Source organism: Panthera uncia, chromosome B4, assembly GCF_023721935.1.
Source record: "Panthera uncia isolate 11264 chromosome B4, Puncia_PCG_1.0, whole genome shotgun sequence".
NCBI classification, from domain to species: Eukaryota; Metazoa; Chordata; class Mammalia; order Carnivora; family Felidae; genus Panthera; species Panthera uncia.
This window is the reverse complement of record NC_064809.1, coordinates 110,882,694-111,026,872: the sequence shown is the minus strand read 5'-3', so window position 1 is coordinate 111,026,872 and position 144,179 is coordinate 110,882,694.

The following is a 144,179-nucleotide window of genomic DNA, read 5'->3' as shown; positions in this document are numbered from 1 at the left end:
CAAGGGTGGGACCCTTACGGGATAACTGTTTCAGGGATGAAGGTGTATGCCAGCCCTGGGAGTGAAGATGCAGGTTTTGGCCTTGTCTTAGTACCACATGGAGGGAAAAAGGAAATGATGTGTTTGGTTTTTTTTAATTGTATTGTTTCACCCTGAAGGGCATGGATCCCCAATTCTTTCACCAGAGAAGGAGGACAGATAAAGAAAAGAGAGTTGTATCTACAGACAAACCCTATGTGAAGATGACCGTAGTAAAGGGAATGCCCCGTCTGACCATTTGGGAATAAGGAGTCATCACGTATTCAGTCCCAATCAGGGGGGCAATCCTGCTCAAATAGAAGGAGAACAATGACTTCATGGCCAGGTTGTTTGTCAACCTTGCGCTGTTCTGTCTGGCACAAATGTAAGGCAGTCAGCATAAATACAAGCGATGTTGTTGGCAGTCACAACACCACAACTCTGGGGTTTCACTTTGAGAAAATGAGACTTATTTTTGAAATTTGGGAGGTTAAGACTTCAGAGCGGAATGATCACCAGAATATTTACTTGCAATGATTCTGGGTTTTGTGTATATTTTAAAAAGGGATACTGGGCTCTTCTATATTATTACAGAGTCCTCTCAGCTTCCAAATCTTCCTATAAAATGCCTCTTCTCTTGCCTTTAAATACATTCTGTGACTGAATATGATTATGGGATATTACATGCATCCTTGTCTATTCAAAAGATCATGAAATAAAATGCCCATCATTAAAGCCCCAAAGTGATTGGATTGGCATGAAGAACGGGGATGGGGCTGGCATGGGAGAGAGGATCTGACTCTGGGATTTCATGAAATCGAAAACAATAGGACAGCTGCTTTTCTATAAACAGATTATTATTATTATTTCTACCTAGACAGCTTGATAGCAGCCATTATCTTCTTTCTGGGTGTCTTATCAAGTTCCGGTTGTGTGCAGCATGGGTGATAAGGAATGAGAAATGTCACCCATGGGATCGCCAAAGATTATTTCCACGCACTGCTGTTCATCAACAGCAAATCCCTTAGAACTGAAAAGTAGTCCTATTGTTCACGCTGGGCAGTGCTATTCTGACTACACCAAGAGAGCAGAAAGAGGATGTAGTTGCCATTGTGTGAAAGATTGAAATTTCATTACTCTCAGGTAAAGTTCAAGTAGTCTTGATTTTGAAAAGAAGCATCATCATGGAATATCTTTGAAGAGGGAGAAGACAAGGCAGGACAGAAGAATGAAATGAGCTTGGAGCTTTTCAGGACTATGAGAGAGTATAAAGAGAGAGAGAGAGAGAGAGAGAGAAAGGATAATACTTTCAATCACTGGCACTTAAAAAAGCCAGGCAGCTAAGCCTCGAAGGAATTGAGCATCATTGCATTACCATTACTTGTGATCCAGTAGTTTAATGTAAAGAATCTACATACAACTCATCAGAAAACTGTTCGCTTTCTGAATTTCTACCTAATTGTCTCTGGTTCATACCAAGTTCTTGAATGAAATGAATCCGTTGATGTTGAAAAGTATTCCTTTATTTCTCAATGAAAAAAAAATGTTTTATTACTAATGTAGATGTGCTGGCTGTAAATATTTGAGGGGTAAAAAAATACAATCTTATTTTATTTCTATTCCAGGGTCTCAGCATCTCAACTTTTTCTCTGACTAAAGCAAAGATTGTGTGAGGGAAAAAAACAAAAGCAAAAACTGAAGTGTATGATTCATTTGTACTATATTCTTATAGGATTTCCTCCCAAGGTATCCAGAGATCTTTAGGCTCCCTTAGACACAGTTTTAGAGTCATGCTGGCATTATAAATAAGCTACTTGGAAGGGAGCCAAATAAAATTTTTCCAACATCTTAAATCACTATTCTGAAATTGGAATTTCAAATGAATAAAATACTTTGCTCTTAAACCAACAACTTCTGAAATTAGATTTCAATCATGGAATCATTAAAATGAGGAATGGAAAGAGGTTGGGAAGGTAAAGAGCAAAGAGGGGGCACAGAGAAGGAAAGAGAACATAGGAACAAAGGAAGGGATTTTGATTTCGTTTTAGAGTGTGAGCTCCAGGGGGTAAGACCTGTTCTTGATGTTTCTATAACACCTGCAACTGAGTAAGTACTCAGGAGGTATTTGCTAAATGAATTAGTGCAAGATGTGTAGAAAATATGGTTTCAGTGTTAATATATCCAAAGGAACTTTCTCCTAACTAAACAAGTTTTTTGTTTTGTTTTGTTTTGTTTTAGTTTTTTCAGCTGTTAAGCATTTACTGGGAAGCCTAGAGCTTCTCCAACTTTAATACACATATGAATTATCTGGGGATCTTCTTAAAATACAGATTCTAATTCAGTAGGCTTGGGATAGGGTCTGAGATTCTGCATTTCTATCAAGCTCCCATGGGATGCCAAGTCTACTGGCCCACAGATTACACTTTGAGTAGCAATGTGCTACAGTTAAGACATGGGGGGCTGGTTTGGCAGTCATGAGCTCTGAGTTCTCTTCTCTGACATTAACCATTTGGGTTTTTAAGCCAAGTGATTTGTTTTCTTAGCCTCAGTCTCCCATCTATATAATGGGTTGGATGCACATGATTTCTAGGGTTCTTACAGACTTAATATTTTAAAAGAAAGAAAGAAGAAAGAAAGAAAGAAAGAAAGAAAGAAAGAAAGAAAAGAAGGAAGGAAAGAAGGAAGGAAGGAAGGAAGGAAGGAAAGAAGGAAGGAAGAAAAAATTTAGAGAATGCCTGGTCTGTCTCTAAAAATCCCAGGGAGGCTAAATTACTCCTTTTCGAAGTTGCACAGGTAATTTGGCATAGCTGAATTGTGATTCAGCTGATTCCTGAGGTGTAATAGAGTAATTTTTCCACTACCATTTCTTTTATCATTATTAATTATTTTTGTGGGTTGCTTACAATTCGCCTGATACAATGCTAAGTATTGGGAATACAAAGATGAGTAAATTATCATATTTTATTATCAGATCTCTTGCCTGATTAACTGAGAGTTTTCCATGCTTCAAGGTGACAGCCAACTAATAAATGCAAATGTCTAATATGTGCTAATATGCTAGTCCTTCCTTCTCAGTGATAGAACCGGTTAATGGTTGCAATATAATGTAGGCAAAGATGGCCCCAATTCTTCAACTCTTCCCTATCTATTCCCTTTGCTGTGTGACTTTCCAGTTTATCATATCAAAAGGTAGAATTGCCCCTCCCCCCCTCCACTTCCTGACTTTGGGCTGGCTTGTCACTTGCTTTGAATAATAGAAGGAACCAAGTGCCGGTTCTAAGTCCTGACCACACGAACTCTTGTCCATTTTTGTTTCCTCTCTCACACTACTGCCACTAACATTAGACAAGCCTGGGACAGACTCCTGGAGGGTGAAGGCCCACAAGGAGTGATCAACTGTCCCAGGTGAAGCCAACCTAGACCAGTCTCCAGCCAGCCCCCACACAGATGTGTGTCAAAGCCCAACCAGGGGCAAAAGTTGCTCACCCAGTCCACTGCTGACCACAGATGCACAAGTGAGCTCAGCAGAAACAGGAAGCACTGCCCAGTTTATCCACAAACACTGAGCAATAATAAATGCTTACTAAAGCCAGTTAGTTTTGGGGCACTTTGTGATGTAGTACAACGATGGCTTTCTGAACGCAAAGCTTTCAGTTAGATAAATGGTTCGGGTAGGGTTTTCCCAGGAAGACAATAGGTGAGAATTTATGGGGTGGCATGGGCTTTACTACCCCTTCTACATTTTTGACTTGCTTCTCATAAAAGGGGGAGGCGTTTAGCTTGTATTGTGTTTTATTTTACTGATAACAGAAAGATGTGCACAAGGATCACAGGAAACACTAAGTTTAGAGATTGAAGCTGAAGATAATATACATGCATATTCCTGTCCCAAAGGAAGCATAAGAGACAGAGACAACACCTAAAGTCACAAAAGAAAATGAATGTTTGAGTCCTGGTTCAGCCATGTGGCTGTGTTATCTTGAGCTTTGATTTTCTTCTGGTAATCAGGTATAACCGTAGCTGCCTATCTTCCTTCATACAGTGTCATGAGATGTAGTAAATACAAAAGTGCTCTGTCAAAGATATTTGCAAATGACATACCTGATAAAGGGTTAGTGTCCAAAATCTATAAAGAACTTATCAACCTCAACACCCCCAAAAACAAATAATCCAGTTAAGAAATGGGCAGAAGACATGGATAGACATTTTTCTAAAGGAGACATACAGTCACACGAAAAGATGCTGAGCATCACTCATCGTCAGGGAAATACGAATCAAAACTGCAATGAGATGTCACTTCACACCTGTCAGAATGGCTAAAGTTGGCAACACAGAAAACAACAAATGTTGGTGTGGATGCAGAGAAAGGGGAACCCTCTTACATTGCTGGTGAGAATGCAAACTGGTGCAGCCACTCTGGAAAAGAGTATGGGAGTTCCTCAAAAAGCTAAAAATAGAACTACCCCATGACCCAGCAGTTGCACTAGTAGGTGTTTATCCAGAAGATACAAAAATACTGATTTGAAGGGACACATGCATGCTGATATTTATAGCAGCATTATCAACAATAGCCAAATTATGGAAAGAACCTAAATGTCCATCAAATGACTGAATAAAGAAGAAGATGTGGTACACACACACACACACACACACACACACACTGGAATATTACTCAGCCATCAAAAAGAATGAAATCTTGCCATTTGCAATGACATGGATAGAACTAGAGTGTATAATGCTAGGCGAAATAAGTCAGTCAGAGAAAGAAAAATACCATATGATCTCACTCATGTGGGCTTTAAGAAACAAAACAGATGAACATAGAGGAAAAAAGAAAGAAGAGAGAGGCAAACCATAAAATAGACTCATAACAATAAAGAACAAACTGAGGGTTGTTGGAGGGGAGGTGGGCAGGGGGATGGGCTAAATGGGCAATGGGGATTAAGGAGGGCATTTGTGATGAGCACTGGGTGTTATATGTAAGTGATGAATCACTCAATTCTACTCCTGAAATGAATGTTACACTACATATTAATTAACTGGAATTTAAATAAAAACTTGAAAGAAACAACAGACCAAATAAACAAACAAACAAACAAAAAACAACTAGTCATTTTAGGACAAAATTATTTCCTTTTCCCTCCATAAAAATGTTTCCTTTTTTACTTATTATTTATTAATTATTTATTTAAAAAATTTCCTTTTCCCTCCCGTTTCTCATGTCTTTCTTCCCAAAAACACATGTGTTACTTTTCTTTCTTACAGTTGTTTCTCTTAGTATTTCCAGAAGTTTTAAATATATTTATTAGAATTCTTAATGCTTAGAAACCTTAATTTCTAGTAAAAGTTCAGCTGGAGGCAATTGTGAACCGTGTGTCACATCAGGATTTCTTAAATTTGCAAATGTATGAATAAATCTGAAAATTTTTCGAAATGTGCTTTTTTGTGATACAATCTTTAATATAATGTAAAACATGTTTACTAACAGACCCAAATTTATCTTTAGTTTCACTGTAATAAGCCACAAGTACATAAACCCAAGTTTCATAATAAAAAAATGCTCTGTCAAATAGTAACTGGTATGCAAATGTTACTTATTTTGAACATCACACTCGGTTTATTTTATTTTCACGTAACAACATCTAGTAATTATTGAGAAGTCATTAATCCCTATGTAAGTATAATAACAACTACTTTATGTATATTAGCTGGTTTTCAAATTGACTTTATCTAACTTATCACATTTTGATTCTCCAGTGATGCCTGGAAATGCATGTCTCTATTTTCTCATTTTGCAGATGGGAACCTCTGCTGTTTTCTAAATCATGCTGTTCCTAAGGCTGAGATCACGGACACGTCTGCTAAGATATGAACCCCACCATTTTGGAGGGTTTTTTTTTTTTTTTGTAAGAGTCAAAGTTGGTGAATAAATCAGATCTTTGGCTTTTATTACCTAGTAGAAGCCTCACCTAGCATTACGATTTTTTCATAACAGCTGTTGTCTATGAGGTGTCATTCTCTTTTTCCCCAAGACATTTTTAAAATGAGAAAAAGATAACGGTTCCTCTGAAATTGCATCTTGGCCTAGTGTTTGTATTCTGAAGTCATCAGATTATCTATTTGATGATGTTAATGGACTAAACACACAATGAAATTATTATCCTCAGAGCGCCAGCCGTGAATTTTAATTTTTGATTATGTAGTTGTCTTGGCGGATAGTGTGGATCCCGGGCTCAGGCAATTTCTATCTGAATTATGTACAATGGCCTAAGTATAATACTACACTCATTTTGATCATATCTTACCATCATTCCGGTTGTAGCATATTTTGGTAATATGACAGACAGTCGCTCTTGGGACATTATACTAGCCGCTCTTTGTTAAGAGCCGATGGTGTGAGAGCCAAAACTCATTTGGTTCCCACAGGAGCCTATTGAACGAGATCTGTTAAGATTCCCATTTTATAGACAAGGGGACTGAAGCACCAAGAGTTTGGGTAAGTTGCCTAAACTCACACAGCGGGTATGTGACAGGACTGGATTTTTAGCTTGGCCATGAGAGTAGACAATTCCTATATTACACATCTCTCTATTTTTTTGTACTATAAGCTTTTCTTTACATCAGACACCAAGAAAAATGGAAAATGGTATGTGTTCACAGGCAGTTCAGGCACTGTAAAGTCCCTTGCAGAAATCTTCTAGCAGTCAGCTTTTAGTAGGATCTTGCCCTGTGTGCTAGACGTGTTGGGAATAGAAAAGAAGTAGAAGAAATGCTCCCTCCTAATGCACCTGAAGATTTGTGTGAGGAGGCGATTTTTCTGTAGGGTTTGGAGGGTAGAATTGGTGCTGTAAGTTTGGAAGCTTATAGCGGGGAGACAATTGATAGCAGCCCACGAAATCACTTCATTTCCGGACATTGCCGTCCAGATTCCACTTGGGTCTGTTAGTCCTTGCAACATGGACAGGCTCACCTTCAACCTCTCAGTTCTTCAAACAGAAAAAGCACGAGGCTGCTCCAAATTTCTTCTTGCAGTCTTTTTGCCCACATCTTGTGGTTTCTACTTACTTCCATGTCAACCCAGACATGGATGTCAAACCTTTCACAAGTTTCCATGGGAAAGCCAACCTGTACCCGTTATAGATTGAATTGTGTACTGCAAAAATTCATGTGTTGAAATTCTAACCCCCGCAACCTCAGAAGGTGGTCTGATTTGAAGACAGAGGTGTTACAAATGTAGTTAAGATGAGGTCATACAGAGATGCGGTGGGCCCCTGACTCATAGGTGTCCTTATAAAATGAGGACATTCCAGCGTAAATACAGATGCAGGGAGAACACTTGAGTAGATGAAGGCAGAGATGAGGGTGATGCTTCTATACACCAAGAAACACCAAAGTTTCCAGCAACCCACCAGAAGCTAGCGAAGAGGCATGGGACAGAAGGACCCCGCCATGTTGACACCTTGACCTCAGACTTCTAGCCTCCAGAACTGTGACAATAAATTTCTATTGCTTAGTCACTGGATCTGTGATACTTTGTTACAGCAGCCCTAGAAAATGAAGACACCATTGTACCCCAATGTTTCTAGCAGCACTCTCAACAATAGCCAAATTATGGAAAGAGCCTAAATGGCCATCAACTGACGAATGGATAAAGAAATTGTGGTTTATATACACAATGGAGTGCTACGTGGCAATGAGAAAGAATGAAATATGGCCTTTTGGAGCAACGTGGATGGAACTGGAGAGTGTGATGCTAAGTGAAATAAGTCATACAGAGAAGGACAGATTCCATATGTTTTCACTCCTATGTGGATCCTGAGAAACTTAACAGAAGACCATAGGGGAGGGGAAGAAAAAAAAATGATTAGAGAGGAAGGGAGCCAAAACATAAGAGACTCCTAAAAACTGAGAACGAACTGAGGGTTGATGGGGGGTGGGAGGGAGGGGAGGGTGGGTGATGGGTATTGAGGAGGGCACCTGTTGGGATGAGCACTGGGTGTTGTATGGAAACCAATTTGACAATAAATTTCATATTAAAAAAAAAATAAAAATAAATAAATAAACATTAAAAAAAAAAGAAAATGAAGACACCACCAAACATTTCCTCACTTGAGTAGATTTTACTGAAGATATTTGGGGGGGAGGCATGTCACAGGGAGGGGTCACATCACACAACCCACAGGATCCTCTCCGTTAAACTGCCCCACCTCTGCCCCCCCCCCATCATCTCCCCCATCCTGGGTTAATCTCTAAACACTCAGTTTCATATTCATCTCCCTATTTTTTTTTTTTTTTCAGAGTATTTTCCCTTCCTTTGAAGTTGAAGCTACCACCATCTAGGTCCTGGAGCTCAGCTTCTAGCCCAACCATTCATCAAAGTACATGTCAAACACAAGCAGCTCATTCACTTAGAGGAATTCCTGTGCCAAATGTTACAGTAAGAGCATTTTCTAGATGGCCTGGTTTCAAATCTCGGCTCTGCTACTGACGAGCCAGGTGAACTTGAGCAAGTTACTCCACCTCTCTGAAATGAGAATAAGAATAATAGTAATGCCACCGCATAGCATCTGTCTTGGGTTTGGTGCCTCCTACCCCCGACACAGAGGCAGATATTTGTGCACAGCACACTGGGCGAGGCTCTCAGGAATAGCACTGTGAGGAAGGGAGACAAGCTGGATGGACCGAGAGAGCTGACTTGTGATGCAGGTACTCGCTCATCGGCCCTTCGCATGGGGAGCTGTGCCTTCAGAACGGTCTCATATTAAGGCAAGGGGGCTGTATCTTTGTTCAGTCTCACAACAACTAGTTAGAAGCGGGCTATACCCAGTGAGGGTTCATAACCTTTGGCAAGGCGGTTCCCTTTGGCTGAAAGCAATTTTTTGAGAGGAGCTCAGCTCTGAGCGGTCAGTCACCGACACTGTCTTGATAGCCGGGGAATGAGGGCCTTGGATGCTTTTCAAGTTTCCAAGCAGGCAGGAAAGTTTCCAGGTGACACCTCCCAGCATGAACTGCAGGATTATTGTGAGCACGAAACAAGTCACCATGTAAAATATGCTTGGAACAGAAGCTGGTGTGTGATAAGTGCTGCATCCGTGAGAGCCAACATGTACTCAAGGTTCACGTGAGCAAGTTGTAGCTTTATGTAGTTGCATACGGTTTACAAAATGATTTCACTTGGATTTTGATTCTTACAGAGGCCCTGGAGGTGAGGGAAGTAATAGCTATCTCATCTCGCTTGCTTTCTGTGAGGAAACTGAGACTCAGAGGAGTTAAATGACTTGCCCAACGCCACTCGGGTAGTAGGGACCTTGTTCTCTGTTTTTAATTTCCTCTTCCTGATTTGTGACCACAGCTAATTTTGGAAGCCACGAGTACCCATGCGTAGGCTCAGTCTCACCAACCCTAATCTGAGGACAGACTGGTTTTAAGGATTTATAATGCCCTAGTTCAGCACTGGGATTCAGCATTCACGGTCTTGTGGCTGGCTCAACCTTACCTTGAGCCATGCTTAAATCACAAAGGTGGCTGATAGAGACGTAGGTACTTCACCAGGGAAGGTTGGCCAGCTGGCTGTAAGAGCCCTTGTGAGGTAGCTTGACCCTAGTGGGTTCTCTGTGTTGTTGTATTGTCTGGCCGGCCACTTGAAAGACATGATTTTGTGTTGTCTGAGAGTAGAGAAGGTTTCAAGGGAAGATTATACTAAATAAATACAGAAAAGACTGGTGTTTAAGCTAGACTTCTGCTTTTCAAAATTACCCAGAATATTTGAATCCCCAGAGCAAAACCTTCTTCTCCCCGCAAGCAAACGAATCAAACATTTGCTCGGAAAACATAACATAAGGGCAAAGGGAGTGGGTTGGTCTTAAGAAATATACCTCAGCTGAGATGCTGGGTGTCCCCTTTCTCTTTTGTGGGAGGGCCAGCCTAGACTTTCTTCATGCTTTTGTCTGGAGACCAGAGGCCTCACGACCCTGGTTAGGGTTGTACATGCACGCTAGTTTTTGTCTCTGGAACGTTCATTTTTCTGTGTTCCATGGTTGACCAACTTGCCTCTGGAGACCGTCACATTAATAACTCTAATGAGTTTACAGGGAAGGCCTACTCTGGCCAGATGGCCATTCTGACTCCTTAGAGACATTTTGCACATCTCTGTGCTGACTTCATAGCTTACCTCTCAGCGGGCAATGCCATGCTCTTTATTTAGAGAGGCAGCAGAGTAAGCAGTGTTTAGAGCTCATGCTCTGAAATTAGATTGCCTTGGCTTACATCAGCTTACCTTTTGCTAACAGTGTGACTTGGGACTAGTTGTTTTCAGTAGATGTGACTCCGTTCCTTCAGCCACATAACGGAGGTGACAGTAGGCCTTTATAGGGTTGTTTAAAGATTTAATAAAGCGATTGGTATAAAGCACTTGGAAGGGTGGCTGGAAAAAAGCAATGGCTAATAAATCTTAATAAATGATACATATCTTACAGACTTTTGCTTACAAACTAATAACAGAGAGAATATTTATTGAGTGCTACTATAATCCAGACACTGTTAGAGGACTTTTACCTGAACATCATTTAAACCTTCCAAAACTCAGTAGGATGGAAAATATTTGGAGTCTGTTTTATAGGGAAAAAAATGGAGATGCAGAGGGAGGTTAGAAACCATAGCCAAGGGGTGGAACTGCTAATCGAGGGGAATCAGGATTATCATCTCAATGTAATACCTACATGTTTCAATCCTGCAAATGAACTTCAACCCTGCCGTCTGTGCTGGGGTCCTTTCCTTGGTAACATTGTGTCTCAAACTTGTGCCCTACAATGCTTTTTCCAGTCCCAGAAAGACAAAAGCTAGATCTCTCATGCCACCAGGAAGCTGGAGCTCTATTACCTACTGACCCATGTCCCTGTTTCTCCAGCTTGCTTGTCCCCCTATCTGAGCAGTGCTATGTCCCGAATCCCCCTTGTCCCAGGCTACCTCTTCTGAGGGCTGTGTTGAAGTCCCCAGTAGCAACTGCTGCATGAATCTTCCCCCGGCTCCCTGATGCAGTTCCTCTGGGTAACATGTTCCACCTGCCCAACTGGACTTCTTTAAATGAAGGCAGTTAGGGTCCCCCCCTTAGGCTCCAGTGCCACACTCCAAGGTGGGGGATGGTCACTGGTCTTGGGGTCCTTTGCATTGCCTGCTGGGTAGTTTGTAACCAGGGAAAGCCTATACCAGTCTTAAAATATAATTATAAAAGGAGTAACTGGAATTGAACCCTTGTCTCCTGACTCTGCACTTTTCATTGCAGGTGGGATTGAGAGATGGTGGCTGGGGCTGGTTGTTCGGTGTAGACTACATGGATAGAAGTAGGGCCTGGAGGCCCGAGGCTCCAGCAAGATGCTTCTACCCAAGTAGTAAAGAATCCTGGCAGCTAAAGGACTAACCCAAGGTCCTCTGAAAACAGAGGTGGTCCAAACCCCAGTGGTGGCTTATAAGACCACATGCTCAGAGAAGCAAGAGGAAGGGACTACTGAGACTGAATCATTCAGAGAGGACTCAGAGTTAGCTGACGACAGTTCAGAGGGCAAGCAGGTCAAGAATGAGCAAGAGGAGTTCCAGAGGACTCTGTCAATTATCACTGCTCTTTGTACTCACATCTTCCAGATGTGTGTGCATGGGGTGCAGACACTCAAACAAGCTTAAAGGATCTGTGATTAGTGGGACAGGTTCAGATCCCTTCTCTTTTATTACCGTCTACCTCATCATCTTGTCTTCTTTTTTTAAATTTAATTTTACATCCAAATTAGTTAGCATATAGTGCAACAATGATTTCAGGAGCAGAGTCCTTAATACCCCTTACCCATTTAGTCCATCCCCCCTCCCATCACCCCTCCAGTAACCGTCTGTTTGTTCTCCATATTTAAGAGTCTCTTATGTTTTGTCCCCCTCCCTGTTTTTGTATTATTTTTGCTTCCCTTCCCTTATGTTCATCTGTTCTGTGTCTTAAAGTCCTCATATGAGTGAAGTCAGTTGATATTTGTCTTTCTCTGACTGATTAATTTCACTTAGCATAATACCCTCCAGTTCCATCCACATAGTTGCAAATGGCAGGGTTTCATTCTTTTTGATTGCTGGGTAATACTCCATTGTATATATATTTAGCACATCTTCTTTATCCATTCATCCATCGATAGACATTTGGGCTCTTTCCATACTTTGGCTATTGTTGATAGTGCTGCTATAAACATGGGGGTGCATGTGTCCCTTTGAAACAGCACACCTGTATCCCTTGGATAAATGCCTAATAGTGCAATTGCTGGGTCGTAGGGTAGTTCTATTTTTAGTTTTTTGAGGAACCTCCATACTGTTTTCCAGGGTGGCTGCACCAGCTTGCATTCCCACCAACAATGCAAAAGGGTTCCTCTTTCTCCACATCCTCGCCAACATCTGTTGTTGCCCGAGTTGTTAATGTTAGCCATTCTGATGGGTGTGAGGTGATAGCTCATTGTGGTTTTGATTTGTATTTCCCTGATGATCATCATCTTAAGTCTTAAGAGCAGGTATCTAGTTTAGCTATAGACAAGACCTTTCAAGAGCTCACCATCTGTTAAATATCACTGAGTCCTAGAGGAGAGAGAGAAGGTAGAATTTTCTTTTTGTGATTGATGAAAGCCTGTTATGAGACTCTGGTACTGTCAGGATTTTGATGTTGCTCTTGGGCAGCTTTGGATAATTGGGCACCGTATCTGTGCATCAAGCTCTGCAATTGCTCTTAAAAAGCATTGGCTTGTTTCATGTCTGTGTGCTTTTGTCTACGCTGTCCCCTCCACTAGTTGTGCCCCTTCCTCTCTGCAACACTGCTGAGGCTTTCTCTGACTTTGTGCTTCCTGGCATTGTGGGTTGTAGTGATCATAACCCCGATCTTCATTGCACGCTAACTCTGTATCAGGCACAACCAATTTCTGAGCCAAATATTATTGCTATCTTCATATAGCAAATAAAAACAGACTTCAGTTAAGTTTATAATTCTCCCAAGGTAATCTGTATCCACAGAATTCAAACCCAGATGTCTGACTTTAAAATCCAGGTTTTAACCACTATGAAAGCTGTCTGCGGGTCATGCATCCATTCATTCATCCATCTTGCAAATACTCATTGAGAGTTTCCTATGTGCAAGGAAACTCTTGGCCCTGGGAATACAACAGATAAAATTTCTACCTTCGTGGAGTTTGGGTTTTACACCTCCTTCATGGAGGAGACTGTCAATAAGAAGATGTGTAAAAATATGTAATGTAATTCCAGGAAGTTGTAAGTTCAGTGAAAAAAAAATAACACAGGAAAGAGAATAGAGGTGAGGTGCTCTTTTAAGTGGCAGAGTGATGGAAGTCTGCCGAGAGAAGGGGGTGTTTTGGCCCAAACCTGACTGAATGGCATTATTTTCTGTACCACAAAAACTATGATCTCCTTTTTTTTTTCATTTATGTCTCCCCAACATGCTTCTAGGTTTACGGTACCCAAAAGATGATTGCATGGGGGAAAGGAGAATATGATTAAGAACATCAAACAATGGGCTAGGAAGTCATGTCTGAAGTAGCACGTGATTAATGAGAGCATTTTCCTGGGGGTTTAGTTGGAGGAGAACGCAGTGGGCGAATGTTCCTCTTAACTCCTTGTATTTCAAGGCCCAGTGACTTCCTGGCCAAGAAATACATGCTAACCCCTCTCCCCAGTGTTTTCTGTGGCTTGCATTTTCATTGGCTAAGTATATTTCAACCCAGTCAGCTCGCCTTGTGTCCGTCTACTGAATATTTCTGCATCTATGTACGGCACCAAGGTTCTTGAAAGCTGATCAAAAAGGGATTGAGTTCTGAAACTATAGTTGTCAAGGTAGCAAATTTGATACTTAAGTCAGGTACACCTTAACGATTTCATCATCTCACACCAACTCCTAGAGAGAATTCGCTTTTATTCATGAATGGAAAATCATGGGGAAACAGGAGACTTTGCAGTTTCTTGATCATTGGGTGGGAAGGAAGGGCTTGGATATTCATTCAGCTTTTCATTTATAGCTTTGTCCCTTAGGTGTTAAGATACTATAAACCAATAACCAACCCTGTCCAAACCAATTAAGAAAGCTAAAGGCTAACTCTGCAAATGCAGGCAGTTTCAGAAAAGTAAATCAAAATTAGACACACCTAATGAAATGACTCTAGGAGGAAAGTAAGAGAGTTATTTGCAATTTTCGTTTAATTAAACTGTTTGGATTTCACTGTTAATGTATGAACTTCATGCTGAGCCTCTGCAGATTCAAACAGGGCATAAGGGAATTGGAGAGAGAGAGTCCGGGGACCAAAGGCAGGGACGAAGGTAGGAATGGGGGAATGACATGTTAAACATTTGGACTGGTCAGATGTGTTGAATTCTGATATGGCGGCATCCATGTCAGAGATTGCCAACGTTTAGCGAGCACACCCTGAATACCCTGATCAGTGCTGAAGTACCATTTCTCTTTCCAACATTTCTGCTTTGCTGCCCCACATACCAAAGCACGCCCAGTCAGATGCCAGACTGGGGCTGTTTCAGGCTCTAAAATTACCCGACGTGCCATAGATTAAGACTATCACTCGGAGCTCATCCAGAAGTCTACCTCAGGGAGTTAGAAATAAGTACATGATTCTCTTTATAGACTGACATGTAAATTATGAATTTGCCTTTTAATGAAAGGCATTTTAATATTTTATTTCTTAGTTTGGCAAGACAGAGTACCTTCAGGAGAAGAAGTGTCACTCCCCACTCCTGAAGCCATGGCAGACATTGTTAATCAATCTCTGCACTCTCTTTCTCTGGTCCTGATCTTGGCCTCAGTATAATTTACAAAACAGTGCTCCGGGCAGCAACTACCGATTGGTCCAGGTAGGATTGCAACTGAAACCTCCTTGTCATCTTTACACTACATGGCATTCTGTTTTACTTAATCCTGTATATATATATATATATATATATATATATTTTTTTTTTGGGGGGGGGACAGAAAGAGACAGAGCATGAACGGGGGAGGGGCAGAGAGAGAGGGAGACACAGAATCGGAAACAGGCTCCAGGCTCCGAGCCATCAGCCCAGAGCCCGACGCGGGGCTCGAACTCACGGACCGCGAGATCGTGACCTGGCTGAAGTCGGACGCTTAACCGACTGCGCCACCCAGGCGCCCCCTTAATCCTGTATATTTAACAGCAGGGTCCTCACGTGTTGTCCTATGATACACCTTAAAAATATATTTAAAATTAATAAAAACTTTAAGACTGCATAGCTATCATTGCTTGAATGAACAAACGTTCAAATGCACCATTTAATTTACACCGGAAATCTTCATATTAGAATAGGTATCAGGAAAACCTCTTTCATGTTGAGCTCTGCCATTTTATGAGCTTTTACAAGTGTTGACTAACCAGCTTTGGAGTTTGGCAAGGGCAATGTGTAGCTCTAAGATACAAAAGCATTAAAAAAGCAAAACAAAGAAAGGCAAAGAAGTGTGTGTGTGTGTGTGTGTGTGTGTGCGCGTGTGTGTGTGTGTGTGTTGGAGAGGGAAAATGTAGAAAAAGGCTCTCGCTCTCTCTCTCTCTCTCTCTCTCTCTATCCTCAACACACACACACACACACACACACACACACGCACACACACACACACATAACCTTATTTAGTTATTTATGGCCACAAAATATGCCTTGCATATGGGGAGAGTCTTCATTCATCAGTTTTATTTGTGTCAAAATGTATTGAGGTTTTACTGAAAAAGTCAGAATGGGAAAGTCAAGAAGCTTTAGGAATCAAAGGTCTTTTGCGTGGATCTTGGGGTGTCATTGGTGCTTGCCTATGGAAATTTGGGAAAATTATTTACCATATCAAAGTCTTGGTGTCTTCTGGAAAGTGGCTGATATTGTAATAATATTTATCTTTCAGGGTTTTTATGAGGATTAACTTCTCTGGTGACGTTTTGAAGCTAATGTGCTGAGTAATACAGGTTGTTTTTGATAAATGGTATGCGGAGTACTTATTAAAACATAAGACACATAATATCTATTGCTATACATCAGCATTATGACCATTTTTCAAAAAAATTAACATTTATTCTTGAGAGAGAGAGAGCGAGCATGAGCGGGGGAGGGACACAGAAGGGGAAGCAGGCTCCAGGCTCTGAACTGTCAGCACAGAGTCCAATACGGGGCTCGAACTCCCGAGCCGTGAGATCATGACCTGAGCTGAAGTCAGACACTTAACCGACTGAGACAGCCAGACGCCCCTAGTATTACGACCATTTTTAATTTTGAGTTAAAGTTTTAAAATACAGAGCTTTCTATGTAATGTGTTTCTTATAGAAGCCAGATCATTGCACTTAGGGAAAGCATTACCTAATTTTCTGGGTTTCAGTAACTTTGTATATGAATCAATGTAGATTCAGCAGCAGCTTCTAGTAGATCTTTACCCCCAGGTGTGAGAAGCCCCATGGTTGCTATCGGGTAGCTCATGTGTGGGACAGTTACAGGTGACACTTAGGGAATTTCAGAAAACTAAGCAGTGTCATATCTTCATGTTTGTCTAAAATTAAATTTGGATTTCAGCCCAGTGCCTTTATGGTTTAGCAATAGCCAAATAAACTGCAACCGGTTTATTTTATTTATTTTTAAAGTTTATTTACTTATTTCGAGGGGGAAGGGGCAGAGAGAGAGAGAACCCCAAGCAGGCTGCATGCTGTCAGCACAGAGCCCAACATGGGGCTCCATCCCACAACTTGTGAGATCATGACCTGAACTGAGATCAAGAGTCAGACTTGACTAACTGACTGAGCCACCCAAGTGCCCCTGAAATTGGTTCATTTAATGCTCAGCGTATGGTAGTGAGCTGAATTCACTAAACATTGGAGATCCTCCTATGAAAAACTGAGTCCTTCACTACACTCTTTCTCAACTATTTTTCCCTTTAGAAGATTTGTTAACACAACCAGTTTTCACCGTCTGTACTAATGAAAGCAGGGCGTAGGTACAGATCACCAAAGTCAATGAGATCAGCTGTGAAAAGTTACTTTAAGATGCAAAGCACTAGAATTGAGAAGGAGCTTTCTCAGCCCTTTAAAAGAATCCTCACCAAAATAGTCTTTCCCTGAGAATGAAGCAGGACTGTTCTCTTGAATCTCCACCTGTATCTTCAATTTTTTGGCTGATGGATCCATATGTATCACTGATGCCAACATTTCTTCCTCGCGATTTTTGTGGTTTTTTTGTGGTTTTGTGGTTTGCCTGTTAACACCCCGCCTGCATTTCTTAGCCACACTGGGCCATTATCTGACTGGCTTTAGACGATGCTCCCTAGGAATGATCCCTGAGGCTTCCTGGGGTTGCATTCTACCATATCCCAGAATGTGCCCACAGAGTATTATAGCATTCGCGTGGATTGTGTTCATCTCAGAAGAAAAGGAAGCACTTTGAGTCTTTGTTTGCCTCTGAAGATTTCTCCTGGAAGGGAACCTTCAATGACTACAAATAGCTGGTGTGAGAGAAGTCACTGATTGCAATCAGAACTATGTTCAAAGCTTAGTGTCACTAATTAAGGAGGGCCATTGTCCATGACTGACCTTGGCCTTGATGTTCACCTTATGCTCTTCCAGTGCTGTTGCTAGGCTCATTTCATCGCACCCTACTCTGTGGACCTAAATTAACAGAGAATGCCTGAGATAACGTAAGCGCTGTGTTACAGCATGCTTTTGGAGACATGTTTTTCATCCGTAAGACCCAGGAGAAAATCGGAATGAGGAAAAGAGGTGGAACTTCCATCGCCCATCCTCATATTCAGTTTCTTCCCTGCTCCCAAGGGCATGACGGGAATAGAGAAAACATTAGTTCCCGTGCTTACCAAAAATGACACCTTTGAGCTCATCAGCTGTTCCTTACACTGAGTGCATGAATTCACATCTTTCTTAGTCAAAGAAGCAACTGATTTGGACCAGTATCTACGTATTTTTTATTTTATTGTAGTAAGTGGTTACTATTCATAAAGTATAAGTAACTTCATCCTGGCACTAGAGCCGCCAGCCAAGCATCGCAACAGCAATAGGAATTTGACAAAAAGATTTGTGTTTATGTGGAAAATCTGAGTACAGACAATGGAGAAGTACAGTTCAACATTTTAGCCGTTGGTAAATTTCATATGTCATCACGTGTTACACAAGTAACTAGTATTGCTCTAAATCTTGTAAACAATACATATGGCCCCACAGGTCTTGCTGATCCCCAAATGGGCCAAGCAGACTTCTGCTTTGGAGCCTCTTCCCTGCTCTTCCCTTGACCTGCAATATTTTCCATCAGGCTATTTTTCTGCCTAACTCCTTGACTCCTTTTTTTTTTTTTTTTTTTTTTTTTTTTTAAGGTTTCCATTCCAATGTCATGTTAGTGGATCAGATACTTCTCAGCACCCTCTACACAATGGCATATTTCTATCCTCCCTAACTGTTCTCTTTCCCTCTTACTCTTTCTTTTTCTTCTTGGCACCGATTTCCATCTGATATATTATACATGTACTGGCTTATTGCTTTGTTGTCTCTACCCACTAGAGTGTAACTCTCATTCTTTGCGGAATTCCAAGAGTCTAGGACACTGCCTGGCACATCATATTTGCCAGGAATATTTGTTGAATGAATGAACAAATGCAGCCTGGAGGCATTATCTCACAGTGTCACAAGACGAGATTTATTATCTATGGCACAGTTCCAGGTCTGTCATGTTCTTTTGAAGAGATTAGTGGTAGCCATCGCTACAACTTCTTGAGTGCCTTCCATCTTCTGGTCTTTTTAAATACCATATCATTTCGTCTTCGTAGGAATCCTATAAATCCTATAATCCTACCTATGATAGGAATTTTCTTCCCAGTTGAGGGATGAATGAGTGGTAGCTCTGGAAGGTCTAACAACGTGGCCAAGGCCACATAGTCAATAGGAGGGGAAGTCATGACACCAAACCACATCCTGTGACTCCAGAACCAAAGCATATGCCATCTCACCAGGCTAGCTCTCAGAATAAGAACAAGCATGACTAGATATTGCACTAATTACCGAGCAAAGCTCAGCTAGATGAGCTTTAGATAAATGCTAGCTTAGCTAGTTAGCAAAGACTTGGCTTTGAATTCTAGCTCTGACCCTCAGAAGAATAAGTCAGCTCTTTCTTTTTAAAATCAACATTACTTAGGTATCGTTAATATACACTGAAATATACCCACTTTAAGTGTATGGTTGTAATGACTTTTGACAAATTTATATGCTATGTAACTACCAACACAATCAAGACAAAATATTTTATAAAACATCTAAAATATTTCCATTACCCCCCCAAAATTCTCTTGTGTCCCTTCACGGTCAAACCCTTGAACACTATGCCCCCATGTAAGGCCCAGGCAGTTACTTATGTGCTTTGCATCTCTACAGATTAACTTGTATTTTCAAGAACTTCAATAAATAGAATGAGGCAGTATGTACTCTTCTGTATTGCTTTTTCTGCTCAGTGTGATGTTTTCAGATTTACCCATGTTGTTGGGTGTGCTAAGAGTTCATTCCTTTTTATTGCTGAATTCCAGTTTGGGCTGTTATGAATAAAGTTGCTGTGAACATTTATGTGCAAGTCTTTGTGTAGACATCAGTCTTTACTTCTCTTAGGCAAACCCCTAGGAATGGAATTACTAGGTTGCCCATGTTAAGTCCATGCTGAACTTTATAAAAAAGCTGCCACAATGTGTTCAAATGTAATTATACCAACTGAGACATTTCTTAGGGTTGGGTTGCTCATTTGTAAAACAAAGGTGTTGGACACGATGATCTCTAGATCCCTATCTAATGTTTTTTGACTTGAGGACCCTACTGTGCAAGACTTCTGACCCTTGCCTGTCTTGGTACTAGGCTTCTTTTTTTTTTTTTTAACATGTATTTATTTTTGAGAGACAGAGAGAGACAGAGCACAAGTGGGGGAGGGGCAGAGAGAGAAGGAGACACAGAATCTGAAGCAGGCTCCAGGTTCCGAGCTGTCAGCACAGAGCCCGATGCGGGACTTGAACCCACAAACCATGAGATCATGACCTGAGCTGAAGTCGGACGCCCAACTGACTGAGCCACCCAGGCGCCCCTAGGTACTAGGCTTTCTTAATCCCCCCTTTTTTTACATATTTTAATTTCTATACATTTATTTTGCTTTTGTTGGTGTCAGTGAGATGATGGTGATGATGCTGATGGGAGAAAACTATCATTTCTTGAGAAATTTGATATGTCAGGCACAAGAATCAGTGTTTAACTTGAATTCTCTCATTTAATCCTCATTTGCAGTACATACTATTTTCACAATCAATTTTTGTGATGAAGAGACTGAAGCTCAGGGAACTTGAATAACTTCCCCCAAGTTAACAAAGCTATTAAATGCTAGAGCTGGGAAGTAAAATTGGGCCTGATCACTTCCAAATTACTAATTTCTTAGCCCTTGCTCTGATTTTCTGGTTCCTACTTCTTCATCTTTTATATGACCCTGTGATCCGCCTGGCTGTATTCTGGACCTTCTTCCCCTTCTCCGTGCTGTTTACCAGTTTTTTCTTGCACACTCTGGCATGACATCAGTGTTCAATGACCCAGCAACTTTCCAGAAGGCAACAAAAAAAAGCAATTTAGAGAGTGAGGCAGGCTTAAGATCATCTTACTTATGTCAGCTCCATTAAGTTTTCATTAACAGTCAGAATGGGACTTCTTGAATCAGCATAATGCCAGTAAGCATTGCTTTGAAGAAAGAAATGCTTAACTAATAAGATATCTTGTCTGCATTTTATCTGAATCTGGAGACCCCAGTCATTTCAAGGCATCTTAGAGGTCATTGCCAATTTCGCACTGGACAATTAGCATCTCCTTTCTCATCAAGTGGTGAAATTACCATGTTAGCTCTTTGCAGGAATCAGAACATATTATTGGCTCTTCATGCTTTTCTATGCAGTCATCATTAGGCATAACACAGGCTCAGATATTGAGTATTATCATTTAGATTAGTATTGTGTGAATATCCTAAGCATTTCCCATTCAATTATTTTTCAGTATAGTCTTATGAGGCAAGAGCCAAGACTTCAACAATATCGTATTTCCTATGCCCGTGCAATGTCTTTGCCATGTTATGTGGCTTGTGAGTAAACCATTTCTCGCTTCCACATTATTTATTTTATAGTGCTAATCAAGCAATACCATTAAAAAAATGATTGACTTTAAAGAATCCTGGTGGGAGTTCTCAAATTGCTTTTCCTGAAATGACCTCTGCTCTACTCTACGTCTAGAGATGTGAGGATTTAACTCAAATTCCAACCCCCCCACAAGCCTATTCTGATTACTTTATTTTCACTCTTCTCATTCTTTGAATTTCTGGATCATTTAGAGTCACCCCTGAACATTTTAAAATGTAATTATACGTTGTATATTATCACTTAGGTTTCACTCATAGAGAGACATTGTTACAGACAAGAAAAGAGTATGAACACTGAATTCAAACAAATCTCAGCTTTGCCACTTAAAAACGATGTGACTGAGCAAGTTCCATATTTTCTGCAGGACTCAATTTCCTCATCCTAAAAAGAAGATGGTAGTGCTCACAAATTGCAGTAGTAATAGCCGTCTCACGAGGTCCTTGCAAACAATAAGTGATATAATGTATGAAAATGGGCATGTGGTAAATGCTAACTAAATGCTAGTCCCTCATCTGTCTGCACCCTACACAGATTTTGAATTCCCTGAGACTGAGCCACGTCTTATGCCTCTGAATGCACTGTTTCCACTCATTCAGTTAATAAAAGTTTTTTGAGCACCTTACTATGTACTAAGCGATGTACTCAGTACTGTGAATAGGGTCACCATCCCTTTCCTTGTGGACTTAAGGTCTAGCAAAGAATTGTAGACATCGAGTGAAGAAAAATATAATTACATGCTTTCACAACACATTTGAAACACCAAGGAGTCCTCCCTACTATTAATAAAATCAAGAATCGAAAGGAATTTATTCCTAAACTTTTGCCAGAGAATAGAATAAAAAAATCACTGTAATGATGCCTCCTCTCACTCACCTTCATATTTGTACTTACTTCTTTTGTATTTGCCTCACAAATATTTTGGATTTGAATAAATAGAGGCATATTATAGACAGAATCTAGATTTTCTCTTTTTTTCCCCAGTTATGTTACAATCATAATTGTTTTGAAGTATCCTATGGTAAGAAGTAGCATTTTTAAGTGTCAGTGTTTTAGAGTTTTTACAGCTGTTTGGCCATTTTTGTGATCTGAAGCCAGTGGATGATATTGCCATTGCTATCTTTATAATCATTATCAAACATTACTTAAGTGTCTACCATGGGTTAAGTACCGCATTAGGCACCTGGACTGGTTTTGCACTGACGGGGAATCAACATTTACATTTAGTTGAAAAGAGAAATTGTAATATAGATCAAGTTTACTTCTAGCAAGAGAAGGCTAAAAACAACAAAAACTACTTGATAAAATACAAAATCCTTTCATTACAGCATTGACGATCTCACATGGAATAGTCAGTAATTGTTTAAGAGCTAGGATTTAGAGACGTGAGCAAATCACCGCTTTGCCCTGAGGATATTTGCCAGTGTAGTTTACATTAAGCTGTCAAACACAGCTGCAGGTTTGAAGAGCTCAGTACAAAGGGGAGCGGAGGTGGAGATGCAGAGTTTGCCCAAACTTGCCAAATCCATCGTGGACGTGGTAGTGTTTGGCCCCTGTCCTAGGGCCCTAGATCCGGTCACCACCACACACAGTGTTGGGCAGATGGATCAGTAGAAGCCAAGGGAAGTCAGAGACCTGGAACACAGCCTAAGTTGAACATCAAAGTGTTTGTTTCAGGGAGAGAAGGAAATCGAAGGGTGAAGCAGATTAGACCAAGCACTCAGACCAGAGGAAGCAGGTTCAGAATGGAGAGTGGGACACAGACCCTAGATTTTTAGAGTTTGGGGTTTGGGCAGATGAATCTTTTAAGGCCAATGAGTCAGGCTGAACACACAATAGGAATCAATCATGAAGGGAAAGATTATTTAATATGCGGAACTTGTAAGCAATGTTTGATGAAAAATTAAAATTGTATCTCCAACTTCATCCCCTTCCCTCAATTTCAGTTGGACTAAAGAGTTAAATGTAAAATGTCTAGCTATTACCACACAAGGAAAGAAAGAAAGAAAAGAAAAGAAAAGAAAAGAGAAGGAAGGGAAGGGAGAGGAAAGGAAAGGAAAGGAAAGGAAAGAGAAGAAAAGGAAAGAAAAGAAAAGAAAAGAGAAAAGAAAAAAGAAAAGAAAAGAAAAGAAAAGAAAAGAAAAAAGAAAAGGAAAGGAAAGAAAAGAAAACGAGAAAAAAAACCTCAAACATATGTTAACATGTATTTCTGGAACAGGGAAGATTTTCTGCATATAAAAGCTATGGTAAATATCAAGAAGAAAAGATTAAAAGAATTCTATCAAAAGTAAAAAAAAATTAAGGGCACCTGGGTGGCTCAGTGGATTGAGCATCGCACTTTGGCTCAGGTCATGATCTCACAGTTCCGTGGGTTCCAGCCCTGCGTCGCGCTCTGTGCTAACAGGGCAGAGCCTGCTTCAGATTCTGTCTCCCTCTCTCTCTGCCCCTCCCCCACTCTCATTCTCTCTCAAAAATAAACATTAATTTTTTTTGAATCAAAAAACAAAAGGAAAAAACTCTTACCTTGAGAGCAAAATAAACGGTGGGAATGTATTTGCAGTAAGTATGACCAAGTTAGGAATACATGAAAAACATATTAAATATTGATTCAATACATGAAAACATATTAAATATTGATTAAAATGCTAAGAATTCAATATAGATTAAACATGAAAAGGTATTCATAAAAATGAATATAGCTAGATAATAAATTAATGGAATGTGATAATATAATAATATGAGATACATTAACTGAATTTTTACTATATGCTAGACACCGTGCTATGTGCTGTGCACAGATTATTTCATTTAGTCCCCACAATCCCATAAACAAGGCTCTATTAAAAGCCCTAGTTTGTAGATGAGTGAATAGGCAGAGAGCGACTGGGTGGCCTTGCATCTGAATTTTATATCTTAATGCCTCTTATATTTACTGAACGTAGGCTGTCGTTATATCTCATTATCAAGGCAGGAGTCAATAAATATTTCTTGTTTATGATAATATATAAGAACAGTTTCAGACTCCTGTCACTTACACAGTATTATTGTCTTTCGTAGACTCAAGCATATTAAAGATATTATGAACGAATAAAAAAGTATTTCGAATTATTGAATTAGAGGGGCACCTGGGAGGCTGGGTCAGTTGAGTGTCACTCTTGATTTCGGCTCAGCCATGATCCCAGGGTCGTGGGACCAAGTCCCCTGCTTATGCTCTCTCTCTCTCTCTCTCAAACAAATAAATAAACAAACAAATACATAAAATATTGAATTAGCATATAAATGTGAAGCTCTATTGAATTAAATTCTAATATTGAATTAGAGTAAAATGTCAAGCTTTTCTATGTAATATGTAGGATCTGATTAAAAAAAGAAAAACCCTACAAGATCTTAGGACTGAAATCTTACACGTTAGGCAAAAATGTTTGGAAATAATTTTAGAGAGGTTGAAACAAGAGAAAATTAGTATGTTCATGTGTTGTTTTTTCTTTTGTTTTTTTTTTTTGGAGGTATAATTTTTGTGCATTTTTTAAAGCCTTCGCCACTCCCTTTTTAAAAAAATTACCTTTCTTGTTTTAGTTCCTAAAGGCCAAGAGTTTGCTTTTCAATTAACTTTATAGAGGTCTATACATATTGCAAGGATTTGGTAAATGTATTTGACAGAAGATAATTTAAGAAGATTTTGTTTATTGAAGCTGACAAAAAAAAATAAGACTTGCAAACCAATCGATTCCAACATCTGTCATGTTTGGACACAGTGTTTAAACCACAGTTTGAATACAAATTGAGTTTTGGCTGGCGAACAGGTTCATATTTCAGCAATGGTTTACCTCAAAAACATTTTGAGGATAAATGTTTTTTACCTTTTCCAAACATTTACACTAATTCAAGCATGGGCAGGGTTGAAAGCAGGGAGGAAGAGCCCTTGGAGAGGGAGGGAGTGGGGATTTAAGATACTGATGAGAAAATTGCACCACAATTATCCTAGCATGAAGTCTTGCATATCTGATTTCTTCTCTTCCTCCAACACTCTTATCAAATCAGCCTACTAGCCTTATAAATCCTTTCTGTACAATGTCTCCCACATTGTTCCTGGGTTTTCTCCATTTGCATTTCTAGCATCCTCATTTAGCCCTTGGCCCCCTTACTCCCAGACTATTCTAATAATTTAACATTTCATTTCCTTGTTTCCGGTCTCTCTCAGCTTCAGTCTGTCTCAAATAGGCCACCAGGCACACGTTCATAAAAGACCACCTTCTCCATATCATTCTCTTGCACAGAATTTTTTAAAATTCCAGTATAGTTACCTTACGGTGTCAAATTAGTTTCAGGTGTACAATATAGTGATTCAACAATTCTGTACATCACTCAGTGCTCATCAAGATAAGTGTACTCTTAATTCTCCTCACCTATGTCACCCATCCACGCACTGACCTCACCTCAAGTAACCATCAATTTGTTATCTATAGTTAAGAGTCTGTTTTGGTTTGTCTCTTTTTCCCTTTGTTCATCTGTTTTGTTTCTTAAGTTCCACATGTGAGTGAAATCATATGGTATTTGTCTTTCTCTGACTGACTTATTTTACTCAGCATTATACTGTCTAGATCCATCCATGTTGTTGCAAATAGCAAGATTTCATTCTGTTTTTTTGTGGGTTTTTTTTGTGGCTGAATAGTATTTCATTGTGTATCTATGCCACATCTCCTTTATCCATTCCTCTATCAGAGAGCACTTGGACTGTTTCTATAATTTGGCAATTGTAAATAATGCTGCAGCAAACATACAGGTTCATATATCTTTTTGAATTAGCATTTATATATTTTTCAGGTAAATATCCAGTAGTGGACTTACTGGATTATATGGCAATTCTATTTTCAATTTTTTGAAGAATGCCCATACTGTTTTCCACAATGGCTGTACCAGCTTACATTCCCAACAATGGTGCATGAGGGTTCCTTTTCATCCACATTCTTGCCAACACTTGTTGTTTCTTGAATTTTTTCATTTTAGCCGTTCTGACAGGTACGAGGTGATACTTCATTATGGTTTTGATTTGCATTTCCCTGATGATGAGCGATGTTGAACATCTTTTCATGTGTCTGTTGGCCATCTGTATGCCTTCTTTGAAGGAATGTCTGTTCATGTCTTTTGCCCATTCTTTAATTGGATTACTTTTTTTTTTTTTTTTTTTGCTGTTGAGTTGTATCAGTTCTTTGTATATTTTGGATACTAACCCTTTATCGAAGATGCCATTTGCAAATATCTTCTCCCATTCAGTAGGTTGTCTTTTAGTTTTGTAGGCTGTTTCGTTTGCTGTGCAGAAGCTTTTTATTTTGATGTAGTCCCATTGAGCCTCATTTTCAATTGGGGAAGCAGTTTAGAGATTTTGCTGAAGTCATTAGTAAATACAGGTAGAATAAATAGCACCATATTCAACATTAGTATATGATAGGGATTAATCTTATTAACAAGAAAACATTTTGATGAAAATAACCTGGCTAGGGAGTGTGGAAACATTTTTTTCTAGTCCTGACTTCTGAGAGATTTTAAGTAATTTGTGCCACCTTTCTGACCTTCAGTTTCCTCATCTCCAAAATGAGGAGTAGGAATAGATTGGCTATTTTTAAAAAGTGTTTATTTATTTATTTTAAGAGAAAGCATGTGCATGCATGCAAGCACAGGTGGGGCAGAGAGAGAGGGAGAGAAAGAATCCCAAGCAGGCTCTGCGTTATCAGCACAGAGCCGACTTGGGGCTCAATCCCACAACCATGAGATCATGACCTGAGCAGAAATCAAGTGTCAGATGTTTAACTGACTGAGTCACCCAGGAGTCCCTAGATTAGCTATTTGAATATTTTTATAACAACCATACCCTTTGCGTAAATCAAATCTTAGACATAACGTCAGTGTTTGCAAGTGATAAAAGTAGAACTTGTGGGGTTGAACTAAAGGAGAGAAACATGAGCCAACCCCTCAACCTCCTGCTCACCACCTCCTAGGGCTGCCTGAGGCTCCTCCTGGGATGTCCCAGACTCAGCAGAGCGTAGGAATAGATGACTACCAAGATGCTTTGGAATAAAACTTTCTGTTCTATTGATGTTTGCACAATGTACCAACGAGATGATTTTTTATTAAATCAATTGTTCATTGGGTCTTTCTCAGAATAGGTCCAAATGTAGTCTTTATAATCAAAGACTGACCCCACTTGTTTCAGTGATGAAATTAATGTAGTACTCAGTCCATTGCTCAGAACTGTCTATATGGAAGATTGAGTCAATATACCATAAAGGTTCCATATATATATATATATATATATATATATATATATATGAATCTTCTAGTTAGGTCCTATACAGCATGGCTATCATAACTAGAAATGTGGAGGCAATACACGTTTTTTTAACCTGTCATTTCATTTCCATCAGAAAGTTGTCATCAGCTTCATACAGGTCAATATAGAGTCCCCAAAGTGAATACGATTAATTAAAGCTTTTGTGGAATATCCTCAATTCTAAATCAGATTTTAATTAACTGTATACTAGACTCTGTTCTCATTTTTTCTTCAAATAACCCATTGGAGGAGGTGTCATTAATGTCATTTTATATATGTGAACATGTAAATCATCTCTGGGGAGTTTATGTGAAGTCACATTGGCTATTAAGTGGCAAGGCCAATATGTGAGCCCAGTTTCTTAATTCTGTATTCAGTCCACTTATTGTTTTAAATGTTTATTTATTTATTTTGAGAGAGGGGGAGAGAGGGAGAGAATCCTGAGCAGGCTCTGTGCTCAATCCCGTGAACCACAAGATCATGACCTGAGCCAAAGTCAAGAGTTGGACACTTAACTGACTGAGTCACCCAGGTGCCCCTACTTCTTCTTACTAAGCCATAGAGCCAGTGAAAATTCAGACAGAATAATGCACAGAATTTTCTTTCTGGAGAATGTGTTCTTGTTGTTCTGCTTGACAATTCTAAGTTGTTCAGAGAAGCTTTCCGACTCCTATGATGACACGTAGTTCGTAAGTATTCAGGACATCATGGAGTTTTCAAAGACATAATGGGTAAATATTCTTCATGTTTCAAATTATCATGCAAACATTGTTTCCTGGTATTAATAATTGTTGATTTTTTGCAGTTCAATTAATAGCTCCCATGAGAATTCCTAAATCTCCAGAAAAAGCTTGAATTTTAAATAACAAATTGTGTTACTATCCACATCTGTTCTCATTTTCTATAGGCTTAAAAATTCTCTACTTACTCTGAGAGCCAAAATAAATGGCTACTCACCGAAGTCTCTATTGAATTCTGGCTCATTTTCTCACTTAATTCTTTATTTGAGAATGAAATGCTTATCCAAAATAAATAAGGGATCTACTAAACTGCAATGATTAACAGGCCATGAGTTTTAGATTCCATTTACTTGTGGAAATCAAGTAAAATCCAACATTTTAGTAATACCGTTGTGATGTCAGCTGCCCGATTGAGCTGTTATTACTGCAGGAGTTACTACTTTAATATCACATTAGCACATCATTAACTTGAACCATGCCAAAGCAGTATGAAAATGAGCAATTTTCATTTTTTAGAATAGACAATATGAACTTTTCCTGCTGCTGAAATTTGTCTTACGTGTGTGTGCTGCAGTGGGCGTAGTAATGGAGGAAATGTGGTGTGGAGTTATATTTTACATGAATAACAAGTTGCCTTTGCAAAGTCTGTGTATATTTAGAAATCAAATCTAACGTATTTTTTAAAATAAAAATAAGATAAATCCCTTTATATTATTTTTTGTTGCTTTTTTCATTTTTTTCTTTTGTTTTATTTTTATGTATGTATGTATGTATGCATGTATGTATGTATTTTTGTATACCCTTGAGCTGCCTGAAAATCTTTTTTTGGGTTAGAGACAAGACGGGTTAGACATAAGCAAGCAAACAAATAAATAAGTGAAACCTGCTACTTTGTGTATAATTTGCAACTTATAATTACTTACTGAAGCCATATTAAAAATATATTTTGAATAGATGAATGGCTATCATCCATTAGCTATGTGGCCAAACTCCCTTTTTAAAATTTGGCACATATGTTGTTTTATTATCATTTCAAATTGTAGACTATTTGACAACTTCTAAAGCATTTTAACACATATTAGTATTATTTTATTTTCACATAACCTTGTAAGATGGTCAGAGCAAACATTTGTATCTTCGTTGCATAGATGAGAAAACGGGGTTTTGACCCTGTAACACTAAATGACTTTTCTTGGGTTGCATAAATCCTTTTCATTGTTTGCTATCTATATGATGTTGGAAAAATTACTTCTCCATGCCTCAGTCTCAACATTTCTAAAATGGGAATAATGAGTAGATATACCTTGCAAGATTGTTCTAAGAAATGAATAAGATAATCCATAAAAAAATCACTATAGTGCCTGGAACATGGCAAACATCTATAATTATTAACTCTTGTGACTTTTATTGCTTCTGAAAAAAGCCTAGTAATTGCATTACACAAAGGTATTCAAAGTCCTATAATACGAAATATCATGGACATAATATCATAATGTTAAGTGTTAACGTATTTTCTTTAGATTGATTTATTTGCTTATAATCGCTTCTTGTTCCCTTTGTTAATGGAATTCATTTTCTTTCTTGCCAACGTGTATTCTTCAGTCATTCTTTCATGAGGGTCTGTGAATAGCCAAGCGGTCTGTATTTTATGCATCTAAGAAACTATTTTTGCCTTTGTTCCTAAATGATGGTTTAGATGGAGGGAGACTGTTGCCAGTGAGAAAGCTAATGTCCGCCTGATTGTCATTCTTTAGTTGGCCATCCGTCTTCTCTCTTTGGTAGCTTTTAGGAACAGGTAAAGGATTCTCTCCTTATCCTTGCTGCTCTGTATTTTCACTATTATGCCCTATGACAGGGATTTGCCTTTATTTATTAGTTTGATATTAGGCAGCCACTTGGAATGGACACACATATATCTCAAACTTAATAGTACTGAAAATATTCTTTCCCACCATTCTCTTATCTTCTTCTGGAACTATTTAGTATATGTTAGGACTTCATGTCTTTTAACTTCTCAATAATATTTCTTCAACACTTCATTTTTCAATGAAATATTTCACCTGCATTCTGGCGATGTTTGCAGATCCATTTTCATGTATTCTCTTTTTCGCTGTGCCTTGTCTAATTCTTATTTCTAGAGTTTCTGTTTGGGTCTTTTAAAAATTATTATTATTTTTTTTTACCTTATTTTATGTGCCTTTCTTTATCTCCTTGAATATTTAAACCCTCAATTTAGAAGCTGCCTTGTTTGCTCTATTCACTGTTTGCTACTCAATGCTCTATCCGGCTGTTTGTTTCTTCCGGTTTTCTTCCATTCGATTTCCTTTTGGCGCAGTAGCTTTTGTCTGTGGGCACATTTTGTCATGGATAATGCTACGTGGACATTCTACGTGTGCCCTGAGTTGTGCAGAGTTTCTGCACGGGCAATGTCATTACAGCCTCCGTGGAGGCCCAGGGAAGACAACATCTCAGACCAGTGTTGGATCAAGTTTTGAGCCTGGAATTTCTACACCTTTTGGATCATGCGGGAATTCAGGTCTCATGGGTGGTACAACGTCAGGACTGCAGAGTCTGGTGGTGTATTCTGTTTTTACCCATGGTCTTAAATGGGCCTTGGTCCTACTTGCTCTGGGGAAGCTTGCTTGATATGGCATAGCGAGTCATAGTGCTTCGCACAGAATTGGTGCCAAATGAATGCTGGTTGAACGAAAGTTTGTAGAATTAGGCTTTGTAAACATTTTTACGGGTCTGAGCTTGCCCTCAGAACTTACTGGCTCTGGTTGTTTATGATTATTTACATTCTGTGTGTCCTTAAAAAATTGTGTTTGTTATATGAAAGATTTTGTCGATACAGTTATATCCTTTGTTGAATTATTTTTATATATTTATTAAAAAAATTTTAATGCTTATTTATTTTTGAGAACGAGAGAGACAAAGCAGAAGTGGGGGAGGGGCAGAAAGAGAGGGAGACACAGAATCTGAAGCGGGCTCCAGGCTCTGAGCCCTCAGCACGGAGCCCAATGCGGGGCTCAAACCCATGACCTGGGAGATCATGACCTGAGCTGAAGTCAGAAGTTTAACCAACGGAGCCACCCAGGTGCCCCAAATTATTTTTAAATTACAACAAATTGAAGCTGAAACCTAACACTCTAGAAATTTAAGTCCAAAGACCCATCTGTTAGCTCTTCTCCTTACCCATCCCCATCCCTTCAAAAACAATTTACACATTTTCAGAACCATGATGTTTGCTATTTTTAAGCTATGTGGTCAAACAATTCAAATATGTAGCATTGCCTTGTACCAAATTGCTGAAAATCAGGACTGATCCTAAATTAGAAAATAAATAGTCTGGAAAAATAGCCTGAATATCCTGACCAATTTTTAATAATAGTTTGCTGAAGATCATGAAGGGACAGACTAAAGGAGTCGATTTTGCAAGGGGAAATTACACACAGAAACTTCTTTTCATTGAGGGCAACTTTAATGTTTCAACATAATTATGGCTGCTAGTACAAGGTATAGGTAAAAAGCAGCTGAAAAAAAAAAAGCCAGTATAACTACAGAAAATTTAATTGTCTATGAAAGCAGCTGTTTCAATGCTCTCTTTAAGCTGGGAGCACTTACACTCTGATATAAAAGCACATTAAACATAAGCAAATAGTTTTGAGTTCCACTCTTAGTAGTATAAAAACATAACAGCCCTTTGTTCATAGAGTGTAGCAACATTTTCATTAGCTATCATTATTAAACAATACGGAATTAGCAATATGCCCTTAACTGCTTTCGTCAGGTTCTGATAGATACAGATCATCATCCTACACCAAACAGCTAGGGGGTAGGGGAAAAGATGGAACTTGACAATATCAGAACCAAACTGCTGTCTCAGTTTTACTGGTTAGAAGCTTTAAGAGTTTGGGTGTGAAAGCTCTTTAGTCCTTTGCTTCCTCTCCTGAAAGATGGAGTTAATAGGTCCTCCCCCCACAGAGTTACGGTAAACATTAAATGAGATAATATCTGGGAAGACGCTTTGCCACCTCTAAAGCAGTGGATCTCAAAGGGAAGTCCTTGGATCAGCAGCCTGGGCATCACCTGGGGACTTATTAGAAATGCAAATTCTTGACCTACCCTAGTGCCTGGCTCCAGCTCCTTCCCGAAGCCCTTCTTCTTAGGACCCCCTTATATCCATGTCATAAATTCCCTCTTTCCCACTCAAGCTAGGTTCGTTGGTTTTCAGTTGGTTGCAATCAATCACTTCTTTGGTTGATAGAAAACATCTGCAGGCAGCTCAGCAACTCTCGTCTAAGATTGTTGTACTCACGACCGCTTTCTCTGGCTGCGCAGGATCCTTTCGTATCTCTCAACTTCATTTCTTTATCCTTTCCTCTTCGGTAAACTTGGTTGTTTGGATGCTTGATTAGATATTTGCTTATTTCTTCACCCTTTTTTTCTCCATCTCTGTATATGTCACCCTCCCTCCCCACTCCGTTCCTGCACACTGTGCAGGTCTTATCTATAAGTTGTTTTGTTTGGTTTGGTTTGGTTTTGTACATTTTGTAAAGTTTCAGGTCCTGAAACTTTCAGTCGTCCTCCTCAATCGCCACTGCTACAGGCTGGAATTCATTGCTCTGAAGCACTAAATTACCTTTTTAGTGGCTCATGCATTTAAACCAAACGTAAAATTCAGTGCCAAATCCCCATAATGTAAACCTTAAACATTCCAGTTTTATCTGCTTTCCTGTTCCAATGCATTCAGCATCCCATTGGATACTAAGAATGATATGCTCCATATCTCATTCCATAACCTCTCAAAAATGGGTAAGTGATGTTTAAAAACAGAGTTATGGAAACTTAACATTGGATGATATTTACATTTTGCCAGATGCAGTGGGCCTCCTACAACCTTCTTGCTTTTTGGTCATCTGACCTCTTACACACTTGCAGTGATGACGAATTGTATGGCTTGATAAAGGAGTGCTTCCTTCTCTTAAAATAATATCTACCTCGGGGCGCCTGGGTTACTCAGTCGGTTAGGCGTCCGACTTCAGCTCAGGTCATGATCTCATAGCTCTTGGGTTCGAGCCCTGTGTCGGGCGCTGTGCGGACAGCTCAGAGCCTGGAGGCTGCTTTGGATTCTGTGTCTCCCCCTCTATCTTCCCCTCCCCCACTCGTGCTCTGTCTGTCTCTCACTCTCTCAAAAATAAAGAAACATTAAAAAAATTTTTTAAATAAATAAAATAAAATAAAACCTACCTCTTTGTCACATCCAGAGTCTGCTCCATGGAGCACTTTAGAGAGACTATATTTCCTGTGCTCTATGATAGTTTCATCTCTAAATTTTCCTTTCTGAGGGTAAATATCGACCTCCTTTACCTGTTTTTTGTTAATAGATTTATGGGGTTATGGTCATTTAATATCCTTCTTCTGAAATGATCTTATTTCATAATGTCTTTCTTTAATATGATCCTCTAAAATTGAACATAATAATTGGAATGTGACCTAGATGTCTGTTTCTATTTATATTGGGACCCTGGTTGTTTCCCTAACATTACCGTCATCTTGTAGTGTCCTAGGATCTTTTTCACATGTTATATGGTCAAGTCAGGGCTCCTGAATCCTCTCTTAATATGGTTTAAATAACAACAACAAAAAGGAAAGGTAGGACTTAAGAACTACGACCAACTGCCACCAGCACAATAATACATCAGTGAGAAAATTGGTCATCTTTAACTTTCCATGGAGCCCTAGGCTTTGACTTGGCCGCAGCTTACCTTCATTCCATCCCTACTCCTGCCCCATCTTTTACAGGAGATGAAGACCCTCTTTTTATCAAAACTAACCTCTCCACCCACATAATTCACTCTTTTCTTTCTCCTTTGGACCTTGCCTTATCTCTCTCTCTCTCTCTCTTTTTTCTTCTTTTCTCTTTCCTTGGCTTCTTCACCTTTGCTTTGCAACTGCTTCAAGTCCCTTCCATTACAAATGAAACCGAGTCTCTCTTGTAGCTACTACCTTACCTCTTTCTTTTCACTTCTTACCAAGCTTCTTAAAGAAAGTGCAAGCTACACTTACTCATCTTTCATTTATTACTCTTCTAAAATATACTTTAATGCGTCTCCCATCCCAACCACTCTACTGAAATTATTCCTATTAAGTCTAACAATAGGTCTGACTGTGAAATATGAAGGCCATTTGACAGTCTTTCTCTTATGGGTAGCATTTAACACTGTAAATCACTTCTTTCTTTTTAAAACTCTCCATTGCTATGGCTTCTGTGACCCAGGACTCTTGTAGCTTTCCTTGTATCTCTTGGACCATCTCATCATCCTCTATATTACTTCCTGCATGATCCACATGAAATGCAGTCTGAGCATACCGCTTCCTGGTTATATATCTTTGCTTTAGCTCTTCACGCCTATGTGACAAAGTCCTGTTCCTTTGCATAACTTGGTGTCTCCATGGCTTATTCTGCTTCTCTGGCATCACCTCTTGCCATTTCCTGCTCTGCATTTTAGTGCTCAAAATTTTCTGTAAACACCATACGAGCTTTCACCTGTGTGTCTTTCTTAGATGGTGTCCCTGGATGGAATAAAACCCTTCTCGGTCAAGAGCTTATTTCACTGGCCTTTATCCCTTTGCTCCGCATCAGGTGAGTTTGCTGTTCTTTCTCGGCACCTGTATGAATATGCCCATCACTGAGCTTTCCTTTTTATGGTTCCCTCTCCTCAATTAGACTGAATACATGTTGTGAGGAATGTATCTGTATCGCCTACCAAAGGACTTGGATGAATGATTAACTATTGTATGGAACTCTTGCTATTTACATGATTCTACACTTTCATAAATATCATTCAACATTCATCTTTTATTATAGCTAGTTTGTTTCGGTCCAACATTTCAGCTTGCCCTGCTCTTTTTAATTCCCCAGTTGACCATCAATGCTATTCATTATCTTGCCACTCTCTGTGGTCCTGGCAGATTAGATATTCGTGCCACCTCAGTCTCTATCCAAATCATTAACGGAAAATGTTGAATACATCCTAGGCTAGAATTTTAGAGCTACTGAGTGGTATCCTAGCACCTAACAACTCATTCTTCTTTTTTTCTCACGAATTGCCAAAATAAAGTTATCTTTGCCAAATAGCTCAGTTTCAGATGGAACTTATACATCAGATTCCAGCTACTGTCTTACAAGCTTCACACATGCTTTACCTGACGTCTTCCTTAAAAGACAATGTGAAATAAATCTGTAATGTTACAGTACCACCCTCATTCTTTCCTTATTGAACAGCAAAAGCTGATCAGGAGAAGGGGTTAAAGAGTTAAATGCATTTAATTTTTACTGAGGAATTTAAGAAAATCACCACTTTTCATTGGTTATACCAGAGCCCCTGTATTAATAATTATGAAGCAAAATTTCTGTTTATCAATTTCTCCAAGGAAAAAATATTCCATTCTTTGTAGTGAGGAGAAATATATAATTATATCATCTGGAATCTCGTGAAAGATGATTTTAATGTTGATCGTGGGAAAAATATTAATAATTAATATGAACTGAGTTCTTATGTGTGTCAGGCACTCTTCTATGTGTTTTTTATATATTAATTTATTCTTCAGAACAACTCTATCCAGGAGGTATTATTATTTATGTGTTCTAAGGATAAGATACAGAATCACAGAGAGATTAAGTAAAGTGTAGGGTGAACCAGTTAGTAAATTGTAAGGCTAATCTGGCTTGGTTCTAGAAAGTTCTCAAGTGTATACTTGTTGCCACAAATTGTAATCATCACTGTCTTATCTAACATATAGCCATATCCTTCTTAGGAACGATCATCATCTCCTTCAACACAATACACCCAGTTGTTTTTGTGTGCATATCTGTGGGTCGGTGGGTAGAGTCCTTCCATTTACAGTAATCATGATGGAAACGCTGGTGAGTGGAGAAGCAAAAAATAGTGCTCTCTGCCCATCTTCTGTACTCTGATTTATTTCTGATAGGCCTAGAGGGGAATTGGGATTGGAAAAAGGCTCATCTTTATCGTCTTTAAAAAGTTTTTTCTTAATGTTTATTTATTTTTGAGAGAGAGAGACAGAGCACGAGCAGGGAAGGGGACAGAAAGAAAGGGAGACACAGAATCTAAAGCAGGTTCCAGATTCTGAGCTGTCAGCACAGAGCCCGACGCAGGGCTCGAGCCCACAAACCGTGAGATCATGACCTGAGCTGAAGTCAGATGCTTGACTGACTGAGCCACCCAGGCACCCCTTTATCTTCTTTATTATAGTCATCATCATAATCTTCATTGTGGTAGGAAATGTTCTGTTCCTTTCCTAGTATTATTCCCTTAGTTCACAGGTGGGAATTTGGCCTTCTTGGGTATTAGGAAGATAACATGGGTGTTTTCTTCCACCACCACCCACCCCTTGCTGGAGAGGAGTGAATTATGCCTGGAGGATGGCTGGGCCCAATGGAGAGTCCTGTGAGACCTGCTTTTCTTTAGTTTGAGATCTCGTCTATTGTCCTAATCTTGTTGCCATGTAATACGTGAATAAAAGAGCCATGGCATCCCCATCCTGCCCCTGGGTGGGGGGTAACATTGCTTGAGGGAGAGGAATATAGACTTCCTTTTGTTCAGGGTGCTAAGCTGAATGTGGAAATTCAGAGTCAAAGGTGGCCCTGTGAACCATTTGATTCTTCTTTCAACAATGAATATTTATTGTGTACCTGCTATATGCCATACACTATTCTAGGTGCTGGGGATTTCCCCAGTGAACAAAATGGCCCCCAAGGGAGCTCGCATTCTAGTCAGAGAGGACAGACAAAAAAGTATATAACATGTCAGATAGTGCTCAAGGATTGGAAGAAAAAGAATGCAAGTGAAGGGGAATACAGGGTGCACAGTATAGGTGGGATGGTGCCAGTCCATATGGAATGGTCAAAGAAAGCTGCTCTGATCATGTGACATTTGATCAGAGAATGAGGAAGTGAGATGGCTGGCTGCCTGGGGGAAGAGTTTGTAGGCAAAGAGAAAAAACAAGTTCAAAGACCTTGTGGTAGGCTTACACTTTTTTTTTTTTAATTTTCCCTGAAAGATACAGGGAAGCCAGTGTGACTAGAGCAGAGTGAGTGAAAGGGGAGAATGTGGGAGGTAAGTTCAGAGAGGAAGTGGAAAACAAGTTCATTCCAATCCTCAAAACCCAAGGTAAAGAATCTGAAGTTTACTTTGCAAGAGATGGGAAATCAGAGGATTTTGAGCAGTAGAATAACATGACCTAACTTGTGCATTAAAAAAAAATGGTTCTAAATTTAGCGTAGAATATAAACTCCACGGGGTAACTGTGGACATAGGGAGACTGGTCTACAGGCTACAGAAATAGTTCAGCTGAGAGATGGAGGTTGCTTAACTCTGGAAGTAACAGTGTGTGTGTGGTGGGGGGGGGGGGGGGGTGCGGGGGGTGGTAAGACTGGTGTATTCTGAATGCATTTTCAAGTCAGGGGCCATAGAATTTGCTGTTGGATTGAGTATAGGGTTTGATACTATCCACGTGGTAATTTGATTTTCGGTAAAGCGTTCTTGTAACATCAATTTTTATTTTGAAAATTTAAATATATACATCACTAGAGAGCATAGTAAAATGAACTCCTACACACCCCTCACCCAGATTCCATACATCAATATTTTGACACACTTGCTTTAAATATCTCCTTTTGAATAATTTTCATATTTGATGAATTGTTTTAAAGCAATCTAGATATCATATCATTTCACACATATATTCTTTGGTACATATCTCTAAATATTATGAACATGTTTTTACATAATGCTATCATCATACTGTAATAAAACTGAAAAGAAAAATTCATCGGTATCAACTAAACCAAGATGATATTCAAATTTTCCTGAAATGTTTTTCCTTAACTGAGATAAAGTTTACTTGGAGTGAAACACACCAATCGTAAGGGTACAAAACGATGACTTTTGAATAACTATATAAACCTGTAAAACCAGTAACCTAATCAAATATATAAAATATTTCCGGGGTGCCTGGGGGGCTCCGTGAGTTCAGTGTCTAACTTCAGCTCAGGTCATGATCTCGCGGTTTGTGAGTTTGAGCCCCGCATCAGGTTCTGTGCTGACAGCTCAGAGCCTGGAGCCTGCTTCAGATTCTGTGCCTTCCTCTCTCTCTGCCCTTTCCCTGCTCATGCTCTGTCTCTCTCTCTGTCTCTCAAAAATGAATAAACGTATAAAAATATGTAAAATATTTCCACGACTCTAAAAACTGTACACCCTTCTAGTTGAATCCTGCTTCTACAGGAAACCACTGTTCTGATTTCCATCAACATAGATGAACTTTTACTGTTTGTGGATTTCATAGATATGAAATCATACAATACATATTCTTCCATGCTTGGCTGCTTTCTTCAACATATTTTTGAGATTAATTTACATAGTTTACATGAATCACTAGTTTATTTATTTTTATTTCTGTGTATTATTCCATTTTATGAACATAAAAGAGAAACCATTAAAAATCTTTCCATACTCAAAATTATTTTCCACGTTTTCTCAGTAACACATGTACCACACTTTGGGAATTATTGCTTAATATCGTCTCTCTTTAGACCACCTTAATCCTGGGCAATATCCAGAAATGTCACACATGGAAATAGGCACAGAGGAACTTGTTGAACATCACTGTATTGGGTATTATTAAAAATACAGAGGTGAGTGGAACATGATTTCTCAAAGCACTTACATACCGTGGGGAAACAAACACGTAAGCACTTACAACAAAAAGCAGAAATAAAGATAATATTTTGTGCCAGCAAAGAAGTGATGGATTGCTGGGTGGGTGGAGTATAAGACAGGGTATTTGGGAACAGGTAGTGGGGATATGACCTAAGCTTTGAGGGAAGGCTGAGCTAGCTAGAGGAGGTACATGAGGGATGGATAGTTGAGGAAGGAAGGGCTTTACAAAGCCACAAAAGTATGAAGATATCTGATCGTTGTCCATTCAATCAGTGGGGTGAGAACCCTTGGGGATTATCTTCAAATCCTCCTCCCCCTTGCCCCTATGACATCTGTCACCAAGTCCTGTTGGTAACAACTTCAGAGTCTCTTAAATCATCTACCCCCTTCTGTTCTCATTGCCACTTTCTCCGTTCAAGCCCACTTTACCTGGTTTTCTCTTTACCAAACAATTGCAACTGATTTCTCACCGGTTTGTCTGCTTCCAGTCTGTCTTCATTCTAACCGCTTGCAAACACTGTCACCAGAACTGTCTTTGCCATACCCCAAACTGATTGTGCTGTTTTCCTGCTCAGAGTATGGATTATAAACTGGAGTTTACATTCCTCCCCCCGCCCCGATTCCTCAAGGCCCTTTAGCCCCTCCTCTCAAGCATCCTCATACTCTGAGCCTCCGTGTATTTTACCCATAACACAAAATTTTTCTCCCTCATCATGCCTTACTTTTTCCCCTGACTCTGCATCTCTGTTGAAATTACCAGTCCCGGTCTTCGGGAGTTTTTCCCTTCTCTCTGCTTAATTGATCCTCTGAGGCCAAATTCAGTGTTCCTTCCTTCTGGGAAGCTTTCCTCAACCCCCACCCCTGTCAAAATTAATCACTCTTTGGACATTGTTTTTGCCACGTAGACCATGCTTTGTATCATAATGATTTATATTCACCCCCATTCCTCCAGTGCCCTGTAACTTCCTTGGAAAAAAAAAAGGCCGTGTTTTTGGCTACTATTGGCCTAACAGAGTGCCCTTTCCATTTCTGGCTCTCATTAATATTGTATAAAATCATTCTCCTTTGCTTATAAGGTACACTGTTTTCTAAAGCAAACTTTAATAAATTTTAAACTACCCTTGGCAGGACGTATATAGTCTGACATAGTGCTGAAAGGCATTGAACATGGCTAATTATATGATGAGTTATAAAAATGAGACCCTAACATGCCCCAGCAGGTAACGGGTTTATCGTTCGTGAGAGTCATAGCCTTGACTTCCTTGTAGACATGTGGGATTTTTTTTTCTCTTTTCTTGCTACACCTATTTTTGAAAATGGTTTCCTTTGTAACTTGAGGGAAGCATGCCATACTTAGGAATAAATTATCTGACTCAGGCAAAAATACAAGATTAGGCCAAAGATATTTTCAGCATGCAGAAATAGGACACACCGAGGTCTTGGGAACTGTAACGTTAAATTTGGGTGGAGATATATTAAATAGACCAAAAAATAGTCTTATGATTGAGTGCATATCTAGTATCTGGTCCTGTGAAGTGTTCGGCCCGGACCAAGATTCTCATTATAGCTTAACCGAAATAATGAGCTGAATGTTGAATTAGGAATAGGTGAGTAAATCATCATGTTCCCAAGTTTAGCCTGATTCATTCAGCTCCTAGGAGAGTTTTTCCCTGTGTCGTTAAGACAAAACAATAATTGGGCATTATATATATATATATGAACAATGAGACTAGTAATAAAATCGTTAGCTGTTTCAGTCATGTGACTTCATGCTCTGAACAACCTTTTAAAAACATACTCTGTTGTAACTCCTGATGTGAAATATATAAAATATTTAAATAAGCATTGAAACTGATAATCAGACCCAGGCTTGTGCCTTAACAGGGAAAATTTCTAAGCCTTTTCCATATTCATGTTATTCAGAAATTCTTACACGATTTTCAGGTACACCTCCATCTGTCCTCCCTGTTCCATCCCCAAACTTGGACCGCCACCTGCCACAACAGACATTAAACAACACAGAAGATATAGTTAATTCCATGGAAAGACTATGTATATACATTCAGAGTACACATCTTCAAACATTAAAAGCTACTTTGAACAAATACTTAAAGGCACAGAAGTATATCTGCAAAGATGTTCTATTCAAAACTCAGAATTACTCTCGTTTCAGAAAAAAAATTTTTTTTACAGTAGCACAAAGCATAGTTTAATTCTTATAATAAAAGTATAAATCGTGAGAGAAAGACAAATACCATATGATCTCACTTATATGTGAAATCTAACCAACAAAAACAAAAATAAATCCAAAAGAACCCCGAACTCACAGGTATGGAGAACAGATTCACTGTTGCCCAAGGCAGGGTATGGGAGGTGGACAAAATGGGTGAAGTGGTCAAAAGGTACAAACTTCCAGTTAGAAAAGAAGTAAGTCCTGGGTATGTGACGTGCAGCACAGCATGGCGACTACAGTTAACTGTATTGGATTTCTGAAAGTTGCTAAGACAGTGGATCTTAGAAGTTCTCATGACAAGAAAAAAAATTGTAACTGTGTGGTGATGGATGTTAACTAGAGTTATTGTGGTTTTCATTTCACAATAAATACAAATATCGAATTATAGTGTATGTGTAAAGCTGATAAAATGTTACATGTCAATGTATCTCAATTTTTAAAAAGGTATAAATATGGGGCACTTGGTGGCTCAGTCGGTCAAGTGACTGATTCTTGATTTGGCTCAGGTTATGATCTCATATTTTGTGAGTTCAAGCCCCACATCAGGCTCTGTGCTGACAGCTTGGAGCCTATTTGGGATTCTCTCTCTCTCTCTGTCTCTCGCTCTACCCCTTCCCTGATCTCTCTCTTTCTCTCTATCAAGATAAATAAACTTGAAAAAAAAGTTTAAATGGTAGAAGTATCTCAGATAATACAATCAGGGTGCATTTATATATAAAAAGGAATTACATGGTAATCCATTACATGGACATTCTTTATTTATAATGTGATGCTCTTGGAAGTACTTTCTTTCTCGTTTTTAAAAATGCTTACTTATTTTTGAGAGAGAGAGAGAGAGACATCAGGGAGGTACAGAGAAAGAGAGAGAGACAGAAACAGAGGATCAGAAGCAGTCTCTATACTGACAACAGAGAGCCCAATGTGGGGCTTGAACTCAACGACCGTCAGATCATGACCTGGGCTGGTCAGATGCTTAACCAGCTGAGCCATCCAGGTGCCCCATTTTGGAAGTATTTTCTATCCTAATTTTTCTGAATTTTCTCTTATGTAAATGTAGTTAGGGTTTTCTCCATTGTTTACTGGGACTAAACCAAAGCATAAAGGAAAACCTTATATCAAAAATACCGAGAGTAAATGAAGAGTTTTTGAAAAGGAATGCTCCATCTCTTTGGTTTCTGAAGTAATAGCTATGAAATTAAACTAATTTTTATAGAAAGAACATACATCAATGTATAACATGGAAAGTAAATAAAAGGCAAGGTAACTTTTGCTTTAAAAGTTAAATTACATTGTGTGAAAATGGGAAGCCAAAAGGTGTTATTTCTAGAAATCCTGTCTGATAAAGACCACTTAAAGGAACCTTGTCCTGAGAAAATCAAGTCTAAAGAGAGAAAGAAAAGCTTCAAATATTTATTTATTTTATTTATTTTTTTAATGTTTATCTATTTTTGAGAGAGAGAGAAGGAGACAGAGGGTGAGCAGGGGAGGGCAGAGAGAAAGAGAAAAACACAGAATCCGAAGCAGGCTCCAGGCTCTGAGCTGTCAGCACAGAGCCCAACACGGGGCTCAAACCCACGAACCGTGAGATCATGACCCGAGCCAAAGTCAGATGCTCAACTGACTGAGCCACCCAGACACCCCCAAAGCTTCAAGTACTTAAAGACTTCTCAGGAAAATGACAAACAGGGCTGCTTTGGATTACTCAGACTGGCTCCTGATTATTGTAGTTTCTCAGCATTCCTCTCCCTGCTGATTTGGGGATGTGCTGGGAATCAGGGGGAAACCAAGCCTGGGGGAGGATGAAGGAGTGACCAGGAAGGTGGCTGAGGGCTGCCAAATCACAGCAGGAGTATTAATGATGGCCTCGCCCTCTATTCCAGTGTTTCTACAGAATCTTATTAACAGCAGTGGTGGTAATAATAACAGAACGGTAATCCATTCTTCCAAGTACATTATGGACCATGTGTATTTTAAAATAAATGTACCATGGCAGTAAAGCTGCAGCCGTTCTTAGATTATTTTTCTTAGCTACTTAAACATATTTTACCTACAAACACAAATACATTTTTATATAAAAAGAAAGATCATTCTAAGACACCGATATAACTGCAACGATCCACAGCCTTGGGAACAAAGGTATGATTTCAGAGACTAGATTGAGACAGGTATTAATTGAGTCTCACCAGTAAGTTGAGATTTTAATGGGATTCATTATTGTTCCACTGAAATTTAAAAACCCGAGTTTTTTAAATCCCTTCTCATTTCTGGCTGTTCTGTCGTGCTCTCTGTCGTGTTCTTTTGCCTCTTCCGAGTGAGGCTGACACATGAAGCCAAACCCATTCTTGACTGAATTTTGTTTGAGAAAATGCAAGAAGAGTTACTAAATACATAAATAAAAAAATAACAAATATGCGTTTAGTAAATAATACAAGTAAATATATATTTTGATGAAACTAGAAGTGACATAAATATATAATCTTTCAGCGCAAAATATTCAACAGTGGCAGTGATCACGAAATTATTCACAATGCTGTGCTCATAGATCTTTCTATAAATAAAAGTATATAGGAAATCCTTTAGGGGAGGATCACACTTATTGCCAATTGATTTCTCCAGATGTTACTTATGAATGTTCTTAGTTTGTAGCAAAAGAAAAACTTGTAAAGCTTTTTTTTTTAAGTAGGCTCCACACCCAATGTGGGGCTTGAACTCACGACCCGGAGATCAAGTGCTTTCCCGACGGAGCCAGTCAGGCACCCCACATCATTTTTTGGTAAGGGCTTTGTAGTTGCTCAGGTACAGGTCCTGTCCAATTTTGCAGTTGTGTCCTTAGTGGGGAGTTATTACTAGTTGTATAAATGTATATAAATGTATATTGATACTTCTATTAAAATTCATTTGAATTTGACCTAACTCTACCTCTATGCTACTGTCCCTTTCCCTATCCTACAAGCAAACAACAGACCCTTTTCCTTCCTTCCTTTCCTTCTTTTTTTCTTCAATACTTTGGTATGGAATTACATTTTGAGATCACTTATTTACTGATATTTTACTCTGGGTGAATACCCTGCTGCCTGGTACAGGGGATTCGGTGAAGAACAAGATGTGGTCAAGGAACACCTCATTTAGAAGGATGGTTATGATGTGGACACAGGTACACACATGTATACACATGACCATAACACAATGTTTAACATGGTATGAGGAGAGTGCTGTAAGAGGTTGATAAGGTGGTGTCTCTTTCTATAAGGGTGGTAATTTTTTTTTTAAGTTTATTTATTGATTGATTTTGAGAGACAGAGAGAGCGCAAGCAGGGGAGGGGCAGAGAGAGAAAACGACTCCCAAGCAGGATCTGCACAGTCAGTGTGGAGCCTTATGCGGGGCTCGAACCCACAAACTGTGAGATCATGACCTGAGCCGAAATCAAGAATTGGCCACTTAACTGACTGAGTCACCCAGGAGCCCCTCCATAGGGGTGGTAATAAAAGGCTTCATGAAGAAGGTTATATCTGAGCTCCGCCTTGAAGTATGGGTAATCTGTCAAAAGGAAATGATAGGGAGGAGAAACCTTTAGGTGAAAGGAATAAGGGTTTTTTTTTTCCCTTTTTTTTTTTCCTAGCTTTATAGTTACAGTTTTCATCTTGAGCTGTATGGTCCATCGCAAATAAATTTTTGTGTGTGGTATGTTTATTTTTTCCCACATATTTATCTAGTCCTCTAGAACACTTGTTGGATAGATGTTCCCATATCCTTTAAATTGTCTTGGCTCCCTCGTCAAAAATCAACTGACCTTGTACATGTGGGTCTACTTCACAATCTCATTCTCTTCCACTGACCTATTGGTCAATCTTTACACAAACACAATTTTGATGTCTTGATTACTAGAAAATTTGGCAGAAAATTTTGAAATTATGCAGTTTTTGTCCTCTATTTTGCTTTTCCTTTTTAAGGTAATTTTTTGATATTCTAAATCCTTTCTACTTTCATATAACTTTTAGAATCAGCCTGTTAATTTCTATAAAAAGCATCAGAATTTATACCTACTTAAGTAGGCAAAGATATCGTAGAGAGATTCCAGAAAGCACCACCATTCAAAGAAAAAGTACGATAAACTGGACTTTGTCTAATGAAAAATTTCTGCTAATCATAAGGCGTGTTAAAAAGCTGAAGAGGTAAAATTTGTAAAAAATTACAAATAAGAGAAAATATTTGTAATCCATATATCTGGTAAAGATTTGTATCTAGAATACATAAAGAGCCACTACAAATCAATAATAAAAAGGTATAAACCCAATAAAAATTGGGGAAAAAAATCCTTGAAGGGTATTTCACAAAATAAGATAGACAAATTGATTATAAGCATATGAAAGGTGGTAAGCATCATTAGTCATCAGGGAAATGCACATTAAATCACAAATCACACTGAGTTACCAATTAGAATGGCTGAAATTAAAAAGACTTGCAATAGCAAATATGAGACAATATGGAGAAAGTAGAACTCTCATACATTGATGGTTGCAGGGTAAAGTGACAAAACCATTCGGGAACACTGTATAGCAATCTCCTATAAAGTTAAACATATACATATCATAGAACCCCAAAATTCTATTCCTGAGTTTTTATCCAAAAGAAATGAAAACATGTTTCCACAAAGAGACTTGTATGTCAATGTTCATGGCAACTGTATTCATAATAGTCTCAAAGTGGAAACAATCCAAATGTTTATCAACAGGAAACTGAATAAACAAATTGTGGTATATTCACTTCATGGTATTCTACTCAGCAATAAAAAAGGAATGGGCCACTGACACGTGAAAAAACATGGACAAATTCTGTAGACATTATGTCTAACTAAAGAAACTAGACCAAAAAAAAGTATATTACAGATGATTCTATTTATAGAGAATTCAAGAAAAGGCAAAACTAATCTATATTGATAGAAATCAGAACAGCATTTGCCCGTGGCTGGGGTTGGAGTTGATCGGAAAAGAGCATGAGGGAAATTTTTGGGTACTGGAAATATTCTATATCTTGATTTGGATGGTATGGGTTTCATGATTGTATTCATTTGTCAAAACTATATGTGTAAGCTCTTTTCATTTTTATGCATATAAATTGTATTTTACTAGAAAAAAAGATATATTCAGCAAATTAATAAGACACAGAAAGCTGGGGGAAAGCCAAGTATGCAAGTTCTTTCATAGAGAGTTGGATGGAGAGCAGGCATTAGGGAGAGATAATGGTTCGAGGTCATCAGGGTTGGTTGAGGAGTTGGTAGTTTTCTTTACTTGTAATTGTGTTACCGAAGATGGTTTTTAAGGGAGGAAGGAAGATGATCAGAGCTGTGTTTTAGGGTGATTCGTCTTGCTCAGATGAGAGGAGTAAGGAATGCGGTGATGCTACAGATGAGATGTAAAACACCTGCTGGGGAGACTAGCCATTATGAGGGCAGCAACAGGAACAAAAAGGGGAAAGGAGGTAATAACTTTGAGAGGTTATCACAAAGAGAAAATTCACAAGATTTTATAGTAGAGTTACTACAGGGAAAGTGACGAGGGAGCAAAACTTTAGGGCCCAGCACGGTGCCTGGCAAATGGCAGGTGCTCTATAAATATTTGTTGAAAACACACACACACACACACACACACACACAAATAAATGATGGAAGTGATAGCCCAAGAAATTCAGGTGGGTTTGGTAGCGTGAATGGGAGTAGGAAATAAGAAGTTGTCTGGAAGAAATGAGCGGCTGTGATTTAATGCTAGCCATGTTTTAATGTTTTGTGTCTGGTGGACATAGACATGCAAATGCAGAGTAGACAGTGGGAACCATTGGCCTGAACATCTGGAAAGAGGTCGCGGTTGGATAGAGATTTTGGAATGATTAATGTGGAGGAAATAGGTGAATTATGTAAAACAAGAGATCACCTAGGAACACCTATAGAAAGAAGAGAAGAGGGCTGAGAACAGAAGTTTGACAATGTGGGCATGGGGCTGGGCAGCATATTGAGGAAATAGAGGCAACAGAGCCGGAACTGTCAGGGAGGTAAGAGGAAGCCAATGTTAGGAAATCTAAGGGAGACAGAGGGCTTCAAAGGGATGGGTGGTCAGATCTCACACACCTGGAAGAAAAGATAGAACAATTAACACGTAAATATAAGAGACACAAATGGCCAACAAGTATATGGACAAACGTTTTGCCTCATTATTAATTACAAATATATAATAAGGTATGTTATATTTCATTTCTCATGATTTTCATTTCTCATATTAGCAAAGATTAAAAAAAATAAATGTATAGCGTTGACTCAGTTGGGCTGGGTTGCACAACCCTGTAGGAACGAAGGGGTGAATGCATACCGGATTTCCTATAGGGTGGATGCTGGGTTTGCCAGTGTAGCAAAATGTCCAGGTGCCATAGCCTTCCTCTTGACGTAGAAGTTACTCTTGACTCCTGTTCCCCTTGTACACATTCTGTGCCACCAACAAGTTTGATAGATTTTACTACTAAACACATTCTGAAACTCTTATTCACATGAATTATATGATGTCAGTTTTTCTGCAGGGTCTTTTACCCGTGCTGAGAAGAAACCCAAGACTTCAAGGTTTACGTTACTGGCTCCTGCCCACCTCCGACACGCATATAGATTTTTCCTGCTGACAGCTGGCCTGGTTCTAACTTAAAAACCAGTGCTCTTAACCATCATCGTGGGGGGAGAGGAAGCTACACTTTCCTTTGCAACCCACAGGTCGGTTTTTGCAGGTTTCTGCTTTGGCAAACTGTCCCGACAAGTTGTCACCAGATGGACGGACATCTCTTGTTTTGAATTCCAGACGTTTTGCATTTTTCAGTCGATTCCCATGCACTCTCACAGATGCCTGCTTGAGACATTTCCTTGCCCAAATGACTCCGCTTTCAGAGAAGCCACCATTTTGTCAATTTTGAAATTTAGAGCAAGCCCTAATTCTAGGTCTCTGCCTTGTGTTCGTGGAACACCTCAAGCTAAATTTATGTCTTCGTGACTTTTCTTCCTTTTCTGGACTCTGTCTCGTCTCCAAATTGTTAGTGGTTTTCGCTGTTCTCATTCGAGTGGCCACATGATTATGGGAACCTACAAACTGGGAAAAGAACTAGTTATTAAGACGGGGCATGTAGAGTTCCGAACAACTTATTAACTGCTGGGTGTGGCCCACAGGAACCTGGCAAGCTCAGACTCATAGAGCTTCTCCCCGAATTTACCCCAGGGAAGAGGCTTAGCTAGCAATTCTTTAGAGAGCCCAGGATTTGATGCTAGGTGTTTTCCTTGTAAAACAGCTGACCAGCTTTCCTTGGTGCAGCCAGAGTCTTGGGTTGCCTCCCACAAGGAAAAACTGGTGACCCATTTCAGGCAGTGCGGCAGAAAACTTTCCTTGAGACCTAAAATGGTTTGGGGAAAACAAGACGAGTACCTCTTGAGCTTTGGAGATTGTGTTTTGTTTTGTTTTGTTTTGCATGTGGTAAAACACACATAACAAAATTTACCATTTAAATCATTTTAAAGTGTACCATTCAGAGGCATGAAGTGCATCCATGATGCTGTATGCTCATCACCACTATCTAATTCCAGAATGTTCTCATTCCCCTGAAGGAAACTCCATACCTGTCAGGAGTCGCCCCTGTTCCTCCCACCCCACAGCCCCTGGAAACCATAAATCTGCTTCCTTTCTCTAGGGACTTGTCTATTCTAGGTATTTCAAATAGATGAAATCGTACACTATGTGCCCTTTTGTGTCTATTTTTTTTTTTTCACTTAGCATGTTTTCAAGCTTCATCTATGATGTAGCATTTATTTTAGCACTTTATTCCTTTTTGTGGCTGAATAATATCCCACTGTATGGATATACCACATCTTACCTACCTATTCTTCTGTGGATGGATTTCTGGGTTGTTTCCAGTTTTAGGCTGTGGGTTGTGTTGCTATGATATTTGTATACAAGCATTTGTTTGAACACCTGTTTCTAATCCTTTCAGGTATACCTAGGAATGGAATTGCTGGATTACCTAGGAGGTAATTCTGTGTGTACCTTATTGAGGAACTGCTAAACCGTGCTCCAGAGTGGCTAAATAATTTTACATTGCCAGTAGTCATATATGAAGAGGAGTTTTGGAGAATTTTAGGAGCTTTTTTTAGAATGTTTATTTATTTTTGAGAGAGAAAGAGAGACTGCGGAAAGGGCAGAGAGAGAGAGAGGAGGACACGGGATCTGAAGCAGGCTCTGTGCTGACAGCAGAGAGCCCGATGCAGGGCTCGAACTCACCGTCTGTGAGATCATGACCTGAACGGCAGTCAGACACTTCACCGACTGAGCCATCCAGGCGCCCCAGGAGTGTTTTGTAAAGGTGTCTGAACCTGTAAGTGAATCATTAAATGGCATTTGGGTGGTGGCGTAAAACAAAAAACTGATTCGTGTTTTTAAAATGAGATGAATTTATTTCCTCCTTCTTGTTTAAATTCTTCCTCCCCTAGGGATGAGAAGGATCATGATGGATAATCCTGAGTTGGATCCCAGGAAATTCTGAAAGCTGCTTGTCAGCACACCCGCATGTAAGATTACACGTGTAGTGTTCTGAAATTGTCACAGCTCCACCATGCAGAAGTACAACTTCACCCATTCTGTTACTGAGCTCAACTTAGCTCTGGTGTCCCCATTTCTGCTCCTGGTAAAAGCCTCTTAATCTTGCCACTGAAAAGCAATCTGGTTTCTTCTGGTTTAAATAGTGCCAAGTAATTAAAACTTATTAATTCCGCCCAGGATTTACACTCACTAATTCAAAGGTCAAAGTGCCTGCTAGGTAGGGTTGTTCTGGATCTTGCTCTCCCCACTGTTCTCCATCTCAGGAAGTTACAAACATCACGGCCCTGGGGGAGATGTGGTTGGTCCATATACCCTTTTCAGCTTCCCACTACCTCTGCTTGGTCTTTTGGCACAAAATTTGCCCTTGCTATATCTATCTGAACTACACTGGCAAGGCATTTGGAAATGTACCAGAATTTTCTGCTAATATTCACAGCCTTACCCATGCCTTACAGTATAAAATATGGGCCCACTGAACATTCTTTTCTTAGACCCTAGGATCTAAGATTCCCTCAATCCCCTGGATCACTCAGCATTTATATCACTCTCTTAGGCCTGTAGCCTGTGGGTGATGTGTTATGGGATCCAGCGGATCCCATATTTGCCCATCATACCATAGTACTTTTTATAAACTGGGTTGCTTGGGGTTGCCTGGTTGGCTCAGTTGGTTAGGTGTCCAACTTCAGCTCAGGTCATGATCTTGCAGTTCGTGAGTTTGAGCCCCAGGTTGGGCTCTGTGCTGACAGCTCAAAGCCTGGAGCCTGCTTCGGATTCTGTGTCTCCCTGTCTCTCTGCCCCTCCCCTCTCATGCTCTGTCTCTCTGTCTCTCTCTTTCAAAAATAAATAAACATTAAAAAAATTATAAGGTGGGTTGCTTGAACTGAAGAAGTGTTATGTGGGAAATCCATTTGGGTGATCTCAACTCTGTAAGAGCTCAAATAATGGTGCTAATTGAGGCCCTGTGGATAAGTCAAACTCACACCTGGAATGTGTTGTGAAGTCAAAATAAATCTTTGTCCCTGCCAATATAGAAGGGGTCTAATGGAGGCAACTTATACCACTAATGGATTGTTGGTGTCCTTGAGGTAAGTTCCTTTCTAAGGAACTAAGAGATAAGCATTAGTCAATGTTGCTGGCAGGTTGGACATCTAACGGCAGCTTTAATGAGTAGAAACCCATGATTGTGGGCCATGTATAGACTCTTTCCATCCTACCATGTTCTATGTTTACAAAACCATTGTATCAGCATTGGAATAGCTAATGATAGAAACTGACCAATGTCAGCCGGCCAAGTCATTCTCTCTACTTGGTTGTTTAGTGTCTCTTCCTTGGAATGGAATGTGTAATGCAAACACAAAGATCTGTCTTCAAGCCTGAAAGTCTACCCACGTAGTTCTATTCTTTGTCCCTGATCTAATATTTTTTTCTTCCAGGGTCTGACTAATCAGCTAAACTATTTGTTGAGTCCATGCACATTTAAATTAGGACACTTATTTTTCCACATAAAGAGGATTGGGTATGTTGCCTAAAGACCTCACGATTGGGTGAATTTCACCTAATGGACCTCACCTTCAAGACCATCACTGAATATGGGTACCTGGATGGCTCAGTTGGTTAAGTATCTGACTTTTGATTTTGGCTCAAGTCATGATCTCACTGTTCATGGGTTCAAGATCCGTATTGATCTCCATGCTGACAGTGTGGAGTCTGCTTGGGGTTCTCTCTCTCCCCTCTCTTCCCCTCCCATGCTCTCTCTCTGTCTCTAAAAATAAAATAAAATAAAATAAAATAAAATAAAAGCCATCCCTGAATACAGATGCATTATCGCCAAAGTCCATTTTTGGCTCTGCCCATATACTGATCCACTTTCAAGGTCATGAGATAGCCTAGATTTTACTTTCTGTGAACCAAACTTTACTTTCTTCCTCCTCCATCAGCTTGCCACTAATAAGATAATGATAGGTGACATATGTCCACCTCTTTGTGCCTCATATTTGTGCCTCTGGGCATGCTTTGGCTTTTATCCCAATATTTCACTGCCCACTATGACTGATCTCTTCTTGGCCTGCCCAGCTTGGTGTATTGGACGGAACCACCTTCTGCTGGGAACTTTCAGGTTCATGGTCACTTTGTGCCTTGTCGTCATGCACTTAATCTTTGCCAGGGCCAAGTAGCACATTTAAGCAAGTTTAGAAAGGTATATAACTTTATGGTTAGATGACATTGCCTTGTTTCAGAACTCTAATGGTGATTCTTCTATTTTGGCTTGCCTTAAACTTCACAATGTACTTTCTCTTACCTGTGGTGCATCTACTAATTTAGGGTCTGCTGAGTCAAATGGCCCGAATGGCAAGACCATCGTCACCACAGTCATTTCCTGCTGTGGCCCATCCTCAACTCTGGTGGCCTCTCCTGTCACCTGGTTTAGGGCTCAGAATAATATTCAGAAATAGGCAGCCTCTAAAAGTGGGTGTGAACTTACCGGAGGTGGGTCTCCTCAGTTGAGAGCAATTTCCAGCAAGGTTGAGATCCATAAGCTGTCAGTTGGTAACACCTTCAGCATCTGAGGGTAAGACCCCTTCTATCCCCAAAAGGGATTTTGGTAGCACACAACAGGGTCCTCTGTGGCTCAGGTCAGTGAGGCTAACAACTGATTTATCCATAACCACAATGGAGGTCAAAAACAGTGGGATAATACCACAAAAGTGCTGAAAAAATAATTACCAAATTATTCTATATCCATTCATTATGTCTCATGAATGAATGTGAAACAAAAACATTTTCAGGCAAAAACAGGAAAAGAAAGAAAAAAAAGAGAATTTTCCCCCAGCAACTGAGACAATTAATTCTAAAGAACGTATTTCTGGCAAAAGGAAAATGGTCTGAAATGAAAACAAAAAGAAGTGAAGGACAAAGAACAAATGTGAGTAATATGTGGGTAAATTTAAATGAACATTGGCTATATAAAACATAAATAATAATTCCTAGAATTATTGCTAATATATGGATTTTAGATAACACTTAAAAATATAATTCGACACTCCCTAGAGAAGTCCAGAGTAACATGGGTATAAATTTGGGCAAAAACCGTGCTTTCAACACATATAGCGCTTCCTCTTTAAGAAAACAAAGAGAAAACCAAGAATATGCAAACAAAAACTACCCAACAACATGAAAATAAACATCTTTAAATATGGACCATTGCATAGGATTTCACACCCCAACATGTGGTTTTTGTGGTAGTTATTTAATAACAGATGTTAAAAAAAACAAATAAGACACCATGGTTAAATTGCAATTTTGTTGTTGTTGTTGTTGTTTTCCTCCCTAAAGAGATAATTCTCATCCACGTGTCTGTCTAGTATATATTGATTGAAAACCATTTGGAAATTCCTCCATCTGTCAATGAAATGCAAACACCTCTGGAGTGAAATCAAACAGCTGTTTAAATGCTCAGAGCTTTGCTAACAAAGAAATCTTCTTCCTTAACACTGGCTCTGTTTACACTATTCCAAAGCAATGACTCATTCAGGGTAAAATCCAGTAGTTCCAGGTTGTGTAAACATAACCATTATTTATAAGGAGATTTATATAAAGACCCAAGACTAACTGCTTCCCAGTTGGAGAATTGCTGAGTCCTACTAAAGTTAGTAGTTAGACTCTTGTGTGTGTGTGTGTGTGTGTGTGTGTGTGCGCGCACGTGGATGTGTGTGCGTGTGCGCGCGCGTGTGTGTGTGTGTGCGTGTATTTGGTGAATTATTTGTACTCATGAGCCACACTTGAAATTCACAAAAGCTCTGGTTCCCTTTATTGCACAAAATCAACTAACAAGCTTGGAATAAATAGAAGTCTTATAAGCAGTCCTATAATTTAGAATTTGAAAGAGGTCATTTATACTATATATAAATTAGTAAATATTTTTCATTTTTTTCTGAGTTATCTTCTCATCAACTAAGGAAAAAATTGAGTAGAATGTAGACTCTGGATTCTGGTGGCCTGGGTTTGAATGCCAGCTCCATCAGTGGCTGCCTTCATAGCATTGGGTGAGGGACTTCTTAAGCCTCAGTCTCCACACCTGTCAAATGGTAAAAAATAATATATCTCACACAATTATCGTGTGACCTAAAATAACTTAAATTTTGTAAAAATGAATTTTTAAGAATTAAAAAAAAAAATGTAAATCATTCGATGCCGTGCTTGTCACAGAGCACTTAATGCAAGTTACGTATTATTTTATCTCATGAAGCATTTTGCTGGGTTTAATATTGATGACCCTCAATTAATTAATATTCACGTCTTGTAGCTTTTGGCAATGAACGATTGTTCACATAGATCTTCTAGAAATGAAAAACTGCTGCCAGTCACTAAGTTTCATTAGAATACTGACTAGATAATTCGATAGTCCATTGTTTTTAAGTCCTCGTGACCATATTTCGCAGTTAATGTCCACCTGCCGAAAGTCTGGAAGGCTAAACTGTTTAAGACCAGCCACTTCACTGTGGCTATCAGTTAGGGTCCTGGCAGGAGACAGGTGACACATTAAAGTTGGGTATGGAGAAGAGTTTGATAAAGGATTATTTACAAAGTCATGGGTGGGCCTTAGGGGGGAAAAAGTGATAATCAAGCACTTGGAGTTAATAAATATGGGAGGATAGCACTTCTAAGCCTGAATGGGCAGGGGGAGGGTGTGGCTTCAGGAACCTGGAGTGGATCCTTTGGGGAAAGGACCTGTGGCGTTAGATACAGCGAATGCTGTGATCTGGTAATATCCCAACCTCACTCTCTTCCTGCCCTTTTAGTTCCCTCCCAGTGCTTCCAACTGGCCAGACCTTACATGAGAAGCCTGAGGTCAAGGGAGCCTGCTGCTCAAGTACAGGCAGGTCAGTTTTCTAGAGCACAGAACTGTTAAGTGTGGATTTGGAAAAGCAAACAGAAAGCAGCCAGCATCCCTGTGACTGACTTTTCCCATAGCTGATGAGGGACCTGTTAAAATCGACTTCGAATATGCTGCAAGTCCAGACTATCTCTGCTCAACTAGATGGTGCGGAATTCTGGACCTGCCAGGCAGCTTTAGAGCTGTGAAGTGGCTCCACGAGGAAAATCCTGGCTTTACTGCAGGTCATTTCCGCATGGAGACAGGGCAGACTTCCACCGGTTAAAAACACCATTAGGCTCTGTAAACTTCAAACCACGAAGTTCTCAAATTAGAAGAACAATGTGATCCAAATCTGGGCGTTTTCTGCTAAGGTGGGAAAAGCCAGACTGTAGACCCACACGGAGTAAATCAATAAGCATCCGATAACCACGGTTTGGAGTCAAACAGCTTGCTTATGCTACCTTGCTTTTGCAAAAGACCTGCATTAGTACAGTAATGTTTTTTTGTTGTTTTTGTTTTTGTTTTTGTTTTAAATAAAAGTGAAAATCGTCTTTGGGTTTTTTTTCAGTTAGTGAAAACAGATATCAATGCAGGTCTTTCATAAAAGGGAGGCTTCGTAAGGCATACTTTCCGAAAGCAGGTGGACACCTTTCACTTTGCAACATTTTGGCTTACTGGAGGTTTCATGGGAACTCTCTGCTTTGGGAGAGCAGGACACACATGTGCTGTTTCGCATCCTCTAGTCTCCAGGAGCCTTGAGATGCCCACCAATTGTTTGAAACTCTGTAGGAACTGCCCAGCTAAGATGCTCCTGGCTTCCTGCCTCTCAGAAACTATAGGAGGTAATAATGTTTATTGGTATTCATCAATGAACAACTCCTATAATAAAATACATTTTGTGGAATCCAGGGACATTTACTGAAAACTGATCAAGGAGTAATCTTTTTTTTTTTTTTTTTGATGTTTATTCATTTTTGAGAGAGAGAGAGAGAGTGAGATTGGGGGAGGGGCAAGAGAGCGGGAGACGTAAGAATCCAAAGCAGGCTCCAGGCTCTAAGCTGTCAGCACAGAGCCCAACATGGAATTTGAACCCCCTGAACTGTGAGATCATGATCTGAGCCGAAGTTGGACGCTTAACTTACTGAGCCACCCAGGCGCCCCTGATTACAGAGTAATCTTAAACAGAGTAAGCATGAAACCTAGGAGAATGGGTGCAGAGGTGGCTGGGAAGGGTAGACTTAGCTGGTATGGACAGCTAGAGGAAGGTGTAACTGAATCCATGTTCAAATAAAATACAGCTACTAACAGAGAGAGATAAAGAAATGGTCATTTTCTGAGCATTTACTCTATATCTTATTTATCCTTTGTGAAAATTCTGTGGTTCTCTGATGTACATCGTTAGCTTTATTTCATAGGCGAAGACACTCAGAACAAAAGGAGAAACTCCTGCTCAAAGTCCCACAGATAGTAGATACTAGAGCTTGGGTTAGAGCCCAAGCAACTCCTATTTCAAGGTTCTCTTTCTTTCTGCGCCTCGGTGTGCTGGTGTAAAGAAAAGAAATATTGAACAAGGGAGGTCATGTTGGGATATGGAGTAAGATAAAAAAAAAAAAAAAGAAAACTGTCAAGGGAAAATGCTTCAGTCTTCTGGAAGAGGGGAGAGGGGGTTAGAAATTGCCTGTGGTAAAATCAAAACAAAGTGCAGCGAAAACATATGGCTGATTAAAGGAGAAAGCTGTCCTCAGTACAGAACAGAAGATATTTGGGGTATAATAGAGCTTAGAGTGAAGGAAGCCCCATCTGTAGTCATGTCTTCAAGGCCAGATCTAAATGTGCAGAATACGGGTGCCTCTACCCTTCTGCAGATTGATTCTCTTCACCCACCCCAACCCACATAAGTATAATACCTATAGTAACATGCAAACCGACAAACACAGAAGAGACAATACTCCCTGGATCAGAGCAGAGAGAGAGGAGAGCTTGTCTTGGAAAATCCCTCTAGCAGAAGAGTGCAAGAAGATAAGGAAGGATTTTGCCAAGAATGTGCCACGTGGTGCCATCATTTTTCTGTTTATGAGTGTCTGGCAATATTGTCCCCCTGATATAAAAGCCACGCTGATGGGGCATCGGGTGGCTCAGTCGGTTAAGCATCTGACTTTGGCTCAGGTCATGATCTCACAATTTGTAAGTTTGAGCCCCACTTTGGACTTTTCTGCTGTCATCACAGAGCCTGCTTCGGATCCTGTGTCCCCCTCTCTCTCTGCCCTTCACCCACGGGGTCTCTCTTTCTCTCTCTCTAAATAAGTAAATAAACTTAAAAAAAAAAGCCATACCGCATACAATTTTGGGGAGGAAATATTCTTGTTTTATAGGGGGCAGTGAAAGAGGATGTTGTAGGAAATAGATTTGGGGAGCTTGCGTTTGAGAGCAAATCTTTAAGCTATGTGATATCGTGGGTAAGGTGGTTGAGCAGGAGTCAGAGTGAATTCTACTAGAATAGAGGTGGAGTGTCACATTGGAAGGACCATGACTCCACATTTGGCACAAAGGCTAATCTGTTTCAGACCCCAGTAGAAGTGGAGTATCAGCCCTATCCCACCAGAGTGGCCTATCAACTTCCCTCACAGAGGAACGAAAAGCATAGGGAGAAAAAAACCAGACCACGCATCCTAGAGATACAATAGACAGTCGAGCAAAGTGTAGCCATTCTTGCTGTCGTTTGTAAGCTCAGGCACTCAGCTTACAATTGCTTTGCTAATTGTTTGGCCTCGGTGATTCTACTTTAGCCTGAGAAAGGCGAGTCTAAGACTCGTCTTTTGTGAAGGTAGTTTACTCGAAGAAGTCATCTTAGGGAGCCGTGAGTGGAGACCGGGAAGAGTGAAAGGGGGAAGAAGGGATCGCCGAAATAAGGATGCATCTTCGAGCTGGTCATAGTGGTGGGCAACTGAGGCTCCGTTGCCCTGGGACGTTCTGAGGGTCGTGTGGGATACACATCTGAATCGTCAGTAGGAGAGGCAGGAGAGCGGTAGTTAGCTGCTGTCTTCAACTCTGCGTATCCATGGGATGCCAATCTTCCAGATTTGTGTATGCCTTGGGGCCAATCAGGTTTCCAGAGGCATCTGGGATCAGGTGTCAGGGAAGTCTGGGGCAGCAGTAAGAGAACTGGGTGCAGCTGCGGCAGGGTGCTGACAGGTGTGACCTGCCCAAAGTTGGCTGTGGCAGCCAGGGATAGGGTCAAATATTAGAGGTGCGGTCCAAAGAGCACTTGCTACAAATAGCATCTTAAAAATTTGCTTGAACAAAGATGAAAAATTTCAGAACAGTATTGAGGCTTTAGGTCAAGAAAACACCATCCTGCTTATATAGGACAGGAATGCAGGACACCCAAAATACCAAGCAGAATATGAAAAGAGACATATTTAGTGGGAGTATTTTTTAGATTATCATGGTCTAGTCTTACGAATTCCTCTTTAAGGATGAAAGTGGAAATGACTCTGAATTCCCGGTTATTATTTGTCATTTGTTTTAAGTAAGTAGATTTAAATGAATTGTTTAAACATTCCTGTGTACCTTTCATTCAGTTGAGTGGGTACAGTAATTTTCATCAAATTTTATTTGCGTTCTTTTAAAATTCTATCTCCCCCTCAACACGATAACACATTCACCTATGTGTAGATTTTCCTTTGCTAATTGGAATGTTGAACTCAGGTAGATTATCTGTTTCAAGATTCCAGTGACTTGAGAATAACCCACATAAGTATCATCCTTTCACAGACTGGGTTTTCAGTGTCTGTTTCATGTTATAAAAACCACTGCAAAAAGATTGCCGACCTTCATGCATATCATAGCAGGTGAACTCCTAGTTCAAAATACATGCCATTCAGGAGGAAGCTTAGGAGAAGTCTTGTTTTCATTTTGCATAAAAAATTCTATAAAAGCAAATGTCTCACTATGCATCTTCTATTTGCTAGGTACCTTGTATACATATTACTCAAATTTCTCATAAGCACATGAAGAAGGTATTATCATCTTCATATTTATTATTTATTTGTAATTTTCTTTTTCGAGAGAGGTGTGTACACATGCATGAGCAAGGGAGGGGCAGAGGGACAGAGAGAGAGAGAGAGAGAGAGAGAATCTTCAGCAGGCTCTATGTCCAGTGCGGAACCCCATGCAGGACTCAATCCCACCACCATGAGATCATGACCTGAGCCAAAATTAATAGTTGGACGCTTAACTGACTGAGCCACCTCAGCACATCACATCTCCACTTTTGAAGACCAGAAAATTGAGGCCAAATGAGCCGAACTGCCGAAGTTCTCATCATCAGAAGCAGGCAGAGTCAGAATTTCAACCCAGACGTGCCTGACTTTGAAGTTCTGTTCTTCCCTGCACACTTGGGGCCTTGTCACAGGCATTCTTCTGGTCGTCCTGGAAAACATACCACTTCCACTGCGCCTCACCTACTTATGTAATAACCTGCAAAGGAGGGAGAGCCATCTGTTTCAAAAGCAACATATTTGAGTCCATAAGCAAATAGGTTGGCAGAGAACAGAAGGATTGTGACATTGCCATTTGGCATTCCTGACTTACTCTGCATTTATAAGATAGAAATACATGGTTCAACATGTTGATTTCACAAGCTTATCATTATCATCCATTCTGAAATAAGCATAGTCAGGGACATCATGTACAAAATAAGGGATCCTTGTTTTGTAGGATGATGTCAGGCAGGAGGAGTTTTTGTTTAACTCCTATCTCCTAAAGCACTAGCTTACAAGAGACTTCATGAAATGTACTTTAATACTGAGGCCAATGAAGGAGAAAAACAACTAAGAGGGGGAAAAAAAAACTTTGGATTTATTTTAAGAGCACAAGATAACAAGATTACTTAAAAAGGAGTACAAACCAAAGGTTCCAAAATAAGGCTGATCATCCAAATTCATCTGAAGAACTTTAAATGTATATAGATACCTGAGCCAAACTTCAGGCAGAGTCTCTAGGAATAAGCCTCAGGCATGTGTGTGTTAAAAATATCCTGTAGTTATTCTGATGAGTGGCCTCAGCTTACAGCCACTACTTGAAAAATAGTTTATAAACTAATACACAGGGAGCCTACTTTTGTATTTTATTTTATTTTAAATGTTTATTTATTTATTTATTTATTTAGAGATAGAGACAGTGTATGAGCAATGTGAGCAGGGAAGGGGCAGAAAGAGAGGGAGAGAGAGAATCCCAAGCAGGCTCTGAGCTGTCAGCACAGACCCCGATGTGGGGCTCAAACTCACAAACTGAGATCATGACCTGAGCCGAAATCAAGAGTCAGATGCTTAACTGACTGAGCTCCCAGGCACCCTACCTGGGTATGTTAATTTGTATGTGTAATCTTGAAGAATCAACTCATAAGTTTTCTTTAGTATGCAACCTAAATGCTCCAAACAACCCAGATATTCAGGAGACTTCCTTCTAGTCAGCAGCCATTTAGAAATCCCTCACTGTTAAGAAGTTGATGAATAGAGACAAAGTAAAACAAGTGTCAATTGGTTTATCTAGTACCTGGCACATTATACCATGGAAACATTTTGGAAAATAGCAACAGAATAAGCTAAAAGAAAGTATAGGGCAGAAACAATAAAGGGAAGAGCAGAACCATATAAAATAGGACATGAACACTTGATGGAGAAGACCAACAACATAAACTTCTGATTCTTTGGGAAAACTAAAATAAAACTCTAGCTAAAGTTCAAATAAGAAAGGAGAGAAAGAAGAAACAGTACTATAAATGAAAACAATGTAACTAAAAATGGGCAAAAATAACAAGTGTAATAAAAATATGAACAACTCTACATCAATGAGTTTAGAAACTTTTAACAGGTATATAATGGAAAATGTAATTATTAAAGCTGACACATAAAGATATAGAAACAGAAGTGTTCCTAAAAGATCAATAAATTGAAATAGTAGTTAACAATATTCTCATACACCAAAAGGATTAAAAACTCTAAGTTCAAACTCTTTATTTATTTTTTAAATTTTTTAAATGTTTATTTATTTTTGACAGGGGTGGGGGGAGTGCAAGTGGAGGAGGGGCAGAGAGAGAGGGAGACACAGAATCCGAAGCAGTCTCCAGACTCTGAACTGTCAGCACAGAGCCAGATGCGGGACTTGAACTCACAAATGGTGAGATCATGACCTGAGCCCAAGTTAGATGCTTAACTGACTGAGCCACCCAGGCGCCCCTAAATTCAAATCCTTTAAAAAAAAAAAGAAGATAATCCTGTTGTTTGCTTGTGTGTGTGTGTGTGTGTGTGTGTGTGTGTGTGTATGGGAAGTTCTCACAGATATAGTAGGAATATGTCAGAGAAATACTGCATATTGTGAGTCTGCAATCTGCTGTGGCCCTGGGTTCATGGGTTTTACAAATTGCATATAAATAATAGCCCCGATTCCCCTTTAGTCTTGAGAGCATGCTTAAAATCTTTGCTTTCCTATAGGGTCAACTCCAGTTGTCTTTTTCTCTTGTGTTTCAATTTTATATTCTTCTCTTTGGTTGCCCGGTAACATACCAGGGGGAAGTAATTTACAAAATGGAGCCATGGAATTTAGAAACATTAATTCCACTCTTGTGGGGAACAATTTATTCCCAGGGTGTGTGGTTTTTATCACCATAGGATCAGGCCCATTGAGATAGCAACATAGCAAAGATATCTGTTAAAATTCTTATCTATGGGTCAGGATATTAAAATGCCATGTAATTGGAGCTCCCGTTTAAAAATATTAATAAGTATTGCATTGAAAATGAATGTAGTAGTAAATGAGAAAACAGCAAGCCAGGAGGGTTTGTATAATTTCGCTCAATTCGGTGTTCTACCCAATTTACCAGGCAAAAAATAAATTATGTTTGGAAATCAGTCATGCAAGGTTTCTGGCCACTTTTCATAAAAATGGATTATCTGTCACAGTTCTCTGAAGCTTTAACCCCGTGTGACACAGTAACATTTTAGGACAGTGCTATGAGGCATTAGCCAGTCAGGCATGTTTCCAGGGCCCTAAGGGCTGCCCACCTCAAAATAATAACTCTACCTACTATCTTTCTGTTATCATTTGAAAGTTGGATTCGCTACCCAAATATCTTCTGGAATTGAAATATTTTTTTTTGTGTTTGTTGTTTGCTTTTCAATAATCTGTTCTTTTTTTTTTTTTATCAGTGAGGAATGTAGAGTTTACCATCAGAAGAGAGTGTTTTCTGATTATCATTTCCTGTTAACACGTGGCAGACAATCTAATTCTGAATGACTTTGCTACATGAAAGGGTAATCATGATAATAGCAGTGATGGGTGCTGTTGTTGCTTGAACTGAGATAGACCTGGGTAAAGTGAAACAGTGTTCAGTTTTTACATGTGTGCGTGCCCAAGAAACCACCACCCTCTTCCTTTTCAGTCAATACCCAGGTCTGTCTTCCCTCCCCCACACACCAAAAGGTAAACACTATTCTGACATTTATCACCACAGCTTGGTCTTTCCTACTTTAGAACCTTTTATAAATAGAATCATTCACTATGCACTCTGGTGTCTGGCTTTTCCAACTTCACATTATAGTGATGAGATTCATTCATGTTGTACTTGTCAGTGGCTTGCTCTTTTCCATTGCTTCTACTCTTCTATGGATATGCCACAGCTTGTCTGTGCTACTGTTGGGAGACATTTGGGTTGCTTCTCGTGTTTGCTTCTTATAAATGAAGCTGCTCTGAACACTTCTGTACATGCAGCATGGTGGACGCATGTTCTCATTTCTCTTAGACATCTACTAAGGAGAAGAATTGCTGCATTGTAGGGTATACACATGTTTAGCTTTAGTAGAAAATGCCCAAACTGTTTCACTGGGAGGGTGGTTTTGGTGGGAGGTGCATTGGCACTTCTCTGTTTGCCTCTCTAGATCCCATTTTCTGTTTTTCTCTGTGTACTCTGTACCCTGCGTCATCCTAGCTCCCAGTTTCCTTATACTCTGGCTCTTGGTTGGATTCAGCCTACAGAAGGCCCAGCAGTTCTTGGAGAATGGGGAGTGGGAGAGAAAACTGGACAGCCCCTCTTCCCAGGCTCCAACTCTCACTGGTTCCATTGACACCATCCTTGTCCCTGTCCTCTGTAGGCTCAGCAGGTGACTATGGGTACCTGTTGTTGCTAGTTCCTGGGCATGTCTCCACCTAATGTGGTGCTTTTAGCCCTACTCACACCCTTGAAAAAGTAATTATTCTACAAAAATCTGAAACCTTTGAGTATATCTTTTGTCATACGATTTTGACTGTTATGGGAAGAAATAAAGGAGATTTTGAGAGACATTAGAATGCACTGGAACACATAGAAGTTTCTGTTCAGCATGAGAGAATAAGAAAGAGATTGTACTGAAAGTAGTTATTTAGGACAATTCATGTTAACAAATATACTGATATGACCTGGAACTCAGACCGACATAACGATGAGGTTCCTATCCTCAAATAGTTTTGTTGACAAGTAGACCTTGACTTTGATCCTGACTGCACATGACTCTACTAAGCTTCATTAAGCTTCATTTTTTTTAATCTAAAAACTATAAATAATGATTATACCCATAGCTCAACCACTACCACACCTCCAAAGCAGTCAGAGAGTGAAGAAAATCAAACTAAACACAAGCCCAAGGTGAGATGGAGGTTTTGTGATTTCATTCAAGGGATTAATCTAGCAGTGGTGATGTTACCTAAGAGGAATTGTTGAACTACTCAGAATCTTGGAGGCAAAGTCCCACATATTCTGTAACTTCAAGGAGGCTAACAATCAACCACAAACAGAGAGGCTTGCTTCAAGGGTAGGAGTCTGACAGAGTGGTTAAGACAAGGCAAAGGTGTGGGAATCTAGGCAAAGGTTGGGGAATCTTGGCAAAGGTTCAGTTCTAAGAAGGAATCTAGACTTTGTCTTTTATTGACTATATCCCCTTGATCCAGAGATTAAAATGTCTTAGTTATGTACATTGTAAAATGGGAATAATCGTTCTCATACCTTTTATGGGAACTGTTCTTAATGCATTTTTCCCTCTGCAACAAGATAGGTAAAAATAGTTGTGAACATAGTCATTCCTACCTAAGCTAAATGCTGGCAGAAGCTGTCAAGATATACAAGCTTGCAAGACAAGGTAGGATCTATGGGTAACACTGCTGAGAGGATAAAACTGAGAGAGAGCACATCGGGGGCAGGGAGGGAGATGCATGGGAAGGTAGGACACCAAAGTTAAATACACATGAAGTCTGAGAATGGTGGTGCTGAAGAGGCCATGTGTGTATCTTGAATTAGATCCTGATTCTGGGATAGAAAATTAGAATCTGCTATGCAAAGTGGAAGATCTGAGAGGCAGATTACTGAAGTATGTAACTGCATTGAGTCGGTCTGCCGGGATTTGTTTGTTCATTTGTTTTTTTTTGTTTGTTTTTTTTTTAAGGAGCAGTTATTTGAATAAGTTCTCCTTTTGAAGTTCTACTGTTTCCATGTCCATTATAGAGACACGAAGTCAAGGTCAACCAGTCTCTCTCTGTCTCTGTCTCTCTGTGCGCATGTGTCTTTCTTACACACACACATACACACACACACACACACACACACACACAGACACAGACACGATGACATATTCTCGGTAACTATATATTTCAAAGAAAGATCTGACATTAATTAGTGAAAGTATAAGCAAGGACACATAAAGGGATTTTTGAGAAAGCAAATTCCGGTGTGGTTGTGGGCATGCAAGCCAAAGCACAAAAGTTTAGAAGGCAGCTAAGGCTTTGGGCAAATTCTGATAACACTTAAAGGATGAGGAAATAGTCAAGGAAGCAAACAATGTGCTTCTGGCATCCTGCTGGTGATTCAGAAAATTCTGATTCAAAAACAAGAATTATTTTCAAAGGTCTTTTGACAGAGCCGACAGCTTCTCAGCTGTCAGCCACTCTCCAGAGACCCTAATGAGCTCTTCCTTGTCAGGTCTTTCTGTCTAAACAAGAAATTGCTAGTCTCTGTGTCTGTCACCCCACAGTGAATGCACCTACCTTTGCTTATGCATAGTATAAATTATTATTTAATGCAAACACTTGTTCAGGTTGATCAGTAAGTTGTTTCCGTCAACCTACAACAATGTGGTCTTTAATGTGTCAATGACTCAACAGCAGACTATGTGTATAAACAGGTGGTCGCCAGAAAGTGTTTTTCCGTTGATAAACTAATAGGTTTTCCTGAAGAAGTTACTGCAGTTACCTTTCGCACTAAACGTTCCTGATGCTCTTATAGATGGTCAGGATACTCTATCTTATTTGTCACAATAATGAATCATAGGGACAAAAAAAATGACATCCAAGAGAAAGAATTCTTCTTTAAATATATTTAATATATCTCATTGTTCCTTCTCTACAATACTCAATATCCTTACCTAATGCTACCTAAAGAGATTGCCATTTTGATTTTAGAACTCAGAAACCCCCTTGTAGTTTTGTTTTTGTTATTAGATGACACAAAGACTATTTTCTAAAATAATTCTTTTTGCTAATTTCAGCATGCTCTTGAAAAAAATTCTGCAGTGGCTTTCCCTGTCTCCTCCATGTTAAATGGTATTTTCCCATTTTTTTTTTTGTTTTAATATTCTTCCTCAGTACAGTATGCATGGGTGGTCAAGAGCATCAACCTTGGAGTAGTTCAACCAAGTAGTGTGTTTTGAGTAGTGTGTTCTGGCCAAATTCTTCTTGGTCCTCTTTTCCTACATCCATACTTCTCTATGACCTGATGTGTCGTCACCCTAGAGAAGCAAAGTTTCCGGTTCTTTGACTAAAATCTTTCCAGACACCAGAATTCTCTTAGTGAATTTCCCTTACATGTTTGAGGAGAGAAGCTATCCTCTTCATAAGAAAAGAAGTAAAACAACTAAAGTAATAATCAAAACGAAAAACATCCTCAAACAATGTTCTTCAAAGCTTCTTTCTATAATCAAATAAATCAATGGGGAGAAAAAACAGAGAAGAAATAACAAAATGAATTAGTGTCTACCTTTTATAACTTGAAGTTTGACTTCTGGTATGGCCAAGTAACTTCTTATTGGACCAATTCTGTTATAGATAATAATTATAACTCCAGACAAAACAAACAAATGAACAAACAAACAAACAAACCCAAAACTACAGCACTGACAAGTGAAGAAAATTCTGCACATTCTGGGTAGAAGCTGATGCTTGGCTGGATGGAATGACATAGGTAAGCATCTTATTTTTACAGGTGGCACCAGTCTTTCTGGCATGAAAAATGAGAAGTCAGGGATGAGAGAGATCATAACTACTAGGAGAGTAAAGAGGAAATCCAGGAAAGGAGAGAGCCAAAGATGAGAAAAAGCTCCAAATTCTGTATATAAATTCTGCCTGAGTCTTAGACTGACAACTGGGCCATACATTTGTGGGTCAGACTTAAATCAGTACAACTGAGGATAAAATAATAAAACATATTTTAGTTGCCACTCAACAGCCAGATTTTTCAGCTTGAGAGGAACGAAATTAATTGCTTGCTAAATTAAGAACAACAGAAATTATTCTTGGATCACCCACTGTACTCAGTACACAATTAAAAATTACTCGATGTACATGGATTTGGGAGAAAAGATAATCAGGAGCGCCTGGGGGCTCATCAGTTAAGTGTCCGACATCAGCTGAGGTCATGATCTCATGGTTTGTGAGTTCGAGCCCTGCGTTGGGCTCTGGGCTGATAGCTCAGAGCCTGGAGTCTGTTTAAATAAAACATAACAGAGTGAAAAGATAAACAAGCAAGACCAAACCAAAGAACAGTTAGCAGACTAAGCAGTTTAAAGCAACCAATGAAACTCAGCACAATAAAATAAAGGAAAATATGCTCACAAGAAATGAAAATGGAAAACTCAGCAGAGGAATTGAAACTATATCAAAGAACCGTATGTGAATTCTACAACTAAAAACTTCAAATCTGAAATTTAATACACTAGGTAGGCTAACAGGAGAATAGAGATGACAGAGAAATAAATTAGTAAATTTTAATATAGATTGTCTTATCTGAGGAACAATGAAAAAAAAATACCATCCTGGAGGCTTGTGGAACAATGTTAAAAAGGTATAGCATACGTGTAATCGAAGATATAGAAGGAAAGGGAAGAAAGAATTAGGCAGCAAACATGTTCTAAAAGCTAATGGCCAAAATGTCACCAATTTGGTGAAAACCAAAAAATTTCAGATGTAAGAACTTCAGTGAATCCAAAAAGGGAAAATGAAAACCATACCCATGTACACCATGGTCAATTTGGTAGAAAATCAGAGTTGGGAAGAAAGTCCTGAAGGTGACTAAAGAAAAATAACACACTATATATAGTGAAACAATGATAAAATTCTACTAATTTCTCAAGAAAAACTGTGAAGTCCGGAAGACAGTATAACAATTTGCTCACAGTGCTGCAAAAGTGAAATTTCAAACCAGAACGCTATACTACCACTAACCACCCAAATATCCTTCAAGAAACAGGCAAAATAAAGACATGTGCAGATGAAAGAAAACGAAGAGAATCAATTACCAGCAGACCTGTGCTACAAAAAAATGCTGAAAGACATTCTTGACAATCAGGGGAAATGATAACAGATAGAAACTCAGATCCTCAGGCAGGAATTAAGAGCATTAGAAAAGGCCTGCATAAGCTGGTTTTTGTTCTTAATTTCTTGAAAAACATTTGATTGTTTAAAGGAAAATATATAATATTGTTGATGACATTTTTACTGGATAAAGATGTAGCAAGAGTAATAATTGTAATATAAGGGACAGGGAAATGCAGTGAATGGGCCTATTTGGTTGAAAATGATTGTATTTTATGTGAAATAGCACAATGTATATTAACTCTAAGGAAATTGTGTAAAGTTAAAGTTGTATCCTGTCATTAAGAAGCAATCACCCAAATATATAGCAAAGAAGCATTGCTAAAAAGCCAATAAACACACTCAAGGTTTTTTTTCGGGGGAAGGGGGGTTCTCAGATACTTGAAAATACCTGATGCAGTACCGTTTAATTATGTTTCAAATTGTATATGTACGCATCATCCTAGAAAGAGATGTGCATTGGAGAAAGACTTAGGATAGGTGCTGTTGACTTTGATTTAAGACCAGAGTATTCCTGATGAAGACTTCTGTGGTGGGGTTAAAAGAATTTGTGGCCCAGGATTTTGGTTGTAACTATTAAAACCAAAACCGTCTGCTCTTTCCCATGAAAATCTCTTTGGCCCTTTTTCCCTTTCCCCATATTTAGTGTGCCTTTGGGAAAACGTTCCTGTCTTCCCTTCGGTCCCGTTCACACACGAGGAGCAAATCTGGAAGCTTGTGTGAGGGAAGTGTATCACTGGGAAAGTAAACAAATGGCCTGAAATCCTTGGAACTGCCATTTATTAATTTCTTTTCATAAAAATAGATGAAGATAGATGAACATACTAAATACTAATATCTCACCTGTGAGATATCTGCCTCTCTCATTTAGCAGTGATGAAAGTACGCAAAATATACAAATTCCTTTTTTGTTTAAGATTTTTTTTATCTATCTGTATGTTCATACATACATATTTATATACACATATTAAGGAGAAATATGCCCATTTTTATTCAAAATAAAGCAAAAGGAAGCTGTAATATGATTTCCCCAGGGATGGAAATCATAGTGGTTGGAGGTTGGAAGCACAGATCCATCTGGGCTTATAATATATCCAGAATACTCTTCCCCTCTTACGGAGTAAGAAAAGAAGAAAGGTCGGAAATGTAGTCCCCTCTTATGGAGTAGTTCCTTGGTGTTTCCTGCAGAGAATTAATTATAGTGTTGGCATAACTCTCTATCCGCTTCTCCCTGCTGCTTTTCTCCCTGTCCATGAATGAGAAATTCCAGCTCTAGACCTCAGAGCAATTGACACAGCTAAAGTACAAGCAGTATCTAAATGCTGTGTGTGCATTATATTAACCAGGAAATAAACATATAAAACTTTTTTTTTTCAACTGGTTTGGGGGTTTTTATAAACTGACTTTAATTCTATCTGTATCTCATATCGTTTTTCCTATGTCTCTCTTCTCATCTTAGGCTTAAAAGAATTTGGTTCAGGGAGAGAAATTTCAGAGCCATTACTCTCGTGGCTTACTGCCTTTACCTGGAATTTAATTCTCAACACGAAGGAGGCAGTAAAATGTAAGTTAAGATCTATAGGAGAATTATGGTTCTAGTCATGGTACATGGGATGAAATTTCAGTTCCACCTTATTCCTATCTGCTGTGACCTTGAGTAATTACTTCTTTAAGCCTTGATTTTCTAACCTTTAAAATGGGTAATGATAATATTCATGCCATGGGTCAATATAGGTACTAGATCAAATAAACCACTTACAGCATTCAACTCAATGCATAGCACATCATAAGCAATCTATAAATGTTAGTAATTATCATCATATTTCTGTCCATTTGACTTTTTCCATCTCAAGAAATTTCCTTTTGGTCTTTATGCAAAGAAACTAAAGTCACTGTTAACTCATCCCATCAAGCATCCATTAATAATGCAGATAGACAAGTTCATGTTTCATAGCCAGAGGCCCAAATTACCCACAGCCATCTTGTCCAAAAGAAAGGATAAAAGTCAGCAGGTTGAATTTTTTTCCAAACTTCAGCTTGTAGCCTAAAGCATCTTGGATCTTCAGCTGCTTCAGCAGAAACCCAAGTTTAGCTGGGGAAAAAAAAAAAAAAAGCTATTCTCCATTCAGTGATGAAAGAATGTCAAAATGTATTCTGAAGTGAGTTTTTGTGCTACTCTTGATTTATAAGTGCATAGGAAGTAACAGAAAATGTGAAAATATTCATACGTTGAATTCACATATTTCCTCATCCTCATGTTAAGTGTATACCATATGTATGAATATCTTGAAAACCAATCACTTATGAAACTTAATGAGATGAATATGATAAGATTTCCAAAATATAATTAATTTGAAGCATGTGTATTTGGCAGAACTTGATCAAAGTCCATTTGGGACCACGAGCAGAAAGATGACCCACTAAATTATGAATGATTCTTTTGTGATATTGACTCCAACTCTTTCTTCCATTTTCATTCAAAGTCATCATTTTCTCATCTTTCCTTTGCATCTTACCCTGATGTCCTTTCATTTATTCATCTTTCAGTAAAATTTCCCTCCCCACTTGTCCCTTGCCCTCTGCCCTAGTTATCAGAAGGTACTTTTGGTTATCTGCCCAATTTACAATTTCTTTTTCACTGGGAACTGGCTTTCCATTTACTAGGATATTTACTCAGGAGCCATACTTTTCGTGTGGAAGTCTGTCCACCTGGCCAAGACCAGCTGGATCTTAGGTGGACACTTGAGTTAAGCTGAACCCATCAGATCATCCCAGATATTTGGAACTGGGAATAAGAGGCAGTCTCTGAGGGATGGATAAATTATAACATATTGACATGTTATAAATGTTTAAATTCAGGAACATGGGACACCCAAGAGAATAGAGAGCAGAGAAAGCCAGTTAGTGGAGAAGGAGAAAAATAAAGCAGAAACACAGGCAGAGAAACATAGAGCTTGAGTTCTTGGCAACTTTTTTGTATATGATTCGAGTCTGCTTGATAACCAGGTACTTTCCTGCTCTAACTATGATACATTCATTTGCTCATTTAGTAACTCATTCACTATACATTTTTTGATTGTCTAGCTGGATATCACGCTAAGCATTTTGTATACTTTCTCACTGAATTTTAATTAGAGTCTAAACCATGATGAACCAACCAAATAGTAAAATAGTGATGAACATTTAATGCACTCTGACAACATCTCAGTAAAACTTGAAGACTTGATTCTGGCTATCACTGTAAATTTTCAAGTGAAATCTCAATTGTATTATGACTGCTCTCAGCTGAAACCAAAGTTCCTATATATAACACAGTACTATCTTCTAAGACTGCAGTGGCTAGCAGATGATAATCTCTGACCAGTATTATCACCTACTTAAGGTTTCATATACTCACTGGAGAATTTTGATGTGTAAAAGAAAGCACAAGTGTGATTTTTATCTTTCACTTGTGAAATTCCAATGACCAAGATATAAGGCTAAGGGTACTTAGCCCGATAGCAAAAGAAAAAAAAATCTTCTGACCTTCTGCTTCCTAACTTTCTATGTCTATACACCATAATGGTGTACATCCATAAATATCAGTCTCCAGGGAAAACATATTTTCAGATTATCCTGAATGTAAGATATGAAGATATTATAATTTGTTCTATGAGTAGTCAAATTTACAAGAGACAAGAATTGTGTATATTTAGGTAAAATGCATCTAAGTCATTTGTACTGCTATTTCCCTTTCCACTGAAGAAGCAAAATTGTTTGTATTAGCTCAAGGCATTAAACTTATATTTAATTTCTCATTATAAATATCAGCTAGCAGCATACGGGTTGTTGTTAGAAGGAAGACTTTGGTAGCTTCATCACCTACACTCCCTGAGTCCATGTTCTTGCTACTCATTTAGTTTTTAATCCACTGAACATCTGGCTTATATCATTACTCTATCAAAACTGCTCAAATCTCTTCCTTATTATTGATTCCATTCCCCTCTTCTATCTCATTTAGAATAAAGTTCTAATTCCTTCCCACAACTTTAAGACTGTACGTGATCTTGACCTAGCCTTTCTCTCTAGTCTTACTTTTTGCCATGCTTCCCCTTATAGCAGCCCCTTATAGCTGCTCAAACTTGAATTAGGCAAAAGTGGTTGTGTTAGTTTGTTAGAGCTTCCGTAACAAAGTACCACAGACTGAGAGAGTTAAACAATAGGTATTTATTTTCTCACACTCCTGAAGGGTGGAAGTCTGAGATCAAGGGTTTCTTCTAAAGCCTGCTTCCTTGGCCTGTAGATGGCCATCTTCTTTCTATCTTCAAATAGTTTTCCTTCTGTGCATGTCTGTGTCCTCTTCTTATAAGGACGCCAGTCATATTGAATTAGAGCCCACCCCTATGACCTCGTTTACCTTAATTACTTTTAAAGACCTTATCTGCAAATACAGTCATATTCTGAAGTGCTGTGGGATAGGATATCAACATAGGAATTTTTAGGGGATACAATTCAGCCCATAACAATCATGACCTTTTGATGGGTATGCTCTGGGAAGTTTGGACAAGTCACGTTAGAGTCATAAGGTACTTAGGAGAAAGTGACAAAAGAAGTACAGATTTAGTGACACTAGAAACTTTGGTTGTGACAGAATCTTGCCCATGTGTGCTCTTGGATGCATAGACTTGAATGTGAGGCCTCATGACCATTTTTCCCCCCCAGAAGTCTTTAGGAAGTCAACATGAGAGAGCAGCTGAGCAGAGAAAGATAGAGATCAGTATACAATGTCAGCAGTCTGCTGGGGCAGCCCCACGCCTCTTCTGAAAGTTAGGACCAACTGAAGGGAATCTGAGGAGGAAACCATTGCTAATGTTGTTCTACTGAGAAAGCGAGTCTTGTAAAAAATGGCAGTGTAAGAAAATCCTTTCACTTCCATTTATCATAAACTATCCAATGAAATGACTATGCAAATAGCAAGCAACATGATGGATTAGGATAATAGTATTAAGGAGTTTAGAAACTTTTTAAAGTGGTTCTTGTGAAATGTTTTTGAATAAATATGTGCCATATTATCTAGCTCAGGCAAAGACAAACAGGATTTATCATATGATTGAAAGAAAAATAAAAGGTAGAGAATGGAAGTCCTGAGAGACTTAAGGAGGTTGCCCCAATTCATCCATAGAAACTCATTAAATTAATTAATTTTTAAAATGTTTATTTATTTATTTTGAGAGACCATGAGTGGGGCGGGACAGAGAGACAGGGAGAAAGAGAATCTCAAGCAGGTTCTGCACTGTCAGCACAAAGCCTGATGTGGGTCTCGAACTCACAAACCATGAGATCATGACCTGAGCTGAAATCAAGAGCTCAACTGACTGAGCCACCCTGGTGTCCCTAGAAGTTCTTTTTTTTTTTTATTTGTCAAGAGTATTTTATTTTATTTTATTTTTTTTAATTTTATTTTTTATTTTTTAAAATTTACATCAAAATTAGTTAGCATATAGTGAAACAGTGATTTCAGGAGTAGATTCCTTTTTTTTTTTTTTATTTTATTTTTTAAAACCTAGAAGTTCATTTTAAAATTAATTATTTCCTCATGTGGGAAAACAGTAAACAAAAACAAGGGTAAACAAAAACAATGAATTTTAAAAATAACACAACCACCAGATAATGGATTCTACAGGGCGGTGACTAAAGTCTCTCCATTCAAAGAAGGGAAGACTTACCAGTACTTACTGCTTAAAGATGGAATCAAGCTTTATTTATACTGCTCATGAGAATTTTGAAAAGTTCATTAGGATCAATATTTTCTCTGAAAAAACAAGTAACAGCAACAGATCAAAGTGTTTCCTGTATTTTTAGAATGGCTGATTCATATTCGTTAAGGCAGTTGCTAGAAACTTAATTTCAGATCTTTGTGCACATCTAAGTGTGCTATGCTTCCGCTGTGGAATTTTCATGCTTTCATGTTATTGCCCTTAGTCCTAGCACAAGTCATATTTGGACATATTTGACGGAAGATATCCCAAAGAGTTAGACAGGGTTAGAGTCTTAACTCTTCATTCTACAATTTTCTCATTAGTTAGCTAGGAGTATGCTTATGGCACAGGCTTCATGGAGCAGGTATCTGAGATTTCAAAGCTGGGACTACGACAGGGGACATTTTAGATTTTTGTCTGAAAACAGTCAATAGCAGCCTCTGATTCTCAGACTCCTTTAAAGGGAAAGCTGACCAATTATGGCTTCTGAGCTGTGCGACAACGATGTGTGTAGGGGTGACAGGGAGAGATGCTTTTACCGTTAGGAGTGTGAATTCAAATTCTTCATTGATTAAAAGGTTGAGATACAAATATCATTTCTGAGAAGAAAATAGCTTGTTAACAATATTTGTAACAGTTAAGAATGTCCTGGGATTTGTTTGCAGGACAGTTCAAAACTTAAGTCTTGTATATTAGTCGCTATGGAAATTTAACACATTTTAAGTGGTTTCCTAGATTAAAATTTTTTTTTAAATTTTTATTTATTTTTGAGAGGTGGGGGAGGGGGAGAGAGAGGGACACACAGATCTTGAAGCAGGCTTCCGGCTCTGAGCTGTCAGAACAGAGCCTAAGGTGGGGCTCGAACCCATGAACCACGAGATCATGAACTGCGCGAACCTATGAACCGAGAGATCATGATCTGAGCCGAAGTCAGACGCTTAACCAACTTGAGCCACCCGGTGCCCCTAGGTTTAATCTAGGTTTCCTAGATTAAACATAAGGGGATAATTTAAAAAATTCCTTTCTGAACTAATTTATGCTGAGCCATAACCAGAGATAGGTTTTTTATAATGTTCTTTTATTACGACGTTTAAATCTACTGTTGGACCTTCCTATCAATGCATTTGATGGGCTGACGAGTTATGATGTGAGCAATTAAGGCAATGAAACTCTTCTAGACACAGTGTTCCGAGAAATTATTTACTTATTATAAAGGTGTCATGAGATCTATTTTTTTTTAAATAGTGGACTGACATAAGCAAGTGTCATCCATAATGCTACCTTTCAAGCAATATGTGCCTTAGTATAGAAAAATAAATCTTCTGATTTTCTAATTTTCATAACAAATTTATGCTTAATTTCGCTCTCTAGGTTGTTCCTTACCATGCTCCTAGACTAGCAATTAACATCTTGTCAATAACACGTCTGATCTGCACCCCAATGACCTTTGGCAAGTCTTTCATCCTCTCCTCTCTGCTACTCAGTGTCCTTATCTCTCTGATAAGAGTTAGATTAGGGCCTCAATTGTTGCTATGCATCCAAAACAGACTTGGTTTCACGCTGTCTGGGGACAGCCAGGCGATTCTATTGTGCAGAGAAGGTTGAGAACCACTAACTGGTTGTTAGCCTTCTGGTTCTACTATTTTAAGATTCAACAAAGCTTCTCCTGGGACGGGAGATTTTCAATCTTTATTATTGGAGATAACACTTGCAGAGATTTGCCAGGGTGAGTTTGGAAGTGGGGACAAATTTCACCCTGCTTTCTGTATGAGTCCTTAAAACTTGTACGAGAAGTTGATAGAGGGACCTATAGTGAAGGAAGGAAGCAGGGATGGGGGAGCTGAATTGAGAGAATGCTATGGATTCTAGGAATTTTGGGGAGCCTGCAGTAAAAAAGCCACTGAAAGAAAGTGGCAGGACCAGTTCTGAATGGTAAACCGTATGCTTCCCAGATATGATACTTACTTGGGGCATCTGTAAATCCTAGGATTTTCCTGAAGAAAGCTCATTAAAATACGTGGATAAATACATTGACATTTTTTGAGTTATGAAAGAATGCAAACCTATAAAAAGAGAGAGAGAGAGAGAGAGAGAGAGAGAGAGAGAGAAATACCATGTAGTAAGAAGAGAAAGTAAAAATTAGCTATCTCTACCAAACACAACCTGCTCCTGTCCGAAAGTAGTCATTGCTTGCACTTCATTTTGAATTCTTCCAGATACGGCAAAACCTTGGTTTGTGAGCATAATTCATTCCAGAAACATGCTTGTAATCCAAAGAACTTGTATGCCAAAGCAAATTTTCCCATAAGAAATGATGGAAACTCAGAAGATTTGCTCCACAAACCAAAAATATTCGTAATAAAAATTATTACAAGACTGTACTATACTACAAAATAATAAAGAAAATACAAAATATAAAGAAAAATAAACGACTAGAACCTGCACTTTGAAAGCCTTCATGGCTGGTGTGAGGGAGACAAGAGAGAGGAGGGTTATTGTGTAGGACGACTTTCACTATCACTAATGGTATCACTGCTATTTATTGGCTCAGTGGAATCTTTTTCTGCATGGGGTCCATTGTATACACTCACACGGATGTTGACTACAGTACAGTATTGATAAACTCTTGTCATGTACTGTATTTCATGTAACTGGAAATAAGGCAGCAGAGGAAAGGGCCTATATCTGCAGGCAGCCTGACCTAGAATGAAGCAAAGCATTCCTAAGTTTACTCTTGTAGGAAAAAGCAAAGGACTGTCCATAGGTGCTTTGAAGTGACAAAAATTACACTAGTGTCAATTGTGAACACCTTCCAACTTCTGAAAAATCACTGATTTCTGTGAAATACCGCGGCCTGAGACGGAGCATCCAAGCATGGGAGACAATCACCCACAATTGCGCAGAGACAGAGGGAGAGAGAGAGAGAGAAGAACCATTGGTTCAGTTGTGATCATGTGATATTTGAGGTCACATAATACTCCTTTGCAAGATATCACTCGTTTATCAAGTTAAAATTTATTAGAAATGTTTGCTTGTCTTGCAGAAACACTCGCAGAACAAGTTACTCTCAATCCAAGGTTTTACTGTATTTCCTTTGGATAAAAATCCTGTAAAATATTCACGAAGCTGATCCATTGGTATTTTTTGTTTTTGTTTTTGTTTTTTTAAATAAGATTAGCATAGGGGCACCTGGGTGGCTCAGTCAGTTGAGCATCCGACTTTGACTCAGGTCATGATCTCATGGTTTGTGAGTTTGAGCCCCGCCTGGGGCTCTGTGCTGACATCTCAGAGCCCGGAGCCTGCTTTGGATTCTGTGTCTCCCTCTCTCTTTACCACTCCGCCACTCATGCTCTGTCTTTCTCTCAAAAATAAATAAACATTAAAAAAAAATCTTTAAATAAGATTAGCATAATCATATTATAATGCTATTCTGACTTGCTCCCCTCCCCCATCTAATATATTCAAAGGGCATATGATATTATGATATATGCCAAACTATGTAAATGTTGCTTATTCCTTTAGTGACTATTCAGGATTTTTTTTTTTTAAGGGTTTTTGTTGAAAGTGTGCACCATAACTTAATAAGCCAGTTCTCTTATAGCGGACATTTTAATCATTCCTAGTTTTTTTATACATAAGAAATATTCAGTAGTGAATATCCTTGAGTGACCAGTTGAGGAACTATCCCTGTAGAGTAGATCCAATGATGTAAAATTCTTGGGACAGAAGGATTTAAAGTATAGGTAAATTTCTAAATTTTTTGTCCTTCCAAACTGTGATATCAATTTAATAAGGCCATGAAAACTGTACAAAGTTTCTGTTTTGTCACAACTATACCAACCTGGGGAATTATCAATGTTTTGGATCTTCACCATTTTTATAAGTGAATTGTTATTCTGTAGCTTTAATTTGCATTTCTTTAATTATCTGTACAATTTTTTTTAATAAGGAAATTTCCAAAGAGACTCCCACTCACCTACTAACAACAACAAAAAAAATGACATAAGTTTCCTAGTTAGATGGTAATGAAAGAAAACAACTAAAAGGATATATTGGAGGAATTTAGGCAGAATGCAGGCATTAATTTGCATTTTCTAATCAGAAATGCATTTATTTTTCTCTTTGTCCGCTATGGCTCTCCAATTTGAATATTCAGCAGGAGAAGAAGGCTGACTGAATACTTAGATTTAACAACAATAGTTAAACGTATTCCTTTCTTATAATTCTGCTCCATCTTTCTAAGGTGAAACATTTCAAACAAAGTAAATCTTAATTTTGAATTCAGATGGCTCACCACTGAAGTCATTATGAACCCCGTAGAAATGGGAAACTTTTCAGAATATTTTACCTCTGTAGACAAACTGGCACTTTCAGAGAACATTAGCATGATGTGGGCGCTTTGCATCATTTCCATCTCTTCCCTTCCCCCTTCCCCAGCCTTGTCAAAGCCAAGGTTAATGGATGCCCTAGATTGAGGATGGCCCTCAACATGAACTTCCTGGGCTGGCTGGCAGGCACCGTGTTTTCCAAAATGATCTGTCCTGGAACATTTGCTCTCTCCCCAGGCTCTCCTTTTCCCTTCTTCCTGTTCTCCCTTCTCGCATCCTTCTATGCCTCTCCCCCATCTTCTAGCATCCCCTCCTTTGCTGCAGGGAGCACCTTTCCTCAGCCAGCACAGTCACACTTTTGTCTCATGAGACACCCATCCCACCCTCCACTCAGGGCAGCCTCACTCCCTTCTTTGTCCCAGCCACAGGACTCTGCTAGCAGGCTCTTCCCCTTTGTCCTACATTGGTTTATCAAAAATCTGGTCCCTTTAGTCAACCGTGAATGTCCAAGAGCATGCACTTGGATCTGACCACGGCACTCAGCGCCAAGCAGAGTGGTACGCATGATGAATTATGAAACCCTTTTCCGGACAAGTTTAGAATCTCTGGTTCTGCCAGGGCACTGGACCAATGAATGGGAACATGTGTGACAAATCAGAAAATCCTTCTTGGGAAATGCTCAGGAGGAGAAATCTGCAGTCTGCTAATGTGACAAACTGAAGACTGGATGAAGGCCCTTCAAGGGGTGACCTGAAAACAAGCCGCTTCTCACGTATGGTTTAGGTTTAGGGATTGCTCAAGATGTAGCTAATATAGTCCAGGTTTGGTGTTTAAAACTCCCACCACAAACCTTCTCCGTGTTTGGTTTTATATGTTATGTTATCTCTGTGCATGAGTTAAATATCTGCTACTGCGGTAGGGTTTGATGGGAAGGATTAATGCTGTCATCTATTTAGACAGCAAACACCATGCCTCCCCCTTGCGCGCCTGCCTGTCTCCAAGGACTGGCTGTGCAGACTCCCCATTACGCTGCTAGGATTCCATTCTGCCCATGAGAACACTGTGGGTCTAGATTTTTCTAGATACGTGACAAGTTCTACCACCGCCAGATTTTCTCCCTCCCATTCTCTTTGCTTATTATCATAAGACTAAGGGCCCAGATTTGTTAAGCCAGGCATTTTTAGTAGGAGATAGAGACTTGCACACATGAGCACTCCTCACATTTCTTAAGACTTATGAATTATTCAATTTGGTTTTTTCTCCTGTGCAATAGGTGTAGGTTCTCCTTTTCTGCCTCCTACCAGAAGGGAAAAAAGAGGTTTTTTTTTCTTCTTCTTCTTCCTTTTTAAAAATATTACGCCTTTTTATTATTATTATTTTTTAATGGAATGCTTGTTGGCATCATTTTTAAATTGCATGACATATATACATCTCACACTGGAGATAGGTTTGCCCTAAGGCTTAAATTCATTATTATTTTATGTCACCTTAATAATGAGGTAAAAACACTCTAAATCCATTGAACATGCCTCTCTGTCCCTCTCTTGATGCACCATTCAGGGAGAGAATAATTTTACAGCATTTGGCTTCATTCATACTTGCTATTTCCATTTAGTACATATTTGCTGAATTTAGCTGGGAGGCCTGTATTTTATTTGGTAACCCTAGCTGATACCCTTTTCTATGCCTATACATCATAATACTTGTCTGTGTCCTCTAACAAACATAGAAGAAAAAAAAAAAGTTGAGCAGGAATCGTTACAATAAAGCCGGAGAAAATTGTAAGTTTTTTGAAACAAAAGACTACAGTGGTTCTGTTCCCTGCTGTAATCTCAGAGCCTTGCACCCTGGAACCACAAGTGTTTATCAAATGAACTGAAACATGATAAATACTGAGGACACTGCTTCCTATGCATGTCTCTGCTTTACCTTGCATGAAGTCAAAACAGGAAATATTTTAGGCTTTGTGGACCACACGGTCGCTGTTGCAACTGTTCGCCTTTCCCAGCGAGATGGCAGCCATAGGTGGAATGTAACCAAATGAGTACAGGTTGTGTCCCAGTAAAACTTCATTTACAAAAACGGCTGATTGGCTGGGTTTGGCCTGCAGGTCAATGCTTGCTGGCATTTGTTGGAGACCCAAGTCACTCCCACCCCCCCCCACCCCCCCCTTGTGAGTGTATTGAATGTGACTCTGATCTGTCACTACTGCTTCTGGGGAAATAATAGTAAGGCTGTGATGATGGTCACATTCTCCCTCCACAGTGCCCTACCCACCACCCACAGAAGAATATGCGTATCTTTCTTTAAATCCACACACTGGCGAACCGTTTCCGGGAGGCTTAAGTATTGTTCAAGTGTCAAAAATAACCAATTATCAAGTAGTGTCAGAAGTGAGTATTTTATTTTTGTTGTTGATGAAAGATTTGAACAGAGACGACAGGATGGGGCAACTCTCCATGAGAGCACCTCATCTGGTCTCTTGCTTCCAGAAACAGTAGTCCTTCAGGGAAATGGATCAGAGACTCACATGCCAGTCTCTCTAGGGGTCAGAGAGTGAGTTGTTCTTTTCTGAACATCGCCCAGGGACCCTGGGATTCCAAGGAAGCGATGTCTACACAACAAACCCTGGAGCATTTTGAGATAACCTGGAATCAGAAGGAGGCGAGCAGTGGTAGGTTCTGATTAGTAGTTAAGTCTAAGCAAATGCAAGAAAGCTTCTCTGGCAATCATTCAAACAGGCTTTGTAAGAGAGGCCACTGTGCAGCTTCCGTGTTAGCAATGGGAGAGGGATCCCCGGTGCTGGGGGAAGGAGAGGGTCGCCTGTGCGCGAGAGATCTGAAGGACCCAGGGTGCATCTACAGGCAGAGACACTAGTGCAGCCCTCCGACCAGAGAGGGGAGTTTCTATGAACACAGTTGCTAAACTGTCTTGTGCAGATGCAAATAAAACACAAAGGCAGAGGTAGAAGGAAAAGAAAGGTTTTTTTCCTGGCGGGAAAGATCTATTTGGTATCTCCAGCCACTCTTTTTTTTTTTTTTTTTTCCTTTCTCTTTTAAGCAATAATATTTCATTACTCCCTTTAACGCTTTACCTGTTCAGGCATAGGGTGTCTTCTTTTTTTATAAATGTCCTTCTCCCTTCACACCGGGAAAGGATCTGAGTTTTAAAATATCAATATAGGGGCGCCTGGGTGGCTCAGTCCATTAAGCATCTGACTCTTACTCTTAAAAACTGAGAACAAACTGAGGGTTGATGGGGGGTGGGAGGGAGGGGAGGGTCGGTGATGGGCATTGAAGAGGGCACCTGTTGGGATGAGCACTGGGTGCTGTATGGAAACCAATTTGACAATAAATTTCATATATTGAAAAAAAGAAAAAAAGAAAAAATAAAAATTAAAAAAAAAAAAAAAGCATCTGACTCTTGGTTTCCACCCAGGTCATGACCTCACGGTTTTGTGATTTTGAGCTCCAAGTTGGGCTCTGCATTGGCAGCATAGAGCCTGCTTGGTATTCTCTCTCTCTTTCCCTCTCTCCACCCCTCCCTCACTCGTGCTGTCTATGTCTCCCTCAAAATAAATAAAATAAAACTTAAAAAAAAAACTTAAAATATCAATATAAATGTTTATCTATCTATCTATCTATCTATCTACCTATCTATCTACCTATGTAGGTTTATACGTGTGTATATGTATATTTCCCCCCTTCTTTTATTCTTGCCCCTTTCTCTCCATGAACCCTACTATTCCTTCCCCAACTGCTCTTTGCTCTTAATGATTTAACTCAGATACCACTTCCTTCACCACAGAGTCTTTCAAGACTTTGGAAACCTCCCCAGCCAAGCCTATGTTTTCTCTCTGCGTATGTCTGTCACTGCATTTATGGAATTATATGGTAATTATCTATTTGTGTGAGTTCTTTTTGTTGAATCATCTGTGTTCCCCTCCCCAAGCACCATGCTTTCTACACGGTGAGCCCTCTCTAGAATGAATACGGTTGGAAACTAAGGTCTGCCAACATTAAATGGGACAAACGCTAGTGAGAGGAGGTGGCAGATGGATGACCCCGGCCTGAATGCTGTCCACGTCCCCAGACCACTACCTCTTCAGATTAACCTCCTTTAAAAGTTCAAGGGTGGCTCAGTCGGTTGAGCGTCCGAGTTCGGCTCAGGTCACGATCTCACAGTTCGTGAGTTCAAGCCCCGTGTCGGGCTCTGTGCTGACAGCTCAGAGCCTGGAGCCTGCTTCCGATTCTGTGTCTCCCTCTCTCTCTGCCCCTCCTCTGCTCATGCTCTGTCTCTCTCTGTCTCAAAAATAAAATAAATAAACATTAAAAAAAAAAAGTTCAGGAATGCCTGGCCATCTGTGTCAGACAATTCAGTAAGAACAATATTCAGCCCTTTCTCCTGAGTTTTTCATCTTTTTCCCTATTTTTACTCTTATAGCCAAGGTAACCTTCTGGTTCCTTAAAGAAAATTCCCAGGTGGAGCTGAGGGAACATATTCCCTGGGTGTTTCCTAGACCCTGCTGGCTTTTTGCATGGCCTGTCCTATGGGGAGGGCTCCTGTCCTTGTTCCTGCCCCAAGTGCTCCAACCCCAAAGGCTAATAATCCCTCTCATTTGATCTCCCTCTCCACAAACCAACCTAAACTTGAAACGCTCTGTTCAGACCTATTTTTTTTTTTTACTATCATACAACTCTTTTCATACAACAGTCTATTGCTGAAATTGTCTTAAGGGTTGACTGATAACATAGAGATTTGAGTCTCTTCCCACATCAAGAGAAGCCACATAAATAGTCTACGTTTATGTGAGACTTGCTGGTTTTCCTAGCATTTTGGTGGAGAATAGAATCATGGTTCATTTTACACACACACACACACACACACACACACACCTCATACCACTCACCCTTGAGGACAACTCTATAGAGCTAGAGTTGCTCGAGAAAGAAGCAGACCGACATGGGTAACAACAGCTACACTTTAGGCCAGCATGGTCCAATAAGACTTTCTTTGTTTTAAATGTTTATTTATTTATTCTGAGAGTTGGGGGGGGGAGGGCAAGGGAGGGTGCACAGGAAGGGCAGAGAGAAGGAGAGAGAAAATCTCAAGCAGGCTCCATGCTGTCAGCACAGAGCTGGGTGTTGGGCTCGAACTCACCAAATGTGAGAGCATGACCCCAGCGGAAATCAAGAGTCAGACGATAAACTGACTAAGCCACCCCGGCGCCCCTCCAACAGCACTTTCTGCAAAGATGAAAATGTTCTACGTCTGTGGTGCCCAATACAATATTGACTGGCTCCTTGTGGCTACAGAATCCTTGAAATGTGGTTAGTGTGACTGAAGAACTGGCATTTTTATGTTATTTAACTTATTAAAAATTAATTTAAATTTCAATAGCTACACATGGTTAGCGGCCTCTACATTGGGCAAAGCAGATTTTGAGCATCTGCTCTCTTTCCCTCAATATAGGAATTTATACCACTCTTACTATTTGTTGTTTGATAACAGACAGAAAGCATAAACCTAATTTAGTTTTATTAGAATACCTCTGCATAAGTTGGCCATTTGAGAATAACCTTGTCAATAATTCTTGGGGTATCCCGAAATCGTGGTAAGCTTTATGAGAAGGGACAATGATTTAGTTGCTGAAAAAAGAAAAGGTATTCCCAAGTATAATCCATATATTCCAAATGCTTTTCACAGACCTTCAAAAGCTGTGTTGCATGCACGAGGGACGAGAGTTTATACCTTACGTGGAAGCTCATCAGAGGCTTAGAAGAAGACGGATCCAAGGACAGAGTCCTGAGTGCCACTGCCATCAGAGCACGTGACCTTGGGAAAGTCTCTCAACCGCTCCAAATTTCTGGTTCATCTGTATGTTAGGAATGATAAGAGCACCTACCAAAACTACGTCACAGGCTTTCTGGACCGAGGTAAAATAGAAGCAAACACTTTGCAGAATGCCATACGGATGGTGGTTGCTGCTGAAACTGTAATTAATATCATCTGTAATTCTTCCAAAGTAATTGCGTGGCAGCATCAGCAACACGGGAAAGGAAGCACTCCATCTCCACCTTTTTTTGCAAAGTAATTCTGAAAAAGGAGGAAATGAAACTATTCAGCATTTTAGGGTTTGCATTCACATTAACTTGCAGAAATACTCGTGTGTGTTGGTAGAGTCCACAGTCAGACAAAGCAATCTTGTTTTGGAAACTAAATCTTAACATTACGCCTTTCTTTTCTGACTGAGGCTTTTCAGATTGAAGATTTCCCTCCTCTGTTTTCATAATGAAAGGATATTTCGGAAAAGGCACGATAAGCTTTTTCTTCCATTTCTCATGACTCAATATCTCATTTTATCATCTCCCATCCTTTGACCAAAGCTTCCAGGGCAAGTGGCATTTCCAATCTGGGCAAGTTAAAAATTTGGGAAAATGGAGGGGCGCCTGGGTGGCTCAGTGGATTAAGCGTCCGACTTCAGCTCAGGTCATGATCTCACCCTCAGTGAGTTGGAGCCCCACATCGGGCTCTGTGCTGACAGCTCAGAGCCTGGAGCCTGCTTCGGATTCTGTGTCTCCCTCTCTCTCTCTGCCCCTCCCCAGCTCACGCTCTGTTCTCTCTGTCTCTCAAAAATGAATAAACGTTAAAAAAAAAAATTACAGATTCGGGAAAATGGAGAAAATCACCACATTTAGTCAAGGTGTCTTACCCATGGTAAGCATTATTGTTCTCATTTATGGGGCCAGGAATAATTTCAGACACAGAAGTATTGCTTTTTTTTTTCCCTCTGCCTCTGTGTAAATGTGTCTGTCAAGTCAAATTATTCCAAAGGGTAGGGAGATATGTACCACCCTTCTTTCATCATCTATACTTTGAGAATACCTAAGTGAATTTTGTTTCTTTCATTCAACCTAAAGGCTATTTTTAATGAAGAAGGACATTTTTTTTTATTATGGTCACTAAAATTTTTTAAATTTAAATTTCCCACTCTCAGCTATTACATTTCATTGTATATTTACCAATTGATTGCCTGAATTCTAACTACTCCTTTGACTGACAAATAAATGTAAGAGTTTTCACAACAATCCATTTTGGTTTCTATACTTAAACGCATATGAAACAATTGATACATGGCTTATTATGTTTGGAAGCATTTAATAACGGAAGTGCCATTTTCTTCTAAACAATGAATCAGAGAATGCCTTGGCAACCCAATTTCTGCCATTTTGAGATTATGCATTTCACACTTTAACATTTTAGCTAAGCCTGCAGTCTAGATATTTTGTGAGTTTATTTATAAATATATTTTTAAAATATTATGCCATTCTATAAAATATACCATAAATACTTATAGCTGAAAGCCTTTCTCTGAAGTTCTTTCAAATGTGACATCATGGATGAATATTCCAATATAGGTTAATATCAGATGAAGCTATCTTTGGGTTACATGAATCATGAAGACAAGTTTTTTTTTTAAATTTTATTTATTTATTTTGAGAGAGAGAGTGGGGGCAGGGGGCAGAGAGAGAGAGGGAGAGAGAGAATCCCAAGCAGACTCTGCATTGATGGCATGGGTTTGAACTCACAAACCTTGAGATCATGGCCTGAGATGAAGTCGGATGCTTAACCGACTGAGCCACCCAGGTGCCCTCCTGAAGACAAGTTTTAATCTTTAAGATATGTGTCAGCTGATCTGAGTTAGAACATGCGTGTAAGATTCTGAGAACACAAACTCAACATTATGCTTCTTTTTCACTTGAGAGGACATAGAGCAAAACGGAAAAAAAAGAGTAAAAAAATAAAATTGCCATGAGTACGGCTAAGCAGAATTCAAAGAAAAAAAAATAGCTGTTTTGATTATGTTTAGGCATTCCCACAATTATCCTTTGGGAGCAAATCTAATATTTCAGACAGGAGGCAACTGCTATTGCTGGATTTGGTTCTGTTACAGCTGATCGGGGACCTTACAGCCAGACACTGTCATAAGCATACCGTCTTAAGACACCCTTTCTTGAAGTGAGTTATGATCTTGAGGCTGGAACTGAATGTGGGCACAGACTCTCTTCCGTTCCTGCCTTTGCATGTTTCCCTCCTTTCCGTCTTTCCTTGTTAAAAGGTTGTTAGTTCTGCAAGCCTCAGACCAAAATGAGACCTCCATCTTCTAGGACATGTGTCTCACTTTTCCTGTATTCCTTCGTGTGTTTATTTATTTATTTGTTTATTTTAAAATCTTTTTTAAGAGAGAGAGAGAGAGAATGGTGGATGGGAAGAAAGAGGGGGAGAGAGAGAATAGCAAACAGGCTCCATACACAGTGCGGATGGTGAGATCTCAGGGCAGTGAGATCATGACCTGAGCCAAAATCAAGAGTTGGACACTAAATGGACTATGTTACACAGGCGCCACCCACCCCTAGCTCCCCTTGGGGTATTTATTAGGGAACTGGCAATAATACATTCATTAAAAGAACATTTATTGATAGTACCACTTTGTACAATAGTTAATTGTGATACGTCTAGCTTTCCTTAACTTGTTCAGCTTTGTGTCTCCCATAGGACCCAGCAGACAGACTTGCTCATAGGCACTCGATAGAGATTTGAATATAATTCCATTCTGGCCACTTGTTGAGCCACATCCAACCTCACCAACAATTTTAGTTTCAATCAAGTAGATTGCACACTTAGGATACTGTCCCATCTATTGAAGAGCGGATAATGGGGCTCTCCACAATTAGAGACTTAGCTATGCCTCAGTGGCTTTCACAGACTGCTTTGGCATGCTGCCCATATTCATCGTGGAAGTTTTTTCCTTCTTTAGGAGTTTTCTTTCAGTTCCTCTAAGAGGGAAAGCCTTTATTAAATACTACTGTCTTTAATACCTGTAGTTTCTGTGAGAGAAAGGTTTTCAGAGTTCTTGTGGACTGTAGTGGCTGGAGATGAGAAGGATGGAGTTGGAACACTAGGAACAGAGACAATTAGGACTGGGATGAATCAAAATTATATAAAACTATGGGCTCTTGAGTGTTTCCTGGATGTTGCAAGCTTGGCTATAACCCAGGATTTTATACATTTTATATATTATAATATGAAGTGATTTGCTTATCAGGAACATCAAGAGGGTCATATATATATATATATATATATATATATATATATATATATATACACACACACACGCACACACACACACACACACACACACACATATATAGTATGAATATATATATATAATACATTCAGATTATATGTATTTAGACCAAAAATCATAGTAAGGATCTTATAAAAGTCATCCCTGAAGATCAAACATCAACCATGGTCCCTAACAGGGCATGTACCAATGATTAGAATTATGTGCAAATGTCTGTGTTTAAGACATCACTTATTAGAGTAAACTTTAAAACACTGCTACAAATGTAGGTACATGATGCTGGCATTTATGTTGTCTGAGGCTGATTTCTTGTCAAGCATTGCAAGGTGTAGAATTATGATATTTTCTGAAATGTAGACTAATATGGAATTACTCACAGCTGTTCTAATCAAAGTGGTACACCTCATTTAAAAGCAAAAGGTGAATAAGCTTGCCAACAGATATCAAAACTGTATTTCCAGTCTTAACATTATTAATACTTCTCAGCTAAGAATACACTTCTCCATTGCTATTAATTTTTAGTTATTAAGCATAGACTGTAAATAGTAACAATCTCTTACATTTGAATACAGCTTATAAATTCTTCAAAATATTTTCATCTAGATTTTCTCAACAGGAAATTGATCTATATTTAGAGTGCTAATGGTGTTAGGAACCTTCTAGGTTATCTCATTTTATTCACAAATCAGCTCTTTCAGATAGGTCCTGTTATCTCCATGATAAAAATTACAAGGCAAACAGATACCTTTTGAATCTGTTTAAGTTTGCCCAGTTTGTTGGGCAAATCCAGTAATTCAGGGCAGAGATTAGATTCAAATTTAGCCTTTTCTGATTTCAGAGTCTTTGTAATTTTCCCCTGAAAACTGATAACAAGGAAGTCTAGTAACTTTCCCAGGGTCATAATTCATGGCAGGTTAGAACCCAGAATTCCCATCCTTTACTTATTACCATATACTCCATTACTCTATGCATATACATTAGAGCCTTCTTGTGCAGGTTACATTTGGTTCTGATAGGAAAATATGCTGCTAGGGACTGCATACCTAACTAGAATTTCCATACGAAGCCTGCGGCAAATTCTGAGTAATTAACCTGAATGATATAAATACTCTTTTTCTCATAGTCATGCTGTACACAGTAAAAGTTATCTTAAGGATCATTTTACCAGTCAGAAAGTATTCCTCTAAAAATCTCCTACTTGAAATCCCCTGAGATTGCACAAAATACAACCTTTGGACTCCAGTGGCATCCTTATAATAGCTGTCACGTGGAGTTAAGTTGTCTCCAATTAAATTGTCACCTCTTTAAGAAACAGGGACTGTGTCTTTTTTTTTTTTTAATTTTTTTTTTAACGTTTATTTATTTTTGAGACAGAGAGAGACAGAGCATGAACGGGGGGGGGGCAGAGAGAGAGGGAGACACAGAATCGGAAGCAGGCTCCAGGCTCTGAGCCATCGGCCCAGAGCCCGACGCGGGGCTCGAACTCACGGACTGTGAGATCGTGACCTGAGCTGAAGTCGGACGCTTAACCGACTGAGCCACCCAGGCGCCCCAGGGACTGTGTCTTTTTTGCATGGATTTCCTGCAAGTCACATATTATGCAAACATGACAGTATGCGTATTTGTAGAAATCTGTTGGAGAAAATTCTAGAAGCCAGAAGTCAAACCAAAGCCCATGCTCTGGACGAATAAATGACAAAACTTTAAGGATACTGTTCCTGCTCACGCAAGTTTTAAAGATAGCTATTGTATGACCAGAGAAGAGTTCAAAATAAGCCTTTGGCATATCTAGTTTCTTCTATACGTATACTTGGCTCCAGGAACATAGCTCCCCGCCCCCCCACCCCGATGCATTTGCTCTTCGGAATTGTGTAAAATCAGAGTAAGGCCTATTGAGTCCACTGGGGTAATGGGAATTGAAGTTAAATAAGAGAAACCTTTGGAAACTTTAAAATTCCAACACTCAAAGAAAACTGAATGCAGACCTTTTCATTGTAAAGGCCATGTGTTGTGCCTCCCTAGGTTCAGTGAAATCAAAGATGGGAACAGGGGATGTTAACTTCTGAAGCACAGACCTAGGTGGCATTTAGATTATTGCTGCAGTATCTTAAATGGTACTTTAGCGTTTGAATTTAGTCAGTGTGCCTCTGAAAATATCTCACTCCCAGGGACTGGATGGGCCAGGCTACATAAACATTAGCAATATCAGATGATTACAAAAATATCCAAATTGCCAACAATCTCATCAATAATCCAGGCCAAGAATTGGCCTGGTGCATATGGTTTTTAAGGAAGTACGTGGGTATCAGTCCCTGGACACTGAAAAAATAACTTATCTTACTTTCTTAAGGGCACCCAATGGACAAGTATTCCTTTTATGCCATGGATGCCCTCCGGGGGTCCTCTGGAGTTTCACCTAGCAGAGATTACCCATTTGTGTCTTTTGTTTGTTTAGAGGCTGAGGTGCATGTTTATTTAAAGTTCTTAGTTTTGGGGGCACCTGGGTGGCTCAGTCGGTTAAGTGTCCGACTTCAGCTCAGGTCACGATCTCGCGGTCCGTGAGTTTGAGCCCCGTGTCGGGCTCTGGGCTGATGGCTCAGAGCCTGGAGCCTGCTTCTGATTCTGTGTCTCCCTCTCTCTCTGCCCCTCCCCCATTCATGCTCTGTCTCTCTCCGTCTCAAAAAATAAATAAATGTTAAAAAAATAAATAAAAAAAATAAAGTTCTTAGTTTTGTAATGAATTTCTATTGATATTATTTCCCCATTTGCCTATTATTTGAGATGATAACTCAAAAAAAAAAAGAGTTAAGACTTAAGTCAGTCTTGATGACTCAACATTCCAAATGTTAGGAATGTAATTTGACAAAAAAAGGGGGGTTATGCGATTAAGTTCAAAGAAACCTGACTTTTTATCAAGATGAGATTGCCACAGGATAAGTGCAGAAATGCAAATATTGTCCTGATGAGTGAAAGGTTTTAATACAGGCATGACCAGTTTGACCAAAGCCCTCATTCTAGAAACCTCTCATAAAGGAAGTCTGTCTGTCATTATGTGAATTCCAAAACATCTGTTCCACAGAACAATGGAGTGGTGCCTGAGGTCTGTGCCATACCAGGGTGAATTTTGTTTTGATTAAAATGAAAATAACATGGGAATCTTAGAATTTAGAGGGGCCTTAAGAGACAAGGCCTTGTTCCTACAAATATACTGCTAAACTATGGAAGAATTTGTTGAGAATGGGTGTAATTTGGCTGGCACTTCTAAGACTTAGTGTGTTTCTGAATAGTTTTTCAGCTATTGGCTAAGATTTAAATATTATATTCCCTTTTCAGAGATTGAGATATTAAAACATACATTCAAATATGATACTAAAGAAAACATTCTTAAATTAGGTTTTAAAAATATTCTGGAAGCAGAATTTAAATGTTTCTATAGTTTCTCCTTTTGAACAGATTTGTGTAAGCTATGCTTTTCTAAAAAAATGTATAATTGCTCATTCTTAAGATCTGGAAAAGAATGGACTTTTAAAAATCTATGAAAGCATTAGATAAAATTACAAAACAGTCTTGTCAGTTAATCTAGCACTTAGCAGCAAACAGCATGGCTTTGATTAAATTCTTATTCATGTGCTTTGTGTATGTGTGTGTGTGTGTGTGTGTGCATGTCAATGATCTTAGCTTTTTTAAAAATATCTTTTCCCTTCATAATGCTTGTTTTTTTTAATGGTAAAAAACAACACTAAGTGCTCAATGACTTTAATGAGACTAACAGCATATAGTGAGAGGTTTGACATAGAGGAGATACATGCTTGGGGGGGAAAAAAAGAAGGAAAGAAAGAAAGAAAAGAAGAAAGAAAGAAAGGAATGGATCCAAGGACATGGTGGATGGTGCTGCACCTGTCATTAGGAAAGATGCACACATGATACATCATATATTTCACATCAAGCTGGTTAAAGACATCATTTTAAAATGGTGTATGGTTCATGGGGCATCTTTTTACTTCCCTTCTTATGCTCAAATTAGGTTAATTTTTCTTTTAGTGTTCTCAAAGAGAAAAATACACCATCTCTTTACAGACCTCCTGGGAAAGGCATGGAGGTGTGAGGCATGACTACTCTAACCAGCCAAATTATGTCATTGGCACAAATTCCATTATTCAACGGCAAGCTATTCCTCCAGCTTTTTCTTGCCACCACACTGCCTGCTCAGTTGTTCAGTTCTGATTGAAAAGCATGTTCAATTAGACTTCCCTTTTACAATAGTGAGCAATGACCATTCGTGAGCACAGAACTTCCTATTTGAGAGAGATCATTTATTTATATCAAGGATGGACTCTTTTCTTTAAAGCAGGGTTTTGAGGTTTACTATTCCCAGGAAACATACCAAAGTATGTGTTTGAAAGGCTAAATGTCAAGATCCCTGCTTGGTTTGCCACGACTGTTTTTAGGCTTCTGCAGAATCACAGATGGGTGTTAATGTTTCAGTGAGTGAGATGTTCCATTGTGTGAAATAACAAGCTTCTGGTTTTCATGCTACAACACAATTCCAGCGTCAAGCCATTTCTTTTTAATAATAATGACTATAGGCATAATTACTGTAATAGTTGTAGGATAGATACCACCATTACACAAGTCATGTATCTCCTTGAGGTCTCAGTTTTCCCATCTGTGTAATGAAGATAATAATGCCCCCCCAAATGTTGTTTGAGGACCAAAAAACAAAACAAAGCAAAAAAACAAAAAAAAAAAAACAAACAAATGAGAAAATGTATCTGATTACAGGTCCGTGGTAGGTGCTCAATAAACACTAGTTATTCTCCTCAGTTATGCCTTTACATTGCATAGGATTTTTGTTACTTCAAGAAAGGTACAGATGTGATCAACTGGGACTCCTTCCCCAGGGAGTCAAGCTTTCAAAGAAATAAACAATACCACTCGTGGAATGACGCTCCGTTAGAATGGAGAATAAATACAGCTCTGCCATTCTTGGTGAAATAGCCCCAGTGATTACCACGCTCTTATTATTCTCTGTCAGAAAGTAAAATTATAGCCCTGGGTCAGTTTGACTTAAACCCAGTTTCTGGTCATCTGAGCCCAATGCTAGCTACTTTTAAAAGATTAGAATTCTGCAAAAAAAAAAAAAATCTTTTGATAAGCTATTTTCATGTACTATTTTATGTCATAAAATTGTAACAGCATTGACTATTATGCAATTTAATTAATATTTTTCTTTCTCCCCCCCCCCTTTTTGTACTTATGCCTGGGGATAGTATTGAGAAAGGCATTATTTTAAAAATTCAAATAATAGTAACCCAACACAAATGATTCATCCTTGCCTGGATTATGATATTCAGAACAAAATTGAAAAGGCAAATTTTTAATATTAAAAGTGATTAGATTATTTATCCTATTGTTTTTCTCTACGCTTAATACATTATATTAGTCAAATTTCTATCCTCTGAAGTTTTAAAGTGAAACCAATATTCATTTTATTAATTTTTTGAGAGATGTATTTTATTGACCTACATGTAAAATACAGAAATTTCCAAAATGAATTGGCCAAAATAGAAGATAGATTATTCAGGATGAAGACTAATACTTAACCATCACCCTATGACATCCTTGGAAATCATCAACTACTGGGTTCCTTCTAGCTGTTGTTCACAATATACAAGGTTCAACAAGGCACACTTGCCAGGATTCAACAGTTCATCACAGATAAGCATCTGTAGTTAGATGTGCTTTTGAAACTTGTCAGGGAAATCCTAAAAGCATCATCTCATTAATTTTTATATTAATTCTCATTGTATCTGTGATGGCAGATAAGTATGAAAAGGTCTCAAAAAAGTATATCCATGATGAAAAAAAAAGGACCCATTTATTAATCCCAGAATGGAGTGGAAATTCTCCAAGTTGATTATATCTTGCTTCATGATCCACATAATGCAAGGATTTGAGCTCAGCACTGACTCCAAAGCTTACACTGAACTTTCCAGATTTTGGCTGTTCCTTCCAGAATAACACAGGGTAAAGAGCAAACCAAGAAATACAGTCTTTGCCTCTGTAAGGTTCTATATCCTTTCCTTATCTGTATCCCGTATCAATACCCTTCATGTTCTTTTCTCCGTTAGCCCCACAATCTGTCTCTGTAACATTTCCTTTTCAAGCCTTTTAATCTTCCTGTGTCTGACATCCCACTCAGGTTAACAATTTCCTAAGTATTATTGTCCATTGACATCAATGGCAGGAGAAATGTCTTGTATGTGTCTAGTATTTTTATAGTGTGAACTTCACATTCCCTTTGCCTTGGTATCATTTTATGCAAAAGTAGCCAGGGTGGGTTCTCTAATGTTAACAATCCTTCAAATCCTAACCTTGAAGGTGGGAGAAATTATTGCCCGGACTCCTGTAGTCCACACGACTGGATTTGAAGCCTGTTTCTAACACCTACTATTGCTGGGACCTTGTCCAGTGCTTTATGTTTATTAGCCTCAGTTTCCTCATCTGTGGTATGGGCCTAATAATAATTTCTTTTTCTGAGTATTGTTATGAAAATTAAATGAGACACACATACACACACACCTAAAAAAAAGAATCTGGCACATACCAAGTGCTCAATAAATATTAGTTCCTCTTACTAGTCACTTCTACTAGCCTATAAGTTTATAAAATGCTTTCATATAACAATATTTCAATTAGCCTTAGTAAAGATCCCAATACCAGATGAATACTGAGGCCCAGAAAGATCAGCTGACTTACTTAACATCAACACTGGTAGTAGATCCAGAACTAGAACGCATGTGTCAGTCTCCTAGCTCAGGCTTCTTTCAGCTACACAAACAATAATAAATTTCCAACACATTACATCTCTGATGGCTCATAACTCAGATCTTGTAATCTTTATAAGATTTTCTAGTTAATGTAGTCACTGTCGTTATTTTAAACTACATGGTAGCCAAGAATAATCATGATCTGTTATCTGAATAACCTAATCTAGGAGCAATGTTCATATGCATATAAAATTATAGTAAACATTTTTACTCCGTCACTCGTAGTTTTCTGAGGCTGTAGGTTGGGACAGGGAATGGACTGTTGCAAAGTCGATTCGAGGATTGGCATTGCAAATGAAAGGCACTGCTCTCCTTGTGCAGAAATGTGTCACTCCTAGTATGTTCTGCAGCACTAGTGTGAACTGTGAGTGTGTGTATGTGCGGGCATCTGCGGGTCTAATTGTGTGGAGATGGAGAGAGTCATCCTCTTTTGAAGGCACAAATACATTTCCGTTCAAATATATTAATCAACATTTCTATCTCAACTATGTATGTGAAGAGAACAAGTTCAAGTGAGGGCCTGACTTATTTGGCCTCTTTACTGATAAAGTGTGATTAATTTTGTGCCTGCAAGGGTAGAAGGGCAGGAAGCTTTTCTTTTCTTTTGTTATCGCTGCAACATCTACTGACCTATACCTGGCAATTCCCTGCCACAAAAATGTGCAGAAGAGAATGGCAGTGGGCAGACAGACAAGAGGGAAAAGGTACAGGAAGACAAACTGGGTGGGAAGTACATTTTACAAAGTAGTAAGTGGAATGTCTTCTTTATTTTAGCAACAACAAAAAGGCATTCATTAGAAGAAATCTAATTTGAAATGGGTCAGGCACTAACCAAGGCAGAGTCATCAACAAATCTTCTGGACTTATTTTCTTTTAGCCAGATTTCTTGTTTTGCTTTCACCAGGAAAAGATGCTAATTAATTATCGAATCCATAGTATATGACAGGTATGATTCTAAACATGTCAACGGCATCACAAGTTGATTTTCTTCTTACGCCAATCCTAACAAACCTCTGCTGTGGATATCCTGATTCCTGTTTTACAGATAAGGTTTAGAAATTTTACATAGTTTTCACAGAGATCATAAGTTGAAGAGTCAGAGTTGAAACACATTTCTGCTGGGCTCTGAAACTTGTAATCTTAACCACTACACTTGTCAACATCTGTTGAGGATGATGTTCATGAAATGTGATGGTTAATTTTGTGTGTCAACTTGACTAGGCCACGGTACCCAGACATTTAGTCAAACGTTTTTTTTTAGATGTTGTCATGGAGGTATTTTTTTGACGAGATTAACATTTAAAGCAGTGGACACTGAGTAAGGAGATTACCCTCCATAAGGTAAGCGGGGCCCATCCAATCAGGTGACAGCCTTAATAGAACAAAAACTGGAGTCCTGGAAGAAGGAATTCTGCCAACAGACGGCCCCCCGACTTGAATGGCAACATCGATCCTTCCTTATGTCTCCAACTTGCTGGCCCACTCTGCAAGTTTGAGGTTTGCCAACCACCACAATCACTGAAGCCAATTCCTTAAAATGTATCTCTTTTTCTATATATACACATCCTATTGATTCTGTTTTTCTGGAGAACCCTGGCTAATACGGGATGCTCCCTCTTCTTCATTCAGGTAAGCTGGCTGAGCAATGAGCCCAAGCTTGTTTGCCCGGTGCAGCTCTGTAGTTCATGCCCAGCTGGGCACGAAGGGCCTCCCTGAGCTTTCTCAAGGGTGCTGCATGGCAGTGAGAGCAGGTGAAGCTCCTTGTTTCCAATGCATTGACTATACCTCTTATTTCCCAGCTTACCAGCATAAGATGGGCCACATTATGTAGTATAGAGTAAATACCTTCCAGTTTTTCTTGGGAATATATTCAGAAATGAGCCCACAGTCAGTACATATGTGACACGCAGCTTTTCCTAAAAAAAGTAACATCTCACGAAAGCCTATTTCATGGCAGGTACCATGACAGGTCCTTTCCATATCCAAAAAGATATGTTGTCCTTTGCCCCTCATAAGCAACTCTAAACATAAACAACATAAACACCAAACACATTTGGTAATCCTAATTTTTCAGATGAGGAAACTAAGCCTCAGTGAAAATTAGTAACTTGCATTAGGTAAGCAGAGGAGCTGGGATTTCAACCCAGATCTGTCTGACTTCAAACAGAAGTCTTTTAAACACCTACAGTTAATAAATCTCTTTGGTACATTATGTACTCCTGAAAATAAGCACAACATCTAAAGTTTGAAAACTGAATAGACACTAGTTTATTTTTAGAGACTAAACAAATTTTATGATATTCTTAAGTAAATATCTATTAGCATAATCTTTGGTGATCTACTTTCATTATGTTATGCTATTTTTTTGGTAAAGTTTATTTATTTATTTTGAGAGAGAGAGAGAGCACATGCATACATGTGCACAAGAGTGGGGGAGGCTCAGAGAGAGGAGAGAGAGAATCTCAAGCATGGGGCTTGAACTCACCAACCATGAGATCATGACTTGAGCTGAAACCAAGAGTTGAACGCTTAACCAACTGAGCCACCCAGGTGCCCCAATGTTATGCTATTCTTTCTTTGTCTTAAAATTTTTTTTAATGTTTATTTATTTTTGATAGAGGGAGAGACAGAATATAAGTGGGGGAAGGGCAGAAAGAGAGGGAGAAACCTGAAGCAGGCTCCAGACTCTGAGCTGTCAGCACAGAGCCCGATGTGGGGCTCAAAACCATGAACAGCAAGATCATGACCTGAGCCGAAGTCAGACAGACACTCAACTGACTGAGCCACCCGGGCACCCCAATGTTATGCTATTCATTAATTCTGTTCTTTCCTTTAACATTTGAATGAAAAGTTGGCCTGATTTAGTATAATAACTACTCACTGCTATTTTATCATAATAATTTTCTCTGTTTCAATCATATTGGATTTACATTTATAACTCATAATATTATTCTTTTCATTGATTCACTTTCATTCATTTAATAAAATGATAGGAACACAATGTGATAAACCCAGCTATGAGAACAAAAATTAGCATTTCTAAACCTGAACTGTTGACAAGCAACTACAACCACTGAAGAATTCAAAATATTTATCAGTTGGTGTATATACTTCCTAAAGGGTTAATGTATACTGAATAAAAGTATTTTGGCATTTTTCTTTGAGAGAGATTACCTTGTGAAACTTGTTATGTTTTCCATAATATATCTTTTATTTGTCCTGCTTCTCATCCAAGTTGTCTTTAAACTTTTGGAATTTAGCTTGGCTAGCCCATGGTTCAATGCAAAAGCCTACTAAGAAAGGTTAAAACCAGTTAATCAAAAGAAATAAAATGTAGAACATTTTGTAAGCACTCCTTAATGTCTTCCAAGTTATAGGCATATTTTTAACACTAATGTTCCACATGACATTTTATAAGAAAGCTAATGGTAGCCTCACAAGCATTTACCAACTTAAATGAATACCACCAGGTTAGAAAACATATGGCTTAACACAATATTATCTCTAATATTTAGCTTCAACTCTAGAAGGCAATATTATCTCTTTATCCTTGGAGATTAATATGGTTGACCAAACTAAATCTGAACGAAATTAGATGAGGTTTAAGAAAGTCAGACTGTGGTGGGCAGATAACTTTAGCACAAGTCTAAAATAGAATCAAGAACATTGGAGCTGTTCTACTTCTGAACATGAAGATATTTTGCCAAGACATGTGTCATCATCACTACAATGAATGCATTAGAGACTGGGAAAAGTGTTGGAAAGTCCCACAGGGAGGTGGCTGCCAAAGGAGGTGCTTCTCTGTGACCCTTAGTGAGGTAACCAGGGTACTATCAAATTTAGCCCATAAATGATTCAAAGCAGTATGAAAAGGGAATATTCCAATAGAAAAAACATAGTAAGTTTCTCCACTGTCGGTTTACTTCCAATAAACCTTGAACACTTCTTCCTACCCTCTTCTCCAAAGCTAAAAATGTTAAGTTCAAAATGGAGAGCTTGGTACGAGTAACCTACATTGATCCAATGATCTGATGATTATTTCAGCCTGATTAATTAAGTGGATAAAGCTCAAAAACATGGAACCAAGTTAAGCATAATCATGACTTTATATCTACAACATTTTGTAAGCTTAGAGAAGCAACTGGATCAGTATGTTTTTTTTTTTTGAATAATTTTTTTAAGGTTTATGTATTTTTGAGAGAGAGAAAGAGAGAGAGAGTGCATGAGCAGGGGAGGGGCAGAGAGAGAGGGAGACACAGAATCCTAAAGCAGGCTCTAGGCTCTGAGCTGTCAGCATAGAGCCTGACATGGGGCTTGAACCCACGAACTGCACGATTATGACCTGAGCTGAAGTCGTATGCTTAACTGAGTGAGCCACCCAGGCGCCCCTAATATGTTTAACTGTTTTAAAATTTAAGTGGATTTTAATATTATAGACACCCTATGTCATTCTCTGCAAGTTTATTTGACTGATGCCGACTAAGTAGATGGGAATTTTTGAAGGAAGAAGAGTGTTGAATTGATACCAAAAGATTAAGTGTGTTGAGTTACCATTTGACGTGAGAGGAAGTCACCCTGGCCCATATTTAGTGCACTTTAGCAGAACTCAAACACACATCTCTTTTCTGCTGAAAAATGAAAGACATCTATTGGGGGGGGGGTGGTTAGAAGACATATCCTTTTTGATATATCATATAAAGGGAGAGCTAGTATGATTGTAAGGCAACAGGATGTGGGTGCCTGATGATGTGCATATTGACATCAGCAGCTGCAGGGATATTTTCCTTGGGTTTCACACCAACAGCAGTTGAAGCCGCTGCTGCGAGTAGCACCACATGCAACAGTAAGACTTTGTGGCTCAGTGTCTCTCATGGCCCTGCTGTCCACAGGGTCTGAGAGGGAAGTTGACGTTGCTCAACAACCCTCTCCCCCTCAGTGACCTGACTTGGCCTCTGGCTGTTTTCACAGCTGTGTGTATGCTCCAGTCTGCTCACAAAGGACTGCGAATTGCTGGGAGAGGGGCTCACCAGCCAGCCACCTGAAAGATAAGAGCGGCCATTTTTCTTCCATCCTCATTCCACCTTAGTAATGATGGAAAAGTGTGGTTCCCTAAAATACATAGATAGATGAGGCTGGGAGACAAATAATGCTCTCCATTCTGTGAAGCCTATCTCTCTCTCCCTAAGACCTCCCACAGAACAGATTCTTATTGGCCACACATCATGCTCTGCCTCTCGTAATTATTATTGGTGTGCAAATCTTATGCTTTCTGTTTGGAACAGGAAACCTGACCTACTAATCTTTTTATTTTTTAACAGCAGCTATAAGAGGAACTGAAAAGCAGTATTTGTTAGATTGATTAAACTCCAGAAGCATTTGAATGAAAAACAATAGGTGTATTAACTCATTAACTATTTACTGAGTGGCTACTATGTTCTAAGCACTCTTCTAGTTCTAAGTAGATAATATAAGTTCTTGCTTTCAATTAAGTTGTGTGTGTGTGTGTGTGTGTGTGAGAGAGAGAGAGAGAGAGAGAGAGAGAGAGAGAGAGAGAGAGAATAAAATGTTGTGGGAGTACAGGGCAGGGAGAAATGAATTCAGTTTGGAGAAGTCATGTCTTCCAGAAAAGGATGAGTTGATCTGGATCCTGAAGGATGGCTAACATTCAGTAAGCAGAAAAGAGAAAAAGGGCATTCCAGGCAAAGTGAACATTCCTTGCAAAACCACAGTCTTGGAAGTAATATTCCAGTTAGGAAACTAAGAAAAGTTCAGAGGGACTGGAGTATTGAGAGGGATAGTGGATAGCTGGAAAAGGAAGAAAGGAAGGTATATTCATTTTCTATTGCTGTGTAACAAATGACCATAAACTTAGTTGCTTAAAACTATACATGTGTCATTTCAACATTTCTGTAGGCTAACTGAGTCCTCTGCTCAGCATCTCACCAGGCTGATGTCATGGGATTGGCTGGGCCTATATCTCACCTGAGGCTTAAGGGTCTCTTCCAAGGTCACATAGTTGTTAGGAGAATTCAGTTCTTTTGGGTTGTGTGGTTAGGAACCTTTTTCTTGCTGGTTGTTGATTTGAGGCCACTCTAAGCTTCTAGAGATCACCTTCAGGTTTTTGCCACATGGCCCCTCCAGAGGCCCTGTAACAGAAAACATGCCAGTTTACTTCATCTTTGAGGCCAATTAGAGAGCATGGCTGCGACACTTCACCTTCTCTTAAAACAACTCACCTGATTAGATCATGCCCATCAAGGGCATTCTCCCCTTTGATTAACTCAAAGTCAAGTGATTAGTAACCAGAGATATCCCATCATATTCACTAGCCCTGCCCACACTCAAGAGAAGGGTATTATAACAGGGAAGAATTCAGGGAGTTGGAATCTTGCCAGCCATCTTATAATTCTTCCTATTACAGAGAAAGAATGAATGGTACAGAGAAAAACTGAAGGAGGACTCTAAAACTTGAATTTCCTCTAGGCCCTACCACTTATTATTCACCCGGTTTTAGGTCCCTTCATTGATATAAATTATTTTACCTATAAAATGGGATGAAATCTCCATGGAGATGGTCTAAGTAGTAAATAGAATAAAATGTTACCAAAAAACTCTGTACCCTGATTTGGGTATATATGTTTACTGCAAAGGAACTTGTAAGCCATGTTGGGGAGTTCACACTCTGTTCTCTAGGGAAGGGGGTGGAAAACTTATCAAAGACTCTCAGAAGGGAAAAGGCTTGATCATATGTGCTTTTTTTGTATCAGGCCCTGATGTTCAGTAATCTGGTCTCAAAGCAACCAACCACTCATTTGTATTTTAGTTCTCCTAACAAATCCTGAGAATTTGGCAATCATTTCTGGAAGTTTTTTTTATTACAGAAAATTTCAAACATACGCAAAATAAATAGAATAGTGTAATATTTCCCCATGGAGTTATCATTAACCTTTAGTAACATCAACATTCCACTATGCTGGTTTCATCTATATCTTGCCCCTCTCCTACCTCCCCCCAGCTTTTGTATTATTTATTTATATAGTTACTTTTAGGGTTAGATTTACATATATTAAAGTGCACTGATCTTGACTAAGAGATATACTCAGGTAACCCACACCCTTATCAAGATACAAACATTTTTGTCACCTCAGAAACTTCCGCCATGCCTCTTGCGAGTCAACCCCTCTCACCTAAGCTCAGAGACAACCACTGCTCCAGTTTTTACCCATAAATTAGTTTTAGAACTCAGTGAAAGGGAATTATGCAGGATGTACTCTTTTGTGTCTGGTTGGTTTTTGTTGTTGATTTATTTATTTATTTATTTATTTATTTATTTATTGTTGTTTGTTTCTGAAGCATAATGTCTGTGAGATGCGTCCCTGTTGTTGGGCATCTTAGCATTTTGTTCCTCTGTAGTATTTCATTAAAAGAATATACCACATTTTTTATTTTTCATCAACCTGGGCTGTTCCTAGTTGGGGACCATTGCAAATAAAGTGGCTATGTACATGTTTACAGTGTCCATCTATATGTGGCCATTTATTTTCCTTTTTCTTGGATAAATATTTATGAGCAGGACTGCTGAGTCAAAGGTAGGCACCTATTTAAATTTATTAGAAACTGGCAAACTTTCTTCCAGAGTGATTATGGCATTTTTCTACTCCCATCAGCAATGTTGAGGATTATGGTTGCTCCACATTCTCTGCAATGCTTGGCATTGCCAGTCTTAATTTCAGTCCCTTTGATGGGTGGGTGTATGCCAGTGTCTCACCGTGGCTTTAATTTGTATTTCCCTGATTACTAATGATATTGGGTCATCATGTTTAGATGAATAACATTGCTTAAGGACATGGGTTTTAGTGTCAGACAGACCCTGGTTCAAATCCTTGCTGTGTTTCTTGCCAAGCAAGATGCTTGACTTCTTTGCAAAAGAAATGTAATTCTAGTACCTTCGTCATGGAGTTGTTATAAAGACGAAGTGAAGCAATACATGTAAAGTTCTTAAGCATGGTTCATCACCCAATAAAGATAAATTTTACTACTCATGAAGAATATTTAATGAGATATGCTTATTGATACACAAGTTGTCAAGTAGGCAATTTATTGTTATTTATTTTAATAAGGCATTTTTTTAAATTTTGAGACTATTTTAAAGTTACAGAAAAGTTGCGAAAGTAGTGTAAATAATTCCTGTGGATCCTTCATCTAGAGACCCTAGACAAGATTTGCCAATTGTTCCAGTAGCATTTTCTATAACAAAGGGATCTAGGTCTGAATCATGTATGGTTTTAGAAATCATGTCTCTTTTGTCTGTTTCAATCTAAATAGTACCTCAGTCTTCCCCTGACTTTCATGATATCTATATTTTTAAAGATTAGATGCCAATCATTTTGTAAAATATTACTCAATTTGGAATTTTCTAATGCTTCCTTATGAGTAGACCCAGGTTGTGTTGGTTGGGACATTACAGAAGCAATGAGTCTGTGTTTTTCATGTTGTACCTACAGCTATTTAAAGTTTTTTACTGTTTATTTATTTTTGGTAACATAACTCTCTCTGCTTCTACTCCCCAACAAGGTGTGGGCATGTATCAGAATGACCAGGAGCTTGGAAGAAGGCATGAATAGTCTAAAAATCTCCCAGGTGATTCTCATGTTCTCTTGTCCACCCCTCCTGTATCTCAGTGAGACTCATTTGTTAGAAGGAGGAGAGAAGAGGGTGAAGGATGGAGCCTATTGCTGTCTGGAAACATAAGAAGTGGCTGACAACTAAGAGGATTGAGGGCAAGTACTAGGAAAAAAGGAGCAAAGCCAGGAGTAGGAGGCTCCTACATTTTGAAAAGGAAGAGGTGTGTTAACATTATGGAAAGCTTCAGAGTAGTGAAGTAGGACGAGGAATAAAAGACAATCACTGGAACTGGAAGTTAAGAGGTCACTGGAGATGCTTCTGCTTGTGTGCATTGTTGGAGGTGGGAGGACAGAATGGAAGCCAAATTTTATTAGGTCAAAGAATAAGTGGGAGGTAAGTAAAATCAGCTCTCTCCTTTAAGAAATGGTTTAAGAAGTAGAGTGAAGAAGAAAAAAAAATGGAGAAGGATGGTTTATATAACAGTGGGCAAGTTATTTCTCTGGACCTCAGTTTCTCCCTCTATAAAATGGGGTAATAATAGTACATATCCCATAAGATTTTTTCAGAATCCAACAGATTAACAGGTCTCATGTGTTTACAACAGATTTGGGAACATGGAAAGTACTCAAAAAATGTCAACTGTTTATTATACTATTGAAGGAGAAATAGAGCAACTCCTTTCTTCTTATCTCAAAGTCTTAAGGATCATTAAATTTGCCCATTTCTAAAATTAAATTTATTTATTTTTGAGAGAGAGAGAGAGAGAAAGAGAGAGAGAGAGAGAGAGAATAGCAGAAGAGGGGCAGAGAGAGAGGGAGACAGAGAATCTGAAGCAAGCTCCACACTGGCAGCATAGAGCCTGACACAGGGTTTGAAGTCATGAACCATGAAATCATGACCTGAGCCAAACTCAGATGCTTAACCAACTGAGCCACCGAGGCATCCCTTGCCCATTTCTAAATGCTCAACATCACTCATCACCAGGGAAATACAAATCCGAGCCACAATGAGATACCACCTCACACCAGTCAGAATGGCTAACATTGACAACTCAGGCAACAACAGACGTTGGCCAGGATGCGGGAAAAGAGGAATCCTTTTGCACTGCTGGTGGGAATGCAAATGGGTACAGCCACTCTAGAAAATAGTATAGAAGTTCCTCAAAAATTTAAAAATAGAACTGCCCTACAACCCAGAAATTGCACTACTAGATATTTATCCAAAGGATACAGGAGTGCTGCATCGAAGGGGCACATGCACCCCAATGTTTACAGCAGCACTATTGACAATAGCCAAAGTATGGAAAGAGCCCAAATGTTCATCAACTGATGAATGGATAAAGAAGATGTGATACACACACACACACACACACACACACACACACACACACACACACACAATGTATTATTACTCAGCGATCAAAAAGAATGAAATCTTACCATTTGCAATGACGTGGATGGAACTAGAATGCATTATGCTAAGTGAAATAAGTCAGTCAGAGAAAGATAAATATATGATTTCACTCATATGTGGAATTTAAGATACAAAACAGATGAACATAGGGAAAGGGAAGCAAAAATAATATAAAAACAGAGAGGGAGACAAACCATAAAAGAGTCTTAAATACAGGGAACAAACTGAGGGTTGCTGGCAGGGTGTTGGGTGGGGGGATGGGCTAATAGCCGAGGAGCATTAAGGAGGGCACTTGCTGGCATGAGCACTGGGCGTTGTATGTAAGTGATGAATCACTAAATTCTATGCCTGAAATCATGATTACACTGTATGTTAACTAACCTGGATTTAAATTAAGAAAAGAAAAAGATAATGAAAGCAGGCCGTTCTGTCAACACTGCTGTACAAATTGTGCCATTAAAGCTGGTGACAGCGAAAAAAAATGTGCCCACTCCTATTGCTACCACCTGCTCTTTCTTTTAGGAGCCTTCTCCAGATGCCAGACACATTATACACGTAATTCGATTTCCAGTTGCTTCCCAGCTCAGCGGTACCATGGCAAAATTCTTTGGAGTTTGAAAAGATCCACACCCCAGCCCCCAACACGTACACTTCAAGTAGCTACAAGCCTAGGATAACAACAACAACAACAACAACAACAACAACAACAACAACAACAACTAATGGGAACTTACAAAATTCCAAAGAGAACTGGTATTATTTTTCATTGATCTTCCTTTCAGAACAAATTAGTGCCCTTCCCCAGTACTGCTAACATCATCCTTTGCCTCCTTTTTATCCCTTCTCTCTTCACTGTCATTCTTGTTTCTGTTTCACAAGGTTCCCAGCTAAACTATGCATTTTCCCCTTAAATTTTGGGGCTTTGTTTCTTATTCAGTATTCCTTGCTCTCCTGACCCTTTTTAAATACTGCCTCCCTCTTCCGCTTGCCCCTAATATTTGATGTGGGATAGTTGAGGAAATGAGAGAAGAATAAATAAATACAAGTGTTCTCATGGAAGAAAACAGGGTGGCATCATGGAAAAAACATTGGTTTTCATATCAGGAGGGTTTAAACCTCAGGCAAACCAGTTACCAGGCAGTCATATCACTTTGGTTCCCTGTGATTCAGTTTGCTCATTATTAAATATTATTAAAATGGGACCAAGAATCTGAAACTGTGACCTATCTCATGGAGTTTAGTGACTAATAAGTGAAATCACATGAAAGAGCCCGTAGGGGTAAAAGAGCTGAACACACACATCAACAACATTCCCCCCTTGGATTTTCAAAAAGGGCTAAATACATGTAATTTATAGAGTGGGGAGTAAGTTGGCTGCACCCACCCCAACGTGGCTCTTGCTTCATGAAGGAAAAAGAACATATTAGCTTTTTTTTCCCCCCCTGACAAAGTCATTGAAAGGGAACAAATCTATTTCAGATAATGGTGAATGGACCATTTGAGACTGCCATACTGTCCTGTTACAAAGTGTGCATTTATATAAATGGAAATAGGGGTTGCAGGTACTAAAACCAAAATGAGACATCAAGAAAGCACATGCTCACCTAAGAGTGTAAGGCCAGGGCAGGGGTGTTCGGTCCTGACTGATAGTTCCCTTGAGTTCATACATTTTGTGAGTTCTGTATAATGTATGGATGGAGTGGGAATTTTTTTTTGTATTTCTTAGAAGGCCATAACATGGACCAGTAAACTGGTTTTATCTCACGTCACCTGGAGTGTACAGCAGGCATAAGGTGTGTAACAAACCATGCTTTTGCTGCACCAATGTCGTATCAACATCCTTGCTCTGTTGCTTCCTGTAGGGCGTCCAGCCCCCAGTGGAAAACGGACAGGAAGAGGAGCTTCCTCAATAGAGCTAAGAAGATCTACCTCCTACATCTGCCCCGGCTGGTCTTTCTACCACAACTTGAGTCTACCTGAAGCATGGCTTACTTACTGTGCCTTTCTAATGATGGAATTTCCAAAGTGGGGAGTGGCGGAATGGGATGTGGAGGTTGACCTCAGTTCTCTAAGTCCTTGGCAGCCACTAATTCTTAAAAGTCATGGTCACATCCATTGTGGACAAATACCTATGCCAGCCTTCATAAAGAAAGCTTTCCCCTCCCCCCCTTTTAATCCATTTGCTTATTCATTTAAGCCTTTGTTAGTGTATATAACTTGCACTATACAATACATAGCACCAGTCATTCAGTTTTTGGTGTTATTGGGCAGGTCAGGTTCCCTACAGCCAGAAAGGAGGGAGAATAGCAGGTCTTAGGAGAACTCACGTCTCATAGACATAGCAGTTTCCAATTCATCAGCCTGGCTTAGAGAGGAAGGTGGGGGGGTGCGTTCATATCCCATTTTTCTGGGATGCGGCAGTACAGGGTTGTCGTTGTTGCTGGTAGTGGTGGTGTTGGTGGTATTGTTGGTGGGATGTGTTTATTTTCCCTTTGTTCTTGCAACCATGTCAACCCACATGAGTCTCTGTCTCCTCATGTTCCGAAAACCCATGTCAGGCAACTAGTGTCACTCTCTTCTGTGCCTGCAGCACATATCCTTCCTTGAGGGCCTCTATCTCCTGTGTCTGCATCTGATATAAGACCTCCCACTCCCTGCACCTGCACCCCAAGCTCAAGGGTGTCTACCTCTTGTGCATCAGGCTATACCAGCTCATGTCTGTACACATTCTGCATGCGTCCAGTCCATCTAGACTTCATTTATTGTTCCTCCGGCCTGTGTCTGAGCTCATGGATTTCCTTACACTGTGCCTACACTGCTTGTAATGCCTCAAGTGTCTCCACCTAGCATGCCTCACTTGATTGTTGTTCACCTGTTAAAGAACATCTTGGTTCCTTCCAGTTTTTGCCCATTGTTAATAAATTTGCTATAAAGCAAATGTGTTCTTAGTGGTTTTATGTGAACATACGTTTTCACACCAGTTGGGTAAATATACTGGGGCACAACTGTTGTACCATATAGTGATACTAGGCTTAGCTCCACAGGAATCTGGCCAGATGCTTTTTCAAGAGGTGGTACCATTTGTATTCCCATCAGCAGTGAATGGGATTTCCTACTGTCTCACATCCTCACCAGCAATTAGTATTATCAGTTTTTGGTATTTAGCCACTCTAATAGATGGGTAGGGTATCTCATTGGTGTTTCAATTTGCTTTTCCTTATGCACAGTGCATACTATTTTCCATTAATTCCCCAATGTTGAGCAATTACACATGCTTTTTCCACTTATATATATTATTTGAAAAGATATCTCTTTATATTGCCCTATTTAATTCAGGGAGTTTTCTTATTGTGGAATTTGTTTTCTTACTGTGGCATTTTACTAGTTATTTGAATATTTTGCATGCAAATCTTTCTTCACATATGTCTTTTGAAAATATATTGTCCTAACCTGGGGTTTATCTATCCATTCTTTCAACATTATCTTTCACAGGGTGGACATTTTAAATTTAATAAAGTCCACATTGCCAACGTTTTTCTTTTATGAATATGCTTGTTATGGTATATAAAAACTAATCTTCAAAGTAACTAGTAAATTATTTTTATAGTTTTGCATTTTACATTTAAGGAAATTAATTATTTTGAGTGAATTTATGCCTCAGGTGCAAAGTTTGTATGTTTGCTCATTTATTTCCTTGTAGTTATCCATTTGTACCCTTATCATTTGTTGATGATTATTGAGGACCAAAAGACTATCTTTTTTATTGCTGTGCCTTTATTCATTTGACCAAGGTCAAGTTGTCTGTATTTGTATAGGTCTGTTTGTGGACTCTGTATTCTGTTCCATTTATCTATGTGTCTATTTGCTTTAAAATATCATGCTCTCTTGGTTATTGAAGCTTTATAATAAATCTTGAAATTGGGAAATGTGTGTTCATTGACTAGCTCTTCATCAGTACTGTCTAGAATACGCAGTGCCTAAAACAAATGTGCCAATATCTACAAGACAGCTTGCTGAGATTTTTATTGAAATTATACTTGATCTTTAAATCAATTTAAGAATTGACATCTTAATAATATTGTGCCTTTGATCTAGAACGACTATAGCTCAATTGATTTACTTTTAAAAGCTTTTCATATTTTTAAAAAATTTATTCAATTTGTTAAAAAAACAGTTCACCCATTTTCCTCATCCCCCCACTCTGCCTCTTGCAACTACTGATCTGTTCCCTATATTTATGAGCTTATTTTTTTAATGTTTATTTTTGAGAGAGAAAGTACAAGCGGGGTGAGGGGCAGAGAGAGAGGGGGACAGGATCTGAAGAAGGCTCTGTGCTGACAGCAGAAAGCCCAATGTGGGGCTCAAGCTCACAGACCCTGAGATCAAGACCTGAGCCAAAGTCGGTCGTTCAACCGATTGAGCCACCCAGGTGCCCCAATGAGCTTATTTTTTTTTAATTCCACATATAACAGGGATCATGTGGTATTTGCCTCTTTCTGACTTATTTCACTTAGCATAATGCCCTCCAAAGTCTATTCATGTTGTTGCAAATGTCAAGATTTTATTCAGTTTTATGGCTGAATAATACCCCCCTTTTGTGTGTGTGTGTGTATACATATACCACACATACCATCATTTATTTATTCATTCATCTATTGACTGACAGTTCGTTTCCATATCTTGGCTTTTGTAAATGATGTCACAATGAATATGGGTGTACATACATTTTATTTGAATTAGTGTTTTTATTTTCTTTGGAGAAATACCCAGAAGTAGAATTGCTGGATCGTATAGTTGTATTTTTAATTCTTTGAGGAACCTCCACACTGTTTTCCTTAGTGGCTGCCCCAATTTACATTCCCACCAACATAGAACATGGATTCCCTTTCCTTCAAATCCTTGGCAACACTGGTTATTTCTTGTCTTTTTGATAACAGTCATTCCAACAGGTGTGAGTTAATATCTCATTGTGGTTTTGATTTGCATTTCCCTGATGATTAATAACGTTAAACATATTTTCATGTGTCTGTTGGCCATCTGTATGTCTTCTTTGGAAAAATGGCTATTCAGATTTTCTGCTTGTTTTTTAATCAGATTGTCTTTGCTATTGGGGTCTATGAGTTCTTTGTCTCTTTTGGATTTTTCCTGTCAGATCTATGATTTGCATTTTTTCTCCTCACATTCAGTAGATTGCTTTTCATTTTGTTAATGGCTTCCTTTGCTATGCAAAAGATTTTTAGTTTAATGTTTTTGTTTTTGGTATCAGATTTAAAAAAACATCACCAAAACCTCTGTCAAGGATATTACTGCATTTTTTTTTTTACTTAAGAGTTTTGTGGTTTCAGGTCTTATGTTCAAATCTTTCATCCATTTTCAGTTTATTTTTATGTATGGCATAAGATGATGGTTCAGTTTCCTTCTTTTGCACGTGGCTCTCCAATTTTCCAGTTGAAGAGACTGTTTTTTCCCCATTGTGTATTCTTGGTTCCTTTGTCATAAATAATGAATTATATATGCAAATTTATTTATGGGCTGTCTATTCTGTTCCATTGATCTATATGTCTGTTTTTATGGCAATACCATATTGTTTCAATTACTACAACTCTGAAATGTAATTTGAAATCAGGGAGCATAATGCTTTCAGCTTTGTTCTTTCTCAAGGCTGCTTCAGCCCTTCAGGATCTGTGTGGTTCTACACAAATTGTAGGATTGTTTATTTTTGTGACAAATACCATTAGAATTTTGATAGGGATTGCATTGAATCTGTAGATTGCTTTGGGTAGTATAGACTTTTTCACAGTATTAATTCTTCTAATCCATATGCATGGATATCTTTCCATTTATTTTTTCTACTTTAATTTCTTTCATTAAAGTCTTGTAGTTTTCAATAAACAGGGCTTTTACCTTCTTGGTTAAATTTGTTCCTAGGTACATATACAATTTGTATAGGTATATATACAGTTGTAGATGGGATTGCTTTCTTAATTTCCCTTTCTGATAATTTGTTATTAGTGTACAGAAATGTGATATATTTTTGTGTATTGATTTTTGTGTATTGCAGCTTTACTGAATTCATTTATTAGTTCTAACAGATTTTTTTTGGTGGAGTCTTTCGGTTTTCTATATATACTATCAGGTCATCTGCTAATTAGTAATCAGTTTTGCCTCTTAATTTCCAATTTGGATACCTTTTATTTCTTTTTCTTGCCTAACTGCTCTGGCTATAACTTCTGATACTATTTTGAATAGGTGAGAGTGGACATCCTTGTCCTGTTCCTAATCCTAGAGGAAAGGATTTTAGCTTTTCACCACAGAATATAATGTTAGCTGTAGGCTTGTCATATATAGCCTTTATTATGTTGAAGTATGTTCTTTCTATACCCACTTTGTTGAGAGTTTTATCTTAAATGGATGTTGAATTTTGTTAAGTGTTTTTTTTTTTCTGCATCTATTGAGATGATAGGATTTTTTCTTCTTCATTTTTTAAACGTAGTGTTTCATATTGACTGATTTGTGGATGTTGAACCATTCTTGCATCCCTAGAATAAATTTCACTTGATCATGGTGTATGATCTTTTTAATGTATTATTTGCTAATATTTTGTTGAGAATTTTTACATTGATATTCATCATGTAATTTTCTTTTTTGTGGCACCCTTGTTTGGTTTTGATATCAAAATAATGCTGGCCTCGTAAAATGTGTTTTCAAGAATTCCCCTCTCTTCTATTTTTGGAAGAGTTTGAGAAGTATTGGTGTTAATTTTTCTTTAGGATATTTGGTAGGATTCACAAGTGATTCTGTCTGGTCTTAGACTTTTGTTTGTTGGAAGGTTTTTGATTACTGGCTCCATCTCATTGCTAGCAATTGGTCTGTTCAGATTTTCTATTTCATCATAATTCAGTCTTCATAGGTTGACTATTTTTAGGAATTAATCCATTCTAGTTTGTCCAATTTGTAGGCATATAATTATTTGTAGTAGTCTTTTTTGATCCTTTGTATTAATCTGTTGTATTACAGAGATCCTTTGTTTCTATAATGAGAGACAAAGAAGGGTGTTACATAATGATAAAGGGGTCGGTCAAACAAAAGAATACAACATTTGTCAGTATTTATGCACTCAACATAAAGCATCTAACTATGTAAAGAAAATAGTAACATACCTAAAGGTAGAAACAATAGAGCATGAACAACGAACATTGGTTCAGGATTTCAGTGCAAAAGCTTCAATGTTCTTAATAATTTTAAAACTGTCTTAAATTAGTAGCCAACTTCTTCTTGCCCAACAATAGACTATAATATTCATCTATTACCTGTGGATGATTGCTGAGAGCAATAAGTGGCAAGTTTCCCAGTTTGAATGGTCAAGGTGGTTTCATACCTTCTCAAGTGAAAATTCTCTTTAAAATTTCTCCAAGGCTAGCTCACTATATATATGAACTTTATACATATATATATATATATATATATATTATATATATATGTATATATATATATAATATATTTGTATATATATTATATATATATACACATATATTATATGTGTATATAAATATGTGTGTGTGTGTGTGTGTGTGTGTGTGTGTGTGTGCATAAAGTTCCAAAGGCATATACAGAAGTAGATTTTTAGGACTCAGAATGTGTTAGTGGTTAGGTTCTTGGTTAACTGTTATTTAATACAAACCCATGGTGTCCTATGGTAAGGTAATCACACTGAGCTAATCATAGAAACTAACCACACATTTCAGTGTTTTTCTTTCCCTTTCTTTGTGCTCACCTCTCCCCATCTAGGTCTTAGCTGATGCCTCCCCCAACCCCCTGGGCTCCCAGTCCAGAACCAGCATTTATGAAGAGATTCTGTGCTGGGGTGATATTTGGGATACTGCAAATCCAGTTATGGAGTTGGCTCTGGGTGGTCAACCCTCCTTCTTCAAGTAAGTAGCTTTCCTTATAGTGATAGTTCCAGGGATCAGCAGTTTGCCCAAGGGCTGTAAACCTAATTCCAGACCCCATGGAGCACTACTGGTCCTGGTGACTCAGAAGCACTGGCCTCCTTGTAGTACATAAAGAATTTTGCAGTGTACTTCTTTGTGTTTTTTGCTTCTTCTCCTTCATTTTTGAATATTTGATCTTTCATTTTTCTGTATGTGGAGCAGAAAAGATGAGGCAGGATGCTCCTCAGTTTTTATGGAAAGGTGAATTCATCCCCTCTTTCACCTTGAGTGCCAGGACACATCTGTCTTCAGGAGCAAGCACCGGTAGTGGGAGGGCCCATGACTTGAGTTTAAATCTTGGATCTGGCAGTTACTGGCTGTGTGACCTCAGGAATGATTTTAACCTCACTACTTCTTCTCAATCAGTAACACTTGCCTACTTAGGTTATTTTGAATTGCTAATAAAGTAAAACATTCATTAAAACAAGGGCCTAAAATGATAATAGTCCCCTTTCGATCCCCATCCTAGTTTTCATTATTTCTTGGTTCTCCTCTTAATCCTGAAATGTTGGACAATGGGAAGAAGTTATTCCCCACGTCCAAGCTTTTGGGAGATTGTTCTGAGGCTGGCCACAATCGTGAAACACTGTGAGATGTATGGTTAGTTTCTGTGTTTTCATTAGTTTGTTACCTTACCCAAAGACATCATGGTTGGTACTAGGCTAAAAGTTGATTGAGAATCTAGCCACTAACTGGTGGGAGTTGGGGAGGGTGGTGAAGGGAATGGCAAGAATTCCAGTATGGACTCTAGCAGATATTAGGGTGGGGAATACAAAGCAATGAGGCCAGTGGGAGGCTGGGTCTGTGCCACCACTCCTCCTTCTCAAGACAACAGCTTCTTATCAAGTATAGACACAAAGAGGACTCGTTTTCCCAAGAGTTGGTTAGTTGGTGGTGGTGTTACTGGGGAGTAGATTGTAAAACTTCTCATTTGTTGTCTTCTTGAAGGGGAGAATTCAGTCAAGAGACTGGATAGAGAGTTGAAGCAGCCAAGATTTGCGGGTACCCAACTGGGTGGTTCAGTCGGTTAAGCGTCAGACTCTTGATTTCAGCTCAGGTCATGATGTCGCAGTTAGTGAATTTGAGCCCTGCACTGGGTTCCACGCTGACAGGGCAGAGCCTGCCTGGGATTCTTTCTCTCCCTCTCTTTTTATCCCTGCCCCCCCCCTCCCCCATGTGCATATTCATGCTCTCTCCCACTCTCAAAATAAATAAATATACTTTAAAAATAATGCAACAAAGATTTTATTTAGCAAAGCGAAGGTACACTCCAAAGACATAGGAGTGGGCTGAACAGAGGGTGGGTAGCAGCCCACTGAGTTCTGCATTGTGTTTATCTACGGAAGTCTCTCTGCTCTATGTTGTCATTATCACACCATCCACTGGATTTGCCCTGGTTTCCTTCATTCCCACTTTTTGGGCATGTTCCTGTCCTCTCTACCTTCCCATGAGCACCTAAAAGAAAACCTTGGTGGGGAGGGGCAAACCGCAAGGCAAATGATATTATAATGATATTATAACAGTCTTGGGGTTACTAGCGGACAAGGTTTTCCTTAAGTGTGCATTCTTCAAAGTTAGGAAAGTCTTTGATTCTTCATCTTTTGCTTATCAGACTGTGCTAAATCACAAAAGGGATTGGTCTAAGGGAGACAGGGTAGTCTTGGGTGGAGACTACGGGGTCCCTGGAAATTTTCCCATCTGCTTTTTCCCCTTCTGCTCATGTCTATCTGTGTACTTTAGCCCCATTCCAGCCTGGATTCATGTAGTGTGCAGTTAGACTGACCCCAGAACAAAAGAGGTTCAAAAATGTAATGAGAAAAGTAACAGACTTCATGTGCAGCTACAGCCTTTCTACTGTTCCTGTTTTCTAACAGGACTCTCATTCAGTGAATCATGAGATTCCTGTTTTCTACTTTCCAGCTTTGGCCTCCTTCGTGGCTAAGATCGGTGACATAATTCTAACCAGTCTTACCTAAGAGCAGGGGAAGAGAACTTCCTGTGGCCATTCAAGTGACTCTTCCTATACATAGGAGGGTTGGGCAAAGCTACATCAATATTTTATGTAAGCGGTATGTATAGAGTTAGGAGCCTGGAAATTTAGGTGCAAATCCAGGCATTAATGCTTTCTTGTTGTAGAATCTTGGGCAAGTGGGTTAAACTCTCCACTCCCATAACACCCTTTACTTCCTCCCCTAGAGCACTTAGCACCCTGTATTCTAACTGTATGGCTACCTCATTTGATGTCTCTGTAAGACTGAAAATGTCTTGAGAGAAGATGCTGTGCCTATAGCAAATTGCACGGTACTGGAACATAATAGGCATGGAAGAAATAATTCAAATAAACAAATTAGATGAGATCAGTTCCTATGCCTTTTATATTATTTTTATTTCTGGTAAAGTGACAATGTTGGTATGCTATTGGATGGGAATCTGGACTGCTCTTTATTAATAAGGATAGTATAAAGCTGACACAGAGGATCTGACACATATACTAAGACTTCACTGAGATGGGGAAAAAAGATGATGGCAACATGCCTCACATTGAATAATCAGAAGTGGAAGGATCTAGGGAATTAATTGTGAGTCTGCAGAGATTCATCAGCCTCTAGAGAACCTCTGCTATTTATTTATGATAACTTCAGAAACATTTCCTTTTGGAAGGATTAATTTTCATAATACAGGGCAAAAATTAGCTTTGTTTTAAACACTGAAACTATACTTTAAATACTGAAACCATTTCATTTATACAGAGGTATGACTTCATCCTAGCCAAGTACAGCTACAACCCATGATATTTCTGGAAACTTGACATATCCAGCAAGGTGCTTCCTCCTCACCGGTTATTATAGGCAATCTCAGTCTTTAGCATAAAGAGCTAAAATCTTTTCATATTTTATAGTAGACTACAACTCAGAGTCTGATGCAATATATTGCATAAACTACCAAGAAGGATAGGTATACTTTAACTATAAAAACTAAAATTCAGATACAAGTGGTATCCTTATAAAAAACACGTGGGAGGGAATGATATTGAATCCTATTTTCAGTTTCTCTTAGTGGTCTTAAAAACACATCTCTTAGAATGGATCAAGAACAAAGGCCATGAGAGATAAAGGGGAAAGTTGGCATTTCTGATAGAGATGGACTTATTTTCCTGTGAATATAAAGGAAGGTGGGAAGATGACCAAGAATTAACAGAGCAAGTGAGGAGGCCCCGTCTGCAAAGCTGACAGCTCCTTGCCTGCGTGTTACAATTTAAATGATTTCATTTCCTTATTGTTAGTATTATTTTTTATTTTTAGCAGGCTTTGTGCAGTGCCCTAAAACCTTATAATGACTCCTTATTCTTTTTCAACAAAAGGCACATTTCCTCACCTGGTTCTATTCTTTCCTCCCTCCTGGAGAAATTAATGGAGCAAACAACACTTTTATCAAACAATATGCCAATTTTCAAAAGCACATACCATCCACCAACCCTTATGAATAACAAAGACTTGTGTTGAATAGTTTGCACTGCCATTATCTTGCCTCCATGCTGCACAGAACACTCTGATGGAGGCCATGACTACTGGATGCTGATGATCACCAGAGAATGTTATTCAGTGTATGCAAATTCCCCTTCCAGTATTCTTAGGAAGGCCCGTTGGGAAGGCAGTGCGGTGACAAAGCATTCTTGAAAGAGGAGGGTCAACCATGGATATTACGGTGCACATATGGCCACACCAGTCTTGAATATATAATGCTTTTCCTGAAAAATAAGTTGGCAGCTATATAAAACCTGTCATTAATTGACGCAGGGTGTTGCTGCTATCCGATCTGGAATGAGTGCGGAGTGATTCTGGGCACATTTTTGGTGTTTTCGTTTTCATGGCTATTGTCCTGTTGGGAACCACTGCAGAACTGACATTGAGGAGATGGAGGGGTGGAGACGCAGCAGTAGCAGCCAGGGGAAGCTTGGTCCATTCTTCACTGACTGCACAGCAAACACTATTAAAGGCAGGGGAAGCCATTTGTTCATGAATATACATTTGATACATATAAATGCTTTGTGCCATGAATATTTATCCCTTTCATGGATTGCAGCTGTTCTGTATTGAAAACTATTAACAGGTTGGAAACCGTCCTTTAGAAACCTATGCCTGTCATTTGTGTGCAAAACTATCCCTGGAAAGTTCTTTTTTTCCCCCTCCCTCTTTTGTGGGAAAGACAGAATACTCCAGGGGGCGGTTTATAATGAGGTTAGTCCCTTAGTAGATAGAGAAGAGAATTTGGTAAAAATGGAAGATGGCTTTCTTGTGGCATAACTATATGTATTTATTTACTTAAAATTTTTTTTTAAACTTAAATTGTTTAGAGAATTTTACAGCCAAAGTGGTGTTCTGTCCACCAACTGGTATTCAGGTTTTGATAAAAGTTCCATTGTTAACAGAGGTGAAAATATCAGACAATAAACACTACACAATTGTGGGGGTGATGAGTGTCATATGATTTCTATCCCTAAAGATGGGATTCTTAGGCCTGTAGATTTTCTAGTTCTTTAGGAATAGAATGGATAGTTTTTCAGATTCAATCTAAGCATTCTCCTGTGTTCTTCAATCTGACCACTCTTAACTCTTCTATGTTCTTCAAGCAAGCCATTCTCTCTCTGGCCTCATGGCATTTGTTAATTCAATTTCCATTGTCTGAAATAATTTTCTCTGCAACAATTCTGACCTCTCCTCCAGATTCTCTTCTTAACCCCTGGCTCTTTAAGAATCAGCTCAAACCTTTATATCTTGTGAAGTCTTCTATGACCTATCCCCATCTTTAGGAACCACTCTAGTTCTTTGAACAGTTGTTAAATAGACCTCTAAACAAAGTAGTGTGCCACTTAAATGAGTAGACAAATATATCACACATTAGGTAAGAAGCCTTTTTAGTTATCCAGTACACTATCCAGGTAACATTGTGTTGCATCCCAGGAATGAGGTCTGTGTCAATGTTTAATTTTGTTTAAAATGTGTTCGGTGTTAACAGAAGTGCTTGGGAAAATTCTTTTTTTTTTTTTTTTTTTTTTTTTTTAACCAGTGGTACCTGTTCTGGACTTACTTTCCATTATTCAGGCTAAAGATAAAAAGCCCTTTTGGAAAACTCATTTGTACTAGGTTAACTAATTCCCCTACTACTTTGGGGCTTACAAATTAAATTAGGCCTAGGCTTACATGTTTCCTTAGCTATTTGTACTTAGCCTTGAAATTTCTTCATTCAGTTCCTCAGTCAAAGTTAGTGCTGTTGTTTGGGTTTTATCCAAGATTGCTGTACTCTTTTTAACCACAGAGTTCACATTTGAATCAGGAATTTCAAGTGATGTTTCAGGAAAATTGTTAGTGCCATTTTTAATCAGTAAAATCAAAGGTATTATCCACTTACATTAAATATATTAAGAGCTGCTAACAAGATTTTTTAGACATTTGTATCTCTCTGTGTATGTCTACTATCTAGATAAAGACATAGGAACATATAGGTGTATCAGATGCACCTTTGTCTAGACTGCAGATCTTCACGCACATTTGCATGTCGTCATCGTCATCATCGTCTCTTAGTCCATTTGGGCTACTATAACAAAAATACCACACTGGGTGGTTTATAAACAACATTCATTTCTCATGATTGTAGAGGCTGGGAAATTCAAGATCATGGTGCCAGCAGACTCAGTGTCTGATGAAGGTCTAATTTTTGGCTCCTAAACAGCAACTTCTTGCCGTGTTCTCACATGGCAGAAGGATAGAGGGATCTCTCTGGGTTTTGTTTTGTTTTTTCATAAGGGCTCTAAGCCCATTCATGTGGGTGGAGCCTTCATGACCTACTCATTTCCTAAAGGCCCCATCTCCTAATATTGTCATCTTGGATATTAGGCTAACATATAAATCTGGTGTGAATACAAACATTCAATCTATAACATCATCTTTCTCTATTCAGTTTGTGTGTAAATAAATCTCTTTATATCTTTGAATGACTTATCCTATTGATATTAAAAGGAATGATCAGGGACACAAGGTGGCTCAGTTGGTTATGCAACTGACTCTTGATTTTGGCTCAGGACATGATCTCAGGGTTGGGAGGTAGAGTCCTGAGTTGGGCTCTGTGCAGGGCGTGGAGCCTGCTTGATATTCTCTCTTCTTCTCTCTCCCTGTTGCTCACCTGCTCACGCTTGCTCTCTCAAGAATGAATGAATAAACAAACAAACAAACAAAGAAAAAATAAAGAATGAAAAAAATCCAGGCAGCTCTTTACTTAGGGACCAATTATTAATTCCTTTTATTTTTCTAGTCCTTTCTTTTTCATGTCTACATTTTAGCTATTTCACTGTTCATTAAAATGTCCTTTGGGGGAAAGAAGATGAACCGCTAGCATCAAATACAATGTGCAGTGCTCTAGGGGCACTCATTAAGTGTTTGTTGACAATGCCAATGATAATGGTAAAATTCAAATTGGTTAATTGGTTCTTCACCTGTTAGTAATCTCAATGAAACTTTGCATTGGATATAGGTTAAAACAATTGGAGAACTGTCTGTGATGAGGAACACTGTTCTTATGGGTAGAAATACCCAGGTAGAGAGCTTCTGTCTCTCAAGTTCTCTCAGCTTGAAATGGAATAATAGGGTAAGGTTTGACTGAGGTGAAGGCTGGGTAGACAAATGTGTCTGTGGTGATTGTTGGGTTATGAGTAGGTATTATCAGCTCAGACTTTTCCTATACCCACAAAGGCTAAACCTTACAGTTTATCATTTAGGCAAAGACATGCCTTCTATTCTGTTTGAGTATGCACAGGAAACTGTAGAAATAGAGAGAAGATTCTCTAACTCAGAGAAGGGATAATTCAATCTAATTCTTTTTTTTTTTAATTTTATGATTTTTTTCATGTATATTTTTATTCATGTAGAATTAACATGCAGTGTTATATTAGTTTCACGTGCACAATATAGAGATTCAACAATTCTGTCCATTACTTGGTGCTCATCATGATAAGTGTGCCCTTAATCCCCATCACCTATTTCACCCATCCCCCCACTCACCTTCTCTCTGGTAACCATCAGTATGTTCTCTATATTTGAGTCAGATCTTTTGTTTGTCTCTTTTTTTTCTTCATTAATTTGTTTTGTTTCTTATATTCCACATATGAGTGAAATATAGTATTTGTCTTTCTGCGACTGACTTATTTCACTTAGCATAATACACTCTAGATCCACCTATCTTGTTGCAAATGAAAAGGTCTTATTCCTTTTTTTTTTTTTTTTTTTTTTTTTTTTTTTTTTCAACGTTTTTTATTTATTTTTGGGACAGAGAGAGACAGAGCATGAACGGGGGAGGGGCAGAGAGAGAGGGAGACACAGAATCGGAAACAGGCTCCAGGCTCCGAGCCATCAGTCCAGAGCCTGAGGCGGGGCTCGAACTCACGGACCGCGAGATCGTGACCGGGCTGAAGTCGGACGCTTAACCGACTGCGCCACCCAGGCGCCCCTTATTCCTTTTTTTTTATAGCTAATATTCTATTGTGTATTTCAGCTAATTCTTGAAGGGTGTATAGAAGTAAACCAAATGGACTAAGGTGCTTGGGGAAAAGTGAGTAGGGATGCTTTCTTCCCCTTGTCTTCGCCAAGATAGGCCAAGTCCAAGGTCCTGAAAAGGAGGCATGAAATTATAAAGTGCCTACAAAGGAACCAGAGAAATAAAAAACTGAAAGACAAACTTCTCCAGCTTTACAATTTCCTCTGGGGCCACTCCATGTAGCCAGAGAAGCATTCTTTATTTTCCTATTTCACAACTTGTCTCCTTTATTTCTCAAAGATTTCTCAAATTATTTTCTGCATTTAATTGCAGTAACACTTTGTTGGTATTTATTGATGTTGATGGCAAGTGCAAGCATAAGTAGAAATGTAATCCCTGGGGCACATGCATTTTCCTTGTAGAGTATTTTCCATTACATTATTGAATAAATCGAACATGGCCTGGGAATACAGGAAAACCTACCATCTGTTTGGGAAGTAATGATACTACTAATAATGCCCATTTTGTTTAAAAGTTAAGTCTCATGAGATTCAAACCAATTTTTCAAATAGATCAATTTCATAAAAAATATATTGGTGTCTGTGAGATATTAAGAGGAGATTTATTCAAGAGAATGTTATTTTACATAATCCAGAGACTACATGTTAAAATACATACTATTTGTTTCAAATGTCCTTCCTACGTGAAATAAGCCTGTTCCTTATGAACATATGTCTCCCGGCCCTACCTACTTCTGTTTCTTGTCACTACCCTCTTTTTTCCCTTAGAATTTTGTGTCCTAAAAACTTAAAAAAGCTTATGGCTTTTCATTTACACAAGATTTTCAGAATACTAGCAGCACCCCAAATTCTTCTATTTCTTTTGCCTAAAAATAAAGAGAACACACACACACACACACACACACACACACACACACACACACACCATAAACAAAAATTCCACAAGTTTCCATGGAAGGAAACAGCTAGAGGGTGAAGAGAGCAGATTGGGGTTTATGTTGGAACTTTAGCAGTTAATGCACAACACTCCCTCTTCCTTGCCCGAGTTTGGAACCATCTAAGAAACAGGAGTCAGGATGATCATCAAAATATCAGCTTTATCTTAGATGAAGACCCATGAGAAAACATCACTTACATATGTGGCAAATGGACTTACTAAATCTTTGCCCAGAATGGGACAGATTCATCATTGTGTTCACCAGGCAGAGGTAGATAAATAAGTGTTCCTGATATGAACATAGTGACAAGCAGCTATGTGCTCTTGTAAATTTTATAGCAACAAGAAGCTCAGATTGCATCTTCCTTGAGGGCTTCTCTTTGGCTTCTACAGAGAATTAGAGGAGGGAGTTGAGAAGAACATTCTCAGTTCCTTTTTTCAATTTACCAATCACATAAAGGGGAGTAAGGGGGGCATGGGCAAGACAGGACTTTCTCTAGAGATGCTTCTTCCATAGGGGAACCTTAAGACAAGGAATAGGAAGAGTTCTTCACGTTAGCATTTAAGGACTTCTCTTAGACCCACTGTCTGAATCCAATTAGGCCTCTTTGACTTTCTTTAGGCCTTTGGCAAGTTTCATGGACACTCTGAACTGTACTGGGCTTGCTTTTTGCTTTTCACAACTATCCTTAGGATAGTTCTGAGGGCCTGGCTTTTGGGAAAGAGTACATGTTGTTCCAAATTTGTTTTTAGCTAAACCAGAATGGAGCCAGGTCTGGGTGCTTTCAAACACAGCCTCTATATTAGTCACAAAAATTAGAGGCAACAAAACCTATCAGATCATCTGTTTCCTCCCCGTGCCAAGCCCAGGGAATATGGGCTGCTTATTCTCTTAAATGTACACTGTTTATCAGAAGGACAACGAAATCAAGCTTCCTCTGAAATAGATACAGAGGGGCTCATTGTGTGCCAGCAACACACACTCTCAGGAATACCTCCAGGGCACAGAGAGAGGAATGTACTCAGACAACAGGAATGTGTACTGAGAAGACGGTTTTCCCCACTGAGATAATTCAATTCCTTAATCAATTTCCCACCTAGCACTCAAATCACACCCAATTTCTTAATGTTCATTTTTATTTTGCTGAAATTATTCTCATCAGAATCATTATTTTCCATGGAAAATTTTCAATGAAAATGAAGGCTTTCTAATCGAGAGTTTTATTTGTATCAACAATCAGAGCTACTAGACTGGAGGTGTTATTTTATGGACATTATATCTACCAAGTGCATTTATTCTAAATCAAAGTTTGCAGATAGAAATTTTATCAAAACTTTTGCTTCTGTCAATTTTTAGTCAATAACAAGCTAAATAATTATTTTTTGTCACTAATATGCATTATAAATTGGATAGAAAAAATAATTTATATTTATTTATTAGCCAGTTAACGAGAACACAGTAAACAATTCACCTCTGCTGCTCCAGGACAGCTATATTATGGAGAATTGGATACTGTAATGCTTACCCCATTCTTCTAAACATTTTTCCATCACTTTGAGTATTGGATTGTAAAATGCCCTTTCTGCTGGTGAAGCAAAGAGCAAATGTCAGGGCCAAATGTCTTGTTTTGCTCCATATTTATCAATATTTGAAAGAAAGTAGAAGAAGACATGTTAAAAGAAAAAACAAGACACAGCTTTGTTCTTTTCTTCTACTTCCCCCCCACTTTTCCTCTCTTTTCTCTAAACTTTTCAGCCTTATCAAAGTTTCTATGATATATCCTTTTATTTTTCTATCACTATTCTCTCCTCATTGTCTACTGTTTCCATACTCTTTCTGCCTGCTGTTGGCTTTACTCTTTTTTCCCTGCTCGTTCTAAACCTCACTAGCTGTCTTGAACGCTCTCCTCTGAAGCATTTAGCTGTTCACTTTTTCTTCTATTGTGGTACCACTCTCTCTTACCAAGAGGTGCTTATCAGAGTGCTCAATGTCATGATCACAAAGATTCAGAGAGGAAATTCTCACCCCTAACACTCAGCATCCCCCCAGATCAAGTAACCATAACCCAAAGAGGTTGTGAGGCCCTGTTTTTTTTTTTTTTTTTTCCATTTGGCTATAAAAGCATCACTGAAAACGGCCCACTTACCTGGGTTTGATTTTATGGGGTAGAGGGATGAATACTGTGATCTCAGGAGGACCACATCAGATCAAGGAACTTGGAATCATCAATTTAGATTTACTGGACACTCCCTGGGTACCTGGACCTATATTAGATGATTTCACCCTTTCATGACTTGAAATCCAGTTTCTGCCTTTTTCTCATCTGTTTCAAACATTATGGTATTTACCTGAGTTTTCGAGAGCTTTTGTTATTGTCTCTGTTATTATTGAACAGAAACATTATGTTATTATTTATTTATTACACAGACTGGGTCTCTGTTGTACAACCATCACTATAGTCTAATTTACAACACTTATAAAATTACAAAATGAAACCACAGGGGTACCTGGGTGGCTCAGTTGGTTAAGCATCTGACCTTGATTTCAGCTCAGATCATGATCTCATGGTTCATGAGATCGAGCCCCACATTGGGCTCCATGCTGACAGTGTGGAGCCTGCTAGGGATTCTGTCTCCCTCTCTCTCTGCTCCTCCCCTGCTCATTCTCTCTCGCACACTCTCTCTCAAAATAAATAAATAAACTTAAAAAAAAAAAAAGAAAAGAGAAAAGAAGCCCCAATCCATATCGATTAGCAATCATTCTTCATTCTTGTTTCCCAGCTCACCGAGGAACTGCTACTATTCTATGTTGTTTCCATGGATTTGCTTATTCAGGGCATTTCAAATAAATGGAATTATACATTATCTTTTGTGACTTCTTCTCCCATTTAACGTAATGTCTTCGAGACTCATTCATGTTGTAGCATGTATCCGTACTTCATTTTTTTTTTTATTGCTAAATTACTGCACGGATACTTCAGATTTTGTTTAATGTCTGCATTAATGCACAAAATGTCTGCACTAATTTACATCTTCATAAGCAATGTATGAGGGTTATGTTTTCTCCCCATCTTCATCAACACTTGTTATTATCTGTCTTTTTTTTTTTAATTTTTTTTAACCTTTTTATTTATTTTTGAGACAGAGAGAGACAGAGCATGAACAGGGGAGGGTCAGCGAGAGGGAGACACAGAATCTGAAACAGGCTCTAGGCTCTGAGCTGTCAGCACAGAGCCCGACGCGGGGCTTGAACTCACAGACCGCAAGATCATGACCTGAGCCGAAGTCAGCCGCTTAACTGACTGAGCCACCCAGGCGCCCCTATTATCTGTCTTTTTACTCATTCTAATGGGTGTAAAGTGGTATCTCATGGTTTTGATTTGCATTTTTCTAGTGACAAATGGCACTAGATGTAGAACATGTTTTCATGTGATTATTGGCCATTTATATATCTTATTTGGAGAGATGTCTACTCAAGTCCATAACACATTTTTAAATTGGGCTAGGCTGGTAAACAAAAATACCATAGACTGAGTGGCTTATACACAACAAAAATATATTTCTCACAGTTCTGGAGACTGGGAAGTGAAAGATCAAGGTGCTGCTGGATTCCATGTCTCATGAGGGTCCTCTCCTTGTTCATAGAAAGCTGTCTTCTTACTATGCATCATATGGTGGAATTGGTGAGGGGGCTTTCTGGGGTCTCTTTATAAGGGCACTAATCCCATTCATTAGGGCTCTACCCTCATGATCCAATCACTCCAAAGACTTCCATCTCCAAATGCCATCACATTGGGCATTAGGACTTAATATATAAATTGGGGGAGGATACATAAGCACTCAGTCTATAACTTTCTTTTCTTTTTTCTTTTCTTTCCTTTTCTTTCTTTCTTTCTTTCTTTCTTTCTTTCTTTCTTTCTTTCCTTCTTTCTTTTCTTCCAAGTTTATTTATTTTGAGAGAGAGGGAGAGAGGGAGAGTGTGAGCAGGGGAGGGCAGAGAGAGAGAATCCCAAGCAGGCTCTGCACTGTCAGCATGGAGTCTGGCACGGGGCTCAAACTCATGAACAGTGAGATCATGACCTGAGCCAAAATCAAGAGTTGGATGGTTAACTGACTGAACCACCCAGGCGCCCCAGCATTCTGCCTTTAGATCCTCAAAATTCGCAGTTTTATCACATGCAAAATACATCCATTACATCCCAACAACCACCAAATTCTTAACTCATTTCAGCATCAACTCTAAAGTCTAAGTTCAAATTCGCATATACGTATCATCTAAGTCAGATGTGGTTGAGACTCAAGGTATGATTAATCCTGCTTCTCCAGGATTACTTCTCCAGCTGTCAACCTGTGATGGTAGGGGCCACCTTGGTGATATGTGAATTGCCTTTAGGGTCATTCTTCCCTTGTGCAATTACGCATTCCTTATTTCCATCTGAAACTAATCAGAATGACCTTTACTATCCATTTTTCTACCAACATTTGTTTCAAGAATACTTAGGTATTCTCTAAGAAGACTGAGGTCTTCTCTTCAGTTTTCTTGATTTCATTCTGAGCTATCTCTCTAGAATCACCTCTAACAGTCTATTCATGACAACCTGGCTTTTTCTAGCATGCATCTAAAAACTCTTCCATCCTCTACGCATCACTCAGATCCAAAGCCACTTCCATGTTTTGGTATTTTTGGTTTGTTTTGCTTTTTTTTGGTGTTTGTTACAGCAGCACTCCACTTCTCAGTACTAATTTCTGCCTTAGTTCAGGCTGCTGTAATAAAATACCATAGACTGGATGGCTTACAAACAATAGAAATTTATTTCTCACAGTTTTGGAGACTAACCAAAGATCAAGGGGCTGGCAGATTCAGTGTCTGGTGAGAAGCCACTTGCTGGTTCATACAAAGCAGTTTTCTTGCTGGGCATCGCATGGTGCAAAGGATTAAGGAATTCTCTGGGATCTTTTTTTATGAAGGTGCTAATGAGTACCACATCTTATTTATCACAGAGAAGACTTAATTCTACATCAATAGCTACAAAATACAGATCAGTTCCTACATTCTTTTCTATACCATTCCTTGGCTAAGGGTCTGGCCTGCCTTGTTTAGGTGCCTTTGTTGAAGGCAAGAGTTCAGAACATAGCACTGGTGATAGAAGACCCCTGAATGAGGGTTTTGGCAGCCATGATTCAAGTACAAAACAGAATTAATAAATCTATTCTATGTATTCTGGAACCAGGGCACCAGTCAAATCAAGGCAGGAGGAAAAAAAAATCAAGGCAAATAAAAGCCAAAAAGGGCCTGACATCTACGAAGGTACAAAGCACCAAGAGGGATGGTGTTTCAGAGATCCAGAGAGGACGGAAGTTTTCAGAATGGGAAGAGACTAGTCAAATGGGTCAAATGCTGCAAGATAGTTATATCAGTGCAGAACTGAAAATTTCCCATTGTCTTTGGAAAGACAAAAGTCTTTGATGACCTTTGTAGGCAAAGTTCCAGAAGAGTCAGAAACAAAAGCCTGATCACAGCAGGGTAAGAAACAAATTGCTTCTCAGAAAGTAGAGAGAGCAAGTAGCAGGAAATTCCTCAAGGATTTTGGCAGTAAAAAAGTAGAGGTAGAGGGGAGTATGGGGCCATTTTTTATTTTTTTTTTTATTCAGGGTTGGAGAGACTTAACTCTATATACATGAAAATGTGTATCAATTTTAGGGAAAGACTAAGGATAAAGAGGAAAAGAGGGAAAGAAAGAGAGTGAGGGAAAGGATGATAGTGAAGAGAGAGAGAGGAAGAAGAGGAGGGGCCAGGAAACAGGGACAAGGAAGAGAAAGTGTAACTAATAAACCAAGGTCCCTGAGGGCCTTGACATTGGAACTCACAGGAGAGAGTTCTTTAAATAGGAAGAAGGAATCCTCTTTCACTGCGAAAGGAGGAAATTCTGAGTGGATGAGTTACATTGTAGGCATGAGGGGGCAAAGCTGGAAAAACCTGTTGTTCTTTGGTCTCTCTTTCTCGTTCAAGTAGAACATAATGTCCATAAGTAAGGATGAGGGAGGAGGCATCAAGTCTGGGTTTTGAGGAGAAGTGAATTTTTATATTATAGCCTCTGAGGGAAAAATGAAAGGGACCTGGTGATAAACACAAGGAAGTATAGCCTGGTGATAGCTGAGGACGGAGACCACAAATCTGAAATATCTCTGATTATATGATTTTACTCCAGCAGCTCTCAGCTGCTGTACCACCTGTATGTTACAGATATTTATATGATATTATTCTTCTAATTTCAGTAATACATGGAAATATCATGTCATTGGATAGGGGCTTTTCAAAACCACAATAAAAGCCAGTTTTCATTCTACCAAGGACACTGCTAGAAGGATTTATTATGAACCCCACGTATAAAATGATCATGAAATAGGTCATCTAAAAAATCTTGCAAATTGCCTTGACAAAACATGGCACAGCTCTGCAATATAAACAGCAATGCCCTCACCAGCTGTTAATTTTGTTTATAAAATGTAAATCACTGCTGGTGCTGATGAGAAGTGTATTAAGACAGATTTGAGAAAAATGTAATGATTATAGAAGAATGTGAATGTAGTTAGCACTACTAAAATGTACGCTTAAATGTTTATGATGGGAAACTTTCTAATGTATGTATTTTGCCACAATTAAAAAAGAGAAAAAATAAAAAGGAAAAAAAAAATAAAAGAATCCCACAGGTTCCATGAATGATTAAATGTCCTAGGTTTAGGAGAGTTTAGAGCAAATAGGTACATTGTACATATTGGAGCTACAGAGACTCTCAGAAAATAAAATATCTATCTATATCTATATCTAGATCTAGATCTAGATCTATATCGATATCGATATCTATATCTATATATCGATGTCGATGTCGATATCGATCTATCTATAGATATAGATACATCGATATAGATGTATCGATATCGATATATAGATATAGATATAGATATATAACACTTGTGTGTAGGTATACTTTAAAGTAGGGGGAGAAAACTCCTCCTGTAACACATAAGGATCAGTCTGACTGTATAAATGCTTCCATTCTGCCCTAAAGTGTGTCTTCACTTTGGCACCAATGATATTTTATTATCTCTGAACACCCTAGCTCTGTTTTCTTTGGTTTTTCCTTCTTCTACTATCCTTGAAATTTAGAAGATCTCCAAAGATAGATCTTCTATTTCTACTCTTGCCTTCCCCTGAAGTGCTGCCTGTATGCTGTCATCCAGAGTGAGGGGCCATAAAAAGTTGAGAATAGAGATCTGAACTTTAGGGGAGATGAAAGCTCTAAAGACACACAGAGTTAAGGATATTGGTGTACAGGTAGAAGCCATGCCTTCGTCTCTCTTCTCCATTTGACAAGCTCCTACACATCCACATTGATCCAGCTCTAATAATATTAGTAAAATGATAATAAATTACTAATGAGTTTTTCTATATTAATGAGTTTTTCTTGACAAAGCACTGTTCTGAGGATTAAATTTTTTTATTTTTACTTTTTGATTTCATATTAAAATGGACTATCTTATTTTCTATTTTTCTTTTTATAGAGTTTATTGAGATATAATTGATATTGCACTATATGAGTTTAAGATATACAGCATAATGATTTGACTTACACATATTATGAAATGATTCCCACAAAAGTTTAATTAATACCCACCTTATCATATAGATACAAAAAGAAAGAAAAATATTTAAAAATATTTTTTTTCCTAATGACGAGAATTCTTAGGTTCTACTCTCTTAAAAACTTTCAAATATATCATACGGCAGTATTAACTACAGTCATCAGGTTGTACGTTACATCCCTAGTAATTACGTATCTTATAACTAGGAGTTTGTGTCTTTTGACCACTTTTATTCAGTTTCTCCTCCTTCCATTCCCACCTCTGTGTTCTGAGTATTTTATTTTATTTTATTTTATTTTACTATTTATTTTTTCTCTCAGAAATTAAAAAAAATTTGTTTTTCTTTTTTATTTTTAGTATCAAGTTTTTATTTAGATTCTAGTTAGTTAACATACAGTGTACAATCTTCTGAGTATTTTAAATCTATCAACTCATTTTAGCCAACAGAAAATTCAGTGCGGTCCTTGTAGTTACTTGTATACAAATACTTACGTTCCCTAATAGATTTTGAACTCTTTTAAGAAGAGATAAATTACATCATTCATGTTTTTATTCCCTACAGGGCTTCTTGGTACTTTCTGCATTAAGTATATAATAAATACATTTGTTGAGTGACTAAATGAAAAAGGAGAGAAAAGGAAAAGAATGCACAAAATAAAAAAGAGAGAGAGAAAAACTGTTTATTTTATACTTACAAGGTTTTTTTTTTTTTTTTTTGGCGTAAATTGTGTTTTTTGAGGATAGGATTTGTTTGTTTGTTTCCCTCAAAGTGCTAGGCATGTGGTAGATAATAAATATTTGTTAGTTGATTGTTTAAAACATGCCAGAGCACTATTTTACCCTGGAGACTGGAAAGCTAAGGGATATATCCTCTAACTCAGTCAGAATTCAGTGAGTACCTGCTCACATACATATGTCAGGACTTTGATTCTTCAGATGTGACTTTATTATAGGTGATCTGAAGAATGATCTGAAGAATGGTACTACTCCATTGCCAAAATTCCATTTTTAGCTGTAACTAACTACTTAACTCTAATCTGTTTCTCTTCTGTTCCAGTTATGTATCACTCTGGCACCATTTTGAGTATTCTTCACATCTACTGAAGACAACTTGTTATATATCTATATCTATATATGTACATGTATATGTATATGTATATGTATATGTATATGTATATGTATATGTATATCTATCTATCTATCTATATGATGCTTTAAAGCAAATTGCCCATTAATAGTGGACTCTATTTTTTTTTAAGTTTTATTTTTTTTTGAGAGAGAGTGACGGTGGGGGGAGGGGCAGAGACAGAGAGAGAGAGAATCTCAAGCAGGTTCTATGCCCAGCATGGAGCCCAACACAGGATTTGATCCCATGACTGGGAGATCAAGACCTGAGCTGAAATCAAGAGTTGGATGCTTAACCAACTTGGTGACCCAGGTACCCCAGTAGTGGACACTTTAAATAAAAACATATTCTATAATCAATTTGTAGAAATTATTTAATTTACAAAAGAGCTAGTTTATACTTATGACTGGCAATACATTTATACAAGAAATAATCACAAAAATCTACATTGGTTAAAATGGAGAAATTAAGATATTCAACTAAATGATTCAGATTGACTTATGTTTTGTTTGGCTGTTATACAACTATACAATGAAAGATGTAAGACCTCTAAGAATTATTTATTGTTCAAATTGATTTAAAGTAAATTTGTGAGGAAATATTATTTACAACTGTAATACTATTTTTTTTTTCTAAAAAGCAACCACACCATTCTGTGCCGATTAGTATATAGCAAATACATTTGAAATGAGTTCCAAAAACAAATTGATCTTTAATCTCTGCCAAAAATAACAGCAAGTTCTAATTACGAAAAGGAAAAGATTTTTATTGTGAGATACTAGTAACTGAGTTTTGACTACATAATTTCTACATTTTCTCCCAGTGAGTGCATATCATGACCAGGTTATGAATATATCATCACTCTACCTGGAGAGGTGCCACAAGTCCTCAAACGAGGTAGTATCCCTAGACTTTGGACTGAAGACAACTTGTCTGCCATGATTCTGTAATTCTGGCTGTTAAATTCTCTTCTCAACTTCTTGCTCTCCTTTTTCTGATAGCAAGGTTGAAAAGTTTGTTGATATTGGATACCCAAGGAAGAACAAAAAAACCTACAACATATCAGACCATTCCCTACAACTGTTTGGACAGGGTGAGAAATAATTGGTATTTCCATCATAGAGTACATGAAATAGATTGTGGATGTCTTCTGCCACTCCTATGTATGACAACATCAGTAGAACAGTGATTTATAACTTCCCAAGGAGAAACTACTTAAGTTATTTTATAAACTATATCTTCGAGGAGTTAAATAAACTCCTATGCAATAGGAAAGAACATGAAAGTTATTTTTTATGATTTTTTGAGATTGATCTGTATATTTCAGTCCTCAAGGAAACCTAGAGATACTTGAAGACATAGAAGAAAAGTCTACAACCTGTCAAAGAACAGATCTTAGACCCAACATGATTCAACTCCATAATTCACATAAAGCTCTCACAAGTTGGAACTAATTTCCATATATAAACAAAAAGATGAGCAACGTTTAGAAAACATCCTTTGCCTTTGAGATTCACCAGCTTTCATTCTGGGGTTTTGGGGTTTATTAGATGGTAAAACTGTAAGTGCACAGCAGAGGCAAATAGATTAGCTACACAGGTCGAACAATATGGATAGAACACCTGTAAATTTATTGATTATGAAAAAGCTAATATTCTAGAAACGAAGTTACAGAATGTTGGGCTAGAAACACTTTCCTACCCAGAATAAATTACTCCCTATTAGGCTGCTTAGTATGATTGTCTAACAAACCTATTGGAAAACCATTAGACAACAAGCACGTGAATATTTAGCTAACTTAATTAGTAATCAGATTACTATAAATCATGACTACAAGGAAATGTCATTTTACATCCATTTGATTGAAACAAAACTTTGATAATATCAATTGTTGGAGAGAGACAGATCGATGAAGCCTGATGTAGATCCCAGTAGCTGTACGATTTTATTCTCCTCTATTGTTGGTAACCAATTTGGAAAACGATTTGGCATTGTCTTGTGAAAAAGAACATTCACATATCCTGTGACCTATCGGTTCTTCCCCTAGATAAAAATTCAAGTGGCATACTTGCTTATGTGCACAAAGAGACATGTGTAAGAATGTTTATAGAAGCACTGTTCATAAGAACAAAAAGAAAATTTAAACATCTGTAAAATGCAAATAATCACCAAGAGGAGAATAGATAAAAAGAAATCGTTAAAATTGTGACATTACACAGTAGTGGAAATGAATGAACCACAATATACAGCATGGATGAATCATACCTAGTTTTGGATAAAAATAAAACCTTAGAAGTTGTATAGAACATAACTTTGTATATCACTTTCTTTTAAAAAAGTGAAAAAACAGCTCCATATAAAACACATTGCTGAAGCATATGCTATATGTAAGAAGACCATTATTGAAAAAAGGGGAATAAAATACAAAATACTTGGGTGCAAACTGTAGGCAGGAAGACAGGATGGGACGAGTGCAGAGATACATGTAAACACTTGTCCGTGTTCTAGTCCTTGGCCTGGATTTTGGGTTCACGGATGCTTATCAGTTATTGAGATAAATGAATAAATAACTAAAAAAGTAAAAGAGGGTCACGCGTGGATCAGTGCTGATCGTGTGTTGTGTGACCCATGAATTAATTCAAATCTGTTTCCTGCAAGTTCATTTTAAAAGCCAAGCAAGGGGGCGCCTGGGTGGCGCAGTCGGTTAAGCGTCCGCCTTCAGCCAGGTCACGATCTCGCGGTCCGTGAGTTCGAGCCCCGCGTCGGGCTCTGGGCTGATGGCTCGGAGCCTGGAGCCTGTTTCCGATTCTGTGTCTCCCTCTCTCTCTGCCCCTCCCCCTTTCATGCTCTGTCTCTCTCTGTCCCAAAAAAAAAAAAAAAAATGTACTTTAAATAAAACCAAGCAAAACAACAAAGGAAAAGAAAAAAAAAAGCTATTGATTTTTACTGTTAATTTCAAAATACTTTCAGCTGAAGAAACAAAAAGTACAGTGCATCTAATTATATTTGCGTATGATATATGAAAATGACATTTGCGTATGATATATGAAAATGACATATGATATATGAACATGACATTGGATATTTGTGTTTGGAAGATTTACAACCTAATGTCATTAACTGGTCACAGAGTGTGTGGCACACAGCTAGGCTCCTGACTCTTCTAAATCCTGATATTATTAGGAATTTGTTTTGGAAGAGAAGACAGGAATGTCCACTCTGAGAGAGGACATTTCATGAGCATAATATATGGGTCATTCTGTCAACAGGAATTGGTTCTGCCATGTGGTAATGTTAGGTTTGTACCTTTTAATGCTGATTTTATTACTTACAACTTCATGTGAGCTCCACTATGATTCTTTTCTGTATATTTGTCTTTCAGCCTGTTAACAGAATCCACAGCCTGTATGAAGGTGACATTATAATTATTATCGATATTAAGCAATCAGGATCTGTGGCTACCTGGACTAAATGAAATAGAAGAACTTGTCGGTTGTCCACCTTGTGTAATGTACATCATCTTGATCTAGACAATTGAAGCTTCTAAACTGAAGCTTAAAGCCATATCTCAATAGGTAGTTGTGTCCTTCTTAAATATAATTCAGGTCCTCTAGTCTCCCATCTTGAATAGTGGGAAAGACCAGGGCAGTAGACATTTACAGTTGGAACAGACCTCAAGTGAAGGGTCACAAAGATTAGTGTGTGTGTGTGTGTGTGTGTGTGTGTGTGTGTGTGTGTATTTTGGGGGAGTGGGTAGGGCAGCACTCGACAGATATAGGTCAGAATAAGCATATCTGTCCATACTCTGCCCAAGTAACTCTATCATTAGAAACAGAACAGCACTTTTTTGTTTGCTTCGGGCTTTTATTACAAATTATAGGATTTTTAAAAATCTCTTTGTTTTATGTTGTTTTTTGTTAGTGTCCTATATAAAAATAGTGGAACCCCAGGGTGGGGTTGTCGCTCACCACTGTACAGCATATATTGCTGTGTCAGCTCCAAGACCAGAAGTAAATATTTGTCGAATGAGTGACTCGGCTCCCATTAGGCCGCGAGGCTGCTTTAGCAATCTGTCTCCTTAAATGGCATTATTTACTTGCTGGAAACATGCTTTCTACATTGGCTGCGACCTTTAATTTACATAGGCCCGCTGCCACTCTGCTGTGACACAGATCCCTTTCTGAGTGCTCTGCAGCTTTTCTGAACCAGCCTTTTCACATTGAGACACGTTGAAAAATGCATCCATTTTAATTCAACAGCGCTGCCTTGCCCTACCCCATGTCTCAGTTGCAGATCTTTGATTCTTTACTATAGATCTAACATGCTCCAACCTGGTGTGTGAGTTCCTAAGTCCTTAGCTTTAGATTAGAAATAGGGTTGCAATTCAAGTAGAGTCTTGCCTGCCTGTTTACTGGACTGTTTTAGAGATTGTTCAGACCCAAACAGCCAGAGGAGAGATGGAAACTTAATTTGTTTCAGGCTTCAATGCCTGGAGGCAAGGCAGACTCTCTGTTTCCCATGAGCGGACTACTAAATGTTATCAACTTTGGTACCAGCAGAGACTGCACAGGACATACGGAGATTTTCCAAGCACAGATTGCACTCAAATGACAGAGTTACCTGTCAAATACTGAATGAGACCCACCTATCCAGGGAGTTGAGCAATTCTTTGCTTGTTCAATACTTTAATCCTCAACTCAGTTAAGCAGAGGCCCCGGCATACCTAGCAAAGTACAGCAAACACTCCATGAGCCAACATGATGGGGCTTTTGCCTGCTCTCTTTGGCCCTCACCTGCACCAATCCCTACTGGAATAACAAGTTTTAAAGTTCTTTCTGTTGCCCTGGAAGCTGTTATTGTGGAGATAAAAAACTACAATCAGAGTAAATGCAATTGTTACACAAGACTGAAGCCAGCTGTTTGGAAGAATGAATTTCAGGCAAGAATTAAGTTTGCAATTTCAGTGTTAAGTGACTTAATACAAAAGAATTATTGTTTTGTTAACCATGTGGAAGGAAAGGTGGTAAACTTAGAAATCTCAAACAATTCAATTTAATTCAGTTCAGTAATCATTTATAGACACCAATCATCAAGGCTTGAAATGGACTGTATCTGAGACATTGAATGACATTCCTCTCCTTAAGAAACCCACGCTTTGGGAGTTGACTGATTTGCACAGACCAATGATATTAACACAGAGCCCAGCATGTAAAAGGCGTTTAATAAATCTGGTGCCATAGTGTTATTACTGTGTTATGTTATTATTAATGTGACAAAGTATTATATTACTAATACGTGTCAAAGATTATAGGAAGACCTGAATGTTTTCATTATTCCTAAGAGAGGTTTATTAGAGAAAACAATATATGAATAGTGATCTTGCTGATAGGAAGCAGCAAAGGACATTGAGACAAAGGGAATGGTGTGTACAAAGCATCCACGGCATAAAATAACTTAGCCAGTTTGGTGGTAAGAAGTGTCCCAATCCTTCTTGGTGGACCAGGACACACTTGGCACGAGAACTGTCCAGTTTAGGCTTAGTGCTCTTTGTCCAAGTCTAGACCAGACCAGGATAGCTTAAGGCAGTGTAGCCAGAGGGAGGATGTGAAACACAGTAAGATCATGCAACCAAGGTAGACAGAAATCAATGCTTGTGGTCAAGTTTGAAGAGCCAGCTGAAGCCGTGGGTGGGATAATGAGTAATGTAGTAAAAAGGCAATAGGAATTGGAAGCAGGTCCAAATGTAGATCTAGAAATAGTTTCGGGGGTGGGGGCAGATTTCATTTGGATCATCCTTATGGCAAGGAGGCAAAGGACTAGTTAGAAGGCGTTACAAAGGTTAGAAGGCAAAGGACTAGTTAGAAGGCGTTACAAAATCCAAGTAGATAATAAAGACTTGAAATAAAGCAATGGCACTATGCAAGAAAACTTAGGAGACAAAATGCATTGCACTTCATAAACAATGGAACATGATACTGAGAAGACAGATATGGAAAATTCTACAGTGGTACTCAGAGACAACACCTTACAGAATGTAGATGTGGGTTGAACCTGGGACTGATATACATTGACCCAATAGCTAGAACACACAAGTCTGGGAACTGATGGGTGGAAGTATCATTAATCTCTCATCATCATTCTTAATGACCAACCCACTTGCGGATTTATGTTTCTCATCACCTCTAAGTAACCTTAGTTACTGCCTGATTAGAAGTTCAGATTCTCAATGGTGGAATGTTTCCATCAGTGGACACATAAAGGATCCACTGAACTTAAAGCCTCCATGTCACTGGGAAGTCCTCTTGCTAGTGCCCCTGCAGGCAAAAATTCAGGAGAAAATGACCCTGACAATAAATAAAAGTGGAATGTGATTGGTTCCCAAAGGAAAATATGAAAGAAGGCCCTAGAAGTCTAGAAAATGGAGAAATTGGTAAGAGTCAGAAATGCACAGATGAAAAACCTAAAGATGGATGATGTGTAAAAGTGATAAGGACAAATGATAAAATCGGAAAGCTACATATTATTTTATTGAATGAAAATATTTAGAGATAACCTCTTGAAAGTGTCTCTGTTGGATAAATAAAGGTGCATTTGTATATAACTAGATAGTACAGTTACTCAGTGATATTGTCTAATCATAATTTTAAATAACAATGTAGGAAATTAGGAAATACATAACCTCCGATAGCAAAATTCAAACACTTTTTTTTTTTTCTACTGCCATGTGGAGAATAACTTTTCTTGCATATCTGCACCTCATTATTTAGAGTTCTGTTACTTTAGGTATTCAACTATTTTTTAGTTAATAATAAACTTAGAAGGGTCAAACAGATTCAACTTTACTGTCTTGACTTTGTGGCAATTACCCCCTCATCACTGCCCAGATTCAGATTCATATTTCAGTCAATTGGTTTTTTTCTTGAGAGGGAGAGAGAGAGAGAGAGAGAGAGAGAGAGCAAGAGTGGGGGAGAGGGGAAGAAGGGAGGGGAGAGAGAGAGAGAGAGAGAGAGAGAGAGAGAGAGAGAGATAATCCCAAACAGGCTCTATGCTTAGTGCGGAGCCTGACATGGGGTTAGACGTGGGGCTTGATGTGGGGTTCAATCCCAGGACCTAGGTATCATGACCTGAGTTGAAATCAAGAGTCTGATGCTCAACCAACTGAACCACCTAGGTGCCCCCATATTTCAGTATACATTTGAAGAAAGTCATATGATAAACCGGTACAAACTTCAGCTTAACTTGAGTTGTCCAACCTCTTTATAGATGGTTGATATTTCTGCTTCCATTCTCCAGTGGAGGTAGTAATTTTGCTTAAGTGGTGTTGTGTTGACAATCAGTATAGTATTATAACTAAAAGCATGAGTTCTGGGGTTAGATGCAACTGGATATCAAAATCTAGGCAAGACACCCACTGTGTTACATATGCAAGTGAATTAACCTCTCTGTGCCTCAGGTTCTTCCTTCATAAAAGAGGGTTAATAATAGGATTATCTACCTCTTACAATTTTTTGTGAAGATTACGTGAGCTAGTAAATTATTGGCCCAATTTCAAGAATATGGTGAACTTCTGCTAGCATAAAGCCTCTAATTAATTCAGTAGTATTAGTATCTCTTGTAGTAGAAATTATAAGGGTAATAATAATAGTAGTAACAGTTTTAAAAGGTAATTTTTGAAAAACAGTCAAATCACGATTTTTACAGAGATATAAAAGGAACATGTGTCAATTTTTTTAAAAAAATGTTTATTTATTTATTTTGAGAGACAGTGCACATGCAGGGGAGGGTCAGAGAGACAGGGTAAGAGAAAATCCCAAGAAGGCTCTGTGCTGTCAGCTCTAAATCCAACACAGCGCTCGATCTCACAAGTCATGAGATCATGACCTAAGCCAAAATCAAGAGTCAGACACTTAACCAACTAAGCCACCCAGGTTGCCTTGGAACATATGGTAAATTTTATTTAATTTCTTAATCAGTGAAGAAACCAAACATATGCTATAACAAGTTCAAAAGGGAACCCAAAGAATATACACATTTATTTTTATTTTATTTTACTTTTTTTATTTTGAGAGAGAGAGAGAGAGAGAATGCTCAAATGGGGGACAGCGGTAGAGTGGGGAGAGAGAGAATCTTAATCAGGCTTATTGCCCAGCAGGGAGTGGAAATCAAGAGTTGGGCGCTCAACTGACTAAGCCACCTAGGCACCCCTACATACACTAATTAATTAGGAATATCAAAAAGAATGTGAAAAAGGGGCCAAAACCGGCCTCTTCCGGAGGAAGGGAGGAGGGAGAATAATTGAATGCTTGCTGGGTAGAGCTTACATATCTACAGATGAGATCTTCTTACATTGCTATGTTATCTACAGCTTATAAAATAATAAAACAGCTTCCATGGAATCAAAATTTTAAAATGAAGAACCATGTGCTAAAGATTGTATACTTTTCCACTGAAGGACAGTTTTCCCCTACATGATAGTAGCCGTAGTGGTAGTGGTGGTATTTCTGGGTCACAAGTAACATGTGTGGTGTAAACATCACTAAACAGATTAAATCCTGAAAAATCTGAAAAAGAGCACGGTGTGTAAATTACTTGAGAGGTTCTGGTGGTGAGAACGCTGTCCAGGCATCAAGCAAACCTGGATTCTAGTCTCACCTTTTCAGCATTTATCACATGATTGACCTTGGACAAGTCTTTTAATCTGGTTGAGTCTTATTTTCCTCATCGTGTAATTGGGCACTGGAGCAAATGCTTTCCAAAGTGTCCCTCTAGACTTACATCTAGAGCCAAGAAGAAATGACTGCTGATGTGAATTATAACGCAATGTCTTGTGGATCATCTACGGATGGGTAATTGAGACTTGGCTAAAAATGGGCAATGCCATCACAGTTACTGACCTAAACAATTCCAGTAAATGACAAGTCATTAGGGCCTTTGAAATGTCACCAATTTTACTGTGTATATTTAATGAAATGCTAATGTAATTTTGCTAAACATGCATTACTTATCATTACACATGATGGATTAGAGATATGAGTTTCCAATGGTAGTAAACTGTCATAGAAATAGTGATTAAGCACTACAATTATGGGAACACCCACCTTTTATATTAAAAAGTCATTTTTTCCCCAGCTTGTGTCAGTTAAAGTGGTAAGACACTATGAATGTGAGGCAAAGAATGTGTGTGGAAAGTACAGCTTAAGAACATTTATCTCAAACTCTATTTGCATGATGTCATCTGAGTGGGCAATGCCTACCTTATGTAACATGGCCACTACACGTGACTTTCGTATGTCATTCCCCAATTCTGTATGCGAGACAACCTCAGCTATTTGGGCAAATGTTAGACTATAAATGGTTTGCTTTTATAACATAATTATTCATTATAAAGTAAAATTTTAATACGATATTTATTATAAGATATACAGGAAACTGCATACAATATATGTAGAGCTTAATAGCTTTTCATGATGCATCTATCACTTAGATTAAGACACAGATATTTGAAAGTAACTCAAGTGATACACCAGGTATCCTGTATGAATCAAGCACTCTTCTTCTTACCTAAGAGAAACCTCTGCCCTATATTTTAATAACTTTCTTTAAAATTTTCACAGTTTTCCACCCAAATATGCATTCTTAGGCACTGTATTTTGCCTGCTTTTCATTAATGTGCTATGTAAGTCTTTTTCATCCAAACATTCTTCCTCTATCTTTATTCCTTTTGAAAATGTTTTTTAAACATGGGTCATTTGATCCATAGAAATTCTTGTTGTCTGGATTTTGGGTAAATTAGTAGTTGGATAGAGATTTGACTAAACTCAAGTTCTTTTTTTGGAAGGGAGGAAAAAATACAAGTAGTGATGTATTCTCCAACTGGAGGCATAACATGAATGACCACCTCTATTTTTGTGATGGTGCCAACCATTGAAACCCCGTGCTCAGACTCATGAATCTATGAGGATGGTTTGGGGCTTGATTTTCTGTAAGGAACTATTTAAAATGCATGCATAAGTCATTAAATCATTGACAGACTATTGGTTCTTGTTTTGCTATTACATTGGTATTACTGAGGTTTGGAAACTTTATTTCTATAACACTAAGTACAGTAGGTTAGTTAGCCTTGTCGTTTTCACTCCTCTGTGTAACTCTATAAAGGCTCTGTGTTTTCTCAAAGATATCGAGAGAGTTCAATTTAAAACTGCTGAAAAATTGGTGTCTGAATTGATCTTCCACATTTATAACTGGCTAGGATCATTCATTCATAACAAGTGTTCCTAACAAAATCTCTTTCAACAGGTCTAACTGGGGCAATGAAGTTTGAGCCAAGTTCTGAAGCAAAGACCAAGTTTATTACTGTAATGAATGAATATGGTCTGGATTAGAGCACTAATTCGCTGAGCACTTACTTTGGGCAAAGGAAAGGCCCAAACTAACTACACTAGTATTTTTGAGTTAAGAATCTTCTCAGTTGAAGGCTCTAGATATCACAAAATAGAAATGTCAGGAGAAATGTTTACCATGAGCTATTCTTTATAGGATTTTCACTGATTCAGGTCTGATTCACTAGCAGATAGTATTCTACTTTATACTAATTGAGGGAAAAATGAATTATTTTTAGCTTTCTGGCCTTAACTATGAAAGTACTATATGGAACTAAGACTTTTTCCAGGTCTGAAATAATACGACTGTAAGACAGGGCTTTTCAATTTGGGAATGTTGATAACTTGGGCTGTGTTGTGGGGGCTATCCTGTACATGGTCGGATGTTTTGCAGCATCCCTGGTCTCCACCCACTAGATGTCAGTTGTGACAACTACATATGTTGCCAAACATGGCCAAATATCTAGTGGGTGAAAGTGATCTTCCTTGACTGAAGACTATTCTAGGAAGTTCTTAAGGCATAAATACTCATGGGGGAAAGAACGAATCTGCCTGTAGTTTGCATATAAAACATCTAACCTTTTGCTAAATCCCGGCAGTGGTTTGACATGACTACATTCTAGAACATACTAGAGGGAAGTAGATGGAGCTATGTGTATATGTCTTTATACAATTTTAATGTCTCCAAATACTTGTAATTTTTGAACACTAGTGTCTTCTTGATTATATTACTCATACATATTTGTTATGTAAAATGCAGAAAAAAGTCAAAGAAGATAAAAATTATCTGTAATCCTATCCTAAAAATCTAGCCAGCATTTATGGTTGAGGTTTGTCATAAGCTTTTCATTACTCTACTCATCTACCTATATCATTTGAGGTTATATTACATATATAGATATGTAACATATAAAGTATTTTGCATTGTTTGGATCATTATATAATGCACATGGCCACATTTTTAAAATCCATTTTCCCATATACTTCTGCCTTTTTGAAATATTTTGAACCAAATCTTGGACACTGTTTCATTTGCATCCACAAATAGTTAAAATATATTTCTAAAGGCAAAAGACTTTAAAAGAAACCCACAATACCATTTATCTCATCAAAAATTAATAACTCCTATTCCAATGTATGTGTAAACATATAATGATAAATTATATGCATATACTACTGTATTAATCACTTATATACCTTATAAATCATGCAAATGCAAAAAATTAATAATTCCTTAAAATTATTAACGATCCAGTCACTGTGAAGGGAAATGACAATGTGAATTCAGTGAGTGAATGAAAATGTACTGAATCTACATTTTTATGCTAACCTATATTTTACTGACAGAATGACTTTACACAGCTATAGTACTGTCATTTAAGGAAAGCCTCTGGTTTCTGAAAGGTGATGTTTTTCGTATTCTAGCAATCCATACAAAGGTTTCCTTGACAGAATGAGGGGGAACTCTTAAGAGTTCTTTCCAGGCTTGCCCTTTCTCATGAAGGCCCCCTGGTGGTCAAAAGGACTCTGCAAATGTAAAATAGTGTGTGTGTGTGTGTGTGTGTGTGTGTGTGTGTGTGTGTGATTTTGAAAAGAGAGGAGGGAAGAGACGTTAAGAGGGTACAATGGAATAAATGCTAACATACTTCCCCATAGACAGAAATACTCTGAGGTCCACTGAAAGCTGTTATATTAGCTATGGTCTTGGCTGTAGTGAAGCCAGAGATCTCAGTCAAATGCAGCCAGGTATAGACACCAGAAGACCCTGCCCCAAGTCCTTGATAGTCAATTCTATAGGCCTATTTGGGTTTTAATTTCCTATCTTATCGGTCTATAAACTATAATGAATGAAATTTCAGGCCGCTTATAGTCTTCCTGACTGTATAGTTCTATAAAATAGAAACTCTTTCATCAATAGCTCCTCAGAAGGCAAGGATTTGAAATGCTTGGAGAAGAAACAAGCAAGTTCCGTTCTCTTCTGATGAAATAATTGCAGCACTTTTTTCTAAAAATTAAATTTATAGGGGTGCCTGGGTGGCCCAGTTGATTAAGCGTCTGACTCTTGGTTTCAGCTCAGGTCATGATCTTGCCGTTTCATGAGTTCGAGCCCACATCGGGCTCTGCGCTGCCAGCACAGAGCCTGCTTGGGATTCTCTCTCGAGCCTCACTCTCTGCCCCTCCCCCACTCACACTGTCTCTGTGTCTCTCAAAATAAACTAAAAAATTTTAAAAATTAAATTTATAAATATTTATTCATTCAAAAAAATGTTGCTGAAAGCCTACAATAGACCAGCTATACTGCTAGATTTGGGGGTAGATAAAAGGAAGGGAGATCAGAACAGAAAAAAGTACATGTAATCTGTCTTAAAAAGAGTTCATAATTTGTAGATGAAAAGATTAAAGTGACTCACTTTGAAAAAAATTTGAATTTGACAAAATAAATACATCATGGACAGAAATATGAGGGTTATGCTTTCACAGTGTTAACCTGCATGAAACAAGATAATTAAGTGCGCAAACACACTCACACGCATTCTCATGTGCAATCTGAGTTCTTTACCTATTGTGAGTCCAAATTAATAGTATTATATTGACTGAGCTAGGTGCTTTAGATATATTATCTCATGTAATCATTCTAACAACACTATGAGAGAAGCATTATTATTATCTGCATTTGATTCATTTTTCAAATGTTATTAAAAATTATTTATTTATTTTGAGAGAGAGAGAGAGAGAGAGAGAGAGAGAGTGAGCGAGCAGGGGAGGGCCAGAGCGAGGGGGAGAATCCCAAGCAGGCTCTGCACCTTCAGCTTGGAGCCTGAAGCGGGGCTTGTACTCACGAACCATGAGATCATGACCTGAGCCAAAATCAAGAGCTGGATGCCTAACTAACTGAACCACCCAGGTGCCCTGTTATTTACATTGTATATCTGAGTAAATAAAGGTAAGTTGCTCAAAGGAAAAAGCCAGTAAGAGATGAGATTGACAGTTGCCGTTTTAGCTTGAGCTCTTAACTGTTCAACTATATATGGTCTGATCTCTTGGTTTGACTGTTGTGATACTCAGATCAAGGACCACTATTTAGAGGGTAGTGCTGGTCAGAGAATACTACATTTTGACTTTCTTTAGTCCCAGGGTACTAAAATAGCAAGGCACTAAAAATATTTCCATTCTTTCAAGTTTTTTTTTAAGAAAGTACTAAATATAAGAAGTTTACAAGCAACCAGATCTAGTATTCATTATTATTAATAATAATTTTGTGTGTGGTAAAAAACACCTAACATGAAATCTATCTTTTTATAAATTGTTTAAGTGCACAGTATAGTAGTGTTAACTATATGCACATTGTTGTACGGCAGATATCTAGAACTTCTTCACCTTGCATGACTGAAAATCTACACCTATTTGAAAAGCAACTCCCCATTTCCCCCTTCCCGGCCCCTGCAACCATCAATCTACTTTCTGCATCTATGAGTTTGATTGTTTTAGATATCTCAAGTAAATGGAATCATATAGTATTTGTCCTTCTGTGACTAGCTTATTTCACTTAACATCATGTTCTTGAGGTTCATCAGTGTTCTAGCATATGACAGAATTTGCTTCTTTCAAAAGGCTGAATAATACTCCAGTGTATGTATATACTATATTTTCTTTATCCATTCCTCTGTCAATGGACATTCAGATTGTCTCCATTTCTTGGCTATTGTATAGAATGCTGAAATGAATGTCAAAGTGCAAATATCTCTTGGAGATCTTATTCCCAATTCTTTTGAATAAATACTCAGAAGTGGGATCGCCGGATCATATGGTAACTCTCTTTTTAAGAGAACCTTCATATTGTTTTCAATAGAGGCTTCACCATTTTATGTTCCCCCACATGGTACACAAGGGCTCCAGTTTTTCCACATCCTTGCCAACACTTGTTATTTTGTTTTTCTTTCTTGCCTTTTTTCTTTTTGTGTTTTATTTCTAATAGTCATTCTAACAGGTGACCTCATTATGCTTTTGGTATGTATTTGCCCGATGATAAATGATGTTGAACATCCTTTTATATAACTGTTGGTGGTTTGTATATCTTCTTTGGGTAAATGTCTATATTAGTGATTATTTGCTTTGCATTTTGAGGCAAAGTTTATTCCTTTTCCATGAATAAAAAATAACTTAATTCCTTGTAAAGAGCATGCACTGAACATATGTTGTAAAAGATACATGAAGCCTACAAGGATGCACATCTCCCTTTCTTGAAAGGCAGTTCGCATCATAGAAGAAAACACAAGTCGTGTGTTTTCAAACCCGAATATAAGGAAAGTCTAAAATAAGTTAATGATGGTACTGGTTACAATGGGGATATGGTGAGGAGAAGGGAGCCAACATTTATTAACCAGGTACCATCACATAAAAATCTGATTGGGTAAGGATCATCATCCAAGCTATCTGAGGCTCAGAGAAGTTAGGTTATGTGCTCGGGGTCACCAGCAGGTAGATCAAAGAATCAACATTTGAACTGGATCCAAACTCCATAATCTTTTCTACTACAACATGTTGTATCTTCTTCTTTGGGAATTGAGGAATCTTCAGAGAAATTTGACTTTAGAGCTGAATCTCAAAGAACAGATCAATACTAGTGTTAGAAGGGAAATAGTCTCACTAACTCTTCTTCTGTCTCTGTGATCTGCCTCAGAAGTGAAGTGAAAATCTGAGAAATAACACAGGATCTGAAGAGAAAATGGGGGCAGACAGTCTCTGAAGTATGAGTTAAAAAGCCCCATTCACCCCAGGGGTACTGTTGAGCTTATGAGGGCCTCCTTATTTTAGAGACTGAGGTTTCTAATTAGTTAGTTAAACATAACCCTTTCTGATTGTTCTGACCTGTTCCCACTTCCTAGAGACCTTAGGCCCTCACTTCCACCCAGAGTAAATGCCCTAAAGTGAGCTTCTCATAACCATGAGTTTCTTTTTTCTCTTGAGCACCAGCTATTTCCTGTGTCAAATGCAAATGAAATGTGTTGATTCTGAGGGCAATTCGTG